The 144,179-nt window shown below is 44.2% G+C and overlaps 2 protein-coding genes across 6 annotated transcripts in view; one reads left to right on the forward strand and one right to left on the reverse strand.

Moving 5' to 3' along the window:
* Positions 1–32,222: 32,222 nt before the first annotated feature.
* Positions 32,223–118,899, reverse strand: lin7a (lin-7 homolog A (C. elegans)). Of its 3 annotated transcripts, XM_086009281.1 has the most exons (8): positions 118,782–118,896; positions 91,899–92,017; positions 55,457–55,528; positions 55,313–55,384; positions 52,001–52,210; positions 48,997–49,206; positions 40,132–44,887; positions 32,223–33,175 (listed from the first exon to the last, which is right to left on the reverse strand). In XM_086009281.1, the coding sequence occupies exons 1-6, from the start codon at positions 118,816–118,818 to the stop codon at positions 48,997–48,999; spliced, it is 720 nt and encodes a 239-aa protein (XP_085865407.1). In that variant the 5' UTR covers positions 118,819–118,896; the 3' UTR covers positions 32,223–33,175; positions 40,132–44,887. The 3 variants fall into 3 exon arrangements, with proteins under 3 accessions (XP_085865407.1, XP_085865409.1, XP_085865408.1); XM_086009283.1 differs by lacking the exon at positions 55,457–55,528 and having other exon boundaries at positions 118,782–118,899; XM_086009282.1 differs by lacking the exon at positions 55,313–55,384 and having other exon boundaries at positions 118,782–118,891.
* A 15,580-nt stretch (positions 118,900–134,479) lies between these two features.
* The window catches only part of acss3 (acyl-CoA synthetase short chain family member 3), a 125,768-nt gene continuing 116,068 nt past the window's right edge, over positions 134,480–144,179 (forward strand). For all 3 annotated transcript variants that reach the window (XM_086009284.1, XM_086009285.1, XM_086009286.1), the window contains exon 1: positions 134,480–134,959. In XM_086009284.1, the coding sequence (XP_085865410.1) occupies positions 134,541–134,959 (419 nt within the window). In that variant the 5' untranslated portion in view covers positions 134,480–134,540. The remainder of the gene's footprint in view (positions 134,960–144,179) is intronic.

Consider the following 144,179-nt stretch of genomic DNA (forward strand, 5'->3'; position numbering starts at 1 on the left):
AGCCACCACACATAAGCCCTAGCAAGGCTTTTCATTTTCACCCCTCCCAGATGGCCTTCGTGAAGCTCATTGAGCACTCTCTCCCTTAACTTGGGTGGAATTACCACTCGGGATCCACACATCACTGTCCCCTGGCATACTGACAGCTGTTCTCTTCTGGATGAGAATGCTGGCAACAGTGAGTCGCCATGTGTTGGCCTTCCCTTCACCGTCAAATCGTATACCCGAGACATTGTCGGATCATTTCGGGTCTCCTTCTCTATAGCCACGTTAGTTACTGGCAAGCGTTCAATTATCGACGAATAAAATATTTCGATAGGGTCCACTGCTGGTGCTTCCTCCACAGTAGGCAGTGGCAGGCATGATAGCCCATCAGCGTTTCCATGCTGTTTCGTGCCCTTATACTCTATTTCATATTGGTTCGCCCCTAGAAAAAGGGACCATCTTTGTAGCCGTTGTGCAGTCATCACCGGAACGCCCTTCTTTGGATTAAAGATGGAAACAAGTGGTTGGTGGTCAGTCAGCAAGGTGAACTTCTGCCCATGCAGATAGTGGTTGAATTTTTTTACTCCCCATACTGGGCTGAGGGCCTCCCTGTCAATCTGGGCGTAGTTGCGCTCGGCTGAGGTTAGTGACCGAGACGCAAAGGCTACTGGCCTCTCCAACCTGTCTGGGAATTTGTGCGACAGCACCGCTCCAATACCATAGGGTGATGCATCACACGCCAACTGAATTGGTAGTGCTGGGTTGAAATGGGCCAACACCTCTTTTGATGTGATCAATTCTTTGCACTTCTGGAAAGCTCGTTTACATTCGTCATTCCAATTCCATGGTACCCCTGTTTGCAGTACGGTGTTCAGTGGGTGTAATACGGTAGACAAATTTGGTAAGAACTTATGGTAGTAGTTCACCAGCCCGAGGAACGACCTCAGTTGTGACACATTTTCCGGTACTGGAGCCTTGACTACTGCCTCAATCTTGTCAGGGGACTTATGTAACCCCTCTTCATCAATAACGTGGCCACAATACGAGATCTGCTTCTGGAAAAACTCGCACTTGTGGCGATTAGCTCGTAGCCCATATTCCTTTAATCTAGTGAGCACCTTCTCCAGGTTGGCGAGGTGATCACTGTTATTTTCGCCCATGACCAGGATGTCGTCCAAATAACACTGGGTCCCTGAAATCCCTTGCAGGACTTGATCCATTGCCCTTTGCCAAATAGCCGGAGCCGATGCTACCCCGAACACCAGCCAGTTGTATTGGTAGAGACCTTTATGAGTGTTGATTGTGAGGTATTGTTTCGAGGCTTCTTCTACCTCCATTTGCAGGTACGCCTGGGCCAGATCAATCTTAGTGAAGCGTTTACCTCCAGATAGCGAGGCAAAAATATCTTCAATCTGTGGAAGCGGATATTGTACCGTGTGTAGGACTGGGTTCACTGTCACCTTAAAATCCCCACAGATGCGGACCTTCTTTACTCAACGACCTCTTCATTACAGGAACGATGGGTGTAGCCCACTTGCTCCAGTCCACTTTGGACAGTACTCCTGAACGTTCTAAACCTTCCAGCTCTGCTTCGACGGGTGGTCGGATCGCATAAGGCACCGGTCTGGCCTTAAAAAACTTTGGGCTTGCATTTTCCTCTATTTTAATCATCGCTGTTATGCCTTTTAGTGTTCCGAGTCCCTCCTGGAACACTTCTTGTAGTGTATGTGCTTTAAGTCAGAACTACTTTTTACAGCTCCTGTATACTGTAGTACCGGCAGTAACCACACCGGTATATAAGCACGGTGGCATAGTGGTTAGCACTGTTGCCTCACAGCGCCAGGGACCCGGGTTCGAATCCGGCCTCGGGTGACTGTCTGTGTGGAGTTTGCACATTCTCCCTGTGTTTGCGTGGGTTTGCTCCGGTTTCCTCCCACAGTCCAAAGATGTGCGGGTTAGGTTGATTGGCTATGATAAATTGACCCTTAGTGTTAGTGGGGTTACGGGGATAGGGTGGGATATGTGTCGGTGTAGGGGTTACGGGGATCGGGTGGGATATGTGTCAGTGCAGGCTCGATGGGCCGAAATGGCCTCTATCTGCACTGTGGGGTTTCTGTGATTCTGTGATAAGCTGTGCCTCTGTGCCCCAGTCTAGAGATTACCCTCCTCCAGTAAAGACCTGTTATTTGTTTATGTACAGCATCCGTGTAATTATTTATCCACTGAACCATGGATCTAACAGTGGCGACGAGTGTTGATGCAAATCTACCTGCAACATAAAAAATTTTTTTTTTTTAAATAGTCGAGTCCAGGAACACGGGCGTCGACCGCGAGCAACCGCCCAGCAGTCAGGCAGAGATCCAACTTCACTGGGGAGGCTGTGGAGAGCCGGGCTTGGTTCCCCAGCCACAACGAGCAGTAAGAGACCGACGACAGGTCCAGAGCAGACCCTTCCCGAGCAGCGGCGGCTGGAGCCGACCGACGGCAGAAAGAGAGAGCCGGGCAGCGCCGACGGGGTAAGAAAGAGGGTGAAGAGAGCAGGGCGCAGCCGGGGGTTGATCACCAAGCGGCGTCGAGGAAACATACTGCAAACCGGAGAGAGAGAGGGTAAGAAACAGCCGGGTTCTAGACTGAGCGGCGTCGACAAATATCAAGAGAAGAACGCACAGAGCACAGCCAGGGATCACGGGCTGATCAGGGTCCGCGGGGCGAAGCAAGGGGAGATGCCATTGAGCCACGGAGAAGCAGGGAGAGCGCGGGAGACGCCATTGAGCCGCGGAGAAGCAGGGAGAGCGCGGGAGGCGCCATTGAGCCATGGAGAAGAAGGAAGAGCGCGGGAGACGCCATTTTGCGAAGCCGCAGCGGAGAAGACGGGCGAGCGCGGGAAGGAAGGAAAGCGCGGGAGACGCCATTTTGTGCCAGCGGAGAAGAAAGGGAAGCACGGGAGGCGCCATTGGTGATAGTTAACGCACAACCAAGGATGCCGAAGAGTGGCAGTATCTCTACGTTCCACAATGAAGTCGAAGATTGGGCGACATATGTGGAACGTTTTGAGGCGTACTGCAGGGCGAATGAAGTGCCAGATGCTAATAAAGCACTGCTTCTGTTAAATTCCATGGGTGCAAAAACTTATGGGTTACTGCGAAATTTAATAACCCCAGAGAAGCCGGTAAACAAGAATTTTGAAAGCATAGTAGAAATCCTACAGGACCACTTAAACCCCACACCGCTGCTGATAGCAGAACGATTTAAGTTCCATAAAAGGAACCAACACAAAGACGAAAGCAATGCTGAGTACCTAACGGAACTGCACAAGCTATCGAAATACTGCCAGTTTGGAGCGGGACTAGCAGACACGTTAAGGGATAAGTTTGTGTGTGGGCTACAAAGTGAAGGAACACAGAAATGGCTTCTATCAGAAAAAGACCTTACGCTGGACAAAGCTTTCAGTATGGCAGTATCACACGAAGCAGCCGCAAGGGGCGCTGCAGAGATACAACGGAGACCGCAAGAATATGGCACCAACAAAATGACCTATGGAACAGGGAAGTGCTATCGCTGCGGCAGAACAACACATGACCAGAAAGATTGTTGGTTCAAGGACCAAGTGTGCAGACAGTGTGGGAAAGCAGGACACATAGCAAGAGTCTGCAGGTCTGGGAAGAAAACCAACAGTAAGAAATCTCCACAGGAGAAATACAAAAAGGTACACCAGGTGATGGACAGTGGTTCAGACGAACGGAAAAGTGACACAGACTCTGGAAGCAAGGAGCTGGGTTGTCTGAAACTACATAATGTAACTGAAATGGAGGATCACCAGACTATCTGGGTTACACTCAAGATAGACGGAGTCCAAGTGGAAATGGAATTGGACACAGGGTCAGCTCTAACAGTCATAAATTAAAGAGACGACAAGCGGCTATTTTCACACATACCCTTGAAAGCTACAGAGATTGTCTTGAAGACGTATATGGGGCAAAAAGCCTACCCCAAAGGAAAAATAAGGGTGAAAGTGACATATAAAGGTCAGGAAATACTTAAAATGGATATATATGTATTGCCAAATGGAGGACCACCACTGCTAGGATGTGAATGGATCCGGAAGATACATTTAGATTGGCATTCCATACAGGCACTGAAGGTGGAGGCCAAAAAGGATGACGACGTCACACCTGGACAACTGTCAAAAATGCTAACTGACACAAAAGAAGTGTTCCAGGAGGGACTAGGAACACTAAAAGGAATAACAGCAACAATTAAAATAGAGGATAATGCAAGCCCAAAGTTTCTGAAGGCCAGACCAGTGCCTTATGCGATCAGACCAGCGGTTGAAACAGAGCTGGAAGGGTTGGAATGTTCAGGAGTACTGTCCAAAGTGGACTGGAGCGAGTGGGCTACACCCATCGTTCCTGTAATGAAGAGGTCGTTGAGTAATACGCCTGGGGAACCAAAGAAGGTCCGCATCTGTGGGGATTTTAAGGTGACAGTGAACCCAATCCTTCACACGGTGCAATATCTGCTTCCACGAATTGAGGATATTTTTGCCTCGCTATCTGGTGGTAAACGCTTCACCAAAATTGATCTAGCCCAGGCGTACTTGCAAATGGAGGTAGAAGAAGCTTCGAAACATTACCTTACGATCAACACCCATAAAGGTCTCTATCAATACAACCGGCTGGTGTTTGGAATAGCCTCGGTTCCGGCTACCTGGCAAAGGGCGATGGATCAGGTCCTGCAAGGGATTCCAGGGACCCAGTGTTATTTGGACGACATCTTGGTCACGGGCGAAAATGACGGTGATCACCTCGCTAACTTGGAGAAGGTGCTCGCCAGATTAAAGGAATATGGGCTATGAGCTAATCGCCACAAGTGCGAGTTTTTCCAGAAACAGATCTCGTATTGCGGCCACGTCATCGATGAAGAGGGGTCACATAAGTCCCCTGACAAGATAGAGGCAGTAGTCAAGGCTCCAGCACCGGAAAATGTGTCACAACTGAGGTCGTTCCTCGGGCTGGTGAACTATTACCACAAGTTCTTACCAAATTTGTCTACGGTATTACACCCGCTGAACACCGTACTGCAAACAGGAGTACCATGGAAGTGGGATGACGAATGTAGACGAGCTTTCCAGAAGTGTAAAGCATTGATCACATCAAAAGAGGTGTTGGCCCATTTCAACCCAGCACTACCAATTCGTTTGGCATGTGATGCATCACCCTACGGCATTGGAGCGGTGCTGTCGCACAAATTCCCAGACAGGTTGGAGAGGCCAGTAGCCTTTGCGTCTCGGTCACTAACCTCAGCCGAGCGCAACTACGCCCAGATTGACAGGGAGGCCCTCAGCCTAGTATGGGGAGTAAAAAAATTCAACCACTATCTGCATGGACAGAAGTTCACCTTGCTGACTGACCACCAACCACTTGTCTCCATCTTTAATCCTAAGAAGGGCGTGCCAGTAATGACTGCACAGCGGTTACAAAGATGGTCCCTGTTTCTAGGGGCGAATCAATATGGAATAGAATATAAAGGCACGAGACAGCGTGGGAACGCTGATGGGCTATCGCGCCTGCCACTGCCTACTGTGGAGGAAGCACCAGCAGTGGACCCTATCGAGATATTTTATTCGTCGATAATTGAACGATTGCCAGTAACAAACGCGGATATAGAGAAGGAGACCCACAATGATCCGACGCTGTCACGGGTATATGAATTGACGGTGAGGGGATGGCCAACACATGGCGACTCACTGTTGCCAGCATTCTCATCCAGAAGAGAACAGCTGTCAGTATGCCAGGGGACAGTGATGTGTGGATCCAGAGTGGTGATTCCACCCAAGTTAAAGGAGAGAGTGCTAAATGAGCTACATGAAGGTCATCTGGGGGGAGTGAAAATGTAAAGCCTAGCTAGGGCTTATGTGTGGTGGCCGGGAATCGATCAACAAATCGAAGACCTAACTAAGAGCTGCTTAGGATGCCAGAAGGTCCAAAATGCACCACCACATGCCCCTCTACACCCATGGGAGTGGCCCTCCTCTCCATGGCAACGGGTGCACATTGATTTCGCTGGTCCATTCATGGACTCAATGTTCTTAATAGCAGTGGATGCTCATTCAAAGTGGCCTGAGGTGATAAAGATGTCTTCAACCACTACAGAGAAAACGATTGCAGTCCTACGGACCATATTTGCCAGAAACGGGTTGCCAGAGCAGATCTGCTCTGATAATGGACACAGTTTGTGTCCGACGAGTTCCAAAAATTCATGAAAAGGAATGGGGTAAGGCATTACACATCTGCCCCGTATCATCCAGCCACCAATGGATTGGCTGAGAGGTTCGTACAAACCTTTAAGAAGGCGATAAAGGCCATGTGCGACGAGGAAATTCCACTACAGCATAAGATGGACAATTTCTTATTAGCCTACCGAAACGCGACACATGCAGTTACCAACCAGACCCCGGCCATGATGTTCTTTAACTGAAGGTTGAGATCTTGTCTGGACTTGCTCAGACCAAATGTGCGAAGAAATGTTGAGGACAAACAATTCCAGCACATCAACGAGAAGCCGACAAGGAGCTTCAATGTAGGGCAACCAGTCTTGGCCCGGGACTATCAAACAGAGAAGTGGCAACCCGGAACGATATGTACAAGGCAGGGGCCATTAATGTACACAGTGGATGTCGGGGAGAACATTGTGAGACGCCACGTCGATCAGATCTTAGCATCACAGGAATGCGTCAACCCCATGTCTCGAGTACCTGGGGATGAACCCGACATACCGGTAGTATCTACTTCAGACCCAGTAGCAGTGGAACCTGATGAACTACCCGATGAAAGGGGGTCAGAATCGCCTCTGCACCAAGAACAAGAACCTCCGGAAAGGCGCTATCCCAAAAGGGTCAGGAAGCCGCCCCAAAGACTGAATCTATAAATGTAATTGTTATTTGAATATTAAGGGGGTATTATTAATCTAAAAAGAGAGGAATTGTAGTGTATGTGCTTTAAGTCAGAACTACTTTTTACAGCTCCTGTATACTGTAGTACTGGCAGTAACCACACCGGTATATAAGCTGTGCGCATGCCTCTGTACCCCATTCTAGAGATTACCCTCCTCCAGTAAAGCCCTGTTACTTGTTTATGTACAGCATCCGTGTAATTATTTATCCACTGAACCACGGATCTAACACTTCTTGTGCGTCAGTTAGCATTTTTGACAGTCGTCCAGGTGTGACGTCGTCATCCTTTTTGGCCTCAACCTTCAGTGCCTGTATGGAATGCCAATCTAATTGTATCTTCCGGATCCATTCACGTCCTAGTAGTGGTGGTCCTCCATCTGGCAATACATATAGGTCCATTTTTGGTATTTCCTGGCCTTTGTATATCACGTTCACCCTTATTTTTCCTTTGGGGTAGACTTTTTGCCCCGTGTACGTCTTCAAGACAATCTCTGTAGCTTTCAAAGTTATATGTGAGAATAGCAGCTTGTAGTCCCTTCGGTTTATGACTGTTAGGGCTGATCCTGTGTCCAATTCCATTTTCACTTGGACTCCGTCTATCTTGAGCGTGACCCAGATAGTCTGGTGACTTTTGATTACATTATGTAGTTTCAGACAACCCAGCTCCTTGCTTCCGGAGTCTGTATCACTTTTCTGTTCATCTGAACTACTGTCCATCACCTTTTGTACCTTTTTGTACTTCTCCTGTGGAGATTTCTTGCTGCTGGTTTTCTTCCCTGACCTGCAGACTCTTGCTATGTGTCCTGCTTTTCCACACTGTCTGCACACTTGGTCTTTCAACCAACAATCCTTCTGGTCGTGTGTTGTTCTGCCGCAGCGATAACACTTCCCTGCTCCATATGACATTTCATTGGTGCCATATTCTTGCGGTCTCCGTTGTATCTCTGCAGCGCCCCGTGCGGCTGCTTCGTGTGATCCTGCCATGCTGAAAGCCTTGTCCAGCGTAAGATCCTTTTCTGATAGAAGCCGTTTCTGGGTTCCTTCACTTTGAAGCCCACACACAAACTTGTCCCTTAACGTATCTGCTAGTCCCATTCCAAACTGGCAGCGTTTCGATAGCTTGCGCAGTTCCGTTAAATACTCAGCATTACTTTCATCTTTCTGCTTGTTCCTTTTGTGGAACTTAAATCTTTCTGCTATCAGCAGCGGTGTGGGGTTTAAGTGGTCCTGTAGGATTTCCACTATGCTTTTGAAATCCTTATCCACTGGCTTCTCTGGGGTTATTAGGTTTCGCAGTAAGCCATACGTTTTTGCACCCATGGAATTCAACAAAACCAGTGCTTTCCTGGCATCTGGCACTTCATTCGCCTTGCAGTACACCTCAATGCATTCCACATATGTCGCCCAATCTTCGACTTCATTGTCGAATGCAGTGACACTGCCACTCTTCGGCATCCCTGGGTGTGGATAGACTTTCTAAAATGGCGTCTCTCGCGCTCTCCCTTCTTCTCCGCTGGCTCAAAATGGCGTCTCCCACGCTTTCCTTTCTTCCCGCGCTCGCCCTTCTTCTCATCTGCAGCTTCAAAAATGGCGTCTCCCGCACTCTCCCTTCTTCTCCACGGCTCAAATGGCGCGCTCTCCCTTCTTCTCCGCGGCTCAAATGGTGTCTCCCGCACTCCCTTTCTTTCCCCGTGGATGCTGCTCAGCCCTTGAGCCCTGGCTGCGCTCTGCGCGTTCTCCTGTGCACCTCTCTCGTTGCCACCGCTCGGTCCTGAACCCCGGCTGTGCTTTACCCGCGCTCTCCTTTTGTTTTCCGTCGACGCCGCTCGGTCTTCAACCCCCGGCTGCGCCCTGTGCGCTCTACCCTCTCTCTTACCCCGTTGACGCTGCTCGGCCTTTCCTGTGCCGTCGGTCGGCTCCAGCCGCCGCTGTCCGAGAAGGGTCTGCGCTGTACCTGTTGCCAGTCTGTTGCTGGATCGTCGTGGCTGGAGAACCAAGCCCAGCTCTCAACAGCCTCCCCTGCGATGTTCACTCTCTCTGCCGGATGACTGGGCGGTTGCTCTTGGTTGACGCCCGTGCTTCTGGCCTCGACTTTCTTCCACCGTCCTCCCGGAGCGAATCCTTGGAAGGAAATGCAGAGTTGCAGGTAGATTCAAATCGACCTCGTCGCCACTGTTGAATCCGTAACTCTTAAGGTATGGTGTTCTTCAATAACTAGATGGAGGCTGTAGATTAACAATCAACAGGTGTTTACTGGAGGAGAGTAGTCTAAAGACTAACAGTACAGATGCCTGCTCAAGGCTTATATACAGGTGTGGTCACTGCCGGTACTACAGTATACAGGAGCTGTAAAAGTAGTTCTCTCTTAAAGGTACATACACTACAGTGGGGAAAGATGTATCACTTCAGCAAAGCATTTCTTCCTAGGGTTTCTTTTGCTAAAATATGCGTTATGCCTGAATTGTTAACTCTTCAACTGCCAGCAGTTCAGGAGAATGTCTCACACCCTGGGCACTGCCACTTTTCCAAGGATTCAGTCCAAGGCTAAAAAAATCCCCGATTATAACATTGGCCCTGAATTTGCAGTCGGAGGCATACCAGAAGAATACGCCTCAGAACTGAAAAAAAAATCCTAACTTACCTAATATCTCGTTATTTGGCTCAGTGTCAACTTTTCTCTGGTTACACTCCTGTGAAATGCCTTGTGACATTTTCCTACATTAAAGGTGCTATATAAATGCAAGCTGTTGTTGTTTCTTCCCTCTCCATCTCTTCAATATTTACTGCAATGTTATTTCACACTCACTACCTATTTCAATTACAGTTTAAAACAAAATTCTACTCGTTGATCTGTACGTACACTGTTTTGCTGTCTAGTTTTAGAGTTGGAACGCACACATGTAAAATTTAGTCTTTATGTTTCCTGATGGGACTTATTTAATTTGGGCTACCCCTCGTGTTATGATAAGATTAAATGGAAAATCTATACTATTTGGAAATGAGCTCCAAAGACTAGTTAACTAGCCAACCAAGAGGCTGAACGTCAAAAGTTGACCAGTTTATGTCACTGGAGTGACCAGGTCAAGTTCTGTTGTTGTTTCTAGGTCAACATGTAGAAGACCAAAGCAGCTAATGAAATAACTGATCAGTGGCACAAGAAAGTAAATGTGCCAAGATAAGTTGTCTTGTTATAGTTGGCTAGGAGATGGGAGTTGCAGCTAGCACTGTGGAAAAGCTCATTGCAATGAAAAATGTACAACATCTTCGTTACAAAAAAAATTATGGTATACCCCCTCTCTTCCCACTCCCATGGGAAGATAGATTTAGCAAAAAGAAAAAACATGAAATAAACAAGCATCGTTATATTTATGCACATTCAATAAGAGGGCCAGATAAGATTTAATTAAAATGTGTATTATTCATGCATGCATGAATGGCTATGTTTACATGAATTCAAATTGATGGATTGTGTCTTTCAAGTAATATTAAACTAATCCCTGCATTGGGATTTTATTCCCTCATATAATCTCCCTTTTGTTCCAGCATCAAAACCATTCTTCATAAAGGTTATATACTAGAGGATATTCCAGTCCAAAGTAAAATATTTGAATGTGTAACATGGTTTGCACAGCATGAACATCTTATTAATTTAAAAACAGTATGGGCTAAAAGCCAAAAGGTGTGCTAAAGATTGATCTGAAAACTAAAACAATAAGAATTTAGATTTATCAAATATGGAGGGATGCTTGAACCCAGAACCTGTTAACCCAGAAGCAAAAGTGCTAGGACTAAACCAAACATGAGCCACGCTAACACTCGGTACCGTTACTCTAAACCTCAAACTATGAAATGAAAAATCTTAATTAAGGTGTCAAGGTGGAGCACCAATGTATAGCACCATAGTATGGAAAAAAGCAGATTAAATTCCCCCCTGTCATAAGAATCACGAGGGGAGGTACCAATGGGAAGGCGAGACACTTCTTCCATAGACAAATTCAGAAGAAGAGTCATCCCTAGCCACTCTAACACACCTTCTAGAGGTCAGTTTAGAGCTGCATTGGCTGAGGTCAGGGAGAATCATACAGCTCAGGAGGACGTCATTGGGCCTATTAGGTCTGGTCCAGTGCTCAGAAAGGGCAATTTACTTGGTCTTAATCCCCTGCCAGTTACTTAAACCCCTTTTAAAAGCTATTATTGATTCTGCTTCTACCATTGTTTCCAGTAGGGCATTCCATGTCCTCACAACCCTCTCCCTAAAATAAATTCTCCTAGCCTCTCCTTTCATTCTTTTTTAATTTATGACCAGTAGTTACCGACTCCCGCTATTGGAAATAGTTTTTCCCTATTTACCTCATCAAAACTCTTCATAATTTTGAACAGCTCTATCAGATCTCCTCTTAACCTTCACTGGTCTAATAAAATCAGCCCCAGTTTCTCTAGTGTCTCCTCTTAATTAAAGTCTTTCATCCTTGGTATGATGTCAGTGAATCTCTTCTACACCATCTCTATAGCCTTACCATGCTTCCTAACATATGGTGCCCAACACGGAGTACAATATTCTAACTGTAGCATAACCACTGAGTTGTATAAGCTTAGCATTACCTCTTTACTTTTGTACATTATCTCCCTAAAACCAGAGACCTAAAAAAACCCCCAGCTTTATCAACTAGCCCTCCCACTTTAAAAAATATGTATCTTAAGAGGTCACCCACACTCAGTTACATAAGAAATAGGAGCAGGAGTAGGCCATTCGGCCCTTCAAGCCTGCTCCGCCATTCAATGAGATCATGGCTGATCTTCTGCCTCAACTCCATTCACCGGCCCTATCGCCATATCCCTTGATGCCCTTACTAGTCAGAAATCTATCGAATTCTGTTTTGAATATACACAATGACTGAGCCTCCACAGCCCGCTGGGGTAGAGAATTCCAAAGATTCACCACTCTCTGTGTGAAGAAATTTCTTCTCATCTCAGTCCTGAATGGCCTAACCTTTATCTTGAGGCTGCGGCCCCTGGTTCTAGACTCCCCAGCTAAGGGAAACATTCTCCCAGCATCCATCCTATCAAGCCCTGTAATAATTTTGTATGCTTCAATGAGATCCCCTCTCATTCTTCTGAATTCAAGAGAATACAGGCTTAGTTTACTCAATCTCTTCTCATACGACAGTCCAACCATCCCAGGAATCAATCTTGTGAACCTTCATTGCACTCCCTCTATGGCAAGTATACCCTTCCTTAGGTAAGGAGACCAACATTGTACACAGTACTCCAGGTGTGGTCTCACCAAGGCCCTATATAATTGGAGTAAGACTTCTTTACCCCTGTACTCAAAACCTCTTGTAATGAAGGCCAGCATACCATTTGCCTTCGTAATGGCTTGCTGCACCTGCACATTCACTTTCAGTGACTCATGTACAAGGACACCCAGGTCCCTTTGAGCATCTGCATTCCCCAATTTTTCACCATTTAGGAAATACTCTGCCTTTCTGTTTTTTCTACCAAAGTGGATAATTCACATTTATCCACATTATATTCCATCTGCCATGTTCTCGCCCACTCACTGAGCCTGTCGAGATCCCCTTGAAGCCTCTTCACATCCTCTTCACAACTGCCACTGCCACCTAGCTTTGTATCATCAGCAAATTTGGAAATGTTACATTTAGTCCCCTCATCCAAATCATTGATATAGATTGTGAATAGCTGGGGCCCAAGCACCGATCCTTGCGGTACCCTACTAGTCACAGCCTGCCATCCTGAAAAAGACCCATTTATCCCTACTCTTTGTTTTCTGTCTGTTAACCAATTCTCAATCCATGCTAGTATATTACCCCCAATTCCATGTGCCCTAATTTTGTTCACCAACCTCTTGTGTGGGACCTTATCGAAGGCCTTCTGAAAATCCAGATACACCACATCTACCGGTTCCCCTTTGTCTACTCCACTAGTTACATCCTCAAAGAACTCCAATAGGTTTGTCACCAGGATTTCCCTTTCATAAATCCATGTTGACTCTGCCCAATATTACTATTAGTTTCTACGTGCCCAGTTATTGCATCCTTTATAATAGATTCCAGCATTTTCCCAACTACTGATGTGAGGCTAACAGGTTTGTAGTTCCCTGTTTTCTCTCTCCCTCCTTTCTTAAATAGCGGGGTTACATTTGCTATCCTCCAATCTGCAGGAACCATTCCAGAATCTATAGAATTTTGAAAGCTGACAATCAATGCGTCCATTATTCCAATGGCCACCTCTTTCAAAACCCTAGGATGTAGGTTATGCAGTCCTTGGGATTTGTCGACTTTTAGTCCCATTAATTTTGCTAGTGCTGTTTTTTTACTAATAATAATTTCTTTATGTTCCTCATTCTCGTCACACCCTTGGTTTTCTCATATTTCTGGGAGGTTTTTTGTGTCTTCCTCTGTGAAGACAGAAACAAAGTATTTATTTAATTTCTCAGCCATTTCCTCATTCCCCATTATAAATTCTCCCGTCTTGACTGTAAAGGACCTACATTTACCTTTGCCAGTCTTTTCCTTTTCACATACCTATAGAAGCTTTTACAATCTGTTTTTATACTTTTTGCTAGTTTGTGCTTGTATTCCATTTTCCCTTTCTTTAAGAACTTCTTGGTTCCCCCTTTGCTGATTTCTAAAAAGATCCCAATCCTCAGGCTGACCACTTTTTCTGGCAACTTTATAAGCTTCCTCCTTTGACTTAATACTAGCTTTAATTTCTTTTGTTAGCCATGGTTGGATCACTTTTCCTTTTGGGTTTTTATGCCCTAGAGAAATATATGTTTGTTGCAAATTATGCATTATTTCCTTGAATGTTAGCCATTGTATGTCCACCTTCATACCTTTTAGTGTAGTCTCCCAATCTACCATGGCCAACTTGTCCCTCATACCCTTATAGTTTCCTCTGTTTAGATTGAAGACCTTAGTTTCAGATTGGACGACATCACTCTCAATCTCAAACTTAATGTAAAATTCAATCATATTATGGTCACTTGTCCCTAAAGGCCCCTTTACCACAAGATTATTGATTAGCCCTTTCTCATTACACAGTACCAGATCCAGAATAACCTGTTCCCTGGTTGGTTCCTCCAGATACTGATCCAGGAAACCATCTCACATGCATTCCAAGAATTCATCCTCCACACCATTAGTGGTAATTTGATTTGCCCAGTCAATATGTAGATTAAAGTCCCCCATGATTACCGTATTGCCCTTGTTACATGCACTTCTAATTTCTTGATTGATACTGTGCCCTACATTACCATTACTGTTTGGTGGCCTATACACAACTCCCACCAATGTTTTCCGCCCTTTGCTGTTTCTTAGCGCCACCCAAACTGATTCCAATTCTACACCACGATCTGCCAAGCCAAGATCTTTTATCTCTACCATACCGATCTCATCCCGTATTAACAGCGCTACGCCACCTCCTTTTCCTTTTTGTCTGTCCTTCCTAAATGTTGAGTACCCTGGAACATTCAGTTCCCAGCTTTGGTTACCCTGCAACCATGTCTCTGTAATGGCAATTACATCATACCCATTTACTTCTATTGGTGCCATTAATTCATCCACCTTGTTGCGAATGCTACATGCATTTAGATAAAGTGCCTTCAACTTTGCCTGTTTAATATTTTTCTGCACTTTGACCCTCTTTACTGTTGGCCTTTGTTTCTGCTCCCTACTAGTTTTGCTGACTACTTTTCTAACTTGCACTTCCAGCTTTGTTTCTCCCCATTCTGGGCCCACACTTAGGTTCCCAGCCCCCTGACAAACTAGTTTAAATTCTTCCCAACAGCACTAGCAAACCCCCCTGCGAGGATGTTGGTCCCGTTTCTGCTGAGGTGTAACTCGTCCAGCTTGTATAGGTCCCACCTTCCCCAGAATCGGTCCCAATGCCTCAGGAATTTAAATCCCTCCCTCCTACAACATCTTTACCTGGACCATCTATAGATAGTGGTCCAGGTAAATCAAAGGTTATTCTTTAATCTTTTTTAGAAAAGGAACCAAATTATGGACAAATGTATAATTAAACCTCCATCTAAAAGCTGGGAAGTTTAGAGAAATTGTAAGGAGGACCATTTTTAAACCATTCTAATTTTCTGTTTATTCCTACATAATTCTGAATGGTTCAGTATTTACTTCTCTTAAACCTCCCTATTCATTGATATTTTTTCTAACATAAATTATTATGTTATAGAATTGTAGACAATTCAGTTCCTCGTGAGCAATCTGTTTTCTAGATTTTGTGCTTGGGTAAACGCTCACAATGCATGCTGGGCAATGCAGTTTTTCCACAGCAATTCTAATTTCACTTTCAACTATTTTGACCAGCCTCAAGCAATTATCTAACCCTCCAGCCTGCTACCTCCATACAGAACCATTGCCAATTACCCCTCTATTCGTATACTCCCCTCCAGCCTGCGGTCTGCTTATTTCAGGACTTCAAAGATTGGAATGATGGCCCACTTCTAAACGCATGGAGAAGGGGAAGGATTTTTCAAACTGCTACAGATGAGGCTGCAAATTCCTGCCCTTTGTAGGATTACTTCAACGTCTGGGTGAGAGAGTAGGTTGACAGTCATCACGATCGGGGATAGAAGCAGGAAATTTAGAATTGTATACACTTCTTCCAAAATTTGCCACATCCCTCCCCTGAGGCCCAAACATTGCTCCCCCAGAAAATGTATACATTAAAAATGGTGCATTTCACAATTGATAGACCTTCAATCTAAAAAAATTGGAAAAATAAATAACATACTAACCAGACCATCAATTCTCCAAAAGCTATCTGAAAAATCACCATTCCTCTGTTCAGTTGTAGTCCCCTTCCCTTCACAGAGAGCCTCTTTCACAAAGGAATTCTTCAACTCTAATCTCTGTTTACAAAGGCACTGTCTCCCTCTGTTCCCAAGATCAATGATTCACTTTTCCCCTCTACCTCTTCTCCCAACTCAAAGAAGCAATCTTTGCCATCTAACCACTCCTCCAATTCATAGAGACATTCTCCCTCTCTGATGGTCTACTTATTGACAATCTCAGCTGAAGCTTGTAACCAGCATTATAGAATCACAGAGCCGTACAGCACAGAGAGAGGCCATACAGCCCTTGGTGCCTGTGCCGGCTCTCTGAAAAAGCTATCAATTAGTCTCACTCCCCTACTCTTTGCCCATAGCCCTGCAAATGTTTCCTTTTTAAGTCTATATCCAACTCCCTTTTGAAAGTTATTATTAAATCTGCTTCCACCACCCTTTCAGGCAATGCATTCCAGATCTAACACTACTGTTTTGCTCTGGAAATGATCTCTGTGTTGCAGGCAGGAACTCCAGAGCTACTGTAAGACCAGGAATTCCCACTGGCAGCCTATATCTGCTCCTGGAGTGAAGCAGCAGTGGCAGCAGAAGCTTCGATGTTAGGTATGAACCAGAGCTGGGACCAGTAATGAGAAGAGCATTAGGAAATGGGAGGGCATTGATCTCCTGACCTGATTCCCTAGGGCAGCAAATCAGCTGTTGTAGAGCAAACCGCTGAATTATCATTCCAAGAGATATAAAGTGCATACATTTGCATACAGTGCATATATCTAGCTACACTTCTGATCTCGATCAATTGAGTTACAGGTAAGGGGTAGCAAACGGGAGGGGTAGCTTTCTATTAATTCAATTACCTTATTTCACTTGAATCCAGTTCCAGTAGTACTAAATGTTATCATGAGAGAAATGTGCAGTAATCAACAAGACTGCCCTTTGTCAGTGCTAATAATCACAACAATCCCATTAAATTGAAATATATGCTCAGAATATGATGCTGAAATTATATTCTGCAGTGTGAGTAACCACCCTTTTTTCTTCATTCTGCTCTATTATGTTGATAATTCTGGATAAACACATTTAATAAAAACTATTGAAATATGCCATGTGGTTAATTTGCACGAATTAAATTTAGTTCAACAATATTCAATAAAATGAAATAATGTCAATTGAAAATAAGCATCAATGGTTTCAGAAATAACAACAGAAAATGCTGGAAAAACTCAGCAGGCCAGGCAACATCCGTGGAGAGAAATTAGAGTTGACGTTTCGGGTCGAAACCCTTTTTCAAAACTGGAAAGGAAATAAAATAGATCGAAGGCAGGGCTGCGATCGAACAAAAGAAGTAAAAGAGACATTAAGAGGCCTTCGATCTATTTTATTTCCTTTCCAGTTTTGAAAAAGGGTTTCGACCCGAAACGTCAACTCTAATTTCTCTCCACGGATGTTGCCTGGCCTGCTGAGTTTTTCCAGCATTTTCTGTTGTTATTTTGGATTTCCAACATCTGCAGTATTTTGCTATCAATGGTTTCAGGATTGAGTTGAAGTTTACAATTAAATTATTTGCAAATTTACACCCAGTCTGACTTCAATATTTTGGGTTTGCAGTTGCTACTGCTTATATTTCGCTCCTTGTGTTGCATAAAGTACACTCAGACTTCGACTGGGTTGATACTTAATGGAAAATATTTGTCCTCTAATTTAGCACTTGCTTGGTGTCTGTTAAGGTAACGGGAAGTGATCAAACTGTATTTTTTAAGAGAGCCTTGGGTTAAACCATGAATTTACTTAGGTATTTATGTTAGCGCTGAGCCTTGTAATTTCAATAAATGTTTCCATAGCAACCAGATACATAATACTAAATGGCTGTCCTGTTTCTGTGCCTCAAGGAAATAAAACTCTGCTGTATTTTCTCTGTAGTTTGGTGTTGTGCCACACTTAATTATGTTCGATCAAGTTTTACTAGTTCACACAGTTACCTCATAAAACAGGAGGGAAGAAAAATGTATGAGGTAAGCAACATAGTTAATTACACCTCCAGTAAATATATTCCTACAACCTTCAAGACTTTACCCGGCATCAGTAGCTCATTTTTCGCAACATAGAGACGATATTTCACTCAGCTACAAGTCACAATGACCTTGAAGCATCAGAATTCATTGTAAAACTCATCAGCCATTTTGTGCTACAGTTTGCAAACAAATCATATAGGTTGGAATCTCAAACATGGCAGAAATCTGCATTAAACAAGGGAGACACTAGAGGGCGTTTTGAAATGATATTTATTCAATAGCTAAACCCAATTAAAATGCACGAGCGATGAGGTTCCACCTCAGTAATTCACATTGGATGCACCAGTGCATTATCCAACGGCTCAACAGGTTTCCTACCTAGACCATAGAGAAACTAATGTAAATAGTTATTACTTAAAATGTCAGAAAACTGGGGAAAAAAATAAACAGTCTTGCTGTGCATTAAGGTAAAACAGCATGTATTGATACTATAGAAAACATAATGCCTTCTCATTTGAAGCTTTAAAAGAATGGTTCAGTCATGGTCATGGCTCAAATTCAATTCAATTGACTTTAATTGGTCAGTTTCACTTTCCAACCCAAAGAAGACAGTATGCTTGCTTTTTTATTATTATTAATTTTATGGGATGTGGGAGTCGCTGGCAAGGCCAGCATTTATTGCCCATCCCTAATTGTCCTTGAGAAGGTGGTGGTGAGCCGCCTACTTGAACCGCTGTAGTCCGTGTGGTGAAAGTGCTCCCACAGTGCTGTTAGGGAGGGAGTTCCAGGATTTTGACCCAGCGACGATGAAGGATCGGCGATATACTTTTAAGTCAGGATGGTGTGAGACTTGGAGGGGAACTTGGAGGGGATGGTGTTCCCATGCGCCTGCTGCTCTTGTCCTTCTAGGTAGAAGAGGTCGCGGGTTTGGGAGGTTGCTTAAAGAACAATTTTCTCCAGTGTGTGGGTGAAAGAGGTTACTACACATGCCCTGCCCAAACATCGACCAAAAATAATTTCATGAAATTATGAAAGGGTGGGGGAACAACAATCTTTAGGGAGAAAAGCACTTTGGGACATCCTGAGGTCATGAAAGGCATTACATGAATGCAAGGCTTTCTTTTTTAAAAGGTTTTACATGAATACATGAAATTGTACTTACAAGTACCCCAGGAACATTCTTAGTTCGAAATCTGTACCAGATTCACTTTCTAATGGCCATTTTAATTGTATTGACCTCTTGCATTAACAGCTCAGGCCATTTTAAAGATTTGAACCTGATTTGCGATGTCAGCTTTACCTCAGTAAAACCAGCACATTATGGGTGCATTTTGCCAATTGCACCCCTAGCAGAAACTCCACTGCCTCATGTCTAAGTTTTGGTGACAGTGAATTGGATTGTTGTATAAAAAGAATATATTACTCTCCTATGGTGTTGTTTTAAAACTAAATTCCTATGAAATTTTTCATTAACTGTTTTACTTTAAGTAATCCTGCTTCATTGTAGTTTTGCACAGTCAACAGCACTTCTACCTGATTCAGAAGGTTGTGGGTTGAAACTCCATTGCAGGAATTGAATGAATAATTGAGGCAATGACCCCAGTCATTGTTGGAGATGCTGTTAGACTGTTTTGCCTGGTTATCCAGGTGGATTTTAAAGATCCAATGGCATCTTTAGAGCAGAGTTCTCCTCGCCAACATTCCTTCCTCAACCAACATCACCAACAACAGAGTAACTGGTTAGTTATTTAATTTGCTGGGAAGTCACACAACACCAGGTTATAGTCCAACAGCTTTATTTGAAATCACAAGCTTTCGGAGCGCTGCTCCTTCGTCAGGTGAAGTGAAGAGATGCATATAGGCACAGCATATATAGTCAGAGAACACTGCCAGATGATTACAGGTAGAAAGATTATCTGTAATCATCTGGCAGTGTTCTCTGACTATATATGCTGTGCCTATATGCATCTCTTCACTTCACCTGACGAAGGAGCAGTGCTCCAAAAGCTTGTGATTTCAAATAAAGCTGTTGGACTATAACCTGGTGTTGTGTGACTTCTCACAATTGTCCACCCCAGTCCAACACTGGCATCTCCGCATCATGGCTACTATCGACACCACAAACCGCCGGCTCAAAGTGGAGAGGATCTCCAAGAAGATCGCGCATATCGACACAGACATCAAGTTTCTACAGAGATGCAAGAAAGCAGACAAGATCCCGAAAGGACTACAGATCACGAACCCACTCAATTCGACCTACAACACAGACTACGCTGAGAGACTCTGCCGTCGTACCTCTCGCACACTCCTCAACCATCTCGTACACCAGCTCTACAGCAGTCGCCGCAACCTCAAAACCAAGATAGAGTCCATGTTCTCAGCCTGTGCTCAGGACACAGCAGACCCGCTACGAGACACCGCCAAACAGATGAGGCAACGGAACTACGCTGCCTACATGCACACCAAGAACAGGAAGTTTGAGAAACTCGGCATCACCACCAGCAGCAACCAAGCCTCCCCCGGTACCATGGTTGAAACCACAGGGAAGTCCATCATCAACTTGTCCGACCACACCCTTCAACCAGACGAAATCGAAGTTCTCAGCCGAGGGCTCAATTTCTGCCCCACCACCAAAATGGACCCCATCGGTCTCGCGGCAGACACAGAGGAATTCATCAGGACAATGAGGCTTCGGGAATTCTTCCACAAATCCCAAGATGTCAGCAGTGAACCCAATGAGACAATCAATGATCCAGAACAGCAGACAGAGGGGTCCGCAGTGCAGCAACCGAAGAAGAAAGAGTCAAATTGGACCCCTCTGGAGGGTCGCTGCCCTAAGCTTGGCATGTATGCTCAAGCTGTCAGGAGATGCATCAACGCCAGATTCATCAGCCGCACTCATAAGACAGTCCAGAATGTCACCCGAGCACAATGCAACGCCATCCACGCTCTCAAGACCAACCGCAACATCGTCATCAAACCAGCAGACAAAGGAGGAGCCATCATCATACAGAACAGAATGGACTATTGCAAAGAAGCATACCGACAACTGGACAACCAGGAACACTGCAGACAGTTACCCGCAGATCCGACCAAAGAACACACCCGCCAACTCAACAGACTGATCAAGACCTTCGATCCAGACCTTCAAAGCACCCTACGCGCTCTCATCCCACGTACTCCCCGCGTGGGAGACTTCTGCTGCCTCCCAAAGATACACAAAGCCAACACACCCGGACGTCCTATCGTATCAGGCAACGGAACCCTATGTGAGAACCTCTCTGGATACGTCGAGGGCATCCTTAAACCCATTGTACAGGGAACCCCCAGCTTCTGTCGCGACACTACAGACTTCTTACAGAAACTCAGCACCCACGGACCAGTTGAACCAGGAACACTCCTCGCCACGATGGACATCTCGGCACTCTACACTAGTATCCCCCACGATGACGGCATCGCTGCGACAGCCTCAGTACTCAACACCAACAACAGCCAATCTCCAGACGCCATCCTACAACTCATCCGCTTCATCCTGGACCACAATGTCTTCACCTTCAACAACCAGTTTTTTACCCAAACACATGTAACAGCCATGGGGACCAAAAATCGCACCCCAATACGCAAACATCTTCATGCACAAGTTTGAGCAAGACTTCTTCACTGCACAGGACCTCCAACCAACGCTATACACCAGATACATCGACGACATTTTCTTCCTATGGACCCACGGCGAAGAATCACTGAAAAGACTACACGATAACATCAACAAGTTCCATCCCACCATCAAACTCACCATGAAATACTCCTCAGAATCGGTTCCATTCTTGGACACACGAACCTCCATCAAAGACGGACACCTCAGCACTTCACTCTACCGCAAGCCCACGGACAACCTCACGATGCTCCACTTCTCCAGCTTCCACCCTAACCACGTTAACTCTATGGACAAGCCCTGCGAATACACAGGATCTGCTCAGACGAGGAGGAACGCGATGGGCACCTACAGACGCTGAAAGACGCCCTCGTAAGAACGGGATATGATGCTCGACTCGTCGATCAACAGTTCCAACGGGCCACAGCAAAAAATCGCATAGACCTCCTCAGAAGACAAACACGGGACACAACCAACAGAATACCCTTCGTCGTCCAGTACTTCCCCGGAGCGGAGAAACTATGCCATGTTCTTCGCAGCCTTCAACATGTCATCGATGACGATGAACGCCTCGCTAAGGCCATCCCCATGCCGCCCCTACTCGCCTTCAAACAGCCGCCTAACCTCAAACAGACCATCGTTCGCAGCAAATTACCCAGCTTTCAGGAGAACAGCGACCAAGACACCACACAACCCTGCCACGGCAACCTCTGCAAGACATGCCAGATCATCAACATAGATACCATCATCACACATGAGGACACCACCCACCAGGTACATGGTACATACTCATGTGACTCAGCCAACGTTGTCTACCTCATACGTTGCAGGAAAGGATGCCCCGGAGCATGGTACATTGGCGAGACCATGCAGACACTGCAACAGTGGATGAACGGACACCGCACAACAATCGCCAGGCAGGAGTGTTCCCTCCCAGTCGGGGAGCACTTCAGCAGTCAAGGACATTCAGCCTCCGATCTTCGGGTAAGCATCCTCCAAGGCGACCTTCGAGACACATGACAATGCAAAATCATCGAGCAGAAACTGATAGCCAAGTTCCGCACTCATGAGGACGGCCTCAACCGGGATCTTGGGTTCATGTCACGCTACATGTAACCCCACCTGACGTAGAGTCATCGAGACTCGAGTCGTCATTGGCTTGTTCTCTCAACACAGATGCGGCCGGACCTGCTGTGATTTCCAGCAAAAAAAAAAATTTTTAATTGTTTTTTTTGTGTTTGTTTTTCATACAGACCCCAGCATCTGCAACATTTGACCCCTTGTGACCCCACCTCATTGTTCTTTGATGTAATGTTTTCCTGACTGACCTGTTTGGACACCATCCACACCTTTGATTGCTGTGATTATCTCTCTGCTGAGGTGCGATAAAGGGCAGTTAGAAAGATTACCTATAATCATCTGGCAGTGTTCTCTGACTATATATGCTGTGCCTATATGCATCTCTTCACTTCACCTGATGAAGGAGCAGTGCTCCGAAAGCTTGTGATTTCAAATAAAGCTGTTGGACTATAACCTGGTGTTGTGTGACTTCTCACAATTGTCCACCCCAGTTCAACACCGGCATCTCCACATCATTTAATTTGCTGTTTGAGGGATCTTGCTGTGTGCAAATTGGCTATCACATTTGGCTACATCACAACAGCAACTGAAGTTAAAAGTAATTCATTAGTTGTGAAGTGCTCTGCGACAAACTGAGGATACGATAAAGTACTATATAATTGCAAGTTCTTTCTTTAAACCTGTGTTTAATCAGTATAATTTTCAGTTACATTATAATTTGTAATGCTGTCTGTGATGCAACTATTTGCTGCAGGGCATTCTGGAGGGGGAGGGTGAACAACCAGTTGTCATGGTGTATATAGGTACCAACGATATAGGTAAAAAACGGGATGAGGTCCTAAAAGCTGAATATAGGGAGTTAGGAGGTAAATTAAAAAATAGGACCTCAAAGGTAGTAATCTCAGGATTGCTGCCAGTGCCACGTGCAATCAGAGTAGAAATAGAAGGATATTTCAGATGAATACGTGGCTAGAGGAATGGTGCAAGGGGGAGGGATTCAATTTCCTGGGATATTGGAACCGGTTCTGGGGGAGGTGGGACCAGTACAAACTGGACGGTTTGCACCTGGGCAGGAGCGGAACTGATGTCCTAGGGGGAGTGTTTGCTAGTGCTGTTGGGGAGGGTTTAAACTAAAATGGCAGGGGGTTGGGAACCTGTGCAGGGAGACAGAGGAAAGGGAAGAAAGGATAGAAACAAAAGACAGGAAGGAGAAAAGCAAAAGTGGAAGGCAGAGAAATCAAGGGTGTAAATCAAACAGGGCCACAGTAAATAATAATTCTAAAAGGACTAAGTGTGTTAAAAAATCAAGCCTGAAGGCTTTGTGTCTTAATGCGAGGAGCATTCATAATAAGGTGGATGAATTAGCTGCACAAATAGATGTAAATGGATATGATCCAGGAGGTAGTGTTGGAGGAGCCACAGCCCTTGCTCTTGTCCAGCAGGTTTGAGGCTCTTACTCCCTGTGAGGATGGGAACGGGGACTGCGGGGAGGATGAGCAACCTGGCCACAGCACCGTGGAGCGGGGGGCCATTCAAGTGGGGGGAGTTAAAAGAAATGTTGTAGTGGTAGGGGATAGTATCGTTAGGGGGGTAGATAGGGTTCTTTGCAGCCGAGAGCGAGAGTCCCGAAGGCTGTGTTGCCTGCCCAGTGCCAGGGTTAAAGACATCTCCTCTGGGCTGGAGAGAAACTTGGAGTGGGAGGGGGAGGATCCAGTTGTCGTGGTCCATGTTGGTACCAACGACATAGATAGGACAAGGAAAGAGGTTCTGCTGAGGGAGTTTGAGCAGCTAGGGGCCAAATTAAAAAGCAGAACCACAAGGGTAATAATCTCTGGATTACTACCTGAGCCACGTGCAAATGTGGCTAGGGTAAATAAAATTAGAGAGTTAAATGCGTGGCTCAAAGACTGGTGTGAGAGAAATGGGTTTTGCTTCTTGGGACACTGGCATCAGTACTGGGACAGGAGAGAGCTATTCCGCTGTGACGGACTTCACTTGGCCAGTGCTGGGACTAGAATCCTGGTGAATCGAATAACTAGGGCTGTAGAGAGGGCTTTAAACTAATTAGTGGGGGGGGGAGGTTTTAAGAAAGCGAAAAATAAAAATGACAGCGGAGAAGGCAATAGAGCAAGGTAGCAGTGGGGGAATTAAAAACCAGAGCATGTCAGGAAGGGACAGAATGTATGATGATAAAGGTAAAGTAGTAAAAGGGGTAAAAACAGGAATAAATTGTCAGAAAACATATTTGAAAGTTCTTTATCTGAATGCACGCAGCATTTGTAACAAAATAGACGAGTTGACGGTACAAATAACGACACATGGTTATGATCTGGTGGCTATTACGGGAACATGGCTGCAAGATGATCATGGCTGGGAACTAAACATACAAGGGTATTTGACAATTAGGAAGGACAGACAGGAAGGAAAGGGAGGTGGGGTTGCTATGTTAATCAAGGATGGAATCACTGCAATAGTCAGAAATGGTATTGGGTCAAAGGATCAGGAGAGTGAAACAGTTTGGGTGGAAATAAGGAATAATAAGGGGAAAAAGTCACTAGTGGGCGTAGTCTATAGGCCTCCTAACATGTGCAAATCTGTTGGTCGGAGTATAAATCAAGAAATAGTTGGGGTTTGTAATAAGGGAACAGCTATAATCAAGGAGGATTTTAACTTTCATATTGACTGGACTAATCAAATTGCGCATGGCAGCCTTGAGGAAGAGTTCATAGAGTGTATTAGAGATGGGTTCCTTGAGCAGTATGTAACTGAACCAACCAGGGGGCAGGCAATCTTAGATCTGGTCCTGTGTAATGAGACAGGATTAATAAAAATGTCCTAGTAAAGGATCCCCTTGGAATGAGTGACCATAATATGGTTGAATTCCAAATTCAGTTTGAGGGTGAGAGAGTTGGATCTCAAACCAGCGTACTGAGCTTAAATAAAGGAGACTGTGAAGGTATGAGAGTAGAATTGACTAAAGTGGACTGGGAAAACAGATTAAAGTATAAGACGGTACAAGAGCAGTGGTCTACATTCAAGGAGATATTTCACATCTTTCAAGAAAAATATATTCCACTGAGGGAAAAGGGGAGTAAAAGAAAAGACAGCCATCCGTGGCTTAGTAAAGTAATAAAGGATAGTATCCGACTGAAAACAAGGACATATAAAGTAGCCAAATCTAGTGGGAGGATAGAAGTTTGCGAAGCATTTAAAAGCCAGCAAAGAATAACTAAAAGATTAATTAAGAAAGGGAAGATAGATTATGAAAGTAAACCAGCAAAAAATATAAAAGCAGATAGCAAGAGTTTCTGCAGCTATATAAAAAGAAAAAGGGTGGCTAAAGTGAACGTTGGTCCCTTAGAGGATGAGACCGGGAAACTAGTGGTGGGGAACATGGAGATGGCAAAGACGCTGAACAAATATTTTGTATCAGTCTTTACAGTAGAGGACACTAAAAATATCCCAACACTGGACAAACAGGGGGCAATGGGGGGGGAGGAGCTAAAGACGATTAAAATCACTAAGGAGGTGGTACTCGGTAAAATAATGGGACTTAAGGCAGATAAATCCCCCGGACCTGATGGCCTACATCCTAGGGTCTTGAGAGAAATAACGGTAGGGATTGTGGATGCATTGGTGATTATTTTCCAAAACTCCCTGGACTCAGGAAAGGTCCCGGCAGATTGGAAAACTGTTAATGTAACACCCTTATTTAAGAAGGGAAGTAGACAAAAAGCTGGAAACTATAGACCAGTTAGCCTAACATCTGTGGTTGGTAAAATGTTGGAGTCCATTATTAAGGAAACAATAACAGAGCATTTGGATAAACATAATTTAATAGGACAGAGTCAGCATGGTTTTATGAAGGGGAAGTCATGTTTGACAAATTTGCTCGAATTCTTTGAGGACGTAACATACAGGGTGGATAAAGGGGAACCAGTGGATGTAGTGTATTTGGACTTCCAAAAGGCATTTGACAAGGTGCCACACAAAAGATTACTGATCAAGATAAAAGATCGCGGGATTGGGGGTAATATACTGGCATGGGTGGAAGATTGGCTATCTAACAGAAAAGAAAGAGTTTGGATAAATGGTTCATTCTCGGGCTGGTTATCAGTAACTAGTGGTGTTCCGCAGGGGTCAGTGCTGGGACCCCAACTCTTTACAATCTATATTAATGATTTGGAGGAAGGGACCGAGTGCAACATATCCAAGTTTGCCGAGGATACAAAGATGGGAGGGGAAGCAGTGAGTGAACAGGACATTAAAAACCTGCAAAAGGACATAGACAGGCTAAGTGAGTGGGCAGAGATTTGGCAGATGGAATATAATATTGGAAAGTGTGAGGTTATGCACTTTGACAGAAAAAATCAAAGAGCAAGTTATTATCTAAATGGAGAGAAACTGCAAAGTGCTACAGTACAAAGGGATCTGGGGGTCCTGGTGCATGAAACACAAAAAGTTAGTATGCAGGTACAGCAGGTGATCAGGAAGGCCAATGGAATCTTGGCTTTTATTGCAAGGGGGATGGACTATAAAAACAGGGAAGACTTGCTGCAGTTATACAGGGTATTGGTGAGGCCACACCTGGAATACTGCGTGCAGTTTTGGTTTCCATATTTAAGAAAAGATATACTTGCTCTCGAGGCGGATCAGAGAAGGTTCACTCGGTTGATTCCGGAGATGAGGGGGTTGATGTATGAGGAAAGGTTGAGTAGGTTGGGCCTCTACTCATTGGAGTTCAGAAGAATGAGAGGCGAACTTATCGAAACATATAAGATTGTGAGGGGGATTGATCGGGTGGAAGCGATGAGGATGTTTCCACTGATGGGTGAGACTAGAACTAGGGGGCATAATCTTAGAATAAGGGGCTGCCCTTTCAAAACTGAGATGAGGAGAAACTTCTTTACTCAGAGAGTAGTAAATCTATGGAATTTGCTACCCCAGAGAGCTGTGGAAGCTGCAACATTAAATAGGTTTAAAACAGAGATAGGCAGTTTCCTAGCAGATAAGGGAATTAGGGGTTATGGGGAGAGGGCAGGGAAGTGGACGTGAGTCTAGGTTTGGATCAGCCATGATCCTATTGAATGGTGGAGCAGGCCCGAGGGGCCGTATGGCCTACTCCTGCTCCTACTTCTTATGTTCTTATGTTATGATATAATTGGGATTATGGAGACATGGCTCCAGGATGACCAAGTCTGGGAATTCAACATCCAAGGGTAACCAATATTCAGGAAGGACAAGAAAAAAGGAAAATGGGTGTGGTAGCATTGCTGGTTAAACAGCAGATTAACACAATAGTAAGGAAGGATATTAGCTCTGATGATGTGGGATCTGTATGGGCAGAGCTGAAAAATACCAAGGGGCAGAAAATTTTAGTGGGAGTTGTATACAGACCCCCAAACAGTTATGCTGAGGTTGGGGATGGCATTAAATGGGAAATTAGAGACGCGTGCAATAAGGGCACAGCAGTTATCATGGGTGACTTAATCTACATATAGATTGGGCTAACCAAATTAGTAACAATACTGTGGAGGAGGAATTCCTAGAGCGTATACGGGATGGTTTCCTGGACCAATATGTCGAGGAACCAACTAGAGATCAGGCCATCTTAGACTGGGTGTTATGTAATGAGAAAGGATTAATTAGCAATCTTGTTGTGCGAGGCCCCTTGGGGAGGAGCGATCATAATATGATAGAATTCTTCATTAAAATGGAGAGTGAAGCAGTTGACTCAGAGACTAAGGTCCTGAATTTAAATAAAGGAAACTACAATGGTATGAGGGACGAGTTGGCTAGGATTGATTGGACAACGTTACTTAAAGGGTTGACGGTGGATAGGCAATGGCAAACATTTAAGGATCACATGGATGAACTACAGAATTTGTTCATCCCTGTTTGGCATAAAAATAAAACAAAAAAGGTGACTCAACCGTGGCTAACAAGGGAAATTAGGGATAGCATAAGATCCAAGGAGAGGACATATAATTTGGCCAGAAAAAGCAGCAAACCTGAGGATTGGGAGCAGTTTGGATTCAGCAAAGGAAGACAAAGGGATTAATTAAGAGGGGGAAAATAGATTATGAGAGTAAGCTTGCAGGGAACATAAAAACTGACTGTAAAAGCTTCTATAGATATGTGAAGAGAAAAAGATTGGTGAAGTCAAGCATAGGTCCCTTGCATGCAGAATCAGGGGAATTTATAATGGGGAACAAAGAAATGAAAGACCAATTGAATACATACTTTGGTTCTGTCTTCACAAAGGAGGACACAAATAACCTCCCAGAGATGTCAGGGAACATAGGGTCTAATGAGAGGGAGGAATTGAATGAAATTAGTATTTGTAGAGAAATGGTGTTAGGGAAATTGACGGGATTGAAGGCCGATAAATCGCCAGGGCCTGATAATCTACATCCTAGGGAACTCAAGGAAGTGGCCCTAGAAATAGTAGATGCATTGCTGGTCATCTTCCAAAATTCTATAGACTCTGGAACAGTTCCCATGGATTGGAGGATAGCTAATGTAACCCCACTATTTAAAAAAGGTGGTAGAAAGAAAATGGGGAATTATAGACCGGTAAGTCTGACATCGGTAGAGGGGAAAATGCTAGAGTTCATTATAAAAGATGTAATAGCAGAGCACTTGGAAAACAGTGACAGGATCGGACAAAGTCAACATGGATTTACAAAAGGTAAATCATGCTTGACTAATCTACTGGAATTTTTTGAGGATGTAACTGGTAGAATAGATAAGGGAGAACCAGTGGATGTGGTGTATTTGGACTTTCAGAAGGCTTTTGATAAGGTCCCGCATAAGAGATTAGCGTGCAAAGTTAAAGCACACGGGATTGGGCGTAAGGTACTGTCTTGGATAGAGAACTGGTTGGCAGGCAGGAAGCAAAGAGTTGGAATAAATGGGTCTTTCTCCGAGTGGCAGGCAGTGACTAGTGGGGTACCTCAGTGATCGGTGCTAGGACCCCAGCTATTCACAATATATATATAAATGATCTAGATGAGGGAACTAGATGTAATATCTCCAAGTTTGCAGATGACACAAAGCTCGGTGGGCGTGTGTGCTGTGTGGAGGATGCACAGAAACTCCAGTATGATTTGGACAGGTTGGGTGATTGGGCAGATGCATGGCAAATGCAGTATAATGTGGATAAATGCGAGGTTATCCACTTCGGTGGCAGAAACAGGAAGACAGATTATTATCTGAACGGCAATAGATTGGGAAAAGGGGAAGTGCAATGAGACCTGGGTGCCCTTGTGCACCAGTCGCTGAAGGTAAGCATACAGGTGCAGCAGGTGGTTAAGAAGGCAAATGGTATGTTGGCCTTCATAGCGAGAGGATTCGAGTACAGGAGCAAGGATGTCTTGCTGCAGTTGTACAGGGCCTTGATGAGACCACAGTCCTTGAGTATTGTGTGCAGTTTTGGTCACCTTATCTGAGGAAGGATGTTCTTGCCATGGAGAGAGTGCAGCAAAGATTCACCAGACTGATACCTGGGATGGCAGGAATGACGTATGAGGAGAGATTGGGTTGATTAGGCTTATATTCGCTAGAGTTTAGAAGAATGAGAGGGGATTTCTTTGAAACTTATAAAATTCTAACAGGACTAGACAGACTAGATGCAGGAAGGTTGTTCCCGATAGCGTGGGAGTCCAGAACCAGGGGTCACAGTCTACGGATAAGGGGTAAGCCATTTAGGACTGAGATGAGGAGGAATTTCTTCACCCAGAGAGTGGTGAACCTGTGGAATTCTCTGCCACACAAGGCAGTTGAGGCCAATTCATTAAATATATTCAAGAAGGAGTTAGATATATTTCTTAAGGCTAAAGGGATCAAGGGATATGGGGAGAAAGCAGGGACAGGGTACTGAATTTGGATGATCAGCCATGATCTCATTAAATAGCGGAACAGGCTCGAGGGGCCGAATGGCCTACTCCTGCTCCTATCTTCTATGTTTCTATTTAAGATTGATGGCACATTCTGTAAATAAAATCACGAACCACCTGCATTTTAATTTTAACAGCAATGCTATGGTTACACTGGTGGAGTGGCTATATTAGTGGACTAGTAATCCAGAAACCAGGGCTAATAATCCAGAGAACATGAGTTCAAATCCCCACCATGGCAGTTTGAGATTTTGAGTTCAGTTCTAAAAAAACTGGTATCAGTAAAAAAGTGACCATGAAGCTTTCAAATTGTTGTAAAATCCCAACTGTTTCACTAATGTACTTTAGGGAAGGAAACCTGCTGCTCTTACCCAGTCTGGCCTGTATGTGACTCCAGTACCACACCAATGTGATTTATTCTTAACAGTTCTCTCAAGTAGCCTAGCAAACTACTCAATTGTATCAAACTCTCAGGGCAATTAGGGTTGCGCAATAAATGCCGGCCGAGAATGAAAACATTTTGTTCCACTAGTCACGAGTTAATCTTATTCATAAAAATACTAGTTTAGGGAAGGTAAGGAATTACATAATGATTGGGTAGGACAATCAAGGCTGATTTGTGTGACATTATTCCAATGCTGACATCATTCATGAAACACAAATTTATATCCATTTTGAAATAATTCACAGTTTCAAATAAAGTATGGCATTTATATGTCATATTCAGCAATATACATTGCTATAAACCGATGACTTAATACAATCTGAAAAATGTATATAATTTCATTACACATCAAAATTTTACAATTTACATCTGTATGTTAGCAGAGGGAATCAATCTAAAGAAAACAATGTGTTACCATAGTTATGTTAAAACTATGGAGTCTTTTGATAAATATCAAATATGTATAGCAATTGTGGGAGCGGATTTAGAAAAAAATTAAGGAATCTGAATATTTCCACAGTCAATTAATTACTCAGCACACATCTCTATTTAAAAAACAATCAGGTTATTTTGGGGCTCAAGAGAAATCAGTACTGGTGAATGGATAATTTTTGTACTTTGATCACCAGGTATCACCATCAAGCACTGCCAGATAAAGTATATGCCCTCTACTCTGCCTCAATCTACTGCACCAGTATGAATATTTCCTTTTTCTGTACCCGCCAGCCTTCAAGTTTTTTGCATGAAATTGTCATTTGGTGTTAATTTATTGATAGTTTTGCACTGCAGGGCCCATCATTGGTAATTTGGGTTTATGCTGGCCAAACACATGTGATAGCTGGTTATTTTAGGTCACCTGACTGCCATCAGCACGAATGGCACAGCCAGTCAGGCCCATGAAAGCGATGGGGAGAGAATACTTGTAAAGAGGATAAAAAGCCTGAATTAAGTATTCGGGATTTCTGATTATTTGGCTGCTAAAGAACAAGTGCTAAGTTTGCAATTGTACAGCGCCTTGTGCCATTTTGAATTTATTCAATTGAAGGTCACAAAGACATAAATGTTACCGCTGTTGAATCAGGGAGCCACAATGGTTCTTTCATAAACTTAAAAGGACCATTTTTTATTGTCACAGACCTGAGTGAGTTATGACCATCTTAAATACAAGGAAAACAACACCTGGAATTTACTACCACTTCTACCATTTTATTTATTTCCAAGTGGTGCAAGTATCTTCCTCCCTTCCCTCTAGATGGGTAGGCACTTTATTTCTGCTTACTGCTGCTGCTAGCAGTAATTGTTCCTTTGATCAGAGTGCTAAGTGTGATTGACAGCTGAACAAAGCATGCAAAGCAAAGCCCCGACTGCTCCATCAAATCAAATCAAATCAACTTTTATTGTCATTGTTAGTGCACAAGTGCAGTACAACGAAGTGTAGGCTTGCGGCTCCCGAGAGTGTACATTTAGATTAAGACATTTAAACATTCAACATGCATTTGGCTTGTAATACATTACATAAACATAACCATAATAAAGTGCATTGGCAGATGTGCAGGCTTTCGAGTTTATTTGTGGAGTTCAGTAGGATGACAGCCCTGGGAAAGAAGCTGTTCCTAAATCTGGTCGTACGGGTGCGAATGCATCTGTAGCATCTCCCAGATGGCAGGAGGGTGAACAGACTGTGGCTGGGGTGGGTAGGGTCTTTGATGATGGACCGTGACCTCCGTAAACAGCGTTTCTGGTATATGTGCTCTATGGTCGGTAGCCGGGTGCCGGTAATGCGTTGGGCAGTTTTGACTACCCGCTGCAGGGCTTTCCGGTCATAGTAGCTACAGCTGCCATACCATACTGTGATACAGTTTGTCAGGATGCTCTCTATTGTGCAGCGGTAAAAGTTAGAGAGGATCAGGGGTGACAGGTTACAGCTCTTCAGCCTCCTTAGGAAATATAGGCGCTGCTGGGCCTTCTTCACCAGAGAGGAGGTATTGAGGGACCAGGAGAGGTCTTCCGTGATGTGGACGCTGAGGAACTTAAAGCTGTCCACCCTTTCCACCACAGCCCCATTGATGTGGATGGGGGTGTGACTTCCGCCTTTAGACTTCCTGAAGTCCACAATGATTTCTTTGGTTTTCTTGATGTTAAGGGCCAGGTTGTTATCAGTGCACCACTTCACGAGATGCTGGACCTCCTCCCTGTAGGCTGACTCATCGTTGTTGGTGATCTGGCCTACTACCGTGGTATCATCCCTCCATGATCCCGCCAACTCTCCCAGGTTGTCCTGGAGTCTCTCAAAATTAAAGATTCATCTCCCGGGCACTGCTGTAAGCAACCTGGGAAAAAGAAATCATAGGGGGTAGAGTTTCCCATGTATTTGTGCCCAGAAACGTAGAATCAGGGTGTGAAGCAAATACCCGCCGTAAAAGAGCGAGAAACCACAAGCCCGAATTTCCTTAATTCTTTAACGGCAGTCTATCGATCCCTGCGCCAGAACGCCTCTCAGCTCATTATATTGTAATTGCACCCCAGGCTAAAGAGATGTACGTGTGGATTTCCTGCAATTGTGCTGGTTCAAAATGGGTGTAAAATTAAGCCCAGAATTTTAGGTGCAGCAGGAAACAAAGTAATTTCAGAGATTTTTTAATTTATCTTCATCGAGACCTACACTGTATTTTCTGTTTCTTTGAATGCATTTTTATGGCATCAGTATGTCACGTTAAAAATTGAAAAGCTTCTACAATTGCATGTTCTTAAACACACTGTGCCTAATGTGTATGAATGATAAATAGATGGCATGAAACTTTAATTTTCATACTTAGAGAAGGAATATATGGTGAGAGTTTGGCAGTTTCCTCCGAGTCCCAGTAGTTTGCGGTGATTTATGCTTGTTTATGCTCATTTTTATGTTTGGGCATATACTAATGAGGTTGACAGGAAATGTGGGTGTAACTAGACATTTTCAAATTGGTCACACGAATGGGTGTAATTTTGGGTAACAACAGAGAATGCTGGAAAAGCTCAGCAGGTCAGGCAACATCCGTGGAGAGAAATTTGAGTTGACGTTTCGGGTTGAAACCCTTCTTCAAAACTGGAAAGAAAATAACTTTTGGTTATGGCCCCACAGGAAATTCCAGCCTGGAAGTAGAGTTTGCATTTTGGCGTCCACAGTTTGTGTCTGTGAACTCTCTTATTCAAACTGCGTTGTTCCTGTTTGTGGTGTCCCTGCCCATTCCATTAGGTCCTGCTCTGTTCTTTATTTGAAATGAATGGGAGGGTCACGCTCACTCTCAGCAATGAGGAGCTCACTGTGCTTGCCCAGAGTACAGACGCTGTTGTACTGCTCCCGCACTCCACCCTCTCTGGTCCTCTGATCTAGCACCAGGGAGTAGAGTTTCCACTTGTTTCTGCTAGGTTTGTGGCCAGATTGCAGCGCAATCGGCTGAACCAGTGCAAAAGATCAGGAAATTTTTTTACGCAATTGAGTTATGCCCCAAACCACTTATGTTCGTGTTTTCCGCTGGTTCAAGATTCAATTCGCTCGAACATATATAAGGAATAAAAAAACTGACAAAATTCATGTATTTCCTATAAAAAGGTTAAAGTCAGAGCAGAACTGAAACAGTAAATACATTTCATGGCTGTATAGAGCCCCCTCCCATACACACGCCATTGCTTTAATAGAAAGAAAGACTTGCATATATATAGCGCCTTTCACAACCACTGGATGTCTCAAAGCACTTTACAGCCAATGAAGTACTTTTGGAGTGTAGTCACTATTGTAATGTGGGAGACACAGCAGCCAATTTGCACACAGCAAGGTCCCACAAATAGCAATATAATAATGACCAGATAATCTTGTTTTTTGTTATGTTGGTTGAGGGAAAAATATTGGCCAGGACACCGAGGATAACTCCCCTACTCTTCTTCAAAATAGTGCCATGGGATCTTTGAGTCCACCTGAGTGAGCAGACGGGGCCTCGGTTTAACGTCTCATCTGAAAGACGGCACCTCAGCACCGCACTGGAGTGTCAGCCTAGCTTTATGTGCTCAAGTCTCTGGAGTGGAACTTGAACCCACAGCCTTCAGACTCAGAGGCGAGTGTGCTACCAACTGAGCCAGTGCTGACACTAATAGCCAATAAAACACAGCTGATACGTAATAATATAAATTTCTGTCTTTTCTTCAATAGGCCAGTAACATTTTGGTTTTCTCTGGTTAATTTCAAGTTGAAAGAGACACACAACCTCACTGCCACAGCCAAACAAGAGGTCAGACTCTGATCCAATTTGCTTTACTTTCTGGGGAATGCAACTTTTCTTCAGATTAATTCACAGAGCCCCAGGACACATGCTGATCAAAACTGTTTTTTGAAAGAGGTGCAGTTTGATGCCACACCCCACTGCTCCCTTGTCCAAACACTCCCTTGGCTCAGAGAAGCAGTGGGTGGAATTTCTTGCCTAATTTGCCAAATTTTCTTTCTTTTTTGCTCCACCCCAAACACGATCTGAGCAGAAGGATGTATTGGAACTAGGGGGGAGAGAGAGAGTGGGGGAGGGAAAGAAGTATTTTCAGGCCAAAAGGCGCAGTCTCTCTTAAACCCTAAACTATTTCATGGGAGGAACTTTACCCTAACTTTATTGCTTCCTACATTACAACTGTGACTATGCTTCAAAAAAAAGTACTTCATTGGCTGTAAAGCGCTTTGGGACATCCTGAGGTTGTGAAAGGCGTTATATAAATGCAAGTTTTTTTTTCCTGACCGCCCCATGGGGAACTGACGGTAGTAGCAGCAGGGTGCAGAGAAGTGGGCTGAGGGATGGTCGGCGTCAAGTCCTGCCCACGCTCAACAAGGAGAAGCTGATCATGAGCTGCACTCAGTTTGGGAACACAGCTACCTGGAACAGCCCCACCTATGGAGTTCACCCAACCTGAGCTGAAGCAGGATCGCGTAGCCATTTGATTCTGTTCAATGATTATAGGACCCGAGGGCTCAAATTTACATTTTTTTTTCCTATTCTCTTCCCTTTTTCCCCTTCTTGAGGACACTAACTATTACTGGGTCTGGCTCTGCAAAGGCACTCAAATACAGGGGGCCCCATCATTTAGAAGATAAATGGGAGAACAGCTGCAAACTGCAGGCAATGTCGTGTGATCAAGCGTCATGTGAGAAAGTCTCCAGGAATACGTCCAGAGTTGGCAACCCTATCCAGCTGCTGTAGAATTTCTCCACCTCCAGCTTTAAAAAAAATAAATCCTTATTTTCCTTCCCAGAAGAGTTTCCCTCATTGGAACTGTATTGAAATGTAAACTGATACCGTGTTCTGATTCTGAATGGTGTCATGTAACATTGGATTTCTATTCTCCATTCATATGCAGTCTTAATCTCTACACATTTCACACCCTACACAATTCACCTGCAGATGAAGTATTCCTGGTATAAAATGCATGGAGATTATATAACTCCACTGACATCAAACCCAATTGTATGAGAATTAGAAAATCGGTGTCAACCTACACCATTAAAATTCTGAACAGCAGCCAGTTATTGGTTACCTTTGACTTAACTCCTGCATAATCAGGCCTATGTAATTTGAGTTTTCCGCGTCCATTCACGCGCATATTGGCTGCTACTCCGGAGCTGACCCGATCACTTCCATTTCCACTTCTCTCTATCCCTTCCTGACCACGCTCTCCTGTCCTCATGCCTCTTTTCATTTCTCCTCTCTCGGATACTCTGCCCTCCCAAATCCCTACCCCAACCCTTCATTACTCTTCGACCGTCCTACTCTCCTGCTGCCGTCCCAGGCTTGATTCCCTCTTAGATAATCCTACAGCTTCCCTCCATGCCTCTCTTGGCACCCTCCAAAGGGCCCACCGAGGAACTCATCGCTGCCTCCTTGTGAGCAGCAACCCCAACTGTCCCATCCTCCTCTCTCACCGACTTTCCTGCCCAGCGCGCCCAGTGGGTGCTAATCTTGCCAATCTCCTCCCCGTCCAACTCACCCCTCCCAGCGCTGACCCAATGGACACGAGCAGCGGATCAACCACCTCCACCCCTCTCTGCATCTCCCTCCAGAATGTCCGTTCACTTGTGAACAAGGCCCTTGCCATCCAAGAGCTTATCGTGGATGATTGCATCGACATCATGGCCTTGATGGAAATCTGGCTGAGGGATGATGACACCTTACCCCTAAATGAAGCCTCCCCACCTGGCTATACCTTCCACCACTTGCCCCACCCAGGCTGTCGCGATGTGGCTCTTATCACCAAATCACACAGTGGTCTGTCCCCTTACTCCACTGGCACTTTCTCCTCCTTTGAGCATCTCACCTTTTTCCACCCTTCTCGGCTCTTATTTAAAATCTTCGTTCTCTAGCACCCACCATAAAAACTTTCTCACCGAGATATTTTCACTGCTTTCCTCCCTCAGCCTCTGCACCGAGCGACTTCCGATCCTCGATGATTTCAACCTCCATCTCAATTCATCACGCTCTCTCTCCTGAGTTCACTGCCCTTCTATCCTCCCTTAATTTCTTGCATTACAACAATGACTACACTTCAAAAGTATTTCATTGGCTGTAAAGCGCTTTGAGACGTCCGGTGGTCGTGAAAGGCGCTATATCAATGGAAGTCTTTTTTTTTTTAAATTTCTCCCTCCATGTAAACTCCCCAACCCATATTCACAGCTACCCCTTTGACCTTGCCATCTCATGTGGCCTTGCTAATCCCATCAGGTCAAACACAGATAAGGCCATCTCTAACCACTTCCTTGTATCGCTCTCCACCCATATCCCCCTTCCCCCCACCCCCAAACCCAACTTCCTTGTGTCCACCCCTGGAAAAAAACTCTCTCCCAACTCTCTTAAAACTGCACTTAAAAAATCCCAACTGTCTAACTTTTGGCTCTCCATTCACGACATTTCCGTAGTTACCAATCTGCTCAACCATACCCTCACCGCCACCTGTGATGCCCTAGTCCCTATTAAAACCATTACTCTCGCTCACCCTGGCCATTCCCCCTGGTACGGCCCTGATTTCCGCTCCCTTAAGTCCAAGGGATGCAGACTTCAATGGATATGGTAGACAACTGGTTTAGCCGTTCACTGCCAAATCTGGCTGGACCACATAAGGCATTTTTGGGTCCTGCTTTCGTTTGCCAAAACTGCTCACTATTACAGGATCATTCTGGAATTTAAAGATAACCCCCGGCTTCTTTTCTCTACTGCAAACCATCTTCTTAAACCCCTCTCCTCTGTCTCCTCCAACAAGTGTGAGGAGCTCATGGACTTCTTTGTCTCTAAGATTGAGACCATCCGATCAGCTGCCTCTGCCACTTCCCTTCCTTCCCCATGCCCACTGGACCAAACTTCCTCCAAGGCTCCCCCCTGCCCAAGCTCTGAACTTGCATTTTCCTCCAGTTTCTCTCCGATCTCGCCTCATGCCCTCGCCAAGCTCATCTTGTCCATGAGACCCACTTCCTGCTCCCTCGACCCTATTCCCACTAAACTGCTGATCACCCAACTTCCTTTTCTGGCTCCCATGTTAGCTGATATTGTTAATGGTTCTCTCTCCTCAGGTGCTATCCGCCTCTCCTTCAAATCTGCTGTCATCACCCCACCCCCCCTCAAAAAACCAACCCTTGACCACTCTGTCCTTGCAAACTACCGCCCCATCTCAAACCTCCCTTTCCTCTCCAAAATCCTTGAATGTGTTGTCACCTCCCAAATCCTTGCCCATCTTTTCTAGAACTCCATGTTTGAATGCCGCTAATCAGGTTTCCACCCCTACCACAGTACCGAAGCGGCTCTTATCAAAGTCACAAATGACATCCTTTGTGACTGTGACAAAGGTAAACTATCCCTCCTTGTTCTTCTCGACCTGTCTGTAGCCTTTGACATGGTTGACCACTCCATCCTCCTCTAATGCCTCTCCAGCGTCGTCCAGCTGGGTGGGATTGCACTCGCCTGATTTCATTCTTATCTATCTAATCATAGCCAGAGAATCACCTGCAACGGCTTCTCTTCCTATTCCTGCATCGTTACCTCTGGTGTCCCCCAAAGATCTATCCTTGGCCCCCTCCTATTTCTCAACAACATGTTGCCCCTCAGCGACATCATCTGAAAAAACAGCATCAATTTCCACATGTACACTGACGACACCCAGCTCTACCTCACCACCACTTCTCTTGACCCTTCCACTGTCTCTAATTTGTCAGACTGCTCGTCCGACATCCAGTACTGGATGAGCAGAAATTTCCTCCAACTAAATATTGGGAAGACCGAAGCCATAGTCTTCAGTCCCTGCCACAAACTCCGTTCCCTAGCCACCGACTCCATCCCTCTCCCTAGCATCTGTCTGAGGCTAAACCACACTGTTCGCAACCTTGGTGTCATATTTGAACCTGAAATGAGCTTCTGACCACATATCCATGGCTTAACTAAGACTGCCTATTTCCACCTCAGTATCATCCAACTCCGCCCCTGCCTCAGCTCATCTGCTGCTGAAACCCTCATCCATGCCTTTGTTACCTCTAGACTTGACTATGCCAACGCACTCCTGGCTGGTCTCCCACGTTTGACCCAACGTAAACTTGAGGTCATCCAAAACTCGGCTGCCTGTGTCCTAACTCGCACCAAGTCCTGTTCACCCATCACCCCTGTGCTCACTGACCTACATTGGCTCCAGGTTAAGCAACATCTTGATTTCAAAATTCTCATCCTTGTTATCAAATCCCTCATCAGCTTACCCCTCCCTATCTCTCCAGCCCCACACCCCGCCCCCCCCCACCGAGATATCTGCGCTCCTCTAATTCTGGCCTCTTGAGCATCCCTGATTTTAATCAGTCAACCATTGGTGGTCGTGCCTTCAGCTGCCAAGGCCCTAAGCTCTTGAATTCCCTTCCTAAACCTCTCCACCTCTCTTTCCTCCTTTAAGACGTTCCTTAACACTTAACTCTTTGACCAAGCTTTTGGTCATTTGCCCTAATTTCTCCTTATGTGGCTCAGTGTCAAATTTTGTTTTATATAGCCCCTGTGAAGCTCCTTGGGAAGTCTTACTACTTTAAAGGTTGTATATAAATACAACTTCTTGTTGTTAACACTTAACCTAGCATTCTCACCTGACTAGGAACACAGGAAAGTATATACCAAAAAAAGACTGCAGTCCATTTAGCCAAACCCAAAAACTAATCATTCCCAATCACCCACACCCTCACCCATGTACCTATCCGATTCTCCCTTAATTTACCACTGCCTCCGTGGGCAGTCAGTTTTACACATTCACCACTCACTGTACAAAGTAGTTCAATCCAAACTCTATAGACACCTTCCTTCATCCAAGTTTGAGCCCATGTCCCTGGAGTCTAGAATTTGTGGTAATCTTGGTCATATCATCAGAAGTCAATTATTCTTTTCCTTTAAGAAATTAGTATAAGTAAAAAAAAGTACTGGAGAATTTAATTTGACTGAAAGCCGATAAATCCCCTGGACCTGATGGCTTACATCCTAGGATTTTGAAGGGGCGGCTATAGAGATTTTCCAAAATTCCATTGATTCTAGAATGGTTCCCGTGGATTGGAAGGTAGCAAATGTAACCCCACTATTTAAGAAAGGGAGAGAGAAAATGGGGAACTGCAGACCAGTTAGCTTTACAGCAATGGTAGGGAAAATGTTAGAATCTATTATTAAGGACGTGGTAACGGGGCACTTAGAAAATAATAATAGGATTGGGCAGAGTCAACACCAATTTATGAAAGGGAAATCGTGTTTGACGAATCAGAGTTTTTTGAGGTTGTAACTAGCAGAAATGATAAGGGGAAACCAGCGGATGTGGTTTACTTGGATTTTCAGAAGGCATTCGATAAGGTGCCACACAAGAGGTTATTAAACAAAATTAGGGCTCATGGGATTGAGGGTAATATACTAGCATGGATTGAGGATTGGTTAACAGACAGAAAACAGAGTAGGAATAAACGGGTCATTTACAGGTTGGCACACTGTAACTAGTGGGGCCTCGCAAGGATGAGTGCTTGGGCCTCAGCTATTCACAATCTATATCAATGATTTGGATAAGGGGACCAAATGTAATATATCCAAGTTTGCTGATGATACAAAGCTGGGTGGGAATGTAAGTTGTGAGGAGGATGCAAAGAGGCTTCAAGGGGATACAGACAAGCTAAGTGAGTGGGCAAGAACATGGCAAATGGAATATAATGTGGAGAAATGTGAAGTTATCCACTTTGGTAGGAAAAATAGAAAAGCAGAGTATTTCTTAAATGGTGAGATTGGGAAACATTGGTGTTCAGAGGGACCTGGGTGTCCTTGTACAGGAATCACTGAAAGTTAACATGCAGGTACAGCAAGAAATTAGGAAAGCAAATGGTATGTTGGCCTTTATTACAAGAGGTTTTGAGCTGCAATTATATAGGGTCCTGGTGAGACCACACCTGGAGTATTGTGTACAGCTTTGGTCTCCTTACCTAAGGAAGGATATACTTGCCATAGAGGGTGTGTAACAAAGGTTCACCAGACTGATTCCTGGGATGGGGGGGGGGATTGTCCTGTGAGGAGAGATTGAATAGGCTAGGCCTATATTCTCTAGAGTTTAGAAGAATGAGAGGTGATCTCATTGAAACATTCATAATTTCTTACAGGGTTCGACAGGGTAGATGCAGGGAGGATGTTTCTCCTGACTGGGGAGTCTAGAACCAGGGGTCACAGTCTCAGAATAAGGGGTCAGCCATTTAGGACTGAGATGAGGAGAAATTTCTTCACTCAGAGGGTGGTGAATCTTTGGAATTCTCTACCCCAGAGGGCTGTGGAGGCTCAGTCATTGAGTATATTCAAGACAGAGATCAATAGATTTTTGGATATTAAGGGAATCAAGGGATATGGGGATAGTGCAGGAAAGTGGAGTTGAGATAGATGATCAACCATGGTCTTATTGAATGGCGGAGCAGGCTCGAGGGGCCAAAGGGCTTACTCCTGCTCCTATTTCTTATGTTATGAATATTTAAATAGCTCCCATGAACTTCACCTTCTCCAGTGTAGACAATCCCAGGCTCTTGAACTTCTCACAGCTCAAAAGTCTCACACTAGGTATCAGACAGGTGTTAAGTGGTAGCTATTCTCAGAATCAAGAGGCTAAGCACATTAAACTATTTTTAATCATTTTAAAGTGCACAATTTTGCTAAATAAATATCACCAACTTAGCACTGTTTCATACATTATTTTTAAAATATTAAAACCGAGATATCCCCAAACACTGGAGAGACTGGCTTCAGAAACTACATTCTCATGCTGCAAAATTTGGTCAAGAGTTGCTACAGAGATTGGCCTGGAGGTGTTGCAGAATTCTAGGTGATTTAAACCTAGCTCTGCCAGTCCAAAATGCTGCACAGCAAGGCATTGGGCAGGCCCAAAAGTATTGCTTATTTGCCGAGTCAGCATTATTGATGGGATCATAAGCATGATTTGAAATTAATTCTATTGATATTTACATATGCTGCTGACACACATATAAAATGCAATAATACTTTGTGCAGTGAAATTCCTAACCATATACGATAACTGAAAAAAACTGGATTCTTGCCAAAATAGGAATGAACAAGGAATATAGGCACAAGCATACTACCAGGGTTTCTATCATTGTTTTTAGGAAATAAATACATTTTTTGTGTAAACAGTCCAAAGTTTTATCATAACCTGAAATCAAAATACTAAAAACCACGACAAAATTGGACCTCAAGTTGAGATACTTAACAGCAAGTTTGCATCAAACACTTCACAAATCACATGAAACAGCAGTAAGACTATAATCTTCCACATACACATTGAAAGATGGAACATCACTTCAGGCCAGAAACGTTCATTTCTGATTACGCCCGCTTTTGGAAGGGAAAAGCAAATGAAAAAGATTGGAGCAAAAGTTGTTCATCTTTAAAACATCAAATAGAACAATTTCTATGTACAGTTGCATTCAAAATGAAATACAAAATCAGACCAAATAGACAGCAATGTAGATAATTAATACAGACACGTTTTTCCACATTCTGCACAGATATATTTCTAAGGTATTTGCAAATGTATGAAGCTTTTCTGCTTCATTGCAGCACCGTGCTAAAATACAGCCACATCTTTACGACAAAACACTATACTGTACTAGAAAAAATTTCCCATTAATGTTTACGCCTTCCTGTAGTCACAATGCTACAGAGCTAACATTTGGGTTAAGTCAGGGCTGGGGATGGTCCGGCTGTGAGAGGGCTGCATTGGTCCTCATACCTTGGTTCAGTGGAGGTGGGTGGGGGAGAAAGGGTTGATTTTCTCTTTGGATCATAGTGCAAAGCGCTTGATGCAATTAATAACTGATAGCTGGAACTAATGCAATGACCAAAATATTTTACATTAAAGGAGTGATGTCTATCCTGACATATTAGGAGTCCTTTTCGGCTTTACTCTTTCTTTATGAGAAAAAAACCATTTAGCTACTTATCATTGTAGGTTTAATGTTGTTTCAGATACAGTAGCATCAAGTGTGCTTAGAGAGATTTTCATAGCAAAATTGAAGAGTTTCAGTAATTTAGAAAAAAAAGTGCAGAACGAGGCATCAGCTGATCAACAAAAAGACTGAGTAGTGAAAACGCCCACTGAAGATGTCATGTGCACCTTATTGTGAACCTTAAATTTAAATCATTAAGTTGAAATGGAATGCAACTTCTCACCATAAGCATCTAGTTAGTTCTCAATTAGTAGCTCACAGATAGAAAAATAAAACAATAAGGGAATGCAGCTGGGGAATGCAAATTCAGCTGAATCTGTGCAGCTGCCATTTTAGTGAAGAACGGCGAATCCATTATGCTGTCAGAAGCAGAATATATAAAGAAAATCTATGTTTGGAGCCATCAATATTTCTGTACATGGTGAATTTCTTCATAACTGGTTTTAAATATTCTTTGTAAATAATTTTCTTTTACTTCAGGAACCAGTGATGGATAGTTCGGAGCAGACAGACGATTTTCTGGATCAGTTCCTGGCATGGTACCACCAGGTAGGTAAACTTTCCATTACGAATCTACCAATGATAAAAGTTTCACCAAAGGGTCATGTGTTTATTCTCTAGCTTTTTTCTGCTGCAGCCCAAACTTCACAACACAGTAACCACTGGCAGTCACTGGAATTCAGCTGAGGCGAGGTGGAGCAGGAGGAAAGTCAGGGTTCAAATGAAGTTGGTAGCGGTGATAATAATGACAAATGGAAGGAATCTCATTGAGCTTTCCATCACTTGCATTTCACAGGAAAAAGGGTTGGCAAGATTGCAATACAGTAGGCTGAGTAACCAGAAACAACTTGGCCTCACTTTATCTAGTCATTCAATACATGAACTCATTATTCCTTAGAACAGCATTAAAATTATATGCCGGAACAATTTTCACAAAGATAACTATAACTTGGCTCTTATGATTAGGCACAAGGTTTTAATAAAAAAAGAAACTGATTGGAAAAATAAAATCTTATATTGTCTATTAGAAAAAGAATCAAGATTTTAAAATCTGATATTTCTTCAGTGTTCCTTTTAGAAATACCATTTGAAAAAAGCTTATTTGTATAAGAATGCAATTATATTCTAGACAAAAATTGACAAGAGCCAATATGATTGTCTTCAAATTGAACAGCTGCCTGTCCAAACTCTGTATGTTAGGGTGTGCTGAAATAGAACATCTCATTTAAAAGGAAAATCTTAATTTGTAACACTTACTATGATACTTAATACTTGTGTTCTATTGCTTTTCAAAAAACCTTGTGCCATTTTGATCTAAGCTACAATAAGCTTAGCTAAAACTTCACAATCATTTACAGCATGATGTACACAGTATCTGGGGTTTGAAGGATTTATATAATCATCACAAATGATTTATCTTAAGGGTTTTTTTCCCCTCCCACAGCAATATAACCAATCGCAACATGGTCTTCCGAGTTGGTAAATGACTGTAAGCAGAACAGTTTTCATCACTAACTTGGTGCCTGGAAGTTTCTTCTTGACAAATCTGAAAATTAAAAAAAGACAGAATCCAAGAGCATTTTTTTAATAGATTAATTCAATGGATGAAATTGTAGCCAAGTCAAATATTATTTGTATGTTCCAAAGATGTCTTAATGTAGATTGTTTCAATAAATTATCAATACAATTTATCTCCAAAGTAATGCAACAATGACACAAATTTCGTAGTTTTTTCCCTCCTTCAGTGAAGGTGAACACTCCTGTTAGGATGTAATTGCACATATTCCAGCTACTCAAGAGGCTTTTGGTCACATGTGAACAATTGTTAGCAAATTTCCTGACCTTGGAAGGCATCACAGCCAAATCGGATTCTATCTTCACCCAACATCCATATACATTTAGCTTCCAATTAACATTATGGGGAAGGGATCATTTTAATCTAACCCTCCCGGCAGAGAACTGACGAGATCAGATCGGCTGCCTGTTTTACACCTCCTGTTTCATTTTACTTTCCATTGCAGTTGGTGGAAAGTAATTTTTCTGCTGGGTGTAATCAGCAGCAGTGGGAAGCTTGGCTGATTCCCCTATCCCTCTCCTAGGTTGTTGAAGCCATTTAGTGTTCCCAACATAAAAAATAAAGGAAAGGAAGGAGTCGCATTTATATAGCCACTTACATGACCTCAGGATGTCCCAAAGCACTTTATAGCCAATGAAGTACTTTTGAAATGTAGTCACTATATTGTAATGTAGGGAAACGCAGCAGACAATTTGCATACAACAATCAATGAAATACATGACCAGATAATCTGTTTTAGTGATGTTGGTTGACAGATAAATATTGGCCAGGACACTGGGAGAACTCCCCTGCTGTTCTGCCATGGGATCTTATACATCCACTCAAGAGCAGAAGGTGGGACCTCGGTTTAATGTCTCATCCGAAAGATGGCACCTCCGACAATGCAGCACTCCCTCAGTACTGCACTGACACGTCAGCTTGGATTATATGCTCAAACCTCTAGAATGGGGCTTGAATCCATGACCTTCTGACTCAGGTAAGAGTGCCATCACTAAGCCAAGGCCAACACTTGTGCTTTCATTTCTGTTGTGATCAGCGGGAACATTTTTTTGCATTCAATGTGAGAATGTCACTGCTGGTGAGTGGAACAGTTTTCGCACTCAATGTCAGTATTAAGCACTCCAAAGTCAACAAAGCACTTACTAAATATAAACTGGCTAGCTTCCACTGTTGACAGAGAACCAGTATTATTGTAAATGGGTCAACTAGATAAGAAGTCCAGCTTTAGAGAAGTACCCTTTCAGCTTTCCCACACTTAGCATCCTATTTCCACTTTGTGTAGTAGTGATAATTAGTGCTGGATTATAAAAAGGTTCATGCTGTGGACATTCCCACTGAGACCCGAGCTGTTTCAGAGAGGAAATGGTCATCCTATCTGTCTAAGCTGGATTGGAACCCTCATCTTAAATGATATGAAACATAAGAAATAGGAGCAGGAGCAGGCCATACAGCCCCTCAAGCCTGCTCCGCCATTCAATAAGATCATGGCTGAACTTCTACATCAACTTCACTTTCCCGACCTATCCCCATATCCCTTAATTCCCTCAGTGCCCAAAAATCTATTGATCTCAGTCTTGAATATATTCATTGACTGAGCATCCTGTCCTCTGGGGTAGAGAATTCTAAAGATTCACAACCCTCTGAGTGAAGAGATTTCTCCTCATCTCAGTCCTAAATGGCCGACCCCTTATTCTGAGACTATGACCCCTAGTTCTCGACTCTCCAGCCAGGGGAAACAGCCTCTCAGCATCTACCCTGTCAAGCCCTCTAGAATTTCATACGTTTCAATGAGATCACCTCTCATTCTTCTAAACTCCAGATAATATAGGCCCATTCTATTCAATCTCCCTTCATAGGACAACCTCCTCATCCCAGGAATCAATCTAGTGAACCTTTGTTGCACCCCCTCTAAGGCAAGTATATCCTTCCTTGGGTATGGAAACCAAGGCCTCGATTTTCAGTGTGCCGTGGAGTCGGGATTGGAGGCGTGCAGGGGGTTAAATTCCCGAAATCGGGGGGGTCCCGACCCCATCCCGCCTCCATGCCAATTTCAAAGGAGGCGGGTACCCGCCCCGCACTGGGACCCGCCTACCCAAGGCGGGAAGGGATTAGTGCCAATTAACTGCCTGTTAACAGGCAGTTTTTAGCCTAATCCCTATTTTTAAGCTTGAACTGTGGGAATCCCGACAGCTCCAAACCACGCCAAGTTGGAGGAGTCGGGCCGTTGGGTTGAAGGGCTCGGAGGGGTCGAGATGTCGGTGTTCAGGTGAGTGATGTGTGCATGAGTGCAAAGGTAAGTGTGTTTGATGTGTCTAAAGTGATTAAATAAGTTTTACATACCTTTTCAGCCTTCCTTCCTCTAGGTTTCGGGAGTCCATCATCTCACCGGCACAGAAAGCAGAATGGCTGCGATCTGTCAAAAGTGACAGCCTGCAGCTTTCTGTGCAGGAGAGATTTCTAACCGAGTCTGTGTAGACGGACTCGGGTTAGAAGTAAGACTGTCAGTGTTTGACAGCTTTAAACAGCTGTGAAACACTGACATTTCATCTGTCAAAACGTCTTGACAGATGAAATTTCAGTCTGTGACGTCACCTGTTGCTGGGTGGCCCTTAATTGGCCTGCTGGGCGGGTTCAACAAGGTCAATCAAGTTAAAATCGTGTGAATTGGCCGCATCTCGATGGAGGCGGGACTACAACCCCGAAAGTTGTAGTCCCGCCTCCTTCATGAAAATCACCCCCCAAATCTGTGCACAGTACTCCAGGTGTGGTCTGACCAAAGCCCTGTATATTTGCAGCAAGATTTCCTTACTCTTCTACTCCAACTCCAATTCCCTTGCATAAAGGCTAACATATCATTTGCCTTCCTAATTGCTTGCTTACGGCATATAGTCTAGTATCTCTGACTAGAAATGTTCTGCTTAAAAGTCCATTTTGATATTACAGGTAGTGATATGATATAAAGAAATTTGAATAAACCTGAATGGGTTTTTAAGAGAAAGACTTGCATTTATATCGTGCCTTTCATGACCACCGGACGTCTCAAAGTGCTTTACAGTCAATTAAGTACTTTTTTGACGTGTAGTCACTGTTGTAATGTGGGAAATGCGGCAGCCAATTTGCACACAGCAGGTCCCACGAACAGCAATGTGATAATGACCAGATAATCTGTTTTTGTTATGTTGATTGAGGGATAAATATTGGCCAGGACAAGGGATAACTCCTTTGCTCTTTGAAATAGTGCCATGGAATCTTTTACGTCCACTTGAGAGAGCAGACGGGGCCTCGGTTTAACATCTCATCTGAAAGACGGCACCTCTGACAGTGCAGCACTCCCTCAGCACTGCTACTGGAGTGTCAGCCGAGATTTATGTGCTCAAGTCCCGGGAGGGAGACTTGAACTCCACAACCTTCTGACTCCGAGGCGAGTGTGCTACCAACTGAGCCACTGGCCGACACTTGACAGTAGAAAGCAGTGTCTTTTTCTTCCTCAGTAGTTGGAATGGTGTGAAATGTCTGAGTTCATGGAGTAAACAGATAAGATGGTCATTGAAATACTGCACTGCTTGATTAATCATAAACAAGTGAGGGTAGAAGTGAAAGGAGCTGTGCCTGATTATTTTAAGCTCATTAAATATGCTGGCAAACGTCCCAATTTTAAAGAACGCTCTGAAGCATGAACCTGGAAATTATAAACACATTAGCAAGGAATCTGGTGTCAAAAAGCATTGTAGTTCATTGTAAAGGAAGTAATTAAAGAAAATTGGAAAAAAAACAAAAGCCTACGTGGGTTTGAGAGAGAGAAAATTTAGCTGCTAATGCAATTTTTGGGCATGTAACAGAATTGATCCATGATGTTAATTTGATGGATACATCCTGACTCAGTGTATGCAGAATATTCAAAATGACTTTGGGTCTGATCTTGTTGCAAAGTCAAAGCCATCCTGCTTGTTTCTTGCAACAAAAAACCCCACGCCTTTTAATGACTTTATCTGTGTGCAATCTCACTTATAAGAAATGATATGATATATTTGAACCCCTAAGTTGAGCGCTTCCCTTGAAATGAAAAGGAATACTCTCACCTATGACATATGATTTTGTTGAACTTGCTGCTGCTGTTGCTGTTGGAGCAGAAGTTGCTGCTGTTGTCTGCGCCGGGCAGTTCGCAGCTTCTCAAATCTCGCTTCCATTTCCTCCAGCACCTTGGGTGTGTAACGAACTATCAGTTTCACACTGTTCTGAGCAGCCTTTAGTAGTTCTACTGCCTTTTCATGGTGTTCCCCTTCCACACTCTAAAAATTAATTAAATATACTTTATTCTATGCACTGTAAAGCAAAGGCCAAGAAAATGTTACATGCCATATTGTGTATTATAGTAAATTTATAACTATATATATCCTTAGCCTTAACCTACGACTATGACGCCCGGAAGGGAGGGGCGGGGAAGGAAAAAGTCATTTAATTTCAAGTATGGTCCTGAAACACACACAAACATGTAAATTTGCTCAGGAAAAGAATGATTGCTCCGTATTGGTAAATACATACTTCAAAAAAAAATTGATATTAGCAGTTCTTCATAAAATTTCCTTTCATTTCAGCCATATGGCACCATATCCATGTTCAATGTAAAACCAACAGAAAGCTGAAGAAAATTTGATTCATTGAAATGAAAAGCACATCCTTGAAGAAACTCATAAGGCTGGATTTTGTCAGCCCCGAGGAGGTGGGTATGGAGGCGGGACTGCCGATAAAATTGCAGATTTTGGGGGCAGGTGGCAAACCTGCCCCCAACCCGCCTCCGTGCCCTCTTGCCAGGAGGCGGGAAGTCATCCTGCCCCGGGTTCGGTCTCCTCGAGGCGGGAAAGGGATTAAATCTTATTTAATAGGATTAGTCCTATTTTTCCATCCGAAGTGCAGGCTTCCCGACCTCGGGGAACCCCACCAGGGTGTAGGAGACGAGTAGGAGGTCTGCTGGGGTCGGAGGGGACTGAAAGTGCAATTTAGAGGTGAGTGATGGGTGCAAGTGTGGAGTGGTAAATATGTAAGGTGAGTGTAAAGTGTTAGAAAATGTTCACTTACCTTTGTTTCTGCCTACACCCTTCAGCCGCTGTGGAGCCGGAGTCCTGACATCTCCATTGTAGATTTCACAGACTGGCTGTTGGATTCTCCGAACCAACAACCAGGTGATTTCTGCAAAGTTGAAAGGTTTGATGAGTCCTGAACATAAGGGCTCATCAAACTACACAGAATGTCAGTGTTTGACAGCTTCACAGAGCTGTCAAACGATGACATTTCTTCTTTCAAAAAATCTAGACAGATGGCACGTCATACGTTGACGTGCTCGGTCACGGACTTCCCCCTAATTGGCCTGCTGAGCCCGCTGGGTGGGCTTAACAAGGTCAATCGGGAAAATCCCGCTGGTTGGCTGGAAGCTGATGGAGGCGGGATTGAAAGCTGGCAAGCAGTAGTCCCGCCTCCAAAGCTTCCCATTGAGTGCTGAAAATAGGAATGTCATAAATTCAGTTCATCACATTATCCTAAATGCACCAAAATAAAAAACTCTCTGTTTTCATTTGTGTGCGAAAGCAGGCCAAAAACAGTGAAAGCTTTCAAAAAATATTTTAACTTGACATGCCACAATGAATTCAGCAAGAACTAATGTGCTAGAAAAAGGTTAGCGTGAATGTATTCTGGACCAGATTCCTATCATTGGTTATTGCTGAAAAATTGCACTATGCAAAATTTATATTGGCGTTCGCCGCTGGCCCCGAAGTAAGCTTCACACAAAGATCTTGTGATCTCTGTGTTGAGAAGTTTGAGTTTTCCGACGTTCAATTCAAATCAATGGGGTTTAGTGGGGATCCCCTGGTGCGAGCTGCTGCGATGTCAACAGGCTGTCTAAGCAGCCAATCAAAGCGCAGAATTCTCACAGACAGCGAACAAGGGAGTGGGTAAGCCCTTAAAATTATAACTTTTAAAAAATGTTAGAGAGCGCAAAACAAAGATTGGGGTTCTCACATGTGGAAAAGGCAAACCTGAAATAATGAACAAAAAGTTATTTTAAAAAAAAAGTTTCTTAATTTTAGTTTTTATTAAAATGGATAAAATTCACACTGCACAAAATTAAAATTAGTTTTTCAGGCCCATAACCTTTGTTTAGCAGTCAATACACTGTTAAAATCCCAGTTACTCCTAATCACTTTGGGTCTAAATTTTAGTGGGGAATTTAACAGAGTAATTACTACAGAAGAGTTGAAGATTTTGTCAGTTTCCCTGATTGACAGATTTCACTGATTGCCGGCTCCGAGGGGTGCGGGGGGGCACAGTGCAGCCTGTGTCAGAGCAGTGATTGACAGACAGCAACTGCGGGATGTGCCAAATCCTGAAGTTGCAGTCAGTTTCAAAGGCGGAACGACTGCGAACGCTGCCAGTTCGCCGGCATCTAAACCGCAAATTCCGGGCCATTGTTTTGTTACACTTCAATACATTTAACTCGAACAGTACAACACCGCTCTTGCACAACAAGTGTGGACTGCACCTTTTGGAATTTTGAAGTAAACCATTGACCCTTCGATCACAGTGACTATGTGGGTATAATAATACAGTATTTACAACTTTCAGCTTTAATATCAACTGTGTTGCTTTCCTGTAACTCACTCCAGCCAATGTGTTATGTTAAATGGCAGCCACCATTTTTGCTCTATATAAAAGGCACTACATTTTCAATTCAATTAACTAATTTGTCTTTAAATCTATGAGCTAATATATTCATGCACCGTATTTGTCTTAATTTTAAATAACTTGAATACTAGTCTTAGCAACAGAAAGCAGTAGGTAATAATAAATGAAACAATAATTCTTGTTGGAGGACTACTGAGGAATAGAGTTCCCCAGGTGCCTGTGCTGGGCCATGCTATTCACACGATTCCGAAAGTACATCTACTTTTTGTAATATTATAAAATTTGCTGATTAATAAAACTATATAAGGAGTATAAAAGAGATTGATCACATTTTGAAATTGTTCTGAAAACATTCATTACTCAAGAATAAATGCCCACTTCAGACTAACTGGCTCATTGACTTACCACTCCATTGACAGACAATAATTGGTCACCACGCTTTAAGCCCCCATGTCTATCCGCAACACCTCCAGGAATAATACGAGAGATGTAGATTGGTGAGTTTTGTTCCTTTCCACCCATTACATTAAAGCCAAGGCCTTCTTCAGTTTTTGGTAACTCCACTACGCGAGGGTGAGAATGGCCTTCACTTGCAGCAAAAGCAGCAACGGTGGCCTACGTAAAAGAAAGAGAAATTCAGAAGATAAAGTCCACAGAATTAAAATCAATTATTGCTATTAACTATTGGCAATTCATTGTTAATACCATTATAGCTAGGTAATGAAATGTGCTTCATGTAAAACCTACATCTTTTTCATCTCGACTTGAAACAACTAAAGTCAAGATGTACGTTGACTTTCCTCGACCAAATCACAGAATGGAAACCACAGCTCAGCTGGCTGAAACGCAGGCTTTTTCTTTAATCTGTAGATTATCCAGGATGCAAAAGCTTGCTGCTACGTGCTGATGATATTGTTGGAGCTCTAGGGGACACTGGGTACTTAATATATAAACTCCAGCTGCTGCCCAATCAAAAGGTGTTTTTTTCAGTTGCTGGCAAGTGTGTGAGCTTACAGATAAATTCATTACATCTTAAATGGCTGAGCCAGCAAGGAGCTTTGTTCTAAGAGAATTTCAGGTTGTACTGTGTTTAAAAGCGTTGGCAGGTGTGCAGGAGCTGGACAAGATGCAGTTTTTCAATGGCCAGAAGGTGTCAATAGCCAAAAGGTGTCAATAGCATGGGGCCTGCCTTTACATTATTATATTCACAGTTCAGCCCATATTTTTCAGTTCCCTGCTTTGCACTGACTACACCTTGTGAAGTGACAAGTCATGGCTCACCTAAGATTAGGCCTGATGGTAATTGAAGTTGGCATCAGTGAGAAAAAATGGAGAGATCATTTTCTAGGTTTGTTAGTACTATGGACCAGTACAGAGGTCGTTAAAGATATGGTGCTACAGCAAGTTTGTTTCACAACTTGTTTAAAGAGAAAGGTCAGATTGGGACTAGCCTAAGAACCTAAAAATACAATAACTGTACTCGGCCCATATGAATTTCAATTCAAGAGGTAAAAGATATTGCCTATTAAAGATGGTTATTTTACATACATTTATACATGATCGTACCTTTGTCACAGGCATGAGAGATCCCATGATTTTGTTCATAACTTTTTTTTTTAAATCACAAAGGAAGGCAAAGCTCCTACTGAATGGCCGAGTTCTTCTCCTTAGGAGAGTTCACATGCATTTAATTTGCTCCTGAAGTGTACCCCCCTCCTCACAAATCTTACTACTGACACAGTTAGTTTATTCCAGATGGAAGGACTAATTTGATCTTTGATGTATTTTGAGGAGTCAGCAAAAAAGTTGTTTCTTCCGGTAAGTCTCCCCCCGCTGATTTCCATCTCTTCCAACAGCCTATTCTGTGGGCTTCTTCACTGGCACTCTACCTCCCCGTGCCCGCAGTTTCCTTGCGTGTTAGGAAATAGGGGTGAAAAGGACTGGAGGAGATGAGCAAATAATCAAAAGTGAAAAAAAAGACAAAATAGAAATGGAGAGTAAAAGTGCAGACTGAGGAGGGAGCAGACTCTCAGGCATGTGAGGCAGAACATGTAAAAAAAAAAGAGCAAGAGAGAGAGAGAGAGAGAAAGCAAAAGGGGAAGGAGCAAGAAAGAAGAACAATGTAGCTGATTCAAACAAAATGCTTCTACTCAATACAAAACCCACCTGAGTTCTACAAACAGAAAGCATGCAGCTCACAAAATCTATTCAGCAGATTCAACACTCAAAGATAAATAATGTGCTGCTGTTAAATCAACAGACAGCAAGCAAAACCAGTACCAACAGCCAGAGTACAAGAGGGCAACCTACAGTTCCTGCAGAAGTGCCCCCCCACCCCCACCCCACAACTAAAATAGGAACCCGACGCACCAAACAAGCTGCTGAACTTGGCCTCAATGGCAACTTACCCATTACTTCTTCAGCCCTCCAACATTCACGTAAGGCAAACAAACCAAACTAAAAGCTGGCAGCACCCCAGGCCCCTAACAAATATATCTCCAGCAACCCTGTCTGCCAAGCATCGGGCCCAACAGGCAGTGCCGGATACAATGCCCCGAAGGAAGCAGAACTCACTGTTATCAAATGCAACACCCTCAACACAATAAACTGTTATGCTCATACAAAAACATATAACATAATAAAGGCAGTTTGGACCATGATATCTATGCCCATCAATATTTTTAATCATGACTCATTGATAATTTCCCCCCAAATTTCCCACAATATAATTAAAGCCCTATTTGCATCTCCCAACATATACACAGTATAAAAGTACCCCTGAATCTCTAAATTTATGGCAGCTGTAGCTACTATGACCGGAAAGCCCTGCAGCGGGTAGTCAAAACTGCCCAACGCATTACCGGCACCCGGCTACCGACCATAGAGCACATATACCAGAAACGCTGTTTACGGAGGTCACAGTCCATCATCAAAGACCCTACCCACCCCAGCCACAGTCTGTTCGCCCTCCTGCCATCTGGGAGACGCTACAGATGCATTCGCACCCGTACGACCAGATTTAGGAACAGCTTCTTTCCCAGGGCTGTCATCCTACTGAACTCCACAAATAAACTCTAAAGCCTGCACATCTGCCAATGCACTTTATTATGGTTATGTTTATGTTAATGTATTACAAGCCAAATGTATGTTGAATGTTTAAATGTCTTAATCTAAATGTACACTCTCGGGAGCCGCAAGCCTACATTTCGTTGTACTGCACTTGTGCACTAACAATGACAATAAAAGTTGATTTGATTTGATTTGATTTTGATTTAAGTTAAACTTTTATTTATGCTAAATCATCCATGTGGAAAAATGTTCAGATCACACAGTCTTTGAAATGAAGGTAATCATATAGGTTTTATTATTAGAATTATTGGTCGTCTTTCCCTCCGCAATAAAGATGATTAAACAAGTTATACAATCAACAAATATAAAAAGAAAAGTTACAGACTGTAGAAGTATAACAATATTATTAAAGAAATATCTGGAGAGCCCAGAAGTGACCAGATCAAATTTGGTGCATCTAAATAAAAAGGTGTGAAATTACTCTCACTGTCCTGTTGTGACAGCAAGTCCTCATGCATTAATTTTACTTTTGTTCCAGCACTGTATCTGCTGTATTGCAGGGAGGTTAGTACAATTGATCATGAAAGGAATTTGTTAATCTAATCAGAAAATATCAGTGTGAACACTGGCTCTCGTTAATGATATTACCTGGGTAGTAGCACTGGCTCTACCTTCTGGGCTGCCATTGATGTCTAAATTCTCATATATACTCTCGAACACCTGAAATACACATGTACACAAAATTAAAATACACAAATACAACACATCATCCAGTACTTCCACAGAGCATACCTTGGCAGTTGCACGAGCTCGGAATTCTGGACAGCCACTGATGGTTATTGTCTCATGCATGTACTGATAAACCTGAAAAATTATTGGCAAATTAGAGAAGAAATTACTCACAACTCAATGCAGTACAGATCTTGTTAAGATCTTGAAGAATATCTCTTAAAAAGGAGCTGTTTTGTTTTTAAATTGTCATTTATCCCAATTAATATTTAGGGAAGTTTTGACTTTATATGTAAATAATTGGTGAATTAATACCTTCTCCATCAGATTCCCTTCATGCGAAAACAATTTCTTTCATAACATATTTGCTCTTGAATGTGGAACAATCTCTGGGACTGGACTGTTGGTTAGGTGAAGTAGTGGTTCCTCCCATCTCTGGGTATACATGGGATGCTTTGGGGGGGGGGGGGGGGGGGGGGAAATGATATTTTGAGAGAGAGAGAGAGATTGAGAGAGAGAAAACGAAAGAGTGAGAAGGAAAAGGAGTAAAAAAGAGAATAAAGTAAGAAAAAAAGAGAAAGAAATGGAATATGGAGCGAGTGAGAATGCGAGTGGGTGACAGTGGTACTGTTCTAGTTGCTGATTCGTATCATTGCCGATAGATAAAACTGTATTTGGATTTTTGCCTGGAAGTAAACTTTGTTATCCAGTGTTTACATGAGTCTTCGCAACAGATTGTTAACGTTTCCATTAGCAATGCCAGTTATTTTAAGTCACTGCTACGTACAAAATTCATTCAGCATGATTTTTTTTCTCAAGTAAAATTTTTAGTTTTTATGCAGAGAATTGAAAACAAAATAATAATAGGCACTGTAGATTGTTTTTTTCCCCCTCATGAAATCCTCCAAATGGATCAGGCGACAAAACATTAATAATGCAGGAATATCGTGTTATGATGGTACATTAATGAAGTTCACACTGAAGGCTGCTAGACCACTACACCCACCCCACCACAATACTACCAGATCCCAGCAATCCCCCAATGTTGTCTGATTTCGCCCACCTCCAATGCTTCCAGAACCCCCTCTTTTCATCCACCCTTGTTGCTAGGACTCTCCTCCCTAGGACCTCTGACTCACTCCAGAACCCGCTTCGAGGCTTCAGGTACCCCTAAACTACTCACCCTGTGTTCCCACACCATGGATCACACCAATTGCTCCAAGACCTCAGAAACTCTCTCCCAATACTCCATCTCTTAATAGAGCACTTCTGCTCTCGCTATCGATTCTGAGACTGTCCTTCTCTATAGCATTCTTTTAGTTTTCTCTCATCTGCACCAAAAACACAAATATTAAGTGTGTAGGAATTCGGGTTGACCTCAGCAGGTATTGAATGAATGCCTACAAAATAATCGAGTTCGACTTCAGGAGAACAATAAATAAGTTCTTTAATGCAGGAAGCAGACGAAATACAGCAGGTAAGTGAGATGGTTGCAGGAGAGCCGTAGCGTAGGTCTTTCCCCAGTGGGGACACCACGAGGACGGAGTCCGCAGTCCTCGGGATAGTGTGATGACGTCATCACGCTTGGCTGTGTTTTCCCGCGCTTCAGGCGTCACGTGACCACGTTGTGACGTTGGCGCGTTTACCAGGCACTGAGGCTGGCCATTGCGGCCGAAGTCGTGGGAGCGAGAGGCACCCGGCGCTGCCGCTGGCAGATGCGGCCGAAGTTACGGGCGCGGTAGGCCGAGCTGTGCTGGTGCCGCCGCGCGTGCGTCACGTGATGCACGACGTGACGTCAGCGCATTAGGTCGCGTCTTAAAGGGGCAACGGCCCAAACAGGTAAGTTATGTACATACAGTTAGGTTAAAGTGAATTATGTACATTATATATGCAAGGGACACCCGGTGGAACCGCCACAAGTGCCCATATTTATACTGCACTGCAGGGTGCACATGCTTCACTGTGATACAAGCAGGAGCCCATTTCCATTGCTTGGTCAAATTATGTTAATTTGGGGAACACAGGGTTCCTTGCATGGTGCTCAATGTACAGACTTCATGGACTTCCTACCAGATTACGATTTTTATATGATCTTGGGCAAGATAGCTGGTTTAATCAAAATTAGACTGATTGTACAACAGGCAACAGGCAACGAGATGATTTAAAAAAAAAAACTTTTAAGGCCTAGAAATTCGGTGGGCAGCGCCACCAGTTAGCGCCTAAAGAGGGCACCTAGTGGTTTTAGCGCCACTGGCCACGCCTCCCGCGAAATTTAGCTGGGCGCTAATGGCAGCGTTAGCCTGTAGCACTGCGCCACCACCGATGACATCATCGGTGTGCGCAGCGCCCCGCTACCACCCCGAATGCGATATTGGGTCGCCCCCCCCGCCGTAGCGCCGGTCACAATTCGCGACTGGTTCAGGGGGGCCTACCTGTGGCGATAGTGGTGCTAATTAAAGGGGAGGTGCGGGGCGGCCATTTTTTTCGCTGGCCGCCTGCCAGCACCTCCTCGCACCGCCGTCCCCGGCCACCTGATCCCACCCCCCCCCCCCCCCCCCGGGCAGTGCCGGCTGTGTCCCAAGAGCCTGGCACGTCTCCTCGGTGCCCGGCCCTTTTGCTGGCACTCACGATCAGAGATCGCGCTGGTGCAGGCCCCTCCCCTTTAAGAAGGTGGCGCTGCGGCACGTTGTGCTGCGATATTCAGTTTCAGTGCCCCAAGAGGGACGCGGGGTGCCTCGAGTAGCGCCCCGCTTCCGTTTGGGGCGCTCAAACTGAATATCGCGCTGGCGCTCCTGGCTCCTTCCGGGGCGGGACTTCCAGCGCCCCGGCGAGCCCTAACAGTTTACCTTTCTTGGTGGGTCTTTGCACCAATTGCTTTTATATTACAGCTAATATTAATCCCTCCCACCGCAAGACCACCTGTCTCAGGTATTTCTGACCACGATTAGCTGAAAGCACTTCTCACCATCATTACCAGACGACCTGACTGGCTCACTCCAACGAGAACTCAAGAAAATCAGTAACTTGGGAGCAGTAATAGCACAGTGAACTCACTTAACAGAGATGGGCCACCCTCTGGTTTTAACCATATTTATGTTTGATATAACGACACCTCAGCAATGCAAACAGCTGAAAATCTTACACCTAGGATTTGGCCAATGCTTACAGCTCTGTAAATGCAATAATATAAACAGTGAGACAGGCAGCAACAGAATCCTTCAAGACCTCATTATTTGATAAACGTTAATAGTTCACCTGTAAGCGCAATCCTCTGCCAAGTGTTCTGAACCATGTCATGTTGTGTGTTGAAGAAATCCAGCTTGTAACATTAAAATCCATTTCCATGTGGACGGTAAAATTCTTTTTTCCTGCTAATCCTCCAGAGGAAAAAAATGACTCAGTAGTGGACACGGTCCCCAGTTAAAAGTCCTTGGCCTAAAAATTCAGTTGGTTTGCGCCTCCAGTTAGCACCGAGAGGGTGCTAACGGGGCGCAAAGCAACTAGTGGCCAGATGCGGTGCCGCCAACGCCTCCCGCAAAATTCAGCGGGAGGTTAGCGGCGGCGGGTAACCACTAGCACCCTGCGGTGCTGCACTGCTGGCGAGGACGTCATCACCGTGCGCAGCGTCCCACTCGCTATCTTCGGTAGCGCCCCCTGACTTACCGCCAGACGCTACGTTCGATGGGGTCAGGGGGGCCTATCTGCAGCCGGGGCGGCGCTAATTAAAGGTGAAGTGCCGGGCGGCCATTTTTGTTGCTGGCCACCTGCCAGCACCTGCCCCCTCTGCCGACCCCAGCCTCCTGACCAGCCCCCCCGCGGAGTGCTGGCTGTGCTCCATGAGCCCTGCACTTCTCGAGTGCCGGGCTCTTTTGCCGGCTCTCCGATCCCTGGTGGCCCAGCTGGGCCCCGGGTTGCGTTGCACAAGGCCCCTCCCCTTTAAGGGGAGAAAGGATATTCCCTCGCAGCGCCCCAAGAGGGAGGCGGGGCACTTCCCGTAGCGCCCCGCTTCCCTCTTGGGGCGCTACTGATGAATTTCGTCCGCAGGAGCGCTCATTTTTTCGTGGTGCTAAAAGTAGCGCCCCGGCAAAGTTAGCACCCCAAAGGAGGCACAACTCAATTTTTCCCCCCTTATGTTTGATCATACCATTGAAAGTATTTTGCTGTAAAATATTGTCCATTAATCTACTGAAGGGTCAAAGTTCTGTGGTGCTGTACTTGATCATCTCCACTGGACCATTTTTCACTGGGAATTTTGGCCATTATAATATATACAGTCTTTTTTAATTATCAGCTGGTGGGAGCCAAGCAAAATCCAAAAAGATGGCATAATGAGATAAAAGGAAGTCTAGATATGTTACAGTCCTAAATCCTAAAAAGCTTTTACCCGTACAAGTGCTGGCCTGTAGACAAACAATGTTTGTTTTACTATAGTACTCACCTGGCATGCACGGAATTTATCCCCCTTCCCACATTTGTCAAACCAACTTTTTTTAAAAAAATGGCATATAATCCAAACTCATGACTAATGCAGAATCAAGAGTTTAACTGGCCGCATTTCAAAGGAGTGCAATGTGCTTAGAGCTAAACGTTTAGAGGCTGGATTTAAACTTCAGTTTCCATTTGCGAAACTAGCTCTATTTATACTGTACTGCAGTTTCACCAAGAAGGAGGAAAAATAGCCCAGCTACAGTGAAACACAAATGTGGGGCATCAGTTTTTCCAGGGAGGGGCAAAATTGGATGCTCAGTTTTCAATTTTTTCTTCTCCATTTTATCTCAAATTCAAGGTAATGAAGTAAGAGGCACAGTAGAAGTCATAATCCTGTAAGAGAGGACTGACAGTTCCAGGAAAGTGGAATACAGCCTAGCATTGGCTATAGTTTTGAAACGCTGCAAAATTGAAACCCATCTGTGTGGGAGCACTGTATTTAAACAGATCAGACTAAAGAGACCCACTAAAAATACTTGACATTAGTCTATACCACAAATGGCAAGTAGTTCTGTGTCTCATGTCCTTCTTAGTACGTATTTTTATCCCCACTTCAACTTCATCAATCCAATCCTTCCTTCACTAGCAGCTGCCAGAGGAAACAGGGATGCCACTTCATTTATTTTGGTTACATTGTTGTTTAAATTAGTTTTGCTAGAAAAGAGAAATATATTCAATGCTACCATTTCACCGATTTGTCAATCTGTATAATGCACAAGTCAGTAAAATAGACCTCAATACTTAAACGCTTATTCAGAGGATTATTGATGATGGGTAATTCCACAGCAGAAGCAAACAAACATTGACACTAAATTTACGCAAGTGAAAAGCTCAGCAACCGAGGCCCTGATATTTATGGGGAGGGAGTCGGGGGGGAGCGTGGTAGCGGGAAGGACCAGGAAATTCCAGGAACGTGAAAGTTCTGCTGAATTTTTTAATTCCATTTCCCGCCCGGCAGCCGGCTGGATTGGACTGGGTCGCCAGCTGCTGGGCGGGAAAGTGGCAGAAGGCCCCAGCCGGTGGGGATAACACCCAGCAATTGGGAAAAATCGGGGGTTGAAGGGTTGGGGGAGGTCGAACTGGCATTCGAGGGGGAGGGGGATGAAAGATCATGGGTTGGGGGGTGGGGGGGGGGGGGGTGGTGGTGGTCAGCCAATCACGGCAGTGTGGAGAAGCCGCGATTGGCATAAGGTTTGCTTGAGGGGCCGGGTGGAGCAATGCTCTAAAAAGCAATTACCTTCTGCACATAGCAGCTCTCGTCTCCATTTAGCTGCCAGGTTTTCTGAACCCTAGGAAACTCGGTCTGCAGCTGTTAAACTTAAATCAGGCTTCCAACTGCACTGTGGGAGCCTGATTTAAATATTATAATGAAGTGCCCTGCCTCTCCAACACAGGACACTCGCACGCCGCAGAACCTGGCGCCATTATGGTGGCCGGCGAGTTGGGCCAGGTTTTGTGATTTTTAATTTTTCCTTCAAGTATCCTGGCAGCAAAAAGAGAGCTCCAGACACCAGTAATGCTTAATAAAGGATACTGACCAGATGTACATAATATCTACTTCCATTTTATCAATCTTATACTAATTTTACTTTTCTCATACAGATCATGAGAATGTAGATTGGCCTCTTGCCAGGATGAATGAAAGATCAGAATTGTTCCATCCCGTTCCTGTTTGAGGATTGTTGTGAAATATAAATGAACTTCAAAAAGTGAGAATCATTGGCGTATATTTCCTTGCAACCTACTTTGTGTCCTCATAGTACTGGTGCATTAATTTATCTTGCCCACTTGAATGGCCACCTGCATCGCCGTGGATGAGTTAAATGCTGCAATTAGCAAAGTTTAAGCATATGATTTAAAAACCTGCATTTATATCACAACTTATCACCTAACACTTCACATGCAATGAATGATATCCAGAATTAGTACATCAAAGAACAACAGATACTAGAGAGCTGATCTTACTAATGTGCACTACCAATAGGGAGCCTCACCCACGAGCCACCAATATCAGAAAATCACAGGCATGCTGCCTATGAATTACAGAAGTGTATAATATGCATGGCAAAGTCTATTGGTCACTATTTATGCACAAAAAGTTATATTTATCATACAAGACGTTTACTGATCGAAGAAAAGGTTACGATACTTTATAAAGCTTTTTCTCCTAAGATTTCTTTAGCAAGATCATAATTGCTATGCACTTACTGCGTCATTATAACGCAGCCTTTATATTCTATTTTGAGGTGCAACATACTTCTGGGCCTTTATCTAAGCTATTCCATTACTGCCTGGTGAGAATGAGTCAACACGAGCTGCTCATTCTCCAATTTCCATTCCCTCTCGAGGGGAATCGTCCGTCTGCATTCAGTGGGGTTGGCCCTCAATTAGGATTGAAAATTGTACAGGAAACTCTCTTTTAACTGGCACCTAAATATCCGGAAATCTCTCTTAACTGGCAAAATTCAGGAGTAGGTTCAGGTAAGTTTTACTATATATTAGTGGCCGTGTAACCGGGGTTCCTGGATCTGTGGCCGTGTAACCGGGGTTCCTGCACCTGTGGCCGTGCAAGACTCCTGGATCTGTGGCCGTGTAACCGGGGCTCCTGCACAAGTGCCGTGTAACCGGGGCTCCTGCACCTGTGGTCGTGTACGGGGCTCTCGTACCTTGGTAAGTATACCTCTCTGTAATCCGGACTTTTTGATCAACCGGCACCACGCTGGTGCCGCATAAAAAAAGTGTTTCCTGTAGTAATGAAGATACAACCCCCACACAGTGAAGTTCAAATCCTACTTTAGAAACTGGAGATGATGGAAATACCAGGTCTGTATTATTTGGCTTGTTGTATTAATATAGTTTTGCTGCTTCAGTACATGTGGCAGAGTGCAATTAGTCTTTTTCACATATTGATGGAGGCTATATTCAGTACTATTGGTCTTCCCCTTTGGCATATTTACAGTCAAACCAGCAATCTCCTCCTATTCCTGCACCATCATTCTTCATACTCACTCTTGTTTTCCTCGTTCCTCCACCTACTACTTGGCACCCACCACAGTGCCACTCTCTTATTAGTGCCCTCCAAGGCAGACTGCAAGGGCACCCAGACTCCTGCTTTGGGTGCTGCTGCCCCGCCCATGGCACAGCAGCATGAAGATATTCTCAATAGGTAGGCTCCTTAAAGTAACCGGGAACAGGAGACACCGTCAACGTCGTGCTTCTGGCTGATATAATGGATTACATCACTCTCAATTGTCTAGCTGCAGTACAAATCAACTATAATCGATGCAATTCTGGCATGGGGGGTTTGTACTGTGCCTGCCTCTTCAATTTAGCTGATGCCTTTAAGGTCCGAATTGCTCCTGTAATTCCTCTCCTCACTGGCTCAGTGTCCAATAATGCACCCAACATACATGCTCAATATGCAGGTAAGGACCTACAGGAAATTCCACTCACTAATTCCATCCCCCAGGTGCAGCATACTTCTGATGCACTGCACCTCCCACTGGTCTCAGACAGAAGCCTGTCCAGGAAAAATCTGCCCTGTACCGTTGTTCCTCCTCCAGGAACATTCTTTTGAAGAAGGTACACTCTGGGTATAACACTGGTTGTTTGACAGCAGCAAATATCCTAAGTTAGTGAGATACGGCTTGCTATTGCAGTTGGATCAGTTGAGACTTACAGCAGAACAAAATGCCACATAATGGGGAGTTCAACTCTTACAGATACATGAAACTCCCAATGTCTCGTGTACGAATATTTCCTATGCTAGGATTTCAAAATGTTAAGCGAACAGCACTGTTGGAGATTTTGGGGGATGCTTTAAGTGTCACATGTTTACTCACTTACGCTTCTTGCCTTTTCTAAATCTTGGTTATAAAGAACAATACCATATTGAACGGCCTTCTCTGCAGCTGTCAGCAAACCGACATTTAGTGAGAGCAGATGTGCTCTGCTGACATCAATGCTGGGGAGCCGTGTACAATTTTCATTTCAATGTGCCTTTTATGTCCTATGATTCATTTTGTAAAGTAACAGAGAAGTTTTGCTTTCGCTTGGCTGAGAACATAACAGCACTTAAGAGGCACAGATTTACAAACCAAGATGCCCATTTATGAGCCGCTGTTTGAAGTCAAAGCTATGTAGAATTCATTTTTCCCCGAGGGCACCTTCATCTTCCTGCAGTGATGTTATCATAGTGCATCTGCATGCCATAGCATTATAATGGGCTGTATTTTGCAATCCCTACGGGTGCGTACGAGGTGCACACACGCTCGTAGGGGCCACGCAAGTTCCGGGTTTAGGCATGCGAAGCGCATGCGCTAAAACCCGGAACTTGCGATTGGTCAAAAATCCTCTTGACAGATCATCCGCATCTCTGGGAGATGGGCTTCTGCAGGTGGAGAGTTGCGTAATTTGCCCAACTTCCACCCGTTGAATGCCCGTGAAATTCTTATGCCTGCTTTTACCAGCATAAGAGTTTTAAAAAATAGAAAAATAAAATTTTATCACCCATTTAAAAACCCTGTCCAATAAGGTAAGTGTGGTGTATGTAACCATTCCACCTTTAAGAGAACTATTTTAAGAGATGCACTACTTTATCTTGGCTGCTGTCTACTGTAATACCGGTGGTGACCACACCGGTATATAAGTGCTGTGTAAGGATTTATTGGGCAGTTCAGCCTGACCTTCGACTAGTAAAGACCTGTTGAATTTATTCTTGTGGTCTGTGTGCAGTGATTCTTATTAACAATAACTAGAACACACAGACTTAACAGTGGCGACGATGACGATCTTACCCTGCGGCAGAGATATATCCAAGGCAGTTTAACGGGCGTCGAGAAGAGGCATCCGCCCTCATCATCCTGCTGAGAAAAGACTCGGGTCTGAAGAGCAAGGAAGAATCCTGACACGAAGCCTTCCATCAGCAACAGGCAATGATCATCCCTTCTACCACGGTGGTGGGTAAGCCGATCAGCGACGAGCAGCAAGTCGGCCACGTTGGCTGTGAAGTAGGGGAGGGAAAAACGGAGGATATAAGGGCGGAGAACTCGACCACGGTCGGGGAAAAGAGCCGGACAGAAGTCGGGGCCAGAGGCGCTGAGACTGGGGCAGCGTAAGGCACGGGAGCCGCGGTGAATGCAAACGCAGCCGGTGTAAAAGACCGGGCTGCAAGTGGGCTGGGAGACGCAACAGCGTCGAGAGCGAGCTCGACCGTGACCGGGGAAAAAGGCCGGGCAGCTACCGAGGCCGCGAGGCGCGGGAGAAAATATAAATTAAAAAACAATTTTTTTTTTAAACCACGGAGAACTCAGCCGCAGCCGGGGGAAAGGACTGGACTGCAAGAGGGGCTGGGAGGCACGATTTGAGAACCGCTGGGGAGGGCGAACGCAGCAATATGGCAATCGCCATTACAGCCAGCGGGGGAGAAAGGCAAATGCGGGAAGCCGCCATTTTCGTAGGCGGGGGAAGAAGACAAGCGCGGGAAAACGCCATTTTGAAAAAAAAAAAGAAAATTTTCTTTTTGTTTCTCAAGAAGATTGCGAGGATGCCTAAGCGTGGTAACATCAACGATTTCGATCCCGATGTTGAAGATTGGGCCACGTATGTAGAATGCATAGAGATTTATTGTAAGGCAAATAAAATATCAGATGAAGATAAAGCACTAACCTTACTAAACTCAATGGGTGCGAAGACATACGGGCTATTGAAGCATCTTCTATCACCAGCTAAACCGGCGGATCAGGCTTTCGCTAATATCGTTGCTGTCCTGAGAAATCATTTGAACCCCACACCGCTGATGTTAGCGGAACGATTTAAATTTTATGCGAGAACGCAACTGAAAGAGGAAAGCAACGCGGAGTATTTAATTGAACTGCGTAAGCTAGCGAAATACTGTCAGTTTGGGGAAAGGCTGACAGAGGCACTGAGACACAAATTCGTGTGTGGATTGTCGAAAGAAGGAACACAAAAGCGGCTGCTTGAAGAGAATGATCTTACACTTGATAAGGCTGTCACTATTGCAGCATCTGCGAGAGGCACTGCGGAAATGCAGCTGAAGGCAGCGGTACTCAGCGTAGATCAAATGGCTTTGGGTACAGCGAAATGTTATCGTTGTGGAAAGACAACACACGATCAGAACCAATGCTGGTTTAAAAATCAGGAATGTAGAAAATGTGGCAAGCTTGGTCACATAGCTAAAGTATGCCGGTCAGGAAAGAAGACCAGCAACAAAAAGTCACCGCAGGAAAAGTGCAGAAAGGTACATAAGGTGGCTGAGAAGAGTTCGGATGAACAGAATTTGGATTCAGACTCCAACAGCAAGGAACTGGGTAGTCTGAGAATTCACAATGTGAGTAAGGAAGCTGACCTACAAACTATCTGGGTCACACTTCAGATAGCAGGAGTCCAAGTGAAGATGGAATTGGACACCAGATCGGCGTGGACGGTCATGAATAAGCAAGATTACAAAAGGTTATTCACACATATTCCCCTACGGGATACGGAGATAGTATTGCAGACATACACGGGACAAAGAGTATACCCCATCGGAAAGATAAAAGTCAAGGTGGTACACAAGGGCAAAGAACACCAAGGAATGGACATATATGTACTACCTGAGGGAGGTCCACCACTTCTGGGACGGGAGTGGATCAGGAAAATAAATATGGACTGGCACTCCCTAAAAGCAAGAACGGTAGATTCCGGAAAAAAAGATGTCAAACCTGAACGATTGTCCAGAATATTGGATGAGGCTAAAGAGGTGTTCCAACAGGGACTGGGAACACGGAGAGGAATTACGGCAAAAATCAAGATTGCAGAACATGCAAACCCAAAATTTTTCAAAGCCAGACCGGTACCTTATGCGATACGACCTGCTGTGGAAGCTGAGCTGGAAGGGCTAGAACGTTCAGGGGTACTGTCTAAGGTGGACTGGAGTGAGTGGGCCACGCCCATTGTTCCCGTTATGAAGCGTTCATCGAGTAATAAGCCAGGGGAACCGGGGAAGGTCCGCATCTGTGGAGACCGGTGCTTCACACGGTGCAATATCCGCTTCCGCGGATTGAGGATATCTTTGCTTCATTGTCTGGCGGGAAACACTTCACCAAGATAGACCTGGCGCAAGCGTACTTACAGATGGAAGTTGAGGAAGAGTCGCGCCAGTATCTCACAATCAACACGCACAGAGGCTTGTATCGATATAATAGACTGGTTTTTGGAGTGGCTTCGGCTCCAGCAATTTGGCAGAGGGCCATGGAGCAGGTATTACAGGGAATTCCAAGCACTCAATGTTACTTGGACGATATCCTGATTACAGGAGATGACGATGAGGAACACCTTGCAAATTTGAAACTGGTGCTCACCAGATTGAAGGAATATGGACTTCGAGTTAATCGCCAGAAATGTGAGTTCTTTCAGAAACGGATCTCGTACTGTGGTCATGTCATTGACCAGGAGGGGCTGCACAAGTCACCTGACAAGATCGAAGCTGTTGTGAAGGCTCCCGCTCCGGAAAATGTATCCCAGTTGAGGTCGTTCCTAGGGTTGATTAACTATTACCATAAGTTTCTGCCAAATCTATCCACGGTGCTGCACCCGCTGAACGCTCTTTTGCAGAAAGAAGTACCATGGAAGTGGAGCGAGGACTGTAAGAAGGCCTTTCGCAAAAGCAAGGCATTGATCACCTCAGAGGAAGTGTTGGCTCACTTCAACCCAACGCTACCTATTCGTTTAGCTTGTGATGCTTCTCCTTATGGTATTGGAGCAGTACTCTCACACAAGTTGCCAAATGGCTTGGAAAGGCCAGTCGCATTTGCATCCAGATCATTGACCTCCGCTGAGCGCAACTATGCTCAGATAGATAGGGAGGCTCTCAGCCTTGTGTGGGGAGTAAAGAAGTTTAATCATTACCTGCAGGGCCAGAAGTTTACACTGCTGACAGACCACCAGCCGTTGGTATCCATTTTTAACCCTAAGAAGGGTGTTTCGGTGATGACAGCACAGAGGCTCCAGAGATGGTCCCTTTTCCTAGGGGCACATCAATATCAGATAGAATTCAAAGGTACAAAGCAGCATGGTAATGCTGATGGGCTGTCGTGCCTGCCACTACCTACTGAGGAGGAGGCACCGACGGTTGACCCGGTGGAGTTATTTCACTCGACCATCATCGAATGTTTACCTGTCACCAATGCAAATATTGAAAGGGAGACTAGGAATGACCCGACACTGTCCCGGGTCTACGAATTGACAGTAAAGGGATGGCCAGCCCATGGTGATCCACTGTTACCGGCATTCTCAGCAAGACGAGAACAGCTGTCCATCTGTCAGGGAACATTGATGTATGGAACAAGGGTGATTATCCCTCCTAAGTTAAGAGAGAGAGTTCTAAAAGAACTACATGAAGGTCATCTGGGGGGAGTCAAGATGAAAAGCCTTGCTAGGGCTTATGTGTGGTGGCCGGGTATCGACCAACAGATAGAGGATCTGACGAAAAGCTGCTCAGGGTGCCAAAAGTCCAAAATGCACCTCCAATTGCACCGCTGCATCCATGGGAATGGCCTTCAACCCCATGGCAACGTGTACATATTGACTTTGCTGGTCAATTCATGGACTCCATGTTTTTAATTGTGGTGGACGCACATTCTAAATGGCCAGAAGTGATTAAAATGACTACCACTACCTCGGAGAAGACGATCGCGGTGCTAAGAACGATATTTGCAAGAAATGGATTGCCAGAGCAAATATGTTCAGACAACGGACCACAGTTCGTGTCAGAGGAATTCCAGAAATTCCTGAAGAAGAATGGGGTGAAACATTATACCTCTGCCCCATATCATCCAGCTACGAATGGGCTGGTCGAGAGGTTTGTACAGACGTTCAAAAAGGCAATAAAGGCCATGAGCGAAGATCAGATTCCACTGCAACACAAGGTGGACAATTTCCTACTGGCATATCGAAACGCCACCCATGCAACAACAAACCAAAGTCCTGCCATGATGTTCTATAACAGGAGGTTGTGGTCCAGGTTGGACTTGTTAAAACCAAATGTGCGGAGGGAAGTCGAAAACAAACAGTTCCAGCATATCAATAACAAGCCCACTCGGAGTTTTGAAATAGGACAACCGGTGTTAGCCAGGGACTATAAAAACGAGAAATGGCAATCTGGAACAATTCGGGCCAGACAAGGACCCCTGATGTACACGGTAGATGTTGGTGAAAATGTAATGCGACGTCATGCTGACCAACTGGTGGGATCGAGAACAAGGGTCGAGCCCATGGTTACGACAGAGACAACTGTGGAGGAAGTTAGTGAACCTGAAGCATCTACCTCAGAAGTGAATATACCTGATGATGATGTCCTATCCATAGGGGATCAACTAGATGAGTCACCCCAGCAACGAGAACCAGAGGCCCCTGAAAGGCGTTATCCGTCTCGGATCAGGAGGCCGCCTCAGAGACTGAATCGGTGAACTGTTTTTACATGAAGTTGTGTATATATGTTATTATGTTATGTTAAATGGGGAATATATACTGTTAAGCTAAAAAGGGAGGATTGTGGTGTATGTAACCGTTCCACCTTTAAGAGAACTATTTTAAGAGATGCACTACTTTATCTTGGCTGCTGTCTACTGTAATACCGGTGGTGACCACACCGGTATATAAGTGCTGTGTAAGGATTTATTGGGCAGTTCAGCCTGACCTTCGACTAGTAAAGACCTGTTGAATTTATTCTTGTGGTCTGTGTGCAGTGATTCTTATTAATAACTATAACACACAGACTTAACAGTAAGTTTATTTTTAGTCCCATTAAAACATAAATTTTTGTTTAAAATATTTAATTAAATGGCATTTTAATTAATTTTAAATGTGTAATTTAAAATTTTTTAATTTCATGTGTTGGTGTATTTTTTAAGTGATCCCCATTCATACTTATGGGAGTTCAGTACGTACAGAACTCCCAAAAGTATGAATGGGGATTTCCTTCTTTTATTGGTTGGGCCGGCCCACGTGATCCCAGGGGTGCTAGCGAACTGCATGTGCCCCTGAGACATGTGGGCCTCTGCCCACGGGTACCCGGAGAGGCCCAGGATCACAAGCCTCCATACCTCCCGGGCACCAGGTAAATGCGTAGATATTTTACAGGTCGGAAGCATCCGCCCGCAGGAAGCCTCCGATCGCAAATGTTGGGCCAATGTATTATAACATCCACATGTGGCATCAAAGCAGTAAGGGACACAGTTTTGAGCTCCTCGCACTATTATTCTGTTTTTTTCAAGCACGTTACTTCAAGGAGGTCGCAAAATAAAACTAAAATGGTCCAGTGGCGTGTGCCTCTTGCAAGAGCAAAAGTTTAAGTAAGTGTGCATTTAGATTACAACTCGGTTCAGTGCAGAGCATTCTTGCGGAGTCAGAAGGTTGTGGGATCAAGTCCCACTACAGATTTCAGCACTGACCCTTCAGTGCAGTACCGATGGAGTGCTGCATTGCTAAAGGTGCCATCTTGCAGCTAAGGCTTTAAACTGAGACTCCATGTGCCTACTGAGGTAGATGTAAATATCCCATTGCAGTACAGTATTTAAAAAAGAGCACAGAGTTGTGCGTGTTCTGGCCAGCATTCCTCCCTAAACCACCACCAAACACAATACCCCATTTAGAAAGGAAAAAGTGGCCTCCTAATTTCTCCTACCAAAATAAAACATCTCTCCCATTTGCTACATTTATTTTTTTCTGACATTTATCTGCCCACGTCGCAATTATATTCTCTGTCTCTAGATAGATGTTTTATTATCTGATCTTTTAGCAAAGATTCCAGTATCTTTCCTACCACTGACACTAAGCTAACTGGTCTAAAGTTCCCTGGATTAATTCTATCTCCCTTTATGAAGATAGTAATTACATATGTTGTACACCAGTCCTCTGGCATTATTCTTTTCTATTGAATTTTTCTATATGGATACTGGGGCCCCTACCAGCTCCTCCTTAGTTTCTTTGAGTATCCATGTGGCCCTGGGGCTCAGTCCTCCTTATGGTTGGCTAGTTTGTCTAGTATCTCTTTTCTTTCTATCCTAAGTGTTGTTATGTCCCTCTTGACTTATTTCACTAGATTCATTTTTTCTTTGTTAGCTATTCATTGAAAACTGAGGCAAAATATCTATTCAGTATCCCTGCTATTTCAGCATCATCACCTATGAGTTTGTCTTGCTCACCCTGAGAGGCCCTATTCTCTATCCTTATCTTAATTCCCCTTTTGTTACTTATGTGCCTATAGAACACTTTACTATTTCTTTCTATATTTTATGATATTTTCATTTCATATTTGCCTTCCTAATTGTATTAAACATTGGGAAGATTGAAGCCATAGTCTTCAGCCTCCCACCATAAACTCCGTTCCCTAGCCATCGATTCCATTCCCCTCCCTCGCCATCGTCTCAGGCTGAACCAGACTGTTCACGACCTCCGTGTCCTATTTGATCCGGAGCTGAGCTACCGATCCGATATCCTCTCCATCACAAAGAACGCCTACTTCCACCTCCGTAATGACACCCATCACCGCCCCAGCCCATCTGCTGCTGAAACCCTCATCCATGCTTTTTTTTAAACTCTAGATGCAACTATTCCAATGCTGTTCTGGCTAGGTTCTCAACTTCCACCCTCCATAAACTTAAACTCAAGTCCCAGTCACCCATCACCGCTGTGCTCACTGACCTACACTGGCTTCCGGTCCAGCAACGCCTTGATTTTAAAATTCTCATCCTCGTGTTCAAATCCCTCCCTGGCTCGCTCCTCTTTATTTCCGTAATCTCCTGCAGCTCTACAACCCTCCCAAGAACTCTGTGTTCTTTCAACTCTGGCTTCTTGTGCATCTCCCACATCCTTCGCCCCACCATTGACGGCAGTGCCTTCAGCCCTCTAGGCCCTGTGATCTGGAATTCCCTCCCAAAACCGCTCAGCTTTTCTCTCCTCCTTTAAGATGTTCCTTAAAACCTACCAAGCTTTAAGTCACTTGTCCTAATGTCTCGTTCATTGGCTCTGTGTCCATTGTGGACAGATTACACGCCTGCAAAGCGCCTAGGGACATTTTACTACATTAAAGTCGCTACATAAATGCAAATTGTTGTTTGTGTTTGGTCCTATGTGCTCTAGTTTCAGCAGCTGTAAGACAGATGCATTTAGGGGGAAATAGCTGCACGATTTGATTTTCATCCACAAAACCCATTCTTGCTAAACATTTGGAAACAGAAAATATTTCTTTGAATTATTAAAATGATTTATTTGCTGAGATCCAAGCAAGCCATGTTTATTACACTGCTACTAAAACAATTAAATTAAATGGCTGTAAATTGAACCTGTTGTATGGTTTATGTTCTGTTCAATAAGATGACAAGCTTAAATTGATGCTGATACAATTCACCTGAAATATATACCTGTTATTATTAATTCTCAGATGCAGTTGTGGGGGACTACGGTCTCCCGCGTAAAGAAATAGGCAACACAGCGAGCTACAAGAAATAGGTCTTTACTCCAACTCTCACAATACAGTACTATATTCATGAAGCCCGCGAACCTGTGATGACTCACGGATTGGTCACCTGCTGGAACCTGATTGGTTTTCCTTCTATCAGCAGCAGGCAAGTCTGAACGTGCCTTATTCCTCTCAGCTTGCAACTGTCTTGCGGGGGGAGGGGAATACAGCAGTTAAAAGGGGATTATACAGGTTTATCTACATACATACACAAAGTGTTTCCCCACAGTCAACAAAACCCATTGAATAAGATACTCTACTCACCGCACTAATCTCCCTTCCAAAGCAACAAGTTGCAATTATAAACATCAATAGAAAAAAAATTTCAATTGTATTCACAATTAAATACTTCACAAATAGTCACATGGTTAAGTACATCCCCTACAATAAACTGATAAAAAGCATTAGTCTTTATTAGTCTATTAACAATTAAATATACTCAGAACAGCCCCAATCTCAAATGGTTAGATAATCCATTAAGATCATGAGTTTAATCATAGTTTTTTTTGTCCCAAGCTTGGTTGCCTCATCTGGGTGAGTTTTGTCTTTTTTAAAAAGAGACTTAGCTTTTAGTTATTCACCAGAAAGAGTACAGGGGCAGGAGGAGAAAACTCCATGGCCCAAAATCTCATTGCCTTTCAGTTAAATGGACTTTCAAACAAATTAGGGATCTGAGTAGTGGGTGGAAAACATTATTTTTAGATGTAAGCGACTGGCCAAATATTTTGTTTGCCATGTGCCAATTGTCTCACAGTACCTACATGAAATTGCAGAATGCAGCATGAAAAAAGAAAACTTCAAATGTGATCAGAGGCTTTATTTGTGAATCTGCTTCAAGGGCAAACAAACATTGAGGTCATTACAAATTTTCAGCATTTTTAAACCTAGCTTAGACTGCAAGCCATTTGGTAGATACATTTATAAGGTGGATTCCCTTAGGTCTCTCCCATCAGCCAAACTGTTTGCAAACAAACCAGAGCCTTTCACAATTATGTCAGAACAAGGCAACAATTTCATGACATTTTTTATTTGTGCTTGAAAAATAATTTGTGAGAAACAAACTTGGAATTTGACATCCTGAGTTAATGGGATAGCCGTCTTTAAAAAAAAAAAAAAAAAACACAAAAGTTGGGACTAACTAAATCTAAAGTAATCCATAAAATAGCATGTCATAGATCTCTGCCCATATCCTAACTAATGCTTTGGGACGGAGGGCAGAGACATATTTAAGCTCAAACACAGCAAGGCCCTTGTTGGATCTGTCCAAGGTACAGATATAAGGGCTGCAGTTAGTGTGCACTTAAAAAAAAAACTTATCCTGTTCCTTTTTGGATAAAACACAATGGGGGAGAAATTGAGTAAGCCCCATTTGAGGCGCCAGCCTCGCCAGGGCGCTAAAAGTAGTGCCACAGAAACATTCGCGCCCCCGCACCGGAAATTGAGTGGTTGCGCCCCAAAGGGAAGCGCGGCGCTACTGGAGGCGCCCCGCATCCCTCTTTGGGCGCTGCGAGTGAATATCGTGGCGCAACGTGCCGCAGCGCCACACGCTGCGGCACGTTGCGCTGCAGTATTACAGGCCTTCCTCCCCTTCTTAAAGGGGAGGGGCCTTGTGCAGCACGATCTGGGGCCCAGCTGGGCCCCCGAGGATCGGGAGTGCAGGCAAAAGAGCCCGGCACTGAAGAGAAGTGCCGGGCTCTTGGAGCGCAGCCGGCACTCCGTGGGGTGGGGTTCAGGAGGCTGGGGACGGGAGTGCAGGCAGGTGCTGGCAGGCGGCCAACAACAAAAATGGCCGCCCCGCACCTCGCTTTTAATTTGCGCCTCCCCGGCCGCAGGTAGGCCCCCCTGAACCCGTCGGACATAGCGTCCGGCGGTAAATCAGGGGGCGCTGCCGAATATCGCGGCCGGGGCATCAGCGGGGCGCTGCGCACACCGATGATGTCATCGGCAGCGGCGCAGCGCTAACGGTTAGCGCCACCACTAACGTCCCACGGAATTTAGCGGGAGGCGTGGGCAGTGCCGCGCCTGGGCGCCAGTTGTCTTGTGACCCACTTAGCGCCCTCTTAAGGCGCTAACGGGTGGCACAACCTACTGAATTTCTCCCCCAATGTTTTGTGTCTCCATGCGAAGAGGAACAGGGGATCTGTCCCAGGGTCCTGGCCAAGATTTATTCCTCAACCAGTATCACTAAAACAGATTATCTGGTCATTTGTCTCATTTGTATGTGGTCCTTACTCAGTGTCTATTGGCTGCCATGTTTGCCTATTTCACAAAAGTGGCTATACTTCAGGCTGTGAAGTACTTTGGGACATCCTGAGGACATGAAAGGCCCTATATAAATGCAAGTTCTTTCTTTCCATTGAAAATACTATTAATAGTCAGACAATGTGAACAGCAAACGATGTTTATCTTGATATGGATTTCACAGAGTAACTGGAAAACAGTATTTTTTTTCAATACTATATTGGCTTGGAATTATTGGTTTTAAAACTGATTGTTATTGAAACTTGTTTCTGTCAGGTCTGGTTTTGGTACGTAAAATCCAGTGCTGTATTGGGAACATGCAGCACAAATTTGCAATCTAATATATGTACACTATTAAAAAGTAAGTCACTATTTGTAGCAACTGTAATAGGTTTCAGGAACGATTTATAAAATCTTTCAGTCACAGTAGTCAGCAGGATAAGTAATGCAATTAAAACTTTTTCTTGTATTCCACTACAAATATTAATAGCAGCAGAAAATCCTTGAAATGTGATGGCACTCATCGGCCCATAATTTGCGGTCAGCGGAGAAGCAAAGGCATTCACCGCTGGCCCCGAAATAAGCTTCCCGCAATGATCTCGCGACCTCTGTGCGAGAAGTTCGAACGCTGCTAATTTGTCGTGATTAGGACCGCAAGTTCCGGGCCTACAATTATTCAGGGTAACACCAAAAAGTAAGTTCTTGATTATAAATTATCATTTATGCCTAAGCATCCAAATAATTACATTTTATTAAGAGTTAATAACCCTATTTTAATAATAATGACAGCTCAAAGAAACACAATTGCCTGTTTGGTAAATCAATCTTTTCTAAAATGCTAAATGCTTTATTTTAATACCCGATGAAACATATTAATTCATGTGTAATTAATTGAGACAAGTGGGCTAAATCAAATCAAATCAAATCAACTTTTATTGTCATTGTTAGTGCACAAGTGCAGTACAACGAAATGTAGGCTTGCGGCTCCCGAGAGTGTACATTTAGATTAAGACATTTAAACATTCAACATACATTTGGCTTGTAATACATTAACATAAACATAACCATAATAAAGTGCATTGGCAGATGTGCAGGCTTTAGAGTTTATTTGTGGAGTTCAGTAGGATGACAGCCCTGGGAAAGAAGCTGTTCCTAAATCTGGTCGTACGGGTGCGAATGCATCTGTAGCGTCTCCCCGATGGCAGGAGGGCGAACAGACTGTGGCTGGGGTGGGTAGGGTCTTTGATGATGGACCGTGACCTCCGTAAACAGCGTTTCTGGTATATGTGCTCTATGGTCGGTAGCCGGGTGCCGGTAATGCGTTGGGCAGTTTTGACTACCCGCTGCAGGGCTTTCCGGTCATAGTAGCTACAGCTGCCATACCATACTGTGATACAGTTTGTCAGGATGCTCTCTATTGTGCAGCGGTAAAAGTTAGAGAGGATCAGGGGTGACAGGTTACATCCCTTCAGCCGCCTTAGGAAATATAGGCGCTGCTGGGCTTTCTTCACCAGAGAGGAGGTATTGAGGGACCAGGAGAGTTCTTCCGTGATGTGGACTCCGAGGAACTTAAAGCTGTCCACCCTTTCCACCACAGCCCCATTGACGTGGATGGGGGTGTGACTTCCGCCTTTAGACTTCCTGAAGTCCACAATGATTTCTTTGGTTTTCTTGATGTTAAGGGCCAGGTTGTTATCGGCGCACCACTTCACGAGATGCTGGACCTCCTCCCTGTAGGCTGACTCATCGTTGTTGGTGATCTGGCCTACTACCGTGGTATCATCCGCAAACTTGATAATGGTGTTGGAACCATGAACAGCCACACAGTCGTGGGTGAAGAGGGAGTAGAGGAGGGGGCTCAGCACACATCCTTGTGGGGCCCCCGTGTTCAGGGTCGGGGGGTGGGGGGTGGGGAGGTGTGGTTACCTAATTTGACAGACTGGGGTCTGTTTGTTAGGAAGTCCAGGGTCCAGTTGCAGAGGGAAGTGTTCAGGCCAAGAGTTTGGAGGCCAGCTTGTTGGGGACGATAGTGTTGAATGCTGAGCTGTAGTCTATGAACAGCATTCTGATGTAGGTCTCCTTACCATCTAAGTGATTCAGTGCCGAGTGTAGAGCAGTTGTGATTGCATCACAGTCCAAATGAAGTATTTTGTATAAATCATAATTAAATCAAAGTTGCAGTTCTGGACTTGTGCAGTACTGATTCACATTAATGGCCCTGAATTTGCGGTCGGAGGCTTTCCGCGGGGAAATGCCTCCGATCCGCAAACAAAATGACCTGGTGGTCTGGGAGGTACGGAGACTCGCAGTCCTGGGCCTCTCCGGGTACCCGCGGGCAGAGGCCCACATATCCCAGGGGCGCAGGCAGTTCACAAGAGCCCCTGTGATCCTGTAGGCCAGGCCAACGAATGAAAGAAGGCTTATAGTGATTCCGTATGGGAATGCATCTACACTTCAAATTTTAAAAAAATTACACATTTAAAATTAATTAAAATTGCATTTAATTAAATAATTAAAACAAAAACTTTTCTTATTGTACCGGTTTTTTAATGTATAAATGATTGATAACATTTTATTTTTATGTTTTTTTAAACTTTTAGGCTGGTAAAAGCAGGCCTTTTACCAGGCGTAAGAATTTCATGGGCATTTGCTGGGCAGAAGTTGGGCAAATAGCCAAACTCTACGCCAGCGATGCCCTTTTCCCAGGGATGCGGATGATCTGTCAAGAAAATTCTTCACATTGTAAGTTCCGGGTTTTCGCGCATGCACCTTGCACGCACCCCGTAGGAACTGCGAATTACTGCCCACTGAGTCATCACTATGCACCACACAGACAACATGTCTGAACAGGGATCTGCTGTGGTGGACAAGATAACTTTTATTTGTTTATTCCCATCAAGTAAATGCCAGTTAAAAATATGCATAATGATTCTAATTCACAGTCACCTGCCCAATGATCAGTGACTTGAACAAAAGCTAATAGCTCATGTTTAACAGAAGATTTGCATTAGGTGATATAATTACTCTATATTGTCACTATTTTAACAACCATAGCAAACCATTTACATATAATTACATAGAATCTACAGATCAAAAACAGGTCCAACTGGTCTATGCCGGTGTTTATATTCCACACAAGCTTCCTCCCACTCTAATGATTTCTTCCCACCCTGTCCCCATATCCCTCTATTCCCTTCTCCATCATGGATGCCATCTACTATGCCCATGCCTGTAATATCTTGTGTTTCTATCAGGCTACTTACCACAAATGTAAATATTTTGTCTTTCAGATGAAATGTTAAACTAAGGTCCTGTCCACCCTTTCAAGTGAACCTAAACAATCTGATGGCATGATTCAAAGAAGAGCATGGGAGTTCTCCTGGTGACTGGCCAAAATTTATCCCTCAACCAACATCACTGAAACAGATTATCTGGTCATTTATCTCATTGCTGTTTGTACGACCTTGCTGTGTACAAATTGTCTGCTGCAGTTCCCTATGTTCCAACTGTGACTACACTTCAAAAAGTACTTAATTAGCTGTGAAGCACTTTGGGGGAACCTGGGGGCATAAAAGGTGCAATATAAATGCAAGATCTTTCTTTATTTCTGTCGTTTTACCTTATTATACATGTAACAATGGTTCAAATTATGGTTTCAAAGTGGTGAAAATTTAAATGCAAGTCACACTACAGTAGGAAATTATACAAAACCTGCTAAATGATTCCAGCTATACTTCACCTGTTTGCTACAAGCCCAAATCAGTATTTAAGACAATCACTATACATTGACTGTATGGACATGCGATTTTTAATACTGCTTCTATTTAAAAGGACACCATATTTTTCCACATATAATAAAACATCACTGGATCTAAAGCCATTTTCCAATCTAAAACTGTGCATTATACACAGAATTTGTATATCTCAGACCCTTAAATTGTTGCAGCACGAGTTCCGAATCATGCTTATAATGCACAGACCCAAGTACAGAGTGAATGCTGGTTTTAACATGGTAGCCATTTATGCGGAAGATATGTACAATACTTATCAGACAGATCATTAGACAGCAGTAGCTCTTCCAAAATCCCACCACTACTATTAATAAGGTACCAGGATTATATTCAAGGTAGGAGAGAAAATAATCAAATACAGATAACAAAAAATGACTTATAAAGTTGATTTCCGAATTGGAACGGAGTACAAAAATAATTTCTGCATAACAAAATTTAAAAAGGAGTAAAAAAAATGGAGTTAATGCATTTTGAAATGCTAATCAAGTCTTACATGTACTTCAGAATGTTTGTTGCCTTGAAAATTCAATTTCAATTGCTCTTCAAGGGCTCCTCGATTGGGCTCATTAGTACTCCGTTTACAGAATCGAAGTGTGAAGTGGATGTCTTGTGACATTAACCAATAGAAGCCCTCAGAATGCACCTGTTCCCCAGTGCTTCCGTCAGTAAATTTAGTTCTACTTTTAGATCCATCAAGAGCATTCTCAGTTACTTTAAACTCTCTGCGCCGATACTTGATTACTTAAAGTACCAGACCCGAGATATTAAAATGTGTATTTTTTTTTTTTTACATTGAATTTTAGGGGGGAAATTAAATACATTGGCTGGCTACATTTTTGATCCTTTACGAATAGTTAGCATATAAAAGTAATTTAAAAAAACAGCATGCTTCATATGCCTGGGAAAAAAATGATTGCACATTATTTGCTGTAATAAGCATTGGAAAAATGAGCCTTTGTTCCACAAATGGAACAAAACTATTTATTAAAAATAATGATCCGCTTCACAGCAATCCTAAATCCTGCAAAGCTGCTCAACAAGTTGTTAGTACATCATATCCCCATTAGTAGTTTTAAATTGAGGTAAAATAATTGAACACTACTTATTACAATCAGTACCTCACAATAAAATGCACTAGCTGTGATTACAGTGCTTTTTCATTCACTGCACAATTGAGTTAGTGTCACAGCTCCTAAAGAATGCACTTTCCTGCCCAACAGGACTCCAAAAATAATTCATTGTATGAAGCACTTGAGACATTTTAACAATATGACAAGACACTATGGGGGAGAAATTCAGTATCGCCACGTTTGGGGCGTTATACTCGAGCGGGCGCGAAATTTAGCGCCTGGCACAAATTATTGCCACCTGCAGGTAAATTGACCTGCTTCGCCCCAGGAGGTGCTTGCAGCGCTAAAACAGGCGCTGCACGACTGTCCTAAGGCGCTAAGCCGGAGAAGCGAGGCGCTACCACCAAGGGCGGGCGCAGCGCAGGTGCGGCCAGTTAACGATTGCACGCAGACACGCTGGCGCCGGTCAGCTCTTAAAGGGGAGGGTCGATCTTGGATTGCAGCCACACCCTGCACATCGGAGCCCTGATTCTCGGCCTGGACAGGCCGGCTGCCACATTCCAATGACTAGGACCATGGAGGGGGCCAGGGAACGAGCGCAGTGGTTCAGTAAGGGGGCCCTGCAGGTTCTGGTTGGCGCAGTGGAGCGCAGCCAATCTATCCTGTTCCTGGACAGTGGCAGGAGGCCGTTGCCCACTGACTACCGTAAAGCTTGGAGGGAGGTGGCTCACAGAGTGACCTCCAGCAGCATGGTGCCTAGGACCCCTGTGCAATGCAGGAAGAAGTTCAACTACCTCACTCGGGTAGTCAGGGTGAGTACCCTTTTCAGTATCCTCTTCATCCCTGAATGTCCACCTCACTTTATGGCCAAAGGGTCCTGAAAGCCCCAATGCCCAGCCCTCATCCAACACCTATGGACCTTTCGTGAAACTCACACGCACATTCAGCACTTTACATACTAAGGGCTATTCCATCATGGGAGGCAGTGCAGCCAAGATCAGGGCTTCACACTGTACTCAGAGCCCATCCTTTCTCCTGCAGGGCAAGCTGGCCCATAACATGAGGCAGCAGCAACGGACCGGGGGAGGCCGGCCTCACCTTCAAGACCTCAGCGATCTGGAACAGCGAGTCCAGCGCATTATGGCAGGCCGGATGATTGGCCCCGTCGCCACTGGAGATGCCGACCCCGTTCTGGACAGCAATGGTAAGGGCATCATCTTTTTGACCTCTCTCCTTCCACTTGTGCCTCACACCAGCATCCTTTGCCACTATCGAACCAATACAGTGCATTGCAGCACTCATGCCTCCCTCGCTGCCGCCCTGTCCTCACGCTAAAGCAACTCTTGTACCTCCCTGCTTTCAGATGCTGATTCGCCAGGTGAGGAGGCGGACCCTCAAGCTGCCACTGTGAGTGATTTTGAAGGCGAGGAGGAAGAGGAAGCCGGACCATCAGTGCCACCCTCAGCCGAGGCAGCCCATGGCCATAATGGGGACATGTCTTCCCTGGAGGGGAGCGGGGGGGAAGGGTCTGAGGAGGGTGAAGCTCCGGGGCCCAGTGGGCTGCAGCAACGCTGGGGGGGGGGGGGGGGGGGGGGGGGGTAGGGAAGCTCGGCGGCCTTCTCCCCGGAGGGAGTCTGGCCTCCAGTCCTGCTACAGTGAGTGCAGAAGAGGTGCGGCTCCTCGCTGAAATGGGCGCCCAGGCAGAGCAGAGGCACACTGAGCTCATGGCTGCAGTGGCAAGGATGCCCAAATCCATTGAGTCACTGGCAAGGAGTGTCCAGGACTTCGGTGCAGCACTGGCAAGGAGTCTGCAGGACTTCGGTGCAGCACAGGCAAGGAGTCTGCAGGACTTCGGAGCAGCACAGGCAGCTTCCACGCAAGTGCTTAGTGGTGCAATGCAGTCAGTGGCTGGTCTGATACAGACGCAGATTGAGGCCACACGAGCACTGACTGCTGCCACCCTCGCTGCATCGGGCACGAATCGCCGGGGCCATCGCCGCGCCACAGAAGGCCAGCAGTCTGTGCTGCAGCAGATTGCTCCGCATGCTGCAGTGCTGCCCTGTGGGTCTGCCAGTGTGTCGTCCGACCAGGGAGTGCCTGTCCTCTGTCAGGATGGCAGCATTCCTACTACCAACACTGTTACTTCTCCACTGCAGCTGCCACCACCCGTAGGACAGACAGCTGCCGCCCATGCAGAGTTGCAGCAGTCAGCAGCCGGGCCCTCCAGGCCCAGAGCTGGTCCAGGCCATCCCTCAAGGGCATCTGCCGACTCAGTTTCTGACACTCGGCAGCCTTCCCCCAGCCTTGCTGCAGCCACTGGGGTCCCATTGCAGAGGAGCTCCAGGGTGGGAAGGGGCCAATCTCGCAAGCGAAGCAGATCACTCTCGAAGGGCAAAAAGGAGGTGTGGCAAAATGGTGTTAATTTTTTTTTTTAGTGTAGGCCGAGGATTGTGGTCATTTTTTGTTAACTCTTTTGTTCATTGTCTCCAGGTTGTGAGAGCCAGTTATGTGTCTGACTGCTTTTTTGGGGGTATCTCTCTATTACTTTGTCATGGAGGAAGGGCACACAGTTTGTTAAATAAAGAAGGGTCTTTATTCAGATTGTGCATGTTTGCTCTTTGAACTATTTGTTGCCTTGACCGGCTCAGGGGTTGCGGAACGGTTCCATTCATGTTCTTTCAATGGCACAAGCCATTCCCTCAAGAGGGGGCCTAGAACCGACTTGCAATAGGCCGCTGACGGACGGCCCTTGCACTTTGTGCCTCCCTCCCGTCTTGGTCCTCCTCCTCCTCTGCTGGTGCTCCAAGGCCTGGTGGCAGTGGCTGAGTCCTGAGGATTGCCAGGTTATGCAGCATGCAACACACAACCATGAAGTGGGAGACTCGCTCAGGTGAGTACTGAAGGGCTCCCCCGGAATGGTCCAGACAGCGGAACCGTTGCTTTAACACGCCGATTGTGTGCTCAATTATGTTACTGGTCACTTGATGGCTCTCGTATCGTTCTTCAGCAGGGGTGCTGGGCGCACGGAGCGGGGTCATCAGCCAGGTGCACAGAGGATAACCCTTGTCCCCGAGAAGCCAGCCTCCTGGGCGAGCCGGGGCTTCGAAAAGGTCTGCCACAAAGTCTGGTGCAGGATGAAGGCGTCGTGGCTGCTGCCTGGAAAGCGGGCATTGACAGCTAGTATCAGCTGTCTGTGGTCACACACCAACTGGACGTTCAACGAATGGAACCCCTTCCGGTTGTGGTAATCCTTGGCATTCTCTTGTGGCACCCGCAAAGCCACATGCGTGCAGTCAATGGCACCCTGGACCATAGGGAAGCCCGCTATTCTTGCAAATCCCATTGCGCGCTCTTGCTGCTTGTCCTGTCCAGGGTCATGGGGAAGGAAATGTATTGACGTCTCCTTTTAAAGAGGACAATCATGACTTGGCGGATGCAGCAATGCACCGCGAACTGGGAGACATTGGCAATGTCCCCAGTAGCGGATTGGAAGGAGCCGGTGGCATAGAAGTTGAGAGCCACTGTCACCGACAGAGACGTCCTGCTCCTCAGTTGAGACTGCAGATCTGGTTGAAGCAGGTGGCAGAGCTCAGTGACCACCTCCCTGCTGAATCGAAGCCTCCGAAAACACTGCTCCTCAGACATGTTGAGGTAGGAGAACTGTTGGCGGAATACCCTGGGAGGGTAAGGCCTCCTGTGCCGACACCTGTTGGCCCTCCTGTGTCTGGCCATGATTGGCACTCTCTCTCGGCGTCTCTGAGCCCTCTCAATGCAATGGAGAAACCCAACGTTTCCACCCATTGCAGCCCCCATAGTATGTGGCCACTCAACGTTATGCCACTGAAAAATCAAACCAACTACAAAGTTCTGGGCCGAAGCCAGAAGTACCTCTGCCAGCGCTGACTCAATGCAGAAAGCTCTCTCCCTTTGTCTCTCTCTCTCTCTCGCACACAGGAGTGGTCCAAAAACAGCTACCACAAAGAAGCCAGGAAGAGCCACCTTTAAATAGCGCCCCCCCAGCCCCACAGTGACTGGGAACCGTTCCACTCAACCAGTCGCTGGCAGCGCCAGGCAGAAAGGAGGGGGGCGCCACTGAAGTTCCTGTTCGGGGCGTCCCAAGTGCATTGCACCATGAAATTACGTCAGGATCCAGATGCAATATCTCCAAATTTGCAGACAACACAAAGCTGGGTGGGCATGTGTGCTGTGAGGAGGATGCCGAAAACTCCAGGATGATTTGGACAGGTTGGGTGATTGGGCAGAAGCATGGCAGATGCAATAGAACGTGGATAAATGTGAGATTATCCATTTTGGTAGCAAAAACAGGAAGGCAGATTATTATCTGAATGGCAATAGATTGGGAGAAGGGGAAGTGCAACGAGACCTGGGTGTCCTTGTGCACCAGTCGCTGAAGGTAAGCATGCAGGTGCAGCAGGCGGTTAAGAAGGCAAATGGTACGTTGGCCTTCGTAGCGGGAGGGTTTGAGTAGAGGAACAAGGATGTCTTGCTACAGTTGTACAGGGCCTTGGCGAGACCACACCTTGAGTATTGTGTGCAGTTTTGGTCACCTTATCTGAGGAAGGATGTTCTTGCCATGGAAGGAGTTCAGCGAAGATTCACCAGGCTGTTACCTGGGATGGCAGGAATGACGTATGAGGAGAGATTGGATTGATTGGGTTTGTACTCGCTGGAGTTTAGATGAATGAGAGGGGATCTCATCGAAACTTATAAAATTCTAACAGGACTAGACAGACTAGATGCTGGAAGGATGTTCCCGATGGTCAGGGAGTCCAGAACCAGGGTTCACAGTCTAAGGATAAGGGGTAGGCCATTTAGGACAGAAATGAGGAGGAATTTCTTCACCCAGAGAGTGGTGAACCTGTGGAATTCTCTACCACAGAAGGCAGTAGACGCCAATTCATTAAATATATTCAAGAAGGAGTTGGATATATTTCTCAAGGCTAAAGGGATCAAGGGGTATGGGGAGAAAGCAGGGACAGGGTACTGAACTTGGATGATCAGCCATGATCGCATTGAATGGCGGAGCAGGCTCGAGGGGCCGAATGGCCTACTCCTATCTTCTATGTTTCTCTGATCTGCGCGCGCAGCTGAGCGGGCGTTGTGGTTTTGCGCCGCCGCTAAATGTCCGCTCAATGTCGCGAGAGGCGCAGGTCTTGCCGCGCCCGGGCGCTAGCCGCCTCGCGCCCCACTTATCGCCCTCTTAAGGCGCTAACGGGTGGCGCTAACAACTGAATTTCTCCCCCTATATAAATGCAAGACTTTCTATGTATAAAATGTGCTATTCTGCACCATTATCCTAATTTCCAACACCGAATGAGGTTTATGATATTAAGGGGTGTGATGTTATATTCATTTATTATTTGAGTGGTTAACATTTTTCTGGTAACTTGAGGGCAAAGTGGCTTTGGTCCCTGTATGTTGTACACATTCAAGCAATACATATAAAATGTGTTTAAGGTGCCTCAGTTAAAATGGATATCCACATTTATGCACTGCAATATTATGCAACAAGCCCCTAAAAACACTGCTATTTTCAGCAATGAGAAGTGTTGTTTTGTGACACCAAAATTATTGAGTGATTTTAATAACGCTAGAATGACATCGGAGTGCTTAGATGAAAATTATTTCAAGAGGCCATTTTCTTTCTGGGTTAGACGAATACAGACAAAGCTGTGGCTTGCAGGAAATCCTTAACTTTATACTAATTCAGTGATCACTATGCATGAAGGTGAGGGCGCCTTGATTTCAAAATTCTCATCCTTGTTTTCAAATCCCTCCATGGCCTCGCCCCTTCCTATCTCTGCAATCTCCTTCAGCCCCACAACCCCCAAAGAGATATCTGCGCTCCTCTAATTCTGCCCTCGAGCATCCCTGATTATAATCGCTCAACCTTTGGTGGCCGGGCCTTCAGCTGCCTAGGCCCTTAGCTCTGGAATTACCTGCCTAAACCTCTCCGCCTCGCTACCTCTCTTTCCTCCTTTAAAACGCTCCTTAAAACCTACCTCTTTGACCAAGCTTTTGGTCACTTGCCCGAATTTATCCTTATGTGGCTCGGTGTCAAATTTTGTGTCTCACAAGTGCCTTGGGACGTTTTACTTTGTTAAAGGCACTATATAAATACAAGTTGTTGTTGTTGTTGTGTTTGTCTATATAGCAATAAATTCAGGGCGTCACATTAATATTAACCTGTACCTTCCATAGCAGAAACTCACAAAAATCTTGTGCCACCACTAACAGAGCATTAATACAGCCCCTGGTTAGCATGTTACTAAATTACATTACTACCACAGCAGCAACACAAGTTAGCAGCAGTACAACACTAATAAAGTTCAAGTTCATGATACAAATGGTCATATTGACTATATCTTACATCGAGTTACCTCAAGACTACAGCACAGAAACAGGCCATTCGGCCCAACTGGTCCATGCCGGTGTTTATGCTCCACATGAGCTTCCTCCCACCCCTCTTCAGCATATCCCTCTATTCCTTTCTCCCTCATGTGCTTATCTAACTTCCCCTTAAATGCATCTATGCTATAAATTCCAACCACAGTAGGTATTTGCACCAAAATAATCTAATTAAATCTACATTATATAGTTTTCTCTTCTTTTGGGAGATTGCTATTTATTTTTAGTGTGAATTTTCATTGGCATTTTTAGAATATGGGTTCCTTAAAGCACGTATGTGCCAATTAAGGAGAAATTGGCCTCGGAAGCATCAGTGGTAGCAGAAAACAATTACAGCAAAGACTGCATAAAGGTGTAAACACAGGACTGGTTTTAATGGATGGAATATTCAAGACAAAACAGTATATAAAGAGAAAAGGTGACTACAGCAAAAGGAGATTAATTGGCTATATTCAGGAGGTTCACCAATGGATTGGCTTGCACAGCTATTTATATTTTAATAAGATATAATATATATGGGAGCAAATTTCAAGCAAGTAACATTCTACGGTTTTATATAACACCAATAAAACACACCAAAAAACATTACTATTGCAGTTTTAGAATCTGCAACGCTTACTGCCTTGTAACACATTCCTACTCATTAGCATATATATGGCAACATTTGTTCGACTTCTCAAATTAAATCAGTGCTTTTCTTTTATACACACAAACACCAGAGTGGCTTCTGCATGAATGAGATCACATCGTGTTATACCAGGATGCTCATTATCTGTATAAAAAAACTAAAGCGTCATAGTTCATACTATTTTCATAGATTTACCATATATACCTTTCAGTCATCAAAAGGTTATCGTTACAATATATGCATGTGCATTTAAGTTTACAAGCAGTAGCCTAGAATCATTAAATGAACAGATGAGGATAATGAAGCTCGTGGATGTAGAATGCAGCTGGCTCCAACCTCCCGGAGCAAACTCCTAGATACTATAAATTGCACAAAAGCTTAATAATCCTAGATAGCCTTGCAGGGTTCTCTAAATGTCATGAATAATGGCCTCCTGCCCAGTGACAAGATAATCATTCCCAGAATTACATTCCGCTTTATAAAGCCCAATTTGCCAAGAGCATGCCCTATGATCGCTGAACGTCAGATCGCTGACTATCTTGGAAACCGCTGCTTAATTATAAAAGCATCCCATCACTCATTTCCAATAATTGCTGGCCATGTTGTTCCGTAGCTAATCAATATATTCTTTGTAAAGTGCTTTCGGATGTCCCGAAATCATGAAAGGCACTATATAAATGAAAAAAGTGTTGTTAAATGCCGCTTCCCTCCCTTCTCCTAGCCCACCGGGCCAAACTTCCCCTGTGGTTCCCCCCTGTTTCTCTCCATATGCCCTCTCCAAGCTCCTCTTATCCATGTAACCCACCTCCTGCTACCTTGATCCTATTCCCACCAAACTTCCCTTCCTGGCCCCCATGTTAGCAGATATTGTTAACGGTTCCCTCTCCTTCCCTTCAAATCTACCATCATCACCCCTCTCCTCAAAAACCCACCCTTGACCCCTCTGTCCTTGCAAACTACCACCCCATCTCCAACTTCACTTTCCTCTCCAAAGACCTTGCATGTGTTGTCGCCTCCCAAATCGGTCCCAATCTTTCCCACAACTCCATGTTGGAATCCCTCCAATCGGGTTTCCACTCCTACCACAACACTGAAACGGCCTTTATTAACGTCACAATTTACATCCTATATGACTGTGACCGTGGTAAACTATCCCTCCTCATCCTTCTCCACCTGTCTGCAGCTTTTGACAGGGTTGACCACACCGTCCTCCTTCAATGCCTCTTCTCCATCGTCCAGCTGGGTGGGACTGCCCTCGCCTGGTTCCATTCTTACCTATCCAGTCGTAGCCAGAGAATCACCTGCAATGGCTTCTCTACCCGCTCTAGCTCTGGAGTCCCCCAAGGATCTATCCTTGGTCACCTCCTATTTCTCATCTACATGCTGCCCCTCGGCGACATCATCTGAAAATACGACGTCAGGTTCCACATGTACGCTGATGACACCCAGCTCTACCTCACCACCACCTCTCTCAACCCTTCCACTGTCTCCGATTGATCACACTGCTTCTGCTCTCCAACTAAATATTGAGAAACCAGCGTCTTCGGTCCCTGCCACAAACTCTGTTCCCTAGCTCCGACTCCATCCCTCTCCGTGGCAACTGTCTGAGGCTGAGCCAGACTGTTTGCAATGTTGGTGCCGTATTTGACACAGAGATGAGCTTCTGACCACATATCCACATAAGGGAATCAAGGGGTGTGGAGATAGGGCAAGAAAGTGGAGTTGAGATAGAAGATAAGCCATGATCTTATTGAATGGGGGGGGGGGGCAGGTTCAAGGGGCCATATGGCCCACTCCTACCTATTTCTTATGTTCTTATCCACTCCCTCACCAAGACCGCCTACTTCTATGTCCGTAACATCACCTGACGCCACCTCTGCCTCAGCTCATCTGCTGCTGAAACCCTCATCCAGGCCTTTGTTACCTCTAGACTTGACTATCCCAATGCTCGCCTGGCCGGCCTCCCAGCTTCCACCCTCCATGAACATGAGCTCATCCAAAACTCTGCTGCCCATATCTGAACTGTAATGATCAATAACATGTCATTCTATAGTGGACACTAGGTGGAGCCGTAGAGCTGTATATAGCTGTATGTATATAAGACTACACTACCCAGCTGTATGTATATTAAGACTACATTACCCATGAGGCACTAGGCTACCCACAAGGCAGCAGTCAAGATGGATGCCTCTACAGATACTGTACCTAGTCCACATGTGCTCAATAAAGTGTCTAGCAAAAGCTAGCTGTGTTCATAATAAGAATGTCTATTTATTAATGAACATAATATGAACTTTCACCAAGTCCTGGTCACCCATCTCCCCTGTGCTCGCTGACCTACATTAGCTCCCTGGCAACATCTTGATTTTAAAATTCTCATCCTTGTTTTCAAATCCCTCCATGGCCTTGCCCCTCCCTATTTCTGTAACCGCCTCGAGCCCTACAACCCTCAGAGATCTCTGCACTCCTCCAATTCTGGCCTCTTGAGCATCCTTGATTTTAATCGCTCTATCATTGGCAGCCGTGCCTTCAGCTACGTAAGCCTTAAATGCTGGAATTCCCTCCCTAAACCTCTCTACCTCTCTTTCCTCCTTTAAGACACTACTTGAAACCTACCTCTTTGACCAAGCTTTTGGTCATCTGTCCTAATATCTCATGTGGCTTGACGCTCCTGCAAAGTGCCTTGGGATGTTTTACTATGTTAAAGGCGCTATATAAATGCAGGTTGTTGGTGTTTTTGTTTTCCTTTTTCTATAAGTCTACTAGATTTCCATTCCCCATAATCTCAAATTATCCTTTAAAAGCTAAATTTTGACAGTCATTACCTAACTAATCGCTAGAGCACTGAAGGTTTGTAGATTTTCAACTAAGCACACTTTCTACCATATAATCGGCATTTTCCCCCCAGAAGTACTGAGAAACACTGCTAAAAGCATTTCAAAAATGTACATTTATTGGAACCATAATGCATGACATCAGGGGTGTCAAACATACGGTCCGTGGTGTCCGGTGCTTCAGGTTGCCGAGTATCCTGCAATGGGACAGGAATGGGTGCTGCGTTGACCAGCCTGTGAGAATTGCACCTTTCAAATTTTGCACCCTTCCCCCCCGTTGGCACCCAAGCTCATTTATCAACGATTTTGTTACAACTACACAATTATTACGACTTCGTGACTGTGCACATTCAGAACACATGCAACACCAATTAGGTAAACTACCAGAACATTCACGAATTATAAAATTAATTTTGTATTTTTTTGTGGCCTTGAATGGAAAGCCCACGTACTTGATTTGTAAGCAGCGGTAACTGTGATGAAAGAATGCAACATTCACAGACATGAAGCAAACCATGGTGAGAAATACAGAAAGTGGACAAGACAGTTACATAAAGATAAATGATCTGAATAAGCAGCGTTGTTTAAAAAACAAAGCTTGCTAATGCTCGCCATGCAAGTAATGCTACTGTTAAGACACGCTATGTGATTGCCCATGATATAGCTGTGTTATCAAAATCATTTTTGACAGGAGCGTTTTTGAAGAACATGCTAAAGCCTACAGAAATAGTGGGGCGGAAATTCAAGCATGCGCTAGAAGCCGGAGGCTCATCGGAAATTGGGCCTCAGGCCTCATTTTAATAAAGCCTGTTGCACCTCTAGAGGGAGCTCACCCGACATTGGGGATCAAATCTGCTGCATTGGCAGCAAGTCTTCCGAGATGAAGCAGAGGAAAATGCAGGAGGGCTGGGTACGGGCTGGCAGTGGCTCACAGTAGGGCAAGTTTAAAATAGACTTTTGCTACCATTTCTTCACTGGCCTCCAGCAGTCCCTTTAAGAACTGCTGTAGAACTGGAAAAACTAGTCGGAGCTTGCAGGCGCTTGCTCCACCTAGTTTTTCCAAGCATTTTGTAGAAGGGTCCTGAAACTGGTGCAGGACACTTCCTTGCATATTTAAATTGGCCCAATGCTGATTTCAAGCAGCTGCCAGGGATGCTTAAAAACAGTGAGGAGCAATATAGCAGCGACCATGTCCCCAGTGCAGATTCGGTGCAGGGCCAGGTGCTCGCAAAATTGGAATACATTGCGTTCATTTTGCGCCCAAAAATCTGGCAAAACTAGAGCGCGGGAATATAACGGGGAGGATATTTTGCTACAGCTATACAAAGTCCTAGTTAGACCACATTTGGAGAACTGTGTACAGTTCTGGGCACCACACCTTAGAAAGGATATCTTGGCCTTGGAAGGAGTGCAGCGCAGGTTCATCAGAATGTTACCAGGACTCCAGGGGTTAGATTATGAGGAGAGGTTACATAAACTAGGCTTGTATTCCCTGGAATATAGAAAGTTAAAGGGTAATTTGATTGAGGTTTTTTAGGATTGTGAAAGGAATCGATAGGGTAGAGAGAAACTTTTTCTGCTGGTGGGGGTGTCTAGGATAAAGGGACATAAACTTAAAATTCAGGAGACAAGTTAGGCAACACTTCTTCTCGCAAAGGGTGATAGAAGTGTGGAACTCTCTCCCACAACAAACAGTAGACGCTAGCTCAATTAATAATTTTAAAACTGAGTGATAGATTTTGCTAGACAAGGGTATAAAAAGGATATGGAGCCGAGGATGGAATTAGGATACAGATCTCATTGAATGGTGGAACAGGCTTGAGGGGCTGAATGGCCTACTCCTGTTCCTATGTTCCTAAAACACATATCAATTTGTGCCCCACTTTGTCCCATTAACCTTTGCTGAAGGTGGCCCACGCCAAGTGCCAGGATGTTGGATCAGGACCACCATGTAAAATGAGTCGGACACGACATGGTTTTCAAATTTGCAGGTCTTCCCTGGTAATCAAACATATTAACCACCGTCATTCCTTACTCAATGGGGCATCTGACTGCACTGTGCAGTAAAACAAACTACATTAGTGTCAGCCGTGGCTCAGTGGTAGCACCCCCGCCTCTGTCGGTGTGGGTTCAAGTCCCATTCCAGAGACTGGAGCACATGATCCCTGCTGATACTCCAGTGCTGTACTGAGGAAGGTGCGTCTTTCAGATGAAACGTTAAACCGAGGCCCTCTCGGGGTGAATGTAAAAGATCCTTCGTAGAAGATTATGAGAGTTCTCCCGGTGTCCGGGCCAACATTTATTGCTCAACCAACACCTAAAACAGATGATCTGGTCGTTTATCTCATTGCTATGTGTGGGAGCTTGCTGTGCACACACTGGCTGTCGCGTTTCCAACATGACAACACTTCAAAAGTATTTCATTGACTGTAAAGCGCTTTGGGACACCCTGTGGTCATGAAAGACCCTACATAAATTTAGGATACAGTAAGTGACTTCCATACCTCTCGGACAGCAGTGCAGAATTCACTCTGTAATACTCTCTGCAGGGACTGCAGTTTGTGGATTGGTACTGCTCCACTTTCCTGAAGCTTCTCCAGCAATTCAATGGCTCGAGCCACATCTGAAAAGAGAAATACAGATGAAATAACAAAAAGCAAGCTGAGGCTCACTTCTATTTTGGATTACATTGGATAAGACCCATTTTCAAAATAGAAAATGCCCTCCTACTGATTAACAAACAAATAATTCTGCACAATATTCTGTGTTATTGTAGATTTAAATAATATGGAATAATTCTAAATCAAACTGCAATTAACTCATGCTAAAAGTTGTTCTGTCCAAAGAGTACAGGAGTTTTATTTCACAGCTGGTTAACAAAGATTTGTAAACTATGAGGGAAGTGGTCAGAGTCCATTAAAAAGAAGCAGCAATTTATAACAATGCCTTTCATGAGTTCTAATCTGCTGACATTTAAAACAAGGCAACTTTCTTTGTTAAATTGGCATCTCAGTCATTTTAAAAATTAATTCCTGGGATGTGCGTGTCGCTGGCAAGGCCAGCATTTATTGCCCATCCCTAGTTGCCCTTGAGAAGGTGGGGGATGAGCCGCCGCCTTGAACCGCTGCAGTCCGTGTGCTGAAGGTACTCCCACAGTGCTGTTTGGTAGGGAGTTCCAGGATTTTGACCCAGCGACGATGAAGGATTGGCGATATATTTCCAAGTCAGGATGGTGTATGACTTGGAGGGGAACTTGGATGTGGTGGTGTTCCCATGCGCCTGCTGTCCTTGTCCTTCTAGGTGGTAGAGGTCACAGGTTTGGGAGGTGCTGCCGAAGAAGCCTTGGCGAGTTGCTGCAGTGCATCTTGTAGATGGTACACACTGCAGCCACGGTACACCGGTGGTGGAGGGAGTAAATGTTTAAAGGTGGTAGATGGGGTGCCAATCAAGCAGGCTGCTATGTCCTGTATGATGTTGAGCTTCTTGAGTGTTGTTGGAGCTGCACTCATCCAGGCAAGTGGAGAGTATTCCATCACACTCTTTACTTGTGCCTTGTCGATGGTCAAAAGGCTTTGGGGAGTCAGGAGGAGGTGAGACACTCGCCACAGAATACCCAGCCTCTGACCTGCTCTTGTTGCCACAGTATTTGTGGCTGGTCCAGTTAAGTTTCTGGTCAATGGTGACCCCCAGGATGTTGATGGTGGGGGATTCAGTGACGGTTATGCCATTGAATGTCAAGGGGCGGTGGTCAGACTCTCGCTTGTTGGAGATAGTCATTGCCTGGCACTTCTGTGGGGCGAATGTTACCTGCCACTTATCAGCCCAAGCCTGAATGTCGTCCAGGTCTTGTTGCATGCGGCCATGGACTGCTTTATTACCTGGGGAGTTGCGAATGGCACTGAACATTGTGCAGCCATCAGCAAACATCCCCATTTCTGATCTTATGTTGGCGGGACGGTCACTGATGACACAGCTGAAGATGGTTGGCCCTAGGACACTGCCTTGAGGAACTCCTGCAGCTATGTCCCGGGGCTGTGATGATTGACCTTCAATCACTACAACCATCTTACTTTGTGCTAGGTATGACTCCAGCCAGTGGAGAGTTTCCCCCCCCCCCGCCGATTCCCATTGACTTCAGTTTTACTAGGGCTCCTTCATGCCACAGTCGGTCAAATGCTGCCTTGATGTCAAGGACAGTCTCTCTCACCTCACCTCTGGAATTCAGCTCCTTTGTCCAGGTTGGACAAAGGCTGTAATGAGGTCGGGAGCAGAGTGGTCTTGGCGGAACCCAAACTGGGCATCAGTGAGCAGGTTATTGGTGAGTAAGTGCTGCTTGATAACACTGTCAATGACACCTTCCATCACTTTGCTGATGATTGAGAGTAGACTGATGGGGCGGTAATTGGCCGGATTGGATTTGTCCTGCTTTTTGTGGACAGGATATACCTGGGCAGTTTTCCACATTGTCAGATAGATGCCAGTGTTGTAGCTGTACTGGAACAGCTTGGCTAGAGGCGTGGCTAGTTCTAGAGCACAAGTCTTCAGCACAATAGCCGGGATGTTGTCGGGCCCCATAGCCTTTGCTGTATCCAATGCGCTCAGCCGTTTCTTGATACCACGTGGAATGAATCGAATTGGCTGAAGACTGACTTCTGTGATGGTGGGGACCTCAGGAGGAGGCCGATATGGATCATATTTGACCCATCACGTTTGTTGCTTCCACAGAAGATATACAATCCGCTCAATCAATCATTGTTTTGGCCTATTCCATCCCACCCCACCTATTTAATCTCTGCTGAAATACTCTTTTTCCCTAATCTCAATGTACTGGATTCTATTTGTGAACTTCAAAAATTAACTCACTAGAAATGAACTGTATTTACCAGGGCACAATTCCTGAATCTAGAGAGCTTTAAAAAATGATGTCAATCGCATCTGCAATTTGACTTTAATGGGCCCAAATATCACTCCTTTTCTCTTAAAAACTTTTACTGTTAGCTTTTGATATCTCTTGCAAGTTTTTGTTCATAAAACCTTTTTGCACCTCTTACAGGAAACTCTCTTTTAACTGGCACCTAAATATCTGGAAATCTCTCTTAACCGGCAAAATTCAGGAGTAGGTTCAGGTAAGTTTTACTATAGATTAGTGGCCGTGTAACCGGGATTCCTGGATCTGTGGCCGCATAACCGGGGCTCCTGCACCTGTGGCCGTGTATGGGGCTCTCGTACCTTGGTAAGTATACCTCTCTGTAATCCGGACTTTTTGATTAACTGGCACCACGCCGGTCCCGTCGGTGCCGGATAAAAAAAAGTTTCCTGTATTACTTTCTTTGTATCCTTTTGTTGTTTTTATAGCTATCCCAGTCTGTTGAATTTTCCGCTTTTCCTTGCATTTGTGTAAACCTTTTCTTTTAGCTTAATACTGTTTCTTACCTTGTTTGTTTAACTGGAGCTTTTGCCTTTTAGGGGTATGTACTGGTTTTGTATTGTACCAAATAACTCTTTGAATATTCCACTGTTTCTCACACCTCACTTACCTGGTTCGTATGGCGTTCAGTGATGGAGCACCTCTAACCCGCCCCAAACAGGCCCTATTGCCTCCTCCCTTCAGGTGGTCTCTATTGCCAGCAGATTCAGAGTGGAATCAAAAGAAAATACAGCTCTGAAGAAAACTCCACCTCCCTCCCCATGTTTTACATGTGAGGTGCAGCAGATAAAGGTGGCTGCCTTCAGTGAGGGTCCAGGAAAACTCGTTGGCAAGTTTCTCCGGTGGTGACCCTCAAACCCCTGATTTTCCTCTGTTGGCTGCCCTAGGTACACAAAAAATGGACAGCTAAACAGAGGAAAATTGTTGAGTCTGTGCTTTCAAATGTAGTTATGCTGAATAACTGGACACAGACTACAGAAATACTTAAACAGGTCTTTAGTAACTGAGGGTCAGGGCTGAACTGGAATACACTTTGCTCCACAGGGTTTATATACCGGTGTGGTCACCACCGGTACTACAATGTACAGGAGCCATCAAAAAGTAGTCCATCACCTTAAGGTATCCTCTTAAGGTGGTACAGGTTACATACACTACAAAAATCTAACCCCAAGAGTCAATGCTTAGTGTGAGACTGGAGTCACGGGCAGACTGGAAGGGCATGCCTTTCTTAAAAGGGCATTAGTTTAGGTTTTTGTGAAAAAACAGCAGCTTTCAGTGTCATTTTCCCCTCAGATTTATTGAATTCAATTTTACAATCTACTTCCAATTGGATCTGAACTCATGACCTCTGGGTTACTAGTCTGGTACCACAACCACTAAAACTGAGCGTTTGGTAGTATAATGCTTAAGTACTTATCATTCATACATGAAGTGTTATTTTCTCAAGAGTAAAAATTCTGACCAGTCTCACATTTCCCTAAAGTCATAAATCACTATTAAATTTGATTGTTAATGGAGACTGAAGTCTTGTATTTGTGAAAGGGTATGATCATTAATTAATATTTAAAGCCATACTGATTAAGGTTTTCAAATTCACCAGTCAAAAACCCAAACAGTGCCATTTTAAGTGTACTTCAAGCCATTTTTCTTCTCTGTAACTTAATCCCCCACAGCATGCCATCCTTAAATAAAGCAGTAACAACTAGGTTTTAAATGGTCTAATATACTCAAACTTTTCCAGTAGAGAGTGAGCAACATAACAGAAGTAGTAGCTTTGAGGATTATTAAATAATGTGTTGCAACAAAATATATTGTGCAAGTGTCTGAATTCTTTAAAATCAGTCGTGCCAGTTGCTTTGCAAATGAACTCTATTAGCATTCCACAATTTAAAAAGAAAACTAATAATTACTCGTCCATCAGATCAAAAGCAACCTAGATTTACTGTGTTAGAGTACATCTAAAGTCCAGCTATTTACTCATTATTCTACTGGCCAAATCAACAACACACAGTTCAACTGCCTGACCTGCTGAGTATTTCCAGCATTTTCTGTTTTTATAACAGTTCAATAGTCCATAAGGTGATCTTTGTATGGCTACAGTCAGTCATGTGCTTCAAAAGTTCCAGTAATTATATGTTTCATTTTTTAATCAGTCCTCCCAAATCACCATTGCTGTATCACCACTTCTGAATGGATTTCCAATAAACATTGGCCCAGAATTTACTGAAAAAAATAACAGCGTCTGAATGGCACACAACGTTATTAATGTGCAAATCGGCCAGCAACTTGTGGCAAAGAGATGCCCTGTGACTTGCAAATCGCCACAAGTTGCTAGCTGATTTGCGCCGCTCTATTAGCTTCGCAAAAACAACATCTTGCCCTCAACCTCCGTGATTTTCATGAAGTTGCTGCATATTAATTGCCAATTAAACCCGCCAAAGAAAGTTAAGTTGAGTAATTAATAGCGCAGGTACCCTTTTAATAACGCGATAATTGTTCATGACTGCCAATCAACCTCTCTGGCCCAGAAAGAGTCAGATTGTAGGCCAGAGATGCAAGTTTTTGGGGGTGGGATTTTGAATTGGCAGTTCTAAAACTTTGGGCATTCAAAAAGGCAAACATTCCTCTGATCACTAAACCTACAAAACATGACCAAACTCCTGTATACTGCCAAAAACAGCAGAAACACAGCTTTCCTTGCTGAGAGTAGTGTATATGTAGATCAGACTTCAAATTAACCATATTTTGTAGAGCTGACCAGATACCGAGCTAGGAGTGGGACATTAAGGGGGTGACTTTGCCAATGGGGGGGCGTTGGAGGCAGAACTGCTGCTTGTCGGGTTTTAGTCCCGCCTCCATCGACTTGTGCCCAACACGCTATTTTCCCTTGATTGACCTTGTTAAGGCCGCCCAGCATGAGTTTAAAATATCATAAAATAATTTTTTCAATCATTTAAACATTAAAAAACTGTGCAATAAGGTAAGGTTATTTTTCGCCCCTTTAAAACATTTAAATTTAATTTTCAAAAAATTAAATTTTTGTTTAAAATTAATTAAATGGCATTTTAATTAATTTTATACATGTAATGGATTTTATTTATTTATTTCAGTGTGTTGGTGCATTTTTGCAGTCATCCCCATTCATACTTTTGACATTTCTGTGCGTACGGAACTGTCAAAAGTATGAAGGGGGATTCCCCTCTTCCATTGGTTCACCTGGCCCACGTGATCCCAGGGGCGCTTGTGAACCACGTGGGCCTCTGCGCATTTCGAAGAGGAGAGGCCCAGGATCGCAAGCCTCGGGACCTACGGAACCAGCAGGTAAGTTTGTAGATTTTTTTCCGATCGGAGGCATCCGCCCGCAGGAAGCCTCCGATCAAAAATCCGGGGCCAATTATGATGTTTCTTGTGCTATTGGAGCCATGGAAATGAAAAAATACTGCAATTCTAAAATAAAAACAGTAGAAGCTGGAAACACAACAGGTCAGATAGCGCCTGTGGAGAGAACAGTTGACGCTTCAGGCTTGTACCCATCTTCAGAACTGAAAAATATTAGATAAGCAAACATTAAGAGGATCAGAAAAAGGGAAATGAGAGAGGAAAATAAACAAAGAGCAAGTATTAGTAGAATGACTGAAGATGTAGCAGATCAGATCAGTTCAGACAAGTAATGAAAAACAGCATTAAACAAGTTAAAGACATTAAAGAAACAAAGGGTATATTAATAGCTAATGAAGAGCGAGGTCGGAAATAGCGAGACTGTGGGAGATGGAAAATAGAGTGGGTTCATCAGCTCGAAAAAGAGAAACAACAGGTCAATGGGGGTGGGGTGAGAGGGGTTGTCCAGCCCCCACCAACTACTTGTTCTGACAAAATCTCCTACCACCCAAAATGTTTTCCATCATTCCCATTTTCTCAAATTTTCCTTAGCCTTTCCACCACATTTGCTATCCATACATCATTTCTTTAATGCTTCTTTCTGTTACTTGACTGAGATGATCTGTTACATCAGCCAACAATCATTCCACTAATACTTCCTCGGTGTTTGGGTGTCTTGTTTCCCCCAACCCCTCTCTTTTTCTGATTCCATTAATATGCTTGTTCATCTTTTCTTCAGTTCTGAAGGGTATGAACCTAAAATATTGACTGTCTGTCTTTGACTGCTGTGCATTTCTAGCTTTTTTGTTTTTTGTTCTGCGAAAATGTAATCTGTGGGAGGTAACTGACCACAGTTGAATGACGGAGGTGTAAGAATAGACAGAGGGAGGTTCTAGAGTTTTCTCAAATAAGTTTGGATGTCAGGAAGAAATTTTGCAGAACATCCCCTTCAGCAAACTAAATACGTTCAATATGGACTGACTTGTGCATGGCCTGTGGAAAAATGGGCTCGACAGGCCAAATGTCCTTTTTTCATCAGGTTGTTAATGACATCCTCCGAGCAATCACCACCGTCAGGGAAGATGGGTCCATACTCAGACACTAGACCACCATTAATGGATGCACCCCTGCCAAACTGCCACAGAAAATGTAGAATTGCCAACAGACTTCAAGGAAAAATACCTATTCATTATCACGAGGCTTGCAGATAATAGAAGACATATGCATTCTCACTGCACTGCCAAAAATGATAGAAAAACATTATAAACCACTGGCTCCTTCCTTTCCTGCTGTGGTTCTGCCTAAAAGTGGTCGTCACTGTCCAACATATTGGTAAAAAACTGGTAATGCAATATGCACCAAGTGCAGCACATGTGCCTAAAGAGGGCATTTTCTCTCACTTTTGAAAAGGGACAGATACTTCAGGCTGTAATGTTCTGAACTGAACATTTTTCGATTCGCCCAAAATTGTACAAACCAGCGCAAAAGAAAAATGACAGCCAAAAATGACATTAGATTGGTTCGTTTTGTGGCATTTGTTGGTGGGTGAAAGGTAACTTTGAAAAAGAAATTGAGGGATATAACGGTTCAGTTTTCTGCTAGCTATTCATTCAAATTTGTGCTACTTTTGTTCATATTTAATCAATTAAATATTTGATAACCACTTATTTAAGTTATAATTTGTGTGAAATCACAATTTTTGCCCTACACCCGAGGTCACACTTTCAATTGTAATAATGCACATGGACTACATGCAATACTTCTAATTATAGATCATTACAGTATTCTTCATATTAGTTATGGATTAAAATCCTAAACCATAATGGACAAAACTCCTTATGAAATTTTACCATTTTGCAAAAGATAGAAGTAAATAACATTCCACATTGAAAAGTGGCCTTACCAACAGATTTCACTGGAATTAGATACCACACAGTCCACAACGTAACAGGAACAGCTCCTTAATTTAGTACAAACTTAGAATCCATGTGTTTCTGCAAATTTTTGAAAGGAAAAGCTACATTCTCATCAAATTTGTTACACAGCCCAAAACGTGAACAGCATAGTGTAAACATCGTGTGTATAACATTTGCTTTGATAGGAAGTTCTTTCTTCCAAAAGAGAGTGATCAATACGTGGAATAGGCAGTGGAGGCAAACATCCTGGAACCATTTAAGAACCAGTTGGATGCTGTGATGGAGACTCTAGGTTCATTTTGGATGGATGAACTTTGAGCCAAAATTAACTTGTGATCTTACTACGTGCTGTAAACTCAGCCAAACCAAGTATCAGGCTTCTTTCATTTTCTCGTCTCTTATTCACCCCCCATCCTCCAACAAAAGATGCAAGTAGGATATATAAAGTTTATACATACTTATTGTACCAGATTGTTAAAAGAAAATCAGTAACACTCACACTGCTTTTCTAATGTAAGGTACATTTTTAAATTGCGAGCCTTTGAAATCTGGCTGAGCCAAACGGCACTACAACTACTGTAAATACTGTAGCACTGTGAAGGCATTTCAGGTGGCAAGAAACTATAAATTGATTTTTGCACGCTTTAATAATTAATACATTTTTATATATATGTTCTGTTTTTCCTCTCTTGGATCTTTATTGACACCATTTTGCGGTTTGTTCTGTTGGAATAATTTGAATCCTTACTGTAAATTAAGATTTTATATAACAAAGCTGACAATGTGTTTGTCATCTAATAAGTGATAAGTGGTTTGAAAATTTAGAGTCTAACTGTACTAAGATCAATACATTTCAGGAAGTCTTGTATTAAAATATTATTTGTTATCTAATCCACCACGATTTCATTTTTCTCATAACATCATGAGTGTTGATATCTGCCACTGATTTTAATCCTAAGTACATCCAAGAAATGTGGTTTAATTACATTGTTTCATGCTACGAACCTCACACATTATTTACTAACTACAGATGCATCTCATTAGGATGTAATTGCAGAGTACAATTAAACGATTGATCTGAACTGTATAAATGCTAGTTCAGAGTCTTTGCACATAGAATTTTTGTTTTGAATATAACAAACAATCCTGTGGCGTTTCTCTTGGTTCGATGCTGCATTCTTTGTTGTTTTTTTTTAATGCCCATGAAGAACTGCATGAATAGTGAAACTGGGTATTTGTCAGGATCCCAGATGGGTCACATCTAAATGAAGCTTGTTCGTGTCCACACTATTTTGAATAATTGCGTATTTTCGTACTATTGCTTTCCTCAGTGATATTTAATGCAACAAGTTGATTGTGGCATTATGGCAGCATGGTGGCATAGTGGTTAGCACTGTTGCCTCACAGCGCCAGGGACCCGGGTTCGAATCCGGCCTCGGGCGACTGTCTGTGTGGAGTTTGCACATTCTCCCCGTGTTTGCGTGGGTTTCCTCCGGGTGCTCCGGTTTCCTCCCACAGTCCAAAGATGTGCGGGTTAGGTTGATTGGCTATGATAAATTGACCCTTAGTGTTAGGGGGATTATATACGTGGGGTTACGGGGATAGGGTGGGATATGTGTCAGTGCAGGCTCGATGGGCTGAAATGGCCTCTATCTGCACTGTGGCGTTTCTGTGATTTCTGTGATTCTGTGAAATACATTTACTTACTCTATTGGGCACAGACAAAAGGCAGTACTTTCCACTGCACATGTTGGTAGAAACCCAAATACAGCACCTCTCAGTGTTGTACCAAGCTGCAGGATCATAGCTGCTGCTTACTTTCCTTCATCCAGGATCTTATCCATTTCTAGGTTTTTCCTTGAATTCCCATTGCATGTAGCAGCCTTCCACGAGGAACTTTGTCAAAGGCTTTCTGGAAGTCTTGGTACATTCACCATAAGGTCCACTTGGAATGTCATTGCTTTGGGAAAGTTCAATGTGGTTGGCCAGGCAGGATCTTCCCTTTCTGAAGCTCTGTTGGTTGCTAAATACTTGGTTGTTATACGAATGATCCTCCATACGCCAGATAATTTATTCAATTATTTTGCCTGTGATTTAAGTACGATTAATGGGGCTGTAGTTTTCTGGATTAAATTTGTTATTTTCTTTTGGAATACTGGCAGAGCGTTAGCTGGTGGGACCTCCTCAGCATTCAATGACTCTTTCAGGATGAAAGTCAGTGCTTCACAAAGCTTTTTCCCTCTATACCCAAAGGCATTTACCATCTGCCCACAGGGATTTGTTTCAAGACTTCTAAGCCTGTCTAGAACTTTCATCTCGTTAATGTTCAAGCCCTTAAAGATATTTGGATCACCTCAGTTTATGGAGGCACAATACTATGTTCTTCTCTGCTGAATATTTCAAGAAATTGGTTGTTGAGTATTTTAACTATTCTATGCTCATCCCCAGTTTCATCTCAATTATCATTTAAGATTTTCAACTTGTCCTTGACAGTCCCCTCGCTGCTATTGAACAGGAAAATTCATTCCATTGCCTATAGGTCTATGTTATATTAATTTCCAAGTGCCTCTTTGCCCTTCTGACTACCCTTCTAATATTTATTTTTCCCAGTAGACTGCCTCACCGTTCTCTCTACATATTTTGTATTGTTATTTTTTCTTTCTTATTTCACCGTGGATGAACTTGTTTAGCCAATTAGAGTAATGCTTATTTTGCCTACAATTGTTAGTTATAATACATCCTGCAACTTTTCAGTGTATCTTTGAAGTCCTTAACTGAGGTGTTAATAAGTTCTGACAAAGGGTCCTCGACCCGAAACGATGACTCTGTTTCTCTCTCCTCGATGCTGCCTGACCTGCTGAGTTTTTACAGCATTTTCTGTTGTTAATAAACAGATTGACTAGGGCAAATCAATTTAAGTTCTTATCTCAGACACTTCAATTGGGCTCCCTAAAATTGTATAGATGGGTGTTGGTACTTGGCAGTACACAATCCAGACCTTACCAAACGTAATCACGTTATGCTCACCATCACCCAGGCATGCCGTGGCTACTGATCTCTGTATGCTTTATGGGTTACTTACCTTTATCAAGTTGAGTAGAAGTTGCCTCTCTTGGCTTCTCTTAGGCAGTGAGCCAGCCATGAGGCAATTGAGCAATGTGTTACACAGAGTCAGTCAGTCAACTGACAAGTCAGATAAAATTAGATGAGATGAAATGAAGTAAGGATCACAGCTGAGCCTGTCCCAGTTGAAGTTGCTCACAAACTGAGGTAAGGAAGAATGTGGTAAATGATCTGCATATGCAGAGGAGCTGCACATCCACAACTGTTCAACAAAGCAGACAAAATGGTACCTTTGGTACAGAAATAAGTAACAATGTTTTAGCCTAGATCAAAAGAAGCTGCTAAACATAAATGTCAATAAAGCTACTTTTCAAAAGAAAAAAATAATTTTCCTCCATAATTATAAACTAAAAGGAAAGCATTTCAATTTGTTTCTAACTTCTCAACAGAGGAAAACAGAATGATCATAATAAACAATGATCCAATCTATTTTATACTTGCAACAAGTTCCCAGTGTGTGGTTGCAAGTTTAACCTCCTTGCTAGGTGGTTATGGAGGTAACGGTTTTACTGGCAGTATCATTGAAAACATTACAAAAGCTGATCAATAGCCTCAAAAAAGCTGACTGTTCAAAAGCAGCCCCGAATAAAGACCTTATGGCACTTGAAGACAAGGAGGTACACAAAGTGCAGTGCACAATAATTTGTCACGAGTTCAGCTACAGGTATACCCAACAATCAATCAATCACTTTTATTGCAGGGAAAAAAGCTAAAAGTACACAGAAGCAGAGTTTTCACTGTGGTGAATGTAGAAATTACAGAACAGGGATATGAGTGAAGGCGTCAGATTATTTTATAGCAAGCTCCAGAGACCTAAACACCGTCACTCTCATGAAATTTAGATTTTTGATACTTTATTTGGTATACCTTCCGCATTTGAGCTACGGTAATACTACCTTTCAGTCAAAAATAGTACACGGTCAGTTAAATGCGGAAATCCAGAAGTTACTGTCCAAGTTGCCCTGCTGCTTCAGAAGCATTTTACACCAATATCTCACCAAGAGACTCTGCATTGAAATACAGCTGTACATGGAACGGTGCGAAGATGCTGTACTTACGTGATAGATACCTAATAAACTTGCCAGAAAAAGTTGGGGCTTGTCCATTCCAGTGTAAGTACATTTTTAACGGCGTGATAAGTCTTAATTATTGCCAAACAACATCTCTTGACACTGAAAATTAAGGTTTACAAGTGTGGAGTCTCATTCCTTCAGATTTTAATTATTGTTGCAGATTTAAAAAAATTAAAATAAAATTTTTGTTTTACTTTTTCTTTGTCTCTTTTATCTCTCTCTCAATCCAATTTTTCTTACCCTCACTTTAATTTGCTTTCTGTACCTGATTTAACATTAAATTAAATATTCTAACTGACACTTCGTGGTTCAGACTCTGCGCTGCTCATTAACGGTTCTTCAAACTGATTGGTTAAGGATGTACACAGTTGCTTGCCCTGTTCACACAGGTCCCAGATGCCCTGTAGAGGGAGCCATGCCTTTTTTTTTTTAAATAGTTGGCTGAATGGAACTTCCAGTGCAAAAGCCCATAAAAAGTCTATGGGCAAGTGTAAGTGTTCGCCACTGTCCGCACAATCCGGCCCATTATGTTAATTTGTGAACTGAAACTTTTTACAACATGCACCAACAATCCCAACGGCCATGTATTCAACATTCACAAGACAAAATGGGCTAATTATCGCATCTATCCAATTCCTGGGCCCTATGTAACCCAGAGACGAGGTTGAAGGTATGCGGAGGTGTCCATTTTAAATAGCGGACATCTGTTTTATTTTTAAAGTTAGCTGCAAAAGCAATAAAGGCAAGTCAATACCAAAACACAAACCTCAGAATCTCTGAAGAATGGTCACAGCCAAGCATTAACCCATGGTTTCCTTTTTTAGATCATCAATTTGCTGTACATTTCAAATGTTTTTAAAACATTAACACACACAAGGATAAAAATTACTGTGGGAAATAATGGCAGATGGAATGTTTAAAGTGCTTTTCTGGCATTCCTCTCTCAGCTTTAAAATTAATGGGTAACATTCCTGTTAAAATAGCAAACAGAGGAATGTTATACATGTGCACTAATGTTATCGTCAACAGTAATTTATAGCCTACACTGCTCTTTTGACCCTGTCAAAAATGTTTATTTTCTTGTACTGGAAACAAAAGTCACTGGGCCAGAAATTGTTGGGAAGTTGCATCATTAGAATGACACATTAATGCCGCTCACCATTATTAATTCATAAAAATCCAGAAATTTGCAGAGTAAGAGAGATACACTTTGGGGGGCCCCATAAAGGGACCAATGAAGCTGTGGAGTTTCACTCCAGCAGGTATTGAATTGTTCCAAGGAGATTTAAAAAAAATCTTTTTATCTGTCTTGGCAGTTGCTCTGTGCCAGTCTTGCTATCCACACTCCTGCTAGTGTTGGAAGGCAACACTTTTCAGGACGTTAAACCTTTTCCATACCGAGAAGAGTCACTCATTCAAATGCAAATTAGATAGATTTCATTCAGAAATTAACATTGAGATACAGTACTGTATATGAGTAATTTGAAACAATGACCTGTAGTAAGTGTAGCATCCTTGGAAGAGAAAAGCTGACTATGGATCTATGGTTCCTTAAGCTCTCCGGCACTGTGGTTTTCCTTGTGTCATTTCTGCGTCTGTTGTAGACTAACTGAGAGAGATTGATTGCTGTGATTAGTCAACAGCTCCTTTATCATTGTATCATACAACTACCAGTATGGTAGAAGACGAACTAGAAGGATCTGGTCTTTTTCATCTAGCGATTCCTATCAAAACAGTGCAATGGTGTACCCACTGGGTTTTCCACTGTTCCTGATCATGATGGACTGGTTCACTACTTCATGGGTCAAGAATGTTTGTACATTGAGCAGATCTACTCTGTCATTCATTCATTCATTTCTCGTGGACCAACACAGCAATTCCCAAACACAACGGGGTTAAAATGTCATCAAGCAAATAAGCCATTGGGCATGGCATTCATGAGGTCCCAGATGCAACAGTAACATTGCAATGCGATGCTGCTATTGGATCGACGTTGCAGCGATTTGTGGTGCAAATATAGTGCAATGTCAATGGTGAGCATAAAAGTTGTTCGCCGCCAAACCCATCATTGCAGCAATTTCTGGCCCATCACCCTCAAACAAATGTCAACTGCACGAACATCGTATTTGGCAGGAAAAGGCATGGAGGTCTGAATTCTGCGAGTTCAGTCACCAACCTGGAGCTAGAAATTTACTATAACTCTTATTGATCATGATGTGGAGATGCCGGTGTTGGACTGGGGTGGACAAATGTGAGAAGTCACACAACACCAGGTTATAGTCCAACAGCTTTATTTGAAATCACAAGCTTTCGGCGCGCTGCTCCTTCGTCAGGTGAAGTGAAGAGATGCATATAGGCACAGCATATATAGTCAGAGAACACTGCCAGATGATTACAGGTAATCTTTCTAACTGCCCTTTATCCCACCTCGGCAGAGAGATAATCACAGCAATCAAAGGTGTGGATGGTGTCCAAACAGGTCAGTCAGGAAAACATTACATCAAAGAACAATGAGGTGGGGTCACCAGGGGTCAAATGTTGCAGATGCTGGGGTCTGTATGAAAAACAACAAACAAACAAATAACAATTCAAAAAAAGAAAAAAAGAGATTTTTTTTGCTGGAAATCACAGCAGGTCCGGCCGCATCTGTGTAGAGAGAACAAGGCAACGACGACTCGAGTCTGGATGACTCTACGTTAGGTGGGGTTACATGTAGTGTGACATGAACCCAAGATCCCGGTTGAGGCCGTCCTCATGAGTGCGGAACTTGGCTATCAGTTTCTGCTCGACGATTTTGCGTTGTCGTGTGTCTCGAAGGCCGCCTTGGAGAATGCTTACCCGAAGATCGGAGGCTGAATGTCCTTGACTGCTGAAGTGTTCCCCGACTGGGAGGGAACACTCCCGCCTGGTGATTGTTGTGCGGTGTCCGTTCATCCGTTGTCACAGTGTCTGCATGGTCTCGCCGATGTACCATGCTCCGGGGCATCCTTTCCTGCAACGTATGAGGTAGACAATGTTGGCAGAGTCACATGAGTATGTACCATGTACCTGGTGGGTGGTGTCCTCATGTGTGATGATGGTATCTATGTTGATGATCTGGCATGTCTTGCAGAGGTTGCCGTGGCAGGGTTGTGTGGTGTCGTGGTCACTGTTCTCCCGAAAGCTGGGTAATTTGCTGTGAACGATGGTCTGTTTGAGGTTAGGCGGCTGTTTGAAGGCGAGTAGTGGTGACGTGGGAATGGCCTTAGCGAGGTGTTCGTCATCATCAATGACATGTTGAAGGCTGCAAAGAACATGGCGTAGTTTCTCTGCTCTGGGGAAGTACTGGACGACGAAGGGTACTCTGTTGGTTGTGTCCCGTGTTTGTCTTCTGAGGAGGTCAATGCAATTTTTCGCTGCGGCCCGTCGGAACCGTCGATCGACGAGTCGAGCGTCATATCCCGTTCTTACGAGGGCGTCTTTCAGTGTCTGTAGGTGTCCATCGCGTTCCTCCTCGTCTGAGCAGATCTTGTGTATTTGCAGGGCTTGTCCATAGGGGATGGCTTCTTTAACGTGGTTAGGGTGGAAGCTGGAGAAGTGGAGCATCGTGAGGTTGTCCGTGGGCTTGCGGTAGAGTGAAGTGCTGAGGTGTCCGTCTTTGATGGAGATTCGTGTGTCCAAGAATGAAACCGATTCTGAGGAGTAGTCCATGGTGAGTTTGATGGTGGGATGGAACTTGTTGATGTTATCGTGTAGTTTTTTCAGTGATTCTTCGCCGTGGGTCCATAGGAAGAAAATATCGTCAATGTATCTGGTGTATAGCGTTGGTTGGAGGTCCTGTGCAGTGAAGAAGTCTTGCTCGAACTTGTGTATGAAGATGTTGGCGTATTGGGGTGCGAATTTGGTTCCCATGGATGTTCCGTGTGTTTGGGTAAAGAACTGGTTATCGAAGGTGAAGACATTGTGGTCAAGGATGAAACGGATGAGTTGTAGGATGGTGTCTGGAGATTGGCTGTTGTTGGTGTGGAGTACTGAGGCTGTCGCAGCGATGCCGTCATCGTGGGGGATGCTGGTGCAGAGACGTCCATCGTGGCGAGGAGTGTTCCTGGTTCAACTGGTCCGTGGGTGCTGAGTTTCTGTAAGAAGTCTGTAGTGTCGCGACAGAAGCTGGGGGTTCCCTGTACGATGGGTTTCAGGATGCCCTCAACGTATCCAGAGAGGTTCTCACACAGGGTTCCATTGCCTTTTGACCCCTGGTGACCCCACCTCATTGTTCTTTGATGTAATGTTTTCCTGACTGACCTGTTTGGACACCATCCACACCTTTGATTGCTGTGATTATCTCTCTGCCAAGGTGGGATAAAGGGCAGTTAGAAAGATTACCTGTAATCATCTGGCAGTGTTCTCTGACTATATATGCTGTGCCTATATGCATCTCTTCACTTCACCTGACAAAGGAGCAGCGCTCCAAAAGCTTGTGATTTCAAATAAAGCTGTTGGACTATAACCTGGTGTTGTGTGACTTCTCTTATTGATCACTCATGCCACTCCTCACATTTCCCCTATGGATGTTGACTGCTTGAATACGGATGGTGCCAGCTCTTTCCCCGGTTACTACATGATAACACAAAGTACAGCCACCAGTGCATAAACTGACTCAAGTCAGCTTTCAAAAGTTTCAAAATGTAACTGGACACTACACTACTCACCAAGGGACCAAAGAGCCACATCACAGCAGTAAAATCCAAAGTATGGGAATCTCAGTGTATATATTTTTTTTTAATGAACCTAAAAGTCATCACTATTCCAACCACACACCCATTTTATTTCCAAACCAGTGACAGGAATGATCAAATAATGTGACCGCAACTAGTCTTGAACAAAATAAAACTTCACAAAAGACAATAGCCAGAAATGCCCCAGGCAGTTTCTTTGAGGTAAATAAAATGACGTATGAGGAGAGATTGGGTCGATTGGGCTTATACTCACTGGAGTTTAGAAGAATGACAGGGGATCTCATTGAAACTTATAAAATTCTGACAGGACTGGACAGACTAGATGCAGGAAGGATGTTCCCGATGGTCGGGGTGTCCAGAACCAGGGGTCACAGTCTAAGGGGTAAGCCATTTAGGACAGAAATGGAGGAGGAATTTCTTCACCCAGAGAGTGGTGAAGCTGTGGAATTCTCTACCACAGAAGGCAGTAGAGGCCAATTCATTAAATATATTCAAGAAGGAGTTGGATATATTTCTTAAGGCTAAAGGGATCAAGGGATATGGGGAGAAAGCAGGGACAGGGTACTGAATTTGGATAATCAGCCATGATCGCATTAAATAGCGGAGCAGGCTTGAGGGACCAAATGGCCTACTCCTGCCCCTATCTTCTATGTTTCTATGTAAAAGCTGTATTTTAGCAGTTTATGACTTTGAAGTAAAACACTAAGGCAACATCCTCATTCAGTTTGTGCACAACAGAGAGAAAAGGTAATGTCTAATTGATCCCAACACCTTCAGTCCAGTCTTCTAACTGATCTAATTGGTTGATACTGAACCTCACAAGCAGCATTAAAAAGCCAAATTTTCTTCTGACCTGTTAATATGCTGACTCAGGGATTGACATGCTGCTGGTCGGCATGTTATAATCATAATAGCATACTTATGAATGAATAAAGTTGTGAGCAAAGTTTATTGCTACTTAACAATATATACATAAGATAAGATTTGGAAATTGATGACTTTCTATATGGGTGAATGAATGTGCAGATTAAATGAAAGTAGTTTTCCAAACATTGTGTGCATTTGCCCAAATACTCACATGTACAAACATTGCAAAAATGTGTATCTATTTTGACCCTTCAAGCAGACACTACATAATATCAACTACTCCTAATGCATTTTCCAGCAGAGGGTCACTAGATAGCAATCAGGAGCAGGATACCTGACTGATTATCCTCTCCCTAGCCCAGGGGTGGTCAGGCAATTGCAATAACGCAACTGCCATCCCATCAGTTAATTTTGTTGCAGCCAAAAAATGAGGGAATGACCTACACTAATGAATGTGACCATATACTTGTGGCAGTATAGGACACAGAACAGAGACAGTCACAAAACTGTCTCATTTACCAGAAGCCTAATTGCTTAATTTGTGCAACAGTTCATCAAATCCAAAAGGTTCTTTATTTGATACGAAGTCAATTATACGAGCCGGAGGAAGAAAGAAACAGTTTTGAACCACTATATCGCAAGTGAAAAAACAGGCTGGCTAAAAATGGACAGGAAAGAGGAATGTGAAAAACAATTTAAATCAAAACTTCCATCATCCACCAAAATAGCCCAAAGACCAAATAACCATGTACATGCTTGGCCGGAGTGCATGATCACTAACCAGCATCATCCATTCCTTAAGGGAGACAGTTAGTCCTCAAAGTCTGAATTGTCCAGTAAGTATAAACAATTATTAAACAATCTCTTCACTTTGAAGCATTTATTGTAATGTATATCTTTTCTCGCTATGATCAGTTTCTGAAGTTATTAATTCACATGAATAAAATCTTGTCCTCAAATTCATTGGCTACACAGGAATTGCATAAATTCTGAACCTCTGATATCTCGTTCCAGTGGCTGTTTAATCCAACAACAACTTGTATTTATATAGTGCCTTTAATGTAGTAAAACGTCCCAAGGCGCTTCACAGGAGCGTTATAAAACAACATTTGACACCGAGCCACATAAGGAGATATTAGGGCAGATGACTTGGTCATAGAGGTAAGTTTTAAAGAGCGTCTTAAAGGAGGAAAGAGAGGTAGAGAAGCAGAGAGGTTTAGGAAGGGAATTCCAGAGCTTAGGGCCTTGGCAGCTGAAGGCACGGCCACCAATGGTTGCGCGATTAAAATCGGGGATGCTCAAGCAGCCAGAATTAGAGGAGCACAGATATCTCAGGCGGTTGTGAGGCTGGAGGAGATTACAGCGATAGGGAGAAGTGAGGCCATGGAAGGATTTGAAAATAAGGATGGGAATTTTAAAATCCAGGCGTTGCTTAATCAGGAGCCAATGTAGGTCAGCGAGCACAGGGGTCATGGGTGAACGGGACTTCACCAATGTCACTAATGGAACAACACCTGCCTCCACAAATAAGTTGTCGTCAATGGGCTTTGCCTGCTCCATTCCTAAAGGCTATAACTATTTGAGGTAGACAACGCGGAGGCACGAGAAGTCACTGAACCACTGAAGATGTACCATACTGAACCATACTGTGCTGCCAAGCAGCAGGAACACCGTTCATCTGTTGTTGGATCTACCACGGGCCTTTCACTGGGGTGTGCTGACCATGGGGAATGACAATCACAAGCTCACTTTTACCCCAAAACCTGTGGGAGGAATGCATGTGCCTGCTTTGTCAGGCCTATCATTCATATCAGTATGCAATCTGGTAGTGCACAGATGTACAATGACTTGGTCACCTTGTACCATATTATGTTATTGGACTGTGTACAGCTGGCAAAGTAAACTAAAAAAATCAATCTGTTTACTGCACTGGTACAAAATGAACAATCCTCTTCCATATTGCTCCATGATATTACTGTTCAGAGCGTTCTCAAGGGCACTATGCAGGAACTCGGAGGCTAGCATCTCCGTGTCTTCTGTGACTGAGCGGAGCGGATTTATAGTACCAGGGTATGGAGAATCCTTCTAAGTGCTGGGTCCTCTCAAAGCTCAACAACCCGTACTTAAATAGAACAAAATGATGTCATTTTAGCACATGATTTTGCTAAAAGACTATACAAATTAAATATTCACTTCCTTTTGGACATATTATTCCAGCTTAGGTCTCCCTACCTAGCATTGCAACAGTTCAAGAAGATGGCCCACCACTACCTTCTCAGGGCAACTGGAGATGGGCAATGAATGCAACCTTGCCAGCATCGCCCTCGTGGTGAGAACGAATAACTGAGGTTACAGGTACAGTTCGTAAACACTTGCGCATTGCTGTGTTTTTTTAAATCTCTTTCTATTTACAGTATTTCAGGTTGCAAGGGTAATTACACTTATACAAATTATTTATTTTACTTGCAATATTTCTCATTTGCATCTTTAGCATTGTTTTTTCCCTCACCCTGCCAGAGTTTTTCAAAACCCTGTCCCATTTAAAAAAAAAAAATGGAAACCTTAACTATGTTGATTTTTATACTTCTGTGTGATGTACAAGTTGAGAGAAATCTGGCACTCGGATGGATCTCAAAGTTGTTAATACATCTACGCAGATTGGTCTCAATTTGTTCCCATTGCAAACAAAATATTTCCTCCTCTTAAGTTGTGCATGCATCCATTACAATGAAAAATAAACCACTAATGGAATACAATTCAAGATTGCTTGTTGCACATTTTGCAATAGGCAACAATATAACTGTAATTCACATACGTCTACATCAGTAAAGTACGCATATTCCTTCTGATACTTCAATACATCTATCGATATTAAAACTCTTAGGTAGGGTGTGCACTTCAATGCAACCTATGTAGACATTTCCCATAGGAATACGTATGTTAAAATGTCAACATTTACCGAAAACTATTGTGTGTCATAGCACTAGGTGGCACTGTAATGAAAATTCAAATGTTAAATGACAACATTGACCTGTCACGATCACCTGTCAAGCCATGAGGTTCCTCACGAATGACAAAATGGCCAATTTTCTCTCAGTAACTGAAATTTCTATTATCCAAAATAAGGTTTCAAACAAACAAAATGCTTACTTCACAATTGCATGATTAAATTTACCCATTGAGTAGTCTTTTGTGTCTTATACCTTCATTAAAGTTTTTACTTCACAGCCTTAGCATGTCTCAAAAGCCAGGATTTTGACTGGATCTGTTCCCTCGACAATTAGAGAGCAGTCAATCTGTGCATTCTGAGCATTTGCCATTTTTAGAATTTGCCAGGATCCAATCTGTGCATTAACAGGTGTTTCAAAGTAGAAGAGCATGTCCCCCCACAACCTGTGAGCACGAGAATTTCTTTGATTTTTTTTTCCTAAAAGACTTTAAAAGGAATTGAAATTCGAATTTCGAAGCGATTATGTCAGTTATGACTTTTATATAAATCTATTAATATAGTTGTGCTTTTGTTCTGAACTCTTCAAGACAAAGCAAGCCACATGATCGACAGCTCATCCGCCAACTCTACCACCGGCACTCCTGGCTGCAGTGTGTACCATTTACAGGATGCACTGCAGCAACTCACCAAGGCTTCTTCGATAGCACCTCCCAAACCCGTAACCTCTACAACCTAGGAGAACGAGAGCAGGAGGCCATTCATTGTGCCTGTGCCAGCTCTTTCAAACAGCTATCCCATTAGTCCCACTTGCCTACTCCTTTCCCAAAGCCCTGCAGGTTTTTCAAGTATATATCCAATTCCTTTTTGAAAGTTACTCTTGAATCTGCTTCCACCACCCTTTCAGGCAGTGCATTCCAGATCATAACTCACTGCGTAAACAACATTTTCCTCAGCTCCCCTGTTTCTTTTGCCAATTACCTTAAATCTGTATTCTCGGGTTACCACCCCCGCCAACTCCCCCCCCCCCCCCCCGCCGGGCAGTGAAAAGTTTTTCCTTATTTAATCTATCAAAACCTTTGTAATTTTGAGCAGCTCAATTAAATCTCCCCTTAACCTTCATGGATGAGCTTCTTTCATCTCTCCACATAACTGAAGTCCCTCATCCCTGGTTCCATTCTAGTAAATCTCCTCTGCATCCTCTCCAAGACTTGGATATATATTACCGTTTCTTCATCGTCACTGGGTCAAAATCCTGGAATTCTCTACCCAACAACACTGCAGGAGAACCTTCACCTCACAGACTGCAGCAGTTCAAGGCGGCGGCTCACCACCACCTTCTCGAGGGCAACTAGGGATGGGCAATAAATGCCAGCCTTGCCATTGATGCTCATATTCCAAGAATGACTTTTTAAAAAATCCCTGTACCACTACCCTCTGGGTTCTAGCGATCAAACACTTCATTGGCTGTAAAGTGCTTTGGGATGTCCAGAGGTTGTGAAAGGAGCTATATAAATGCAAGTCTTTCTTTTCTTTCACAGTATGGCTGGTTGAATGAGCCAAATACATATTCAGATTGTGCATTATGACTTGATAGTTGAATTTTCCATGAGTCCCCATGCCATAATTGCTCCATTAGAGTTTTTAGTTCACTAACCTAAAATATTTACAAAATTAGTATTAGTAACTCTCAAGTTAGCCTCAATGCCTACAATACCATTTTCCTCATGGCAATTAGTTGGCAAAGATTACCAACAGTTGGGACATCACTCCATGTCTTTTCTCCACCACCCAGTCCGTCTTGTCTGATATTTCTATATGGTTTGCCAATCCATCCTCGCCAATATTTGTTCCTTGCCATCAAATGTCCCTCAATTCTTCCTCCAGATGTCTGACTTTTTTTCTCTTAATCCTTTATCTTAAACACCCAACTTAATAACATGACTTCAGATTGATTCTTCGTATTTCATTGTTAAATAACAATATCCAGATCTACCCATTTTAACATTTTGCTGCTTTTTCTTACCACAACTTGCAAAATTACAATTCAATGTTTTGACAATTAAATGTTATTTAAAAAGTCAGGTCCTTCTCAGATAGATAAAGCTTGGAAATATCTCCCAGTCCCTTTCAGTTTTATGCAGCCAAGCATGTTTGGCTAAGCATTCAGTGCCTTAAAGAGCTTATTTGTTACCATTGCATCCATAGTCCTCCTTGGCATTACCGGCCTATAAAAGTGATTTGTGACACAAGCTTCGGTAGACAACATCCTATTAAACCAATTCTTTTCTTGTCTTTGGACACTGTTGACAAGATCTTCCTGAAAAAAATAACCCTGGGCAGGCTGGTCAACAGCATATGAGTATAACGGAATGGTTGGTTATTTTTGTATTATTTGCTCAGTGAGAAAATGCAGCATGGATGGACGATAAACATAGATAAATCCAAGGGAATGCAAATCTAAAAGGAAACCATGAAACAAGTGCACACACTGAACGGGAGCTTCTTTGTTTACGTAGAAAAATAAAGAAATGTGAGTATGATTAATTATTAGCTGAAATTCTTGAGTCAATATGAAGCTGCTATTAACATAATCAAATGTAAGGTTGCATTTTAATGGAATTTGATTAAATGAAAACATTCTAACCTGTGCAGGTCATCAGTGAGGCCACATTTGGAATATTGTATGCGATTTTAGGGTTTTGCACTAGACATTTTCCTTGGGTACAGTGCCACTGCTGACCTCTCCCATAAATAATTTCCCCACTCCATACTATCTGGAGCATGCCTTTATCTGTCCAATAAGTGTCGTGAACAGATAACGCTCAACACTGTATTCCAGCTTACTGGATATTTTTCTGAGCCCTTGCATAGTTTACTTGTCTTTAGTAGACAGAAGATTAAACAATATACCAGACTGTGACTTAGGGCAGGATTTTGTCAATGGGGGTGCATTGGGGGCGGGACTGCTGGTTGCCAGGTTTCAGTCCCAGCCAACCCACGCTATTTTCCCTTGATTGACCTTATTAAGCCCACCCTGCATTTGAGAATGCAGCAGCCATTCTGTCATCTCTGCCGTTGAGATGAGGCACCTCCGGATCCCCAAGGGTTGAAGCCTGCAGGAAGAAGCAAAGGTAAGTAAACTTTTTCTAACACTTTACATTCACCTCTCATACTTACCTCTCCACACTTGCACCCATCACTCGCCTCCACAGCGGACTTTGATCCCTCACACCCCCGCAGACCCACTGCTCACCTCGCTGACCCTGGTGGGGTTTCCCGACATCAGGAAGCCCGCACTAGCAGGGGTAAAATGAGGAGAAGCCTCAAAACTGCCTGTTAACTACCTGTTAACAGGCAGTTAATTGGCTCTAATCCCCTTCCCGCCTCGAGGAGACGCGTTCCTGTGTGAGTTGGGGACCCGCTTCCCGGGAAGTGGCACAGAGGCGGGTTGGGAGTGGGTTTGGTACCCGCTCCCAGTTTCTGCCATTTTCCCGGCAGTCCCGCCTCCCCAGGGCTGGGAAAATTCCCCCTTTAGTCTACAAATTACTACTCATATTTATTGAATATTAAACAGATACATAAACAGTATAAATACAAGCAGATTTACAGTAACTACATACTTCACTATTCCACTCCAAAATGTCCACTGTATTCCAAAATGCTGTTTCAAACAGGACAAAACTAGATTGTTACAGCAGCAATCAAGTGGCAGAGGGTAGGAGGTGAAGCCAGTCAAAGACCTGTGGATTTTTTTTGAAGTACATGTTTGATTGACAACTGTATACCTTTTGCATCCTATGGATGGCTGACCACCTATTGTAGGTATGAGAGATACATTCTCTAGCATTTGATATGTCTTCAAAAAGGATTTGAAAATGTTAATAGACTATTTAACCTGGACTGCGAACATAGACTTGAGAAAAAAAAAAAATCAAAATTAATGTGCCTCAATACTAAAAGAAAAAAGTGTTTTTTTATGTCTACAACTCCCATCAAAAAAGAGCTTTATAAATATCTGGTTGGTTGTAGGAATAATTATAGACTTGGATAGGATTGGTCTCTTACTACTAAGGCCAGCAGGAGGCATGGTTGCTGGAGTGGAACCACTCAAGATTAATTAGTGGAGATGGAGAGATTTCCTGCAGGCCTACTGAAATGAGGTCAAGAATGGTTATGCAAGACTTTCCTTAAGGAGATTAAACAAGTGAGATTCTGTGAAGAACACTAAGTATCCTGCAATGATGGCTCTCAGCTTGTGTTTGTATTATACTGTGCCATAATAGCACCACTCAGATATCTGATAAATTGTATAAATCTACTTAATCTAAACATTTGTCATTGATGATACAATCTGATCTGAACTACATGCCCAACTTGTAAATATCTCTCTTCTGTTTGAAGTATGCAGAATTAATCCTTGACTTTTCAGTATTAAATGTACAATTATACTCGTGCAAAATCTTATATTCTGACTGGCTCAATGACTGAAACATGAAGACATCTTTACAGTGGAGGCTGTGTCTTGCACCACACTGTTCCTAGTCTGAATTGAAACCCACAATATCTTTAAATACAAAATTATTATTTCTTTATCAAAAGAGTCATCGTCTTCAATACATTCAAGATACAAATAGCAAAGACATACTTTCTTGTATATTGTACTATTAATTGAGGAGAATCCAAATGAATCCATCAAATTTTTTGCTATAATTGTTGGTGCTAATGTTATTGCTGCATTTTAAATAAATGGTACAATTTTAAAGGGGGTGTATGTACAGAGAGAGCTGGGGGTGTATGTACAGAGAGAGCTGGGGGTGTATGTACAGAGAGAGCTGGGGGTGTATGTACACAAATCATTGAAGGTACAGGACAAGTTGAGAAGGCTGTTAAAAGACATACGGATTCTTGGCTTTAAAAATAGAGGCACAGATTACAAAACAAGAAAAAGTTATGCTAAACATTTATAAAACACTGGTTAGGCCCCAGCTGGAGTATTGTGGCAAATTCTGGGCACCACACTTTAGGAAGGATTTCAAGGCCTTAGAGAGGGTGCAGAGGAGATTTACTCGAAATGGAACAAGGAATGCGGGACTTCGGTTACATGGAGAGACTAGAGAAACTGCGGTTGTTCTCCTTGGAGCAGAGAAGGTTAAGAGGAGATTTGATAGGTGTTCAAAATCATGAAGGGTTTCGACAGAGTAATTAAGGAGAAACTGTTTCCAATGGCAGAAGGGTCAGTAACCAGAGGACACAGATTTAAGGTAATTGGCAAAAGAACCAGAGGCAACATGAGGAAAACATTTTTTACGCAGCTGGGTATCATGATCTGGAACACAATGTCTGAAAGCGTGGTGGAGGCAGATTTCAAAATACTTTCAAAAGGGAATTGGATAAATACTTGACGGGAACACTTTGCAGGGCTATGGGGAAAGAGCAGGGGAGTGGGACTAATTGGATAGCTCTTTCAAAGAGCCGGCACAGACACTATGGGCCAATTATCTCCTTCTGTGCTGTATCATTCTAGGATTCTAACTGATAGGAGTGCCAGTGGTCCCCAGTTTGAAGGTCATCTAAAACAGTAACTTCAAAGAGCAAGCAAATCAGATGCACCCTTTTTAATACGATTCTAATTTTTTTTTTTAAGTCAGGAGTTATTTTTTCTCGCATTCTCAAGTTACTTCTCCTACTTTCCATATGCCCCAATCTGTTTCACTCAAACACAGGGCTATCCTTTGCAATTTCACACCCTTCCGTAACACACAACCAGAATGTGCTGCACGTAATGAATGACCAGCGGTGCAAAGCAAACTATTTGATTGCAGCTGACAAAATAAAATCCTGATTTAAACAACTGAACTCGGATTCAATGGAAAGGGACAAATGCTTTCGCAATAAAACAGACCAAGGTGCATTTACAAGGAAACCCGGCATCTCCCCGTCCTTTAGCCGCTCTCCGTTACCCTCCGATGTTACTGCCCGTCCAAATATCAAACAAACCGGCTGCAATTATCGCCAAGTCACGGCGATTCCTAACGACTTCGCCGTCCACCATCAGCCGCATCCCCTGCAAGTATGGGAAAGGATCTTAAATCTGCTCCCCCTGATCTGGTTTTATTCAAACCTTGCAGAGAGAAAACCTAAATTGTCGTGAAAGAAAAATGCAATCCAAAATGTAACCTATCGTGGCTTCTAACGCGTTTTAAACATGTTAATAGAAAACACAGCTCCCCAGTATCAGTAAATCTCTCCTCACTCCGTCACTGTGGTCCACGAACACCAGGGAACACAAATGCTGAAAAGTAAAAAACCAATTAATTCCCCCTCTCCTTTTTAGCACTCCAAACCGCCAGCCATCCACCCACACAGTTTTGTTTTTTGTTACGGATGAAACGAGCACTGGACGGGTTTAGCAGAGAAACTGTTGCGACTCTTGCTTACCTCTCTCCAGTGTAAGCGGTTGCAGTGTTGTCGCCATGTCTGCTGCAGCCTAAGGAGAGGAGGAGGGGAGATAACAGGGAGTGTGAGAAAGAGAGCGCGGCTGGAGTGACGCGGCTCACACGAGGGGCTCGGAGCAGAGAACACAGCCAGCAACAACCAGACCCATCCAACCCCAACACACACCACCTAGGATGGCTTGTCCAAGCCACTTAGCATTACTAACGGAAACAATCACACTCCAGAGGTGAGGCACGCTACTCAGTGCTAAACACGTCGATTGAAACATTACATGTACGATTACAGGTTGCCAGCAACAAGCAACACAAGTTAATATTATTCAATCTGTCAAAATTTGAGAAGTTTATGGCCGTTAACAGAATTGGGAGCGCGAAGGGCTGCCAAGACATCAGAAATGCCAATTTCCAGACATTCATTCTGGTGAGATAGAAACAGAAAATGCTGGAAATACTCAGCAGGTCAGGCAGCATATGTGGGGAGAGAAACAGAGTTAACGTTATGATCGACCTGAAACGTTAACTGTTTTCTCTCTCCACAGACGCTGCCTGGCCTGCTGAGTATTTCCAGCATTTTCTGTTTCTATTTCAGATTTCCAGCATCCGCAGTATTTTGATTTTGTATTAATTCTGGTAAGTTTACCAAGATCTCCCTTCTCATCTGCACCTCCGAAAAGAAACTCCAGCTATTTAAAAAAAATCATAGTACCTTGAAGGAAAATGAGAATGAGGACTGCCTCCTCAGAAACGTGGTTTATGCGTGACATGTCTGCCCAACCTCGAAGAACCACAGATAGGATTCTCATCTTCCACCAGCTCTCTTCTGTGATTCATCTCTGTGGCACTGCCCCAGCCTGATTCCGCTCGGACCTGTCCCAATGAACCCAGCACGTTTCTGCTATGGCTTTTCCTCCTGCCCTTACATGATCCTCTTGGTTATGCTAAAAAGATCCATCCTGGCCCCTATCTTTTTCATCATTTGGAGGCATGGAATGAGTTTTCACATGAATGCTGACGGCACCTAGATCTACCTCACTGTCATCCCTATTCACTCCTTGACCACCTCGCTGTTGTCCGATTGCTTAATCAACATCAAATCCTGCATGAGGAAGACCTTCCTTCAACTCAACATCAGCAAGACCAAAGCCATTCTGTTTGGCTCCTGCCAAATACTCTGCATCATAACCTCTGACTCCATCCCTCTCCCCATTCCTGGGGCATTTGGGAGAGGAAATAGGAGTAGAGCTGTGAAAGGCTTGGTTTCTGCCGGTTTACGCTTGACATGCATGTCCTGGGACAGACCCAGCATGGGCAGGATGCCCCTGCCTGAAAGAGGCAGAACCATGTAAACAGTATGTAAATGTTATGGAATTATATCATAATATCTCTTGTTGTTTTCTGGGGACTCCACTGGGTAGCCACTTGGAGACAAGACCGTGCATGGGAACTGGGCTTTAGAGGTTGTAAGGCTGCTCTTCAGCTTGGTGGATCTATACAGAGGCAGCCAGCAGAGCTGGATTAAGAATACTTGGGACCCTGGGCATCAAAAACATTCAGAGCCCCTCCGCAGCCCCTATAAAACCCCTCTGCCAATCCATTGAAACACAAACATGCAGTAAAAGGTAAGAAGAAATAGGCCTGTAGAAGGTTTACACACTGCATTCATAATAAAGCAAATCGTAACATAATAAATAAACCTAATGAAGGAGTTGCATTATATTTTTCTGCATTATGGTGAGTTTTTCCAGTGGCCCCATTTTTGGCTGAAGCCCCTGAGCACAGGCCCCATAGGCCCCTGTGTTAATTTGACTCTGCTAGCCAGCAATTTCCACTTACCTCAGGTTTTCTTATTGTACTGTGTGGGTGCAGGCATTTGGTTGCCGTTTCTGACAGCAGCCAGCCGGGCAAATAAATGTAACTGCATATTAACCTCCTTTTCCCGATTTGGAATGAGTACTGACTCCCAGGTGGTGATCTGCCTGTTGCTTGGCTAACATATTTCACATAGCTGAACCCAGAAGTACAGACAGACTCAGCTGAGGTCAATTTGAGTGTTTGTGAAAAGAGAACATCCTGACTTACACTGGGGAAAGGCAGCGGGCGGTCGAGGGGGTCGTTCAGCCAGATTGCCTGCCTCTCTTCCGCGGCCATGTTCGCGCCCGGGTGGCCCTGGAGATGGAGCATGTGGTGTCCGCCGGCACGCTTGAGTATTTCCGCGACCGGTGGGCGCCGTGGGGACTGAAGTGCATCATCAACCCGGACAACACAATTTTAATTTGATTTGTTTAAGTTTCATTTGAAGTTTGTTTAATTTACAGTTAATTTGTTCATGTACCCACCAAAAGAGTACACTGGGGAAAAGCAGAGAAGAAAATCAGGACCATAGATCTTGATTTGATGACTATAACTAGGAATTGTATCCTCAAACTTTGCTGTTACCTTAAGGGTATGTTTACACTCCAACAGTAGTGTCACATTGTTGATGCGGTAAAATTGGAATGCAAATGTGAAGGCACGTTTGGGACTTGAAATCAAAACCTTCAGCAGCTGATGGTTTCATACCTGAAGATCACACCTCTTCCCTCAGTGTACTCTTTTTGGTGCACACAAAAGCAAATAAACTGTAACTAATAAAACTTTAAATGAAACTTAACAAATTAAATTAAAATTTTGTTGGCCGGGGTTATGATGCACTCCAGTCCCCGCGGTGCCCAGCGGTCACGGAAGACCTTGAGCGTGCTGGCGGACACCGCGTGCTCCATCTCCAGGGCCACCCGGGCGCGAACATGGCCACGGAAGAGAGGCAGGCAGTCCGGCCGAATGACCCGCTCGACCGCCTGCTGCCTGAACCAATTAATGGCCACTTTGGCCAGGCCCAGGAGCAGTCCTACGAGGAGGTCCTCCGATCTGCCTGCTCCCCTCCGCACCGCGTGACCAAAGATCAGGAGTGTGGGACTGAAGTGTAACCAAAAATCGTGGAGCAGCCCCTTCAAATAATGGAAGATGGGCTGCAATCTCTCACACTCCATATATACATGGAAAACAGACTCCTCCAGGCCACAGAAAAGGCAGGCGGCCTGGGAGTCTGTGAACCTGCTTAAAACGTTATTGCACGGAACTGCTCCGTGCAACACCCTCCTTCCCTCAGTGTAAACACGGTCTTAAGGTAGTTTGGGATTTTGAGTTCCAGTTTCCTCCCATGCACAGCATTGTAATGCCATGATGTAAGTTAATATTTAAGCTCCCCTCAGCAAAGTAGACATATCAGCATACAAACAGTGTAGAAAAACCACCTGTATTACTGATCAGTTATATAATCTCAGGGTCCTGCTGAAATTGAATACTGTTAATGCTTCATCCCCAGTTTATTATGCCGTCACAGCTCGTTGATTCAATCACTACCTTGTGTATTTCTGGCAACAGTATGTTATTGTATATAAAATTTACTGACAGCTAGCCAGTATAGTTAGCATCCCAATTTTGATTGGTGCATGAAAAATTTCACATATGAGATGGGGAAATTACAATTCTTTACATATTTCCAAGACACTGGCAGTCACACAGAACTTTACACTCAGGTATGATAAGGGGAACTTAGAGCTTTTTAAATCATATATGGTCACTGTTACTGCAATAAAAAAAAAAGCTTTTCATTTCTTTTACTTTTATTGAAAGTACAGTACAAAAAACAGATGTAGTACAAACAGACGATTTCAGAGCTAGGTGTACATATATTTTGCACAGTTAATTGCAGGGTATTGATACGTATGGAGAATCTATCAGTCCAGTGCCTTTATAAGTAGAATGTTTTTCTAAAACAGCTACCTATTGTTCAGCACTGAGCCACACAAAGAACAAGTAGGTACCCTTAAATGGAGGTCAATTCTCTCAAAACTACTTATTCATGACTGCTCATGACTAACATTGTGAATAATGTTCATAATATTGAAGGAAAGGGGCCCATATTGCTAAGGATGGCTCTGACCCAGCCAGGGAAAATACATAATCCCGTCTGACGGCCTTCTTCCAGAACATTTGTGCTGTGTGAGAAGGATCAGCAGCTCCCACTGTGAGCCATTATGGACTATCTTGCAGCAAACAGGAGAATGATAAGATCATTTGTCTTGCAAAACTGGATAAACTTTTTTTTAAATCAGGTAAACAATTTTTTCCAATGACATGTTTTACTAGTCATGTTTTGATGTATTTTGCACATATACTGGATTTTCAGACATGTGTAATGCGATGAATTTAGAGTAATATATCCTTCCTACATATCGTCCTACAGGAAAGATTGCTGAAAGCCTGCCTGAAATACTCTTGTGTGGTGAGGCTTGAAACCTGATATCATGTTAGGTACAGACTTTAGTGTGTACTTTCTTGCTCTTGTTACATTTGGCAATAGCTTTTAGCACAATATGCCATTTCTACGAGTAACAGAAGTAAGTAGGTCAAATGTTAAAATGGGTAATGTCAACCTTTTGCATTTTGACAAACATATTTTGGGTCAAATACCTCCCAGCTGGCCCATAGCTTGTTTTGGTAAATGTAACATTTTTTTCTGTTTAACTTAGGCAACTGCTGAGATGGCGAGAAAAAATTTGTACAAAATGACATCTGCAGCATGTAGAGTGTCTGTGTCCTGGGTGGGTTTTTTTTGAAGTTATTTTCGTTATTTTTTTGTTTTGTCACACAGCAACAGTTATTTGTTTTCACAGGAATTTAAATAGTCACAAGATGATTGAGTCAATTTTGCTGAAATACTGTAACCATGCAAAAACTTACAGATTTGCTGTGCCCATAAATTACCACTTAAATATTTTTTCAGCACTCTACTATTGCTTTGTAAGGAAAACCAGCACAGATATTGGCAAAGGAAATCTGAGCACTTTTACCAAAAGTTCATCAAATGCTGATTTCGCACAATGCCAATTATTATTAGTTAAGGCCCAATGTTATTCCATAACTTATGACACCTTTCACATCCTGAAGGTGTCCCAAAAGACTTCACAGTCAATTAATTACCTTTGAAGTATAGTCACCGTTATTCTGTAGGCAAACAAAAAGAAAGACTTACATTTATATAGCACCTATAAAAACCTCAGGATGTTCCAAAGCACTTTACAGCCAATGAAGTACTTTTTAAATGTAGCCACTGTTGTAATGCAGGAAACATAGCAGTCAATTCACAGACAATAAGGTTCCACAAACAGCAACGAGAAAAATGACCAGTTAACCTGTTTTTGGTTCATCGGTTGAGAGATAAACGTTGGCCAGGGCAACTGGAGAACTAACCATCTCTACTTTGGTGTGGAGATGCCGGTGTTGGACAAATGTAAGAAGTCACACAACACCAGGTTATAGTCCAACAATTTTATTTGAAATCACAATCTGTGTCTATAAGCATCTCTCCACTTCACCTGACGAAGGAGCAGCGCTCCGAAAGCTTGTGAGTTCAAATAAAACTGTTGGACTATAACCTGGTGTTGTGTGACTTCTTACATCTCTACTTTGAACAGTGCCATGGGATCTTGTACATCCACCTGAGATGGCAGGCTGGTCCTTGGTCTCCCATCTCTTCCAAAACACGACACCTTTGCTCCTCCAAGCTACACAAAAATACTGTGGCTCGATCCCGGCCTGGACTTCCTCCCCCGCTCGACATTCACTCTCCCCCCCCCAAGATCTACTTGGGGGCCAGCTCAGCATGCGAGCCACCTGACATTACGTGGGCTCAAAGCTGGCGAGCTACAGCCGAAAGCCCGATCAGGACGTGCAACTCGCCGGCGAAATGTAAATGAGGCCCAAGCTCAAAATAGCTGGGGTCTTCTTGCTGACATGACCAGCGGGTGAGTGACATGCTCAGACGGTCAGCTGCACAAAGGTGAAAGTTGGTCCACTGTGTCTAGTTCACATTGAAATGTTCCCCCAAGATTGGTAGATTTAATGCTATAGAAATTTGCATGACTGCAAATGGAACATTTTGAAATTGCTCACAATTGCTAAGAAATAACCTTAAATTCTGACATTAACTAATCCCCTCTATATGGCCTCAAGTGCTTAATTACTCTGCTAATGAGATAAAACTTATGAGAAATATCTCAGTAGGTAACCTGGAAAGATCAATATCAGCATCAGCACACTGGGCTTGGGTGTGATGCATGCAGTCACTTTCTTATTTTTGGCTCAGGCAGCACTTCACCTTCTCTCCATACCAACTGGCAGCATTGACGTAGAGCACAGCCTCACTCACCAGTGGCACATACAGATGGCTGAATAAAGTTCCATGGGGAGGGTGCACTAAGGATTATATTTTTTACATAAAAACAATGGAAAGCATTTATTGTTTAAAGTATTGTATTTGATTTTCCAAAATGGTTTTGCTGAAAAGGATTATATATTGCAAAATGTTTGCATATTGTAAAGTTATTTTCTTGATTAAATCCAACTAAAATTGAAGATTTCTGATTATGAGCATTTATTTTATTTTTGAAGTAAATTGATTTCACCTGATTTCTGACCCAGATTAAGGAAAAAAATGACACCCAAAAGTCAGAAGACTTATCAATGAGTATGTTGAGATGACCTCAGGCAGATTAGACTGCCAAGCAGTTCCTGTTTACTGTTCACAGAAACCTCCCAGGCAACATTAATAATTCCCATAGCACATGTGCCATATGATGCAGCTTTGATATAACAGATCCCCACTGTTGTGAATTAATACATGCATGACATAGTGCTTTGCACGCCACACAATCCCATTAGTGCTATCCAGCTGCCATAGCCAAACAAAAATGTTCATAGCTATTAAAAAGGACTGTACAAATTAAATTTCGACATCATATACCAGATATAAAATTTCCTAGAAATTAACTAGAGATTACTTCTCATATCAGCCATAACCTAATTGAATGGCGATATGGATTTCAGTGGAAGAATGGCCCAGACCGGTTCCTATGTTCTCAATGAACCAGCAGTAAAGATCTTGCAATCGTTAACCTCTCTAATGTAAACTCATTGCATGTATAAAATATAATAGAAAAGGCAGGGAGTGGCTTGAAGATTGTAATTATAACTCAGGTCAGATTACAGATCTAAATGGTTGTTGGATGAGGTGCAGAGTGTATATATTGTGATGCACAAAGCATCACAGTTGTGTGGGACTGGTTGGATGGACCAAAGGTTCTGTTCCTGTCCATTGTATGTTCATAAACTCATCAGGTTCATTCCTCTGTAAACCCCTCGATTAGATTACTGCTTTGTATTCACTCATTGGCCAGCAAATTGTGGATCTCGTGATCTCTGTGGGCAGTTTTCTTCAGGGCCAGCGGTGATTGCCTTTACTTCGCTGCTGATGGCCAATGAGTGAATACAAAGCAGTAATCTAATCGAGGGGTTTACCAGATTGCTGTGGCGAGAAGCTTGCCTTTTTCAATGTGTAATTGATTGCAGCACTCTGCAGTGGAAATTCCCTACTGTGATGCTAACAAGCTGCCTAAGCAGCCAATCACATTGCAGAATTCGCACAGACAGGGAACCAGGAAAGGAGAAGCTGCTTTTATCCCGACTTTCAAAAATGTTACAGAGGGCAAAACAAAGATTGGGGCTCTCACATGGGGGTAAGGTAGAACCTGAAATATCATGAATAAATTGTAATTTTTATCATAATGGAGAAATTTGACACTCAACAAAATTAAAATTAGTTTTTCAGGGCCATGTCATTTGTTTAGCTGTCAATATGCTGTTAAAACCCCTAATCCAACAATGCTTAACATTTAATTGGGTATTTAACTGTGATATTACTGCGGAAAAGCCCAAGTTTTCATCAGTGATTTCAGCAGCCAGTGTTGGAGCAGTGAATGACTGACCGCAACTTCAGGATTTCTTGTTAGTTCGTCGCTATTACCCACTGCAAATTCAGGGCCCAATGTTTATTGAAGGTTTGGAGAGAGAGACAATGTATTTGATTATAGGCAACGTGTTTAGAGATCTGGGACAGGAGGCAACAGATGGCAAAATAATTAATCTCTACCACACAGAGATTGTGAAGCTGAATCCTACTGAGAAGATCTTGTCCTAAACCTTGTTCCATACAAACTATCTGCTTCAGCAACAATGTGCAGGTCAATCTGAATCTGTGGTCAGTATGAGTACAGAGAAATTAAAATGAAGTGGACCGTTTGCACTGGTGGTATAATGGGGGATGGTTGCATGGGTCTGAAAGAACAAATCACACCCCACAATAATTTGAAGGTATTCTGTTTATGCCATGTATTAAAAAATAATCTGTTAAAAGAATTAGGTATTGTTAATTTGGTAAAAAGATAAATATGATAGGTTTAATTGTGCTCTATTTTCTTTGTAACCTGCCTAGAGGATTGGAAGGAAAACAATTAGCCTGTTGACGTCTATCCAAACAAATTTTCGAATGAAAAATCATTCCAGTAATTAAAATGTCATGTTATTACATCATCTCCATAAAATATGCAAGATCAATAGTGGGTATTTGATAGGACATTGTTGAATACAATATTTATTCTGTAAGTGAAGGAGACCACATAAAGCTGAAATGATGAAAGCTTTTGTGATTTATACATGGCTCCTAAACTCATGAGATAAAGACTGTGTTCAAGATGTTTATATGCAGCATTCTGTTTATATAATGTATTAATAAACTTACCTTCTATTGGGGAAGTTTTAGTTTGGTATACTAGTTTTTTTTCTCATGTGGAATATTGAGGAATATGATAGGTTTAATTGTGCTCTAGGTTTGATTGAGTTTTTTGATGAGGTAACAGAGAGGGTTGATGAGGGCAATGCAGTTGATGTGGTGTATAAGGACTTCCAAAAGGCATTTGATAAAGTGCCACAAAATAGGCTTGCCAGCAAAGCTGAAGCCCATGAAATAAAAGGGACAGTGGCAGCATGGATACAAAATTGGTTAAGTGACAAGAAACAGAGAGTAGTGGTGACCGGTTGTTTATTGGACTGGAGGAAGCTGCACAGTGGTGTTCCCCAGGGGTCAGTACTAGGACCACAGCTTTTCTTGATATATATTAGTACAGGGCACAATTTCAAAATTTGCAGATGACCCAAAACTTGGAAGTATAGTGAATAGTTAGGAGGATAGTGATAGACTTCAAGAGGACATAGACAGTCTGGTGGAATGGGCAGACATGTGGCAGATGAAATTTAACGCAGAAAAGTGCGAAATGATACATTTTGGTAGGAAGGAAGAGAGGCAATATCAAATCAAATCAAATCAAATCAAATCAACTTTTATTGTCATTGTTAGTGCACAAGTGCAGTACAACGAAATGTAGGCTTGCGGCTCCCGAGAGTGTACAATTTGGATTAGGACACTTAAACATTTCAACATACATTTGTACATATATATTAGCATAAATATGACCATAATAAAGTGAATAAAGTGCATCGGCAGATGTGCAGGCTTTAGTGTTTATTTGTGGAGTTCAGTAGGATGACAGCCCTGGGAAAGAAGCTGTTCCTAAATCTGGTCGTACGGGTGCGAATGCATCTGTAGCGTCTTCCAGATGGTAGGAGGGCGAACAGACTGTGGCTGGGGTGGGTAGGGTCTTTGATGATGGTCCGTGCCCTCCGTAGGCAGCGTTTCTGATATATATGTTCTATGGTCGGTAGCCTGGTGCCGGTAATGCGTTGGGCAGTTTTGACTACCCGCTGCAGGGCTTTCCGGTCATGGGAGCTACAGCCGCCGTACCATACCGTGGTACAGTTTGTCAGGATGCTCTCTATAGTGCAGCGGTAGAAGTTAGAGAGGATCGGGGGTGACAGATTACATCCCTTCAGCCTCCTCAAGAAATATAGGCGCTGCTGGGCCTTCTTCACCAGAGAGGAGGTGTTGAGGGACCAGGAGAGGTCTTCCGTGATGTGGACTCCGAGGAACTTAAAGCTGGCCACCCTTTCCACCTCCGCCCCATTGATGTGGATGGGGGTGTGACTTCCGCCTTTGGACTTCCTGAAGTCCACGATTATTTCCTTTGTTTTCTTGGTGTTAAGGGCCAGGTTGTTGTCGGCGCACCACTTCACGAGATGCTGGACCTCCTCCCTGTAGGCTGACTCATCATTGTTGGTGATCTGGCCTACTACCGTGGTGTCATCTGCAAACTTGATGATGGTGTTGGAACCATTAACAGCCACACAGTCGTGGGTGAAGAGGGAGTAGAGGAGGGGGCTCAGCACTAAACTAAAGGGTACATTCTAAAGGGGGTGCATGAACAGAGGAACCTGGGAGTATATGTGCACAAATCATTGAAGGTGGCAGGGCAGGTTGAGAAAGCGGTTAAAAAGGCATACAGAATCTTGGGCTTCATAAATAGAGGCATAGAGTACAAAAGCAAGGAAGTTATGATGAACCTTTATAAAACACTGGTTCAGCCTCAACTGGAGTATTGCATTCAATTCCGGACACCGCACTTTAGGAATGATGTGAAGGTCTTAGAGAGGGTGCAGAAACAATTTACAAGAATAGTTCCAGGGATGAGGGACTTCAGTTATGTGGATAGACTGGAGAAGCTGGGGTTGTTCTCCTTAGAGCAGAGTAGGTTGAGAGGAGATTTGATAGAGGTGTTCAAAATCATGAGGGGTCTAGACATAGTAGATAGAGAGAAACTGTTCCCATTGGCGGAAGGGTCGAGAACCAGAGGACACAGATTTAAGGTGATTGGATGAAGATCCAAAGGCGACATGAGGAAAAGCTTTCTTACGCAGCGAGTGGTTATGATCTGGAATGCACTGCCTGAAAGGGTGGTGGAGGCAGACTCAATCATGGCTTTGAAAAAGGAATTAGATAAATACCTGAAGGAAATTTTTTTGCAGGGCTACGGGGAAAGGGCGGGAGAGTGGGACTGGCTGAAGTACTCTTGCAGAGAGCCGGCACGGGCTCAATGGGCCAAATAGCCTCCTTCTGTGCTGTAACCATTCTATGATTCTATTCTATACGAAGTAGCACCATAGTTGGCAAGGTTCTCTCAGATGCTGACAGCTGGATCTTTCCACTATTTCAGCTGTTTAGTGCAAACATGTTTGTGGTAGTTATGCTACAGAAAACTCAAAGGCAGTTACTGGGTGTGAGCAGCTATAATTACACTTGTGCCCTTTGTTGCTAAGTGGCAGAATACATCTAATAGAAGCAATAATCTCTCCTCTACCCCTCCCCTCTTTAAGACCCTCCTTAAAACCTACCTCTTTGACTGAGCTTCTGGTCACCCCTTCTAATCTCTCTTTTGGATCAGTTTTCTCATGCCTCTGTGAAGCACCTTGGAACTCTTTTCTATGTTAAATGTGCTATATAAGTGTAAGTTTAATGTAAGTTGTTGTCATTGTAATAAATGTATCTGCAATTCTTTTTCTGCTGATGTTAAGATTTTGATTGTTTTTATTATTTTATACTGCAGGGAATATTCTTGAAATGTAGTGATACTGATGCATCTGACAAATGCATAGCTTGGTGTGTGTCTGAGGGCATACCAGAGAATAGTAATGTTGAAAGAATATGACAGTAACAAATTAGAAAGTGTTCCAGATTGTGCAGGGAATGCTGGCACATGGATTTTTGTAAATGAAAGACTTATAGTGCCTTTCACAGCCTTAGGACAACCCAAAACACTTTACAGTCAATTAAGTACTTTTGAACACAATCACTGTTGTAATGTAGGAAACACAGCAGCTAATTTGCACACAGCAAGCTCCCACAAACTGCAATGTGATAATCTGTTTTAGTAATTGAGGGATAAATATTGACCAGGACACTGGGGTAAATCCCCTGCTCTTCTTCAAAAGAGTGCCATGGGATCATTTACATCCACCTGAGAGAGCAGACGGAGCCTCGGTTTAACGTCTCATCTGAAAGATGGCACTCTCTCAGTACTGCACTGGAGTGTCTAGATTTTTGTGCTCAAGTGTCTGGGGTGGGACTTGAAGCCACAACCTTCTGACTCAGAGGCGAGAGTGCTACCAACTGAGCCATGGCTGGCATGGTAAAATATGAGGCAATGGATTTCATGTTGTTGACAAGTGATAATTATATAACTGAAAGAATTTGTATTTACATGACGCCTTATCACATCTCTCAGAAATATACAAATTGCTTCAAATAGAATAAATTACATTGTGCAGTTGCTGTTGTGTGGGTAAACAAGGCAGCCATTTTTGACACAGCAAGGTCCCACAATTAGCAGTGAGATGAATGACCAAGACCAATTAATATGTTTTTTGGTGTTGCTTATTGAGGGAGAAATGTTGGCCAGGATACTGAGAGAAGTCCCATTTCTTGAAATAATGCTGTAGAATCTTTAACAACACAACAACAATTCTGTATTTATATAGCACCTTTAACAAAGTAAAATGCCCCAAGGCACTTCACAGGAGCGTTATCAAACAAAATTTGACGCCAAGCCACTTATGGAGATATTAGGGCAGAGCTTGGTCAAAGAGGTAGGTTTAAGATGCTGTTGTTGTAGTGTGATTGCCCCCCAGGAATAATGACCTCTGAATTTATAAAATACAAATGGTAGGCATAGCGGAGCAAAATCAAAACCACTTTCTGAAATTTGATAAAACAATTGCAATTGTTCATATTATGAAATCAGATGCATTAAGTTAAATTAGCATGTTTTAGATGTTAAATTATTGAAGTTTATCCTTTGCTCTTGTGTTTATGGGATGGCCTAAAGCTCTCAATTGTATTACAGCCTTCTAAAAAGAGCAGTTTGCATTTATATAGTGCCTTTAATATAAATAAAATGCCCCAAGATGTTTCATAAATGGATGTATGGGAACACATAGTGAGCCAGGAAAAGAGGGATTGGGGGGCTAATCGAAGAGATAGGTTTTGAGAAGGCTGTTAAAGGTAGAGCGAGGCAGAGAGGTTAGTAAGGGAGTTCCAGAACATAGCACTGAGGTGCTGAAGGCTCTGCCATCAGTGTTGGCTGGAAGGCACAGAGGTAAGAGTCAGATAAACAGGGTGTTTGGGTGGCAATACAAGCTGGAGGACATTGCAGAGATAGAGTGGACGAGGATAAGGATTATAAATTGAATCCATTGAGGAACAAGACTTAATGTGGGGCAGCATACCTGTTGGAGAAATATGAACAACTTGGAGTTTATGGAGAGTAGAGGATGGGAGGCCAGTAAGGGGAGCATTGGAGGAGTCGAATCTGGAGGTGACGAAGTGTGTGTAAGGATCTCTGTGGAGGAGGGGCTGAGGTGAGCAGGAGGCAGGTAATGTTTCAAAAATGTTTTGGATTGTTCTGGCACAGACATGATGGACTGAATGGCCTCCTTCTGACCGTCAACCTCTAGGGTTCTAGATGGAAATAAGTATTATTAATGATGAACAGGACCTGGCATTTAAAGCTTGGCTCAAGGTTGAACAAAATGCCAAGAATGCAAATGGTTTAGTTTAGCCTGAGTATGACCAGGGAGAAAGATTTGTGGCAAGGCTGAAGAGGAAGACTTCAGTCTTCCTGATGTTGAGCTAGAGGTAGTTGTAACTAATCCAAAATTTGATGTAGGATAACAGTCTGACAGCATGAAGGCAGTCGATGGATCAAGAGAAATGGTGGAGGGGAAGAGCTGGGTGTCATCAGTATATGTGTGAAACCTGGCCCTGTGCCTGCAGATGATGTTGCAGAGGGTCTGTGAATAGATAAGGAAGAGTAGCGAGCCAAGACCAGATCCGTGAGAAATTCTGGAGATGATGATGTGGGTGAGGGAAGAGAAGCCATTACTGGAGAGGCACAACTATTTTCAGATAGTTGGAACCATGCAATGACAGTCTAGAAGAGGTGGACAACAGAAGAGAGACATTGCAGGAGGATGACTTGGCCAATCGTATCAAATGTGCTAAAAGGTCGAGGTGGATGAGGAGGGATAATGTACCATGATCACGTCACAAAACATGTCCTATATACAGGCTATGCTATTCCGTCAAACATCCACTGCAATAATCCCCAATATTGCAGCAATTCAGTTCAACCTGAGATTGAATCTCAGGTTTGCTATCCCTCGCCTATGCCTAAAACCTATCCTTGGAAAAAAGAACTCCACTTGTGTAGACTGTTATGGAACAGGAGTATGCTTTACATAGGATTACATAGGATATAGGGCACAGAAATAGGCCATTCGGCCCAACCAGTCCATGCCGGTGTTTATGCTCCACTCGAGCCTCCTCCTGTCTTTCCTCATCTAACTCTATCAGCATAACCCTCTATTCCCTTCTCCCTCATATGTTTATCTAGCCTCCCCTTAATTGCATCCATACTATTTGCCTCAACTACTCCCTGTGGTAGCGAGTTCCACATTCTCACCACTCTCTGGGTAAAGAAGTTTCTTCTGAATTCCCTATTTGATTTCTTGGTGACTATCTTACATTGATGGCCTCTAGTTATTCTCTTCCCCACAAGTGGAAACATTCTCTCTGTATCCACTCTATCAAAACCTTTCATAATTTTAAAGACCTCTATTAGGTCGCCCCTCAGCCTTTTTTTTTCAAGCAAAAAGTGACCCAGCCTGCTTAAATATGTAACATGTCTTAGGGTTGCTAAACATTTTCTGCTTCGCTTCCAGTTTCATATCTCAAATGCTTGCTGTTTCTGCCTGGTACTATAGATCGCAGACTGCGTAACCTATTTTATGTGTGAGATACTGTACCATGGTAAATAAAATTGGTATAGTATCTGTATACTTTCAGCTCCTGATACACCTTTACACATCTATTAATATAACCAGCTACCAATATCTGTTGGGTTCTGACAAAAGGTCATTGACCTGAAACGTTGTCCCAGGATTTGCGGCCAACAGTGAAGCAAAGGCGATTGCCACTGGCCCCAAAGAAAGTTGCCCATAGAGATCTTGCAATCTCTGTGGCGAGAAGTTTGCCTTTTTCCTCGTTCAATTGATTTCAGCGTCCTGTAGTGGGAATCCCTAGTGTGATGCTACTGTGGCATCAACAATCTGTCTAAGCAGCCAGAAAATGAGAAGCTGCTTTTATCCAGACTTTTAAAAAAGTGTTACAGAGAGCGAAACAAAGATTGGAATTCTCACATGGGGATATAGGTAGAACCTGAAATATCATGAACAAACTTAAAATGTTTTTTTTAATTGTAATTTTTATCATAATGGAGACATTTGGCACTCCACAAAAATAAAAACGTTTGTTTAGCAGTCAATAAGCTGTTAAAACCCCAGTTACACCTAATCCAACAAGGCCGAACATTTAATTGGGTATTTAATAGTGATATTACCACAAAGGTTTTCATCAGTTTCATTGATTTCACTGATTGCCAGCTATGGAGGGGGGGACCACAACGCAGCCATTATCGGAGCAGTGAATTACTGACCGCAACTTCAGAATTTCCGCATTTAGAGCCACTGCTACATCCTGAAGTTGCGGTCAGTTTCAAAGGGGTAATAACAGCAAATGTCGTTAGTTTGCTGTTATTACCCACCGCAAATTCTGGCCCATGTTAACTCTCTTTCTCTCTCCACAGATGCTGCCTGACCTGCTGAGTATTTCCAGCATTTTCTGTTTTTATTTCAGATTTCCAGCATCTGCAGTATTTTACTTTTTGTTATCTGTGACGTTCGCTTCCTTTTGCTGCCGCTGGGCGGTCTTTATCGACGCGACCGGGTAAGGGTGACGACAACAGTTGAGACTGAATATTCGCGCGTGGAGTCCGTGAGCTGCGAGTGAAGTTTAGGAAAAATGCGATTAAGTTCACTGAAGGTGAACAGGCTGTACTTCGCGAGACAGTGTAGAGATGCAGATCAGGCTACGGTTGCACGGTTTGGAAATGCAGGTTGTAAACGTGGCGAAAGCCCCAGGGGAATCGCGGAGAACGCGAGACATAAGCAGGAGTTGGAATTGGAGTGCCCGTGGACTGGGTGGAGGGCTGCGTTGGGTCGCTCGCCGCATCACATCGCAGCTCGCTACCTCTTCCAACACGGTGGGATCCGGCGGAGATTTCACTACTCTGCCATCGACCCCCAGGCAAGTTACGAGAGTGCATTTCGCACTTCTATCGAAGAACCAGAAAAGTTCTGGAGCGAATGTGCCCAAGAGATCTCGTGGTTCAAACCATGGCAAAAAACTCTGGACTTTTCAAATCCACCTTTTGTGCGCTGGTAAGTTACGTTTTAAAACTGTAAAACCCTGTACTTCATCAACAGCTTGGTTAACGACAATACATACACACAGAATCAGTGGACCAATATAAATAATTTGGAGTCAACATATGGCATTCAGTAGGTTAGATGGAATTAACTAACCTAGGGAGTGGTTCAGATGGCATAAAGTGTAAGAAGGACACTAAAGCAGGTTATCAATCACCTGGACCAATGGGTCGGATTTTGCAGTGGTAACGACGGCGAAACTATCCGTGTTTGTGGTCATTACCCCTCTGAAACTGACCGCAACTTCAGGATTTGGGCATGAGCAGCTAAATATGGAAATCCTTAAATTGTGGTCGATCATTCCCTGCACCGCCACAGGTTGCGCTGTGGAACTCCCCAGAGCCAGCAATCAATTGAAATCACTTGAATTGACAAAAACTTCCCCTTTTTACAATGGAATATCGCTGTTTAAAAATCCGCTAAAACGTTGAGCCTTGTTGAAAGAGGTGTAACTGGGTTTGTAATGACCCTGAAAAAAGAATTTTATATTTCTGGAATGTCAAATCTTTCCATTATTAGGATTAAGATTTATAAGTTTTTAATATTTCTTAAAGTTTGTTTATTCAGCTTCTACTTTTAATCATATGTGTGTCCCAATCTTCATTTTGCTCTCTGTAAAATTTATAAGCAGTAAATTAGAATCTGTGCGTTTTACTTCCTGGTTTGCTGACTGAGAATCCTTCAATGTGATTGGTTGCCTAGCCAGCTTGATGACATCATTGTAGCATATAGATTCAAACAAAGGTCGGGAGAGCTGAAATCGACGCCACAGAGATAACCATAAGCTGTGCACATGCCTCTGTACCCCAGTCTAGAGATGACCCTCCTCCAGTAAAGTCCTGTTATTTGTTTACGTACAGCATCCGTGTAATTATTTATCCACTGAACCACGGATTTAACAGTGGCGACGAGTGTTGATGCGAATCTACCTGCAACATAAATTTTTTTTAAAAAAATAGTCGAGTCCAGGAACACGGGCGTCGACCGCGCGCAACCGCCCAGCAGTCAGGCAGAGATCCAACTTCGCTGGGGAGGCTGTGGAGAGCCGGGCTTGGTTCCCCAGCCACAACGAGCAGTAAGAGACCGACGACAGGTCCAGAGCAGACCCTTCCCGAGCAGCGGTGGCTGGAGCCGACCGACGGCAGAGAGAGAGAGAGCCGGGCAGCGTCGACGGGGTAAGAAAGAGGGTGAAGAGAGCAGGGCGCAGCCGGGGATTGATCACTGAGCGGCGTCGAGGAAAAATACTGCAAACCGGAGAGAGGGTAAGAAACAGCCGGGTTCTAGACTGAGCGGCGTCGACAAATATCAAGAGAAGAACACGCAGAGCACAGCCAGGGATCATGGGCTGATCAGGGTCCGCGGGGCGAAGCAAGGGGAGACGCCATTGAGCCGCGGAGAAGCAGGGAGCGCGCGGGAGGCGCCATTGAGCCGCGGAGAAGGAGGAAGAGTGTGGGAGACGCCATTTTGCGAAGCCGCAGCGGAGAAGACGGGCGAGCGCGGGAAGGAAGGAAAGCACGGGAGACACCATTTTGTGCCAGCGGAGAAGAAGGGGAAGCACGGGAGGCGCCATTGGGGATAGTTAACGCACAACCAAGGATGCCGAAGAGTGGCAGTATCTCTACGTTCGACAATGAAGTAGAAGATTGGGCGACATATGTGGAACGTATTGAGGTGTACTGCAGGGCGAATGAAGTGCCAGATGCTAATAAAGCACTGGTTCTGTTAAATTCCATGGGTGCAAAAACTTATGGGTTACTGCGAAATCTAATAACCCCAGAGAAGCCGGTAAACAAGGATTTTGGAAGCATAGTAGAAATTGTACAGGACCACTTAAGCCCCACACCGCTGCTGATAGCAGAATGATTTAAGTTCCATAAAAGGAACCAATACAAAGACGAAAGCAATGCTGAGTACCTAACGGAACTGCGCAAGCTATCGAAATACTGCCAGCTTGGAGCGGGACTAGCAGACACGTTAAGGGACAAGTTTGTGTGTGGGCTGCAAAGTGAAAGAAGCCGTTTCTGGGTTCCATCAGAAAAGGACCTTACGCTGGACAAAGCTTTCAATATGGCAGTATCACACGAAGCAGCCGCAAAGGGCGCTGCAGAGATACAACGGAGACCGCAAGAATACGGCACCAACAAAATGACCTATGGAACAGGGAAGTGCTATCGCTGCGGCAGAACAACACATGACCAGAAAGATTGTTGGTTCAAGGACCAAGTGTGCAGACAGTGTGGGAAAGCAGGACACATAGCAAGAGTCTGCAGGTCTGGGAAGAAAACCAACAGTAAGAAATCTCCACAGGAGAAGTACAAAAAGGTACACCAGGTGATGGACAGTGGTTCAGACGAACAGAAAAGTGACACAGACTCCGGAAGCAAGGAGCTGGGTTGTCTGAAACTACATAATGTAACCGAAATAGAGGATCACCAGACTATCTGGGTTACACTCAAGATAGACGGAGTCCAAGTGGAAATGGAATTGGACACAGGGTCAGCTCTAACAGTCATAAATCAAAGAGAATACAAGTGGCTATTTTCACACATACCCTTGAAAGCTACAGAGATTGTCTTGAAGACGTATACGGGGCAAAAAGTCTACCCCAAAGGAAAAATAAGGGTGAAAGTGACATATAAAGGTCAGGAAATATCTAAAATGGATATATATGTATTGCCAAATGGAGGACCACCACTGCTAGGACGTGAGTGGATCCGAAAGATACATTTAGATTGGCATTCCATACAGGCACTGAAGGTGGAGGCCAAAAAGGATGACGACGTCACACCTGAACGACTGTCAAAAATGCTAACTGACGCAAAAGAAGTGTTCCAGGAGGGACTAGGAACACTAAAAGGAATAACAGCAACAATTAAAATAGAGGATAATGCAAGCCCAAAGTTTCTGAAGGCCAGACCAGTGCCTTATGCGATCAGACCAGCGGTTGAAGCAGAGCTGGAAGGGTTGGAACGTTCAGGAGTACTGTCTAAAGTGGACTGGAGCGAGTGGGCTACACCCATCGTCCCTGTAATGAGGTCGTTGAGTAATACGCCTGGGGAACCAAAGAAGGTCCGCATCTGTGGGGATTTTAAGGTGACAGTGAACCCAGTCCTTCATACGGTGCAATATCCGCTTCCACGAATTGAGGATATTCTCGCCTCGCTATCTGGTGGTAAACGCTTCACCAAAATTGATCTAGCCCAGGCGTACTTGCAAATGGAGGTAGAAGAAGCTTCGAAACATTACGATCAACACCCATAAAGGTCTCGATCAATACAACGGGCTGGTGTTTGGAGTAGCCTCGGCTCCGGCTATCTGGCAAAGGGCGATGGATCAGGTCCTGCAAGGGATTCCAGGGACCCAGTGTTATTTGGACGACATCTTGGTCACGGGCGAAAATGACGGTGATCACCTCGCTAACTTGGAGAAGGTGCTCGCCAGATTAAAGGAATATGGGCTACGAGCTAATCGCCACAAGTGCGAGTTTTTCCAGAAACAGATCTCGTATTGTGGCCACGTCATCGATGAAGAGGGGTTACATAAGTCCCCTGACAAGATTGAGGCAGTAGTCAAGGCTCCAGCACCGGAAAATGTGTCACAACTGAGGTCGTTCCTCGGGCTGGTAAACTATTACCACAAGTTCTTACCAAATTTGTCTACGGTACTACACCCGCTGAACACCCTACTGCAAATAGGGGTACCATGGAAGTGGGATGACGAACGTAGACGAGCTTTCCAGAAGTGTAAAGAATTGATCACATCAAAAGAGGTGTTGGCCCATTTCAACCCAGCAGTACCAATTCGTTTGGCATGTGATGCATCACCCTATGGCATTGGAGCGGTGCTGTCGCACAAATTCCCGGACGGGTTGGAGAGGCCAGTGGCCTTTGCGTCTCGGTCACTAACCTCAGCCGAGTGCAACTACGCCCAGATTGACAGGGAGGCCCTCAGCCTAGTATGGGGAGTAAAAAAATTCAACCATTATCTGCATGGGCAGAAGTTCACCTTGCTGACTGACCACCAACCACTTGTCTCCATCTTTAATCCTAAGAAGGGCGTGCCAGTAATGACTGCACAGCGGTTACAAAGATGGTCCCTGTTTCTAGGGGCGAATCAATATGAAATAGAATATAAAGGCACGAAACAGCATGGGAACGCTGATGGGCTATCGCGCCTGCCACTGCCTACGGTGGAGGAAGCACCAGCAGTAGACCCTATCGAGATATTTTATTCGTCGATAATTGAACGATTGCCAGTAACAAACACGGATATAGAGAAGGAGACCCGCAATGATCCGACGCTGTCACGGGTATATGAGTTGACGGTGAGAGGATGGCCAACACATGGCGACTTACTGTTGCCAGCATTCTCATCCAGAAGAGAACAGCTGTCAGTATGCCAGGGGACAGTGATGTGTGGATCCAGAGGGGTGAGTCCACCCAAGTTAAGGGAGAGAGTGCTAAATGAGCTACATGAAGGTCATCTGGGGGGAGTGAAAATGAAAAGCCTTGCTAGGGCTTGTGTGGTGGCCGGGAATTGATCAACAAATCGAAGACCTAACTAAGCTGCTTAGGATGCCAGAAGGTCCAAAATGCACCCCCACATGCCCCTCTACACCCATGGGAGTGGCCCTCCTCTCCATGGCAACGGGTGCACATTGATTTCGCTGGTCCATTCATGGACTCAATGTTCTGATGCGCTATCAATTACTCATAAAAGACTGAGAGTTAAGAGAGTAACTAAAGGCTTTTATTAACAAAAGGATGAAGGTCTGCCTCGAGTGGTCGACCGGTCCAGAAATACAAAGGGCTGGGGAGCAGTCACCTTTATACTAGGACTTGTGGGAGGATTCAGCCGAGGCATGTCCAGGCATGTACACAGTGGAATACAAACAGTGGTTTACCACATTCACCCCTTGTTTAAAATTGAGTCCGGCGGGGTGAAGTGTATTAAAAGTTAGTGTATTGGAGTCTCTCCGGAGGTCTTGTCTGGCGCTGTGATCGGCGTGGCGACGGCAGGGGTAGTGGAGCTTCCGGCGTCGAGTCCTGCGTGTGCTGTGGCACAGGCGTGTCGTCCTCGTAGATATCGAGCGGGTCGCGGGGCCCAGGCCTGCCGTCTGCTGGGGCTGGATATCGGATCGTGGGGGGGGGGGGGGTGGTAGTGAGTAGTGGGTTACTGCGGCCCCCGAGGGTGCAAGGTCTCTTATGGAGACTGTGTCCTCCCGCCCGTCCGGGTGTGCAATGTAAGCATACTGGGGGTTGGCGTGGAGGAGGTCGACCCTCTCGACCAGGGGGTCCGTTTTATGGGTCCTCACGTGCCTTCTCAGTAGGACCGGCCCTGGGGACGTCAGCCATGGCGGTAGCGATGTCCCCGATGTGGACTTCCTTGGGAAGACAAACATTTTCTCATGAGGGGTGGCGTTAGTGGCAGTGCAGAGCAGTGACCGAATAGAGTGGAGCGCAGCGGGGAGCACATCCTGCCAGCGGGACGTTGGAAGGCCCCTAGACTTTAAGGCTAGCAGGGCGGCCTTCCAAACTGTCGCATTTTCTCTTTCCACCTGTCCGTTCCCCCGGGGGTTGTAACTGGTGGTCCTGCTTGTGGCAATACCCCTAGTTAGCAGGTACTGACGGAGTTCGTCGCTCATAAACGATGAGCCCCGGTCGCTATGGATATAGCTGGGGAAACCGAACAGGGTGAAGAGGTCGTTCAGACATTTAATGACCATGGCACTGGTCACGTCCGGGCAGGGGATGGCGAACGGGAAACGGGAGTACTCATCAATAATATTGAGGAAGTACACACTGCGGTCGGAGGAGGGGAGAGGCCCTTTAAAATCAACGCTCAGGCGCTCGAAGGGGCGAGTGGCTTTTATCAGGTGGGCCCTGTCTGGTCTATAAAAGTGCGGTTTGCACTCAGCGCAGACTTGGCAGTTCCTGGTCATGGTCCTGACCTCCTCAATGGAGTAAGGCAGGTTGCGGGCCTTGATGAAGTGGAAGAACCTGGTGAGCCCCGGGTGGCAGAGGTCATTGTGGAGGGCTCGCAGTCTATCGATCTGCGCGCTGGCGCAGGTGCCACGCGATAGCGCATCCGGGGGTTCATTGAGCTTCCCGGGCCGGTACAAGATCTCGTAATTGTAGGTGGAAAGTTCGATTCTCCACCTCAAGATCTTGTCATTTTTGATTTTGCCCCTCTCCTTGTTGTTAAACATGAAAGCAACTAAACGTTGGTCAGTGAGCAGGGTAAATCGTTTTCCGGCCAGGTAGTGCCTCCAATGACGCACAGCCTCCACAATCGCCTGGGCCTCCTTCTCAACAGCGGAGTGTCTGGTCTCCGGGCCTTGGAGGGTTCGTGAAAAGAAGGCCACGGGTCTCCCTGCCTGATTGAGGGTAGCGGCCAGGGCAAAGTCGGACGCGTCGCTTTCCACCTGGAAGGGGATGGATTCGTCCACTGCGTGCATGGTGGCTTTGGCAATGTCTTCCTTGATACGGTGGAAGGCTAAGCGGGCCTCTGCCGTCAAGGGAAAAGAGGTGGACTTGATCAGCGGATGGGCCTTGTCCGCATAGTAGGGGACCCACTGGGCATAATAGGAGAAAAACCCTAGGCACCTCTTCAGGGCCTTGAGGCAGTGGGGCAGTGGGAGTTCCATAAGGGGACGCATCCGGTCGGGGTCGGGGCCGATGACTCCGTGTTCCACAACACAGCCAAGGATGGCAAGGCGGTTTGTGCGGAATATGCACTTCTCCTTGTTGTATGTCAGGTTCAGGAGTTGGGCGGTGCGGAGGAATTTTTCGAGGTTTGCGTCATGGTCCTGCAAGTCACGGCCGCAGATGGTCACATTGTCCAGATATGGGAAAGTGGCCTGCAACGCATTTTGATCTACCATCCGGTCCATCTCCCTTTGGAAGATGGAGACCCCGTTGGTGACGCCAAAGGGAACCCTAAGGAAGTGGTAGAGGCGGCCGTTTGCCTCAAAGGCAGTATACTGGCGGTCCTCAGGGCGGATGGGGAGCTGGTGGTGCGCTGATTTCAGGTCAATGGTCGAGAAGACGCGGTACTGCGCGATCTGGTTGAGCATATCAGCTATGCGGGGGAGTGGGTAGGCGTCCAGGAGGGTGTAGCGATTTATTGTCTGGCTGTAGTCGATGACCAGGCGCTGCTTCTCGCCGGTCTTAACGACCACAACCTGGGCTCGCCAGGGGCTGGTGCTGCCCTCAATAATCCCTTCCTTCAGGAGCCGCTCCACTTCGGTTTTAATGAAAACCCTGTCCCCGGCACTGTATCGCCTGCTCTTTGTGGCGATGGGCTTACAGTCGGGGGTGAGGTTAGCAAACAGTGGTGGGGGGGTGACTCTGAGTGTGGAGAGGTTGCACCTGGTGCGCGGCGGGCAATTTGGGAGCTGCAGGCTGCGGACTGTGAGTGGGGGTAGGGGTCCACCGTACGCCATCGTAACACTTTTAAGGTGGCACTGAAAATCTAACCCCAGCAGGACGGCAGCGCAGAGGTCGGGCAGGACCAGAAGTTTAAAATGATCGTACACGGTCCCGTCTACTACGAGTGTCACTACGCAGTAGCCGCCGATGTCCGCCGACTGGGACTCGGAGGCCATAGAAATCCGCTGGTGCGCAGGCAGGACTGGGAGAGAGCAATGCCGCACCGTGTCGGGGTGGATGAAGCTCTCCGTGCTCCCAGAGTCAGAAAGGCAGATTGTATCGTGGCCATTTACCTTAATGTCCATTGTGGAACTGGCCAGCTGGTGCGGTCTCGCTTGGTCCAGTGTAACGGATGCCAGCGTAGGGGTCGGTGTGTCGCTGCGGGTATCAGATGAGGCGGTGTTGGGGGCCTGCTGCGTTCCGGCTGTCGTCCAAGATGGCGGCGTCCATGATCCCCATGTGGCTGGAGGCGTCCAAAATGGCTGCTGTACCGGTGGTTCGCACATGGCCGGGGAGGTCCAAGATGGCGGCCCGCATGGCCCACACGCGGCGCTGCTGGGGTTCGGGGTGGCTTTGGCCCTGCAGACGCTAGCGTAGTGTCCCTTCTTCCCGCAGCCCGAGCAGATCGCGTTTTTCGCCGGGCAGCGCGCTCTGGGGTGTTTTGCCTGGCCACAGAAGTAGCATTTCTGGCCTTGGGACACTGCTGCGGTAGTTGGGCTGTTGCTGGGGTGTGGCTGGGGTGGCACGGCACTATGAGGCGGTCCTACCGTGTCCCAGGCTGTCATTCCCCGCGGCGTCCACGGTGCAGAGGAGTCGGCATCCATGCCCCGGTAGGCTGCATCCAATGATAGTGCGAGATCAGAGGCCTTGTTGAGGTCGACGTCACTCTGCTCCAACAGTCGCTGTCGGGTGTAATTGGATCTGTGGCCCGCTACAAAAGCGTCCCGGATAAGTTCCTCTGTGTACACGGCGGCCTTTACATCCTTACAACCACAGGCCCGGCCAAGCACAGACAGTGCCTGAAGGTATTCCACGGTCGATTCCCCAGGTTGTTGTTTACGACTCCCCAGAAGGTGCCTGGCGTACACTTCGTTCACTGGGCGCGTGTACTGGTCCTTGAGCTTGATAGCGTCCGCGTACGAGGTCGCGTCTTGGATGACCGAGTACACTCGGTGGTTCACTTTGGAGGTCAGGACATCCAGTTTGTCCTCGTCCGATTTGATTGCTGCGGAGGCGGTCAGGAATTTTTCGAAACACTTAAGCCAGTGAGTAAACTTGGTGGGTGAGTCCGCCTCCCAATGATCTAAGTCCAGGCATGCTGGTGTGAGGATCTTCTCCATTTATAAAAATTTTGTTAATAAAATTGATGCGCTATCAATTACTCATAAAAGACTGAGAGTTAAGAGAGTAACTAAAGGCTTTTATTAACAAAAGAATGAAGGTCTGCCTCGAGTGGTCGACCGGTCCAGAAATACAAAGGGCTGGGGAGCAGTCACCTTTATACTAGGACTTGTGGGAGGAGTCAGCCGAGGCATGTCCAGGCATGTACACAGTGGAATACAAACAGTGGTTTACCACATGTTCTTAATAGCAGTGGATGCTCATTCAAAGTGGCCTGAGGTGATAAAGATGTCTTCAACCACTACAGCGAAAACGATTGCAGTCCTACGGACCATATTTGCCAGAAACGGTTTGCCAAAACAGATCTGCTCTGATAATGGACCACAGTTTGTGTCCGACGA

Source organism: Somniosus microcephalus, chromosome 16, assembly GCF_052327205.1.
Source record: "Somniosus microcephalus isolate GS21.2 chromosome 16, FLI_Smic_1.0, whole genome shotgun sequence".
NCBI lineage: Eukaryota > Metazoa > Chordata > Chondrichthyes > Squaliformes > Somniosidae > Somniosus > Somniosus microcephalus.

Coding starts and splice junctions, on each gene's coding strand:
- lin7a (XM_086009281.1), bottom strand. CDS start 118,818: ATGGCGACAACACTGCAACCGCTTACACTGGAGAGAG. Junction 55,529..91,898: donor TCTGCACTGCTGTCCGAGAG/GTATGGAAGTCA, acceptor ATAATTTTTCAG/GTTTATCAGTACATGCATGA. Junction 49,207..52,000: donor TATTGTCTGTCAATGGAGTG/GTAAGTCAATGA, acceptor ATTAATTTTTAG/AGTGTGGAAGGGGAACACCA.